Here is a 144,179-nt window from a genome sequence, read left to right on the forward strand (position 1 = left end):
AAGCTGCATTAGCTTTTTCTAAGCAACCTGTAGAAGTCATAAATGCTGTATGTCTTGAGCTAATTATAGTTAATAACAATCCCTGGTTGTGTTATTGAACTTGCAGGATTCTTGTTACTTTTTTCTTTCACAGGTTTTTCATTTCCATAATGGTGAAACTGAAATTGTATAAATAATTAATTTTGTTAGTCTGCACTGAATATCTTTCATCAACTCTTGACAGCTATTTGTTTGTTTGAGGTTTGAACAACACTGATGAGTTTGTGTTTTCCATCCTTTAGGGCACAGAATTATCCAAAAGTGTGGGTTAAGTTTATTGTAGGATGAAAACATTCTGTTGGGTTCATTCAACAATACAGAGACTTTGGCTGTTTTTCTGGAATCAGTTCACTAATTTATGAAAGCAGGGACAGTGAATTAATGTTGGAAGGCTGTATGATCAATACATTTAGGCAACTTGCTTTTGTGTCTTGCCTGGTGAGATTTTAAAACCCACTCTGGGTTTGCCAGTCAAGTATCACACTGACTAGACTACTGTACCTACTGAGGGAAGGGATGATGCATTGAGTTAGTTTAATCATCTTTTGGAAGAGACTATCGAGTCAATTTAGGTGTTTAAAGATGAGTCTGTTAGTGAGTGACGGGGATCCTGCCCAGGCCAAGGAAACAGTCCTAAGTGAGTTTCTGAATTTTTCCCTTCTGTGAAGAGTCTTATGACTCAGCTAAACCAAAGTGAGGTTAAAATGCAATGAACATTTGCAGAAAATGACTGCTTGGCTGTTCCCAAGATATTACCGTCATTTTGTCAGTAATCATTACTGATGCATTCATATGTGCAGCTGTTGCAATCTGTTTGTGCGTCATGTTGAGTGTTAAGCTCTTATTACAGGCTGACTTTCAGCTGCTGTAAGTATTTCTAGTTTGCTTGTTTATTTGATAACATTGTAAAAATAACCCCCATGGGCACTGTTGTGTGATATTATAGAACTTTTCCAGGAGGTGAAAATGAATTTAGAATCTGTGAAAATCTAGCTTGTGTTGCATGGGACAGTTTGTTTAAACCTTATTTAAAAGTTTGATGAAAAAGATCTTGACCACGTGGAGTATTGAAAAGGAAAAAAAGAAACCAATCCAAACAGATCTAACCATTGCCAAAGTGAGTAAATAACATTGTATGAGAACATACCTTCAATCTATTTTGAGGTTTTCTTCAGAATTTTGTGGAGGACACCATTCGTGAAATATCTGAACAAGTATTCCAGTGTCCCATTATCTTTGTTTTCTAAGAGGCTTATTGAACAACCAGAACTATATTGTTTTAGCAAAAATGCAGAACTGATGCATTTCTCAGGAAACGATGAATTTTATTTAATTTTATTTTATATACAATAAAATCTACAATGAACTCTCAACAGTTTTAAAAGGTATTGTTGTGTTGAGCAAAGAAGAAATATGATCACTGCCCATTATTTTGGATCGATTTAATGGGAAATAAAAGTTCAATTTATGAAAATGCCTCCAAGATGAAATTTGTCTAATTGTCAAGAACTTATTTGTCAAAGATTTGTATTGTGATGCTTATTCATTTCAGAAATTACAATGACAACCTATTGCACAATGTTTTAGTGGTCACCTGTCAAATCTGGGAGAGTTCAAGACCAGTCCCTTTGCTCTACTGGTTCTAACAAATTAATGGGGAATGAGTTTTTGGGTTGTCATGACATTGTTATTCCTAACTGGTCTGTACTGGCCAAAGTCAAAAACTGTGGTGCTGGAAAAGCACAGCCAGTCAGGCAGCATCCAAGGAGCAGGAGAGTCGACGTTTCAAGCATAAGCTCTTCCCATTCCTGATGAAGAGCTTATGCTTGAAACGTCGACTCTCCTGCTCCTTTAATGCTGCTTGACTGGCTGTGCTGTTCCAGCACCACAGTGTTTGACTCTGATCTCCAGTCACTACTTTCCCTGTATTGGTCAAAGGATGACTGCAACTGGATGTCCACACTGATGCACAATGGATATTTGTCAGAAGTTGGGCTGCGAATTATCTTTATTCATTTAACTCAACTCCACTCCTATTTGCTGATCCCCTCCTATATTAGATTAGATTAGATTACTTAGTGTAGAAACAGGCCCTTCAGCCCAACAAGTCCACGCCGACCTGCCAAAGAGCAATCCACCCAGACCCATTCCCCTACATTTACCCCTTCACCTAACACTATGGGCAATTTAGTATAGCCAATTTACCTAACCTGCACATCTTTGGACTGTGGGAGGAAACCGGAGCACCGGGAGGAAACCGGAGCACCCGGAGGAAACCCACACAGACATTGGGAGAATGTCTGTGTGGAGTTTGCACAGTCGCCTGAGGCAGGAATTGAATCCGGGTCTCTGGCGCTGTGAGGCAGCAGTGCTAACCACATGTATAAATCACATTATTAAAAAGCCTATCACCCAGAACTTGTGCCACACACCCCTCCTGTCTGACTCTCCCTTCTCCACTGTTTCCAAACCTCTTTCAGTGATCTCTACATCTAGTGTGGTCTATTACAAATCTCTCCTATCTGGGTTGTAATCCAAACCGCACTCGTTCTTTACTGATTGGTCTCTTTTCCATTCCTTGCTTTTGAGAGTTTGTCATTAATGATCTCCTTAATGATGTACAAATGGAAGTTTCTAAACTCTGCATCTAATTATGTAGTAATTGCTCTCAAATTAATTGCCAAAATTCAGCACAAGGAAGTGTGAGCTGTGGTTGTGAACATTTGAAGTACTGGAACAATAACCATGGAAAACACAACTTTCTCATTCATTTTAAAGATTCATGTTAATGGGTGTAGCTATAAAAATATTTACACTTGTGACAGGTATGAGTGCTTGTCTCCCTAAAAGCATAGTCGGGGGAAGGAGGTACATTTGTTGGCCTGAACCCAGTAGCTCAGGCACTACTTTGTCCATCAACATGCAGTGAGAGTTTGTTGGGAGATTCCCTGGCAGTACCTAAACATAATGCAAAATATTAAAAATTAAACTGCTCCTCTGCCTTTAATATTCACAAATATAATTTTATGTGAATTGCATTGAAATAAAAAAAACTTGTCTTTAAATCCTGACTCTTGAATATCTATAAAAAAGTCACTTTCCCAGCATCTTAGAGATTACAAATCCTTGTTCAGCAAAGCAATCTTTACACAGAGCTAATTTGTTCGAGCTTCTCAGTCCTTATATCAGATGGGGTGATAATTTGCCCATTATGACATTCAGCTCCACAAGTGACAGTTTTTACTGTCTCCATCTTCACTGTAAGAGTCTCTGCTTGCTTTCTTGCCTTGTATCGACGTGCTGTGGGTTCCAGAAACAGAGAAACAGAAGACAGCAAGTAGCACACACCAGCCAGGTAGAAAGAGCAATCGTAGGTCTGCGTGTAGTCATATAGCCAACCTACAAAATTTGAAAGACAGTCAGTTTTACAAGTACAACACCTTTAGTGAACTGTTGTCTGTTATAAAGTGCTCTTATCCATTAAGACACCTACTACCTTGAACCCACCTAAACCTCTGAAACCCTTTGAGGTAATGCTTATTACACAGAGATGGATTATGATAGTTCAGTGACGAACCACCAGCTTCACCCTCTCCAGTTTGCCGAATTGCCCAGCCAATTGAAATCCTGTGATTAAAAAAAATGGTGAGCTACAGTGTAGATTTGCTGAGAAAGTGTATTTTGCTACTTGAGAAACTATTGCTGTTGTTGTGGTTCTGTTCGCCGAGCTGGAAGTTTTTGTTGCAAACGTTTCGTCCCCTGGCTAGGCGACATCATCAGTGCTTGGGAGCCTCCTGCGAAGGAGGAAACATCAAAGAAGCGCTTCGCAGGAGGCTCCCAAGCACTGATGATGTCGCCTAGCCAGGGGACGAAACGTTTGCAACAAAAACTTCCAGCTCGGCGAACAGAACCACAACAACGAGCACCCGAGCTACAAATCTTCGCACAAACTTTGAACTATTGCTGTAGAGCTTAAAATGTTTACAACTATATAAAAAAAAAGATTATTTTTATACAGCTCCCTCTGCTATAACACATCTCTTCAATGTGAATTTGCTTTAATGCAGTTGAAAAGTTTTTGTAGAATGTGAACTTTCCTTACCTGTATTGGCTATAATGTGATTCCAGCCCCACTAATTTAAATGGTGTGGCTATGACATGATTTCTTATAATACGAGATCGCACGAGAAAGGAACTATCGCATTACGTATCACACACCATCTGAGTGACTTTCCCACCATCAAAATGGTCATAAGTTTGGTGGGGGTTTTTATTGACCTGCAGCAATCCACCTGGTGGTGGATAGTAGTTAAAGACGACAACTCACCATCACCTTGTCAAGGACTTGGCATGGGGCAATAAATGCTGACCAGCCAGCAAAGCCCCCATCCCACAAATGAATATAAAAAAACGCAGTAAAACACCCAGGTAGCCAGTTAAGAGTGATGCAAACCATCAAAAGTGAGGGGGAGGGTCTAAATCAAAATGGTGTTGGATGGGAAAATAAACCACTGTATTCTCCACGATGTCCATTTCTCTCTAAAGGCAGCAAGAGCATTGAGGTGGACACCATGTGCTCCTTCTCCAAGGGCACAAAGGCTAACCATTGAGAAAAGGCAGGCAGTCAACAGAGGCCCCGCTGCCTTGACCTGTTAATCGCCTGCCTGGCCAGACTTGGGAAGATAAAGGTTCAGTGAACTAAATAGAAAAAAAACCACCTGTTTTGATAAAGTGGTTCAATTTAGAAACATCATTCTGAGCCAGAGAAAAGGAAAATCATTTCTACTGATGGAACCTGGTGAGAAGAATTATATCAAACTGAATGTAATTAAAGCAAAGTATGTTACATTTGTGAAGGAAGTAGAATTATTTCCATTTTGAAAGAGGGCTATGGGGGAGAGGTGGTGAGCAAGGTGTGGGATTAGTATGGAATTGATGCAGGGCTGTGGAGACAGTCTGGGGTAATGGAATTAGTTTAGAATTGAAATTGAATTGAGAGGGGAGAAAATGGGCAGTGTTATTAGTTTGGGATTGATACAGGACTGTGGGAGGCAGGTAAGGAGTGAAACTAAACACTGCAATGAGATACTGTGATATAATGTTTGCCAACTGCCCAGTTTAGTCCTATATTTGAATGAGCTGTTGGGACACCAGACACCAAAGGACATGTTCTGAGTGAGTAAACCTAACACAGACCCTTAGCTAATCAGATCTTTTTTTGGAATATATCTATCCTAAAACATTTACAATGAAATCACACCACTAGAAAATTAGTCTTCAGATCATTCTCCATTAGACCTTAAGTCAATTTTTGTTTCAAAATCCAGACATTGCTGGAGAAACTCAGCAAGTCTGGCAGCATCTGTATGGATATAAACACAACTAATTCCTCACTGAAACATTGACACTGCTTTCTCCCCATAGCTGCTGCCAGATCTTCTGACTTTCTCCAGCAATTTCTACTTTGGTTTTAGATCTCCAGCATTCACAGTGCTTTGTATTTTAATGTTCATTTTTATTTCATTTACTTTGCCTTTGGTGTAAAATATACTTATCAATATAGCCTTTAACAATGATCATTAGCAGCGAAACAAAGATTCCAGTTCAATCTGTGATCTAATTTCTTCCTTACAGAACTCCACTTGTGTCCAATCTTTAGACATAAAGGTCTAAAACAGGTTTCAACAAGAAATGCACTACCCACCCTTTATTCATGCAATCCTGTTGACATAAGATCTCAGAACATCTTGTAGTCCCCACTGGAATTCACACCCCAGCTGATGATGACATACCTCCTGGTTGACTGTAAGTATCATCAACCACAATCTGGTAACTGACCCGAGTAGTCAAGCCCTGTTTACAATATTCCAGAAGATTTGGACAATTCTGACAATTACTACTTTTGAGGTCCTACTTTTTCTCTTTGACATTATGTTGTAACTCCTCGTACTCAGCTTGTAGAATGTCACTGCTGCCAGAGGTTCCACACACTACCTCCAACTACTTTACCTGGACCCCTCTCACTATCACCACAGACTGCTGGACATTCAGTTTTAAACTTTTCTGCTAGAGATTTGTAACTACACATAGCACACTGACCATTATCTCAGGAGTTGGGAATGACAAGATTGTTGTCGCACAGTATTGAAATAGATAAATGGCAAGGGTTTTGTCAGTATCCAGGATTTGCACAAGAGTACATTTTCAGTCTTTTATTAGTACTAATATCCTCCAATTTAGATTATATTAGATTCCCTACAGTATGGAAACAGGCCCTTTGGCCCAACAAGTCCACACCAACCCTCCGAAGACCAACCCACCCAGACTATTTCCTGTACCCTATATTTACCCCTGACAATGGGCAATTTAGCTCAGCCAATCCACCTAACCTGCACATCTTTGGATTGTGGGAGGAAACCAGAGCACCCAGAGGAAACCCATGCAGACTGTCATCCGAGGTGGGAATCGAACCCGGGTCCATGGTGCTGTGAGGCAGCAGCGCTAAGCACTGAGCCACCGTGTCGCCCATTCAGGTTATGCGACAGATCACCCACTTTGTGGTCTCTGATGCACAGATCTTTGGAAGTTGTACAGTCAGTGGCATTTGCTGCTCCAGTTTCTACCTCATAATAGGTCATCCTTATATTTTCCAGACCAACAGTAAGCCTCCCCAAACTAGATACACCCCCTTGCTTCAGACCACTTCAGGATACCTTGTCGTCAATTTAAATTCATTCAAGCCATCACACGCTGACACTTAAGGTTTGGCAATTCCACTAAGTGAGCTGCTTGCCTCCAAGTACTCCAGGCATTTAACCTCTGGCAGTCCCTCCCTCTGTGAGCCAGTTTCTGAGACCGCCCTCCAGCTGAATTGTTCGTGCTGTCCATTACCCTCTGGTTAATAACACCAAAAAGCACAAACCAATCAAATATAGACACTCAGAGTTGAGGCCTTTTGTTATGAATGAATGAACCTGATGAAGACATCTTTGAGTAGAAGAATGTGTTCAATCCCACAGCTACTGGAATTAAAGACAATAAAATCTACTGCAAGGGTCTCTTGAGTTCTCTTGGTAACCAGGGATCCTGTGCTGGGGTGAAGTCACATCCTAGCTTTGGCAAAAGTACACCTCTCACATTTCAAACACAGTCATCAATATCAAACATATTATAAATAACAAGGGGAAGTCATCCTTGACAACTTTTTACAGTATCTTGAGATGATAACAATATACAAAGAGGAGTCACTAGATGTAATATATCTGGATTTCTGAAAGATACTCAATAAGATATCTTACATACGGTTACATAAGAACCTCTGGTGTTGCAGACAGCATGGATAGAAGGTTGGCTAACTAATAGAAGACAGAGTTTTGGGATAAAGGGAGCATTTTCAGGATGATAACTAGTTGAATGCCACAGGGATCAGTGCTGGGGCTACAATTATTTACAATAATTTGGATAACTTCAGCAAAGTGTTCAACAGGTTCTGTGTGCTAAACTGGTTAACAAGGTTAGATCACATAGAATCCAGGGAGAGTTAACCATTTGGATACAAAATGGGCTTGAAGGTAGGAGAAAGAGGATGGCTTTTCAGACTAGAGGCCTTTGATCAGCAACATGCCACAAGCATTGGTGCTGGGTCAACTGCTTTCTGTCATTTATGTTAATGATTTGGATGTTAATATAGGAGGAATGGTTAGTACGTTTGCACATGACACCAAAATTGGTGGTGTAGTGGACAGTGAAGACATCTCAGAGTACAGCAGAATTTTGATCAGTTGGACTGGGCAATGGCAAATGGAGTTTAATTTAGATAAATGTGAGGTGCTGCATTTTGGAGAGGAAATCAGGGCAAGACTTATACACTTAATGGGAGGGTCTTGAGGAGTGTTGCAGAACAAAGAGATCTTGGGGTGCAGGTTCATAGTTCCTTGAAAGTGCAGTCACAGGTGGACAGGATAGTGCAGATGGCGTTTGGTATGCTTGCCTGTACTGGTCAGTGCATCGAATATGGGAATCGGGAGGTCGTGTTGCGGCTGTACAGGACATTGATTAGGCCACTTTTGAAGTGTGTTCAATGTTGCTCTCCCAGCTATAGGAAAGATTTTGTTAAACTTGTAAATCTTTTCTGCACCCTTTCAAGGATATCAGGGTTGGAGGGTTTCAGCTATAGAGAAAGGCTGAATAGGCTGGGGCTATTTTCCCTGGAGTGTTGGAGACTGAGGGGTGACCTTATAGAGGTTTATAAAGTCATAAAGGGACATGGATAGGGAAAGTCCAAAACTAGAGGGCATAGGTTTAGGTAAGAGGGGAATTATATAAAAGGGATCTAAGGGTAAACTTTTTCACACAGTGTTGTGCACATGTGGAAGCAAGTGATGGAGGCTGGTACAATTACAACATTGCATCCATCCGGATGTCTTTTCATGAATAGGAAAGGTTTAGAAGGATATGGGCCAAATGCTGGCAAAAGGGTCTGGATTAATTTAGGATATCTGGTCAGCATGGACAAGTTGGACTGAAGAGTCTGTTTCTGTGCTGTACAGATCTCTGACTCTAAAGTGAATGCACTATAACCAAGTTTATGGATGATGCAAACATTGGTGGAAAGCGGTGAACAAAGTCTGCAAAGGAATATTGACAGGTTAAGTGATTGGGCAAACACTTGAAAGATAGAATGTAATATGGCAAAATGTGAAGTTACAGGCTTTGGCAAGAAGAATAGAAGAGCTGATTATTATTTATATAGGGAAAAATGCAGTTCTGAAGGATTTAGAGGTCCTCACTCATGAATCACGAAAAGCTAGCATCCAAGTTCAATGAGCAATGAGAATGTGGCCTTTATTTAAAAACAGCCAGAGTACAATAATAGGGAGGAGTAATAATATGAGGTCAGATCACAGCTAGAATATAGCAAACAATTTTAGGCTCCTTACCTAAGGAGAGATATATTGGCATTGGAAGCAGTCCAATCACTAGCTTGATCCTGGGTATGGAGTGATCTTCTTATGAGAAGAGGTTGAGAGGTTTGGGTTTAGAAAAATGTGTTATTGAAACTTACAAGATTCCTAGGGGAGGCTACGCCAAAGAAATAAGAACCGTAGATGCTGGAAATCTCGCATGACATCTCTTCAACGATCTCTGCGGGTCATCCCTGGATTTCCTCTCAATGATGGGATGGGATCCAGTATTTTACTAAACAGTCATCTTTAGTCATTTTGTGGTTTACCAAATCACAATAACCAGAATCATCTCTTCTTTACTGACAATTGTCCCACTTTGGGGAAAGTGGAAACAATCCACCCATATTGGCATTCCTCCAACTGGGCAATGTTCACCTTTGAAGTGAAGTTTGCAATGTCTCCTCAGTCAGCTCACTGTCCGTGACAGTGGCAGGTTTAAGGACACCTACAAGTTATTTTTGGAGGTAAGCATCTTTGTTATGGAAATCAACAATCTTCACAGGACATGTGATTGCTAGCAAGATGGCTCAGTGGTTACCACTGCTGCCTCACGACGCCAGGGATCCAGGTTCGATTCCAGCCTTTGGTGACTGTCTGTGTTCTACATTCTCCCTGTGTCTGCATTGGTTTCCTACAGGTGCTCCAGTTCCTCCCACAGACCAAAGATGTGTAGGTTAGGTGAATTGACCATGCTAAAGTCGGTGGAGTAGTGGACAATATGGAAGAATGTTACACGTTGCAGGAGGACTTGGATAAACTGCAGAATTGGGCTGAGAGGTGGCAAGTGGAGTTCAATGCAGCTAAGTGTGAGGTGATGCACTTTGGGAAGAATAACAGGAAGGCAAAGTACTAAGTCGATGGAAAGATTCTTGGTAGTGTGGATGTGCTGAGGGATCTTGGAATCCATGTACATAGATCTCTGAAAGTTGCCACCCAGGTGGATAGTGCCGTTAAGAAGGCATACGGTGTGTTAGGTTCCATTCGTAGAGGGATTGACTTCCGGAGCCGCAATATCATGCTGCAACTATACAAAATGCTGGTGAGGCCACACTTAGAATATTGCGTACAGTTCTGGTCCCCATATTTCGGAAGGATGTGGAAGCATTGGAAAAAGGTACAGAGGAGATTTACCAGGATGTTGCCCAGTCTGGAGGGAAGGTCTTATGAGGAAAGGCTGAGACTTGAACCTGTTCTCGGCAAGAAGAAGGCTAAGAGGGGATTTGATAGAGACATACAAGATGATCAGAGGACTAGATAGGGTAGATAGTGAAAGTCTTTTTCCTAGGATGGTGACGTCAGCGTGTACGAGGGGGGCATAACTACAAATTGAGGGGTGATTGATTTAAGACAGATGTCAGAGGTAGGTTCTTTACGCAGAGAGTGGTAAGAGCGTGAAATGCCCTACCTACTAATGTATTCAACTCAGCCACATTAGAGAGATTTAAACAATCCTTAGATAAGCACATGGATAATTTTGTGATGGCATAGGGGGACGAGCTGAGAAAAATTCACAGGTTGGCGCAACATCGAGGGCCGAAGGGCCTGTTCTGCGCTGTATTGTTCTATGTTATATGTTAAATTGCCATAGTCTTCAGGGTTGTGTAGGTTAGGTGAATTGGTCAGGAGTAATTACAGAGTAATAGGGTAGGGGAATGGGTCTGAGTGGGATACTCTTCAGAAAGTCAGTATGGACTTGTTGGGCCAAATGGCCTGTTTCCACATTGTAGGGATTCTATGAACCTTGAAGAGATATCCAATTCCCTCATAAAATTGTTTATGAATTATCAAGTAGCTTCATGTAGAGCCTGCCACAGAGTCACTGAGCTGTACAGCACAGAAACAGACCCTTTGGTCCAACTTATTCATGCTGACTAGATATCTGAAACTAATCTAGTCCCATTTGCCAGCATTTGGCCCACATTCCTCTAAACCCTTCTTATTCATATACCCATCCAGATGCCTTTTTAAAATGTTGTAATTGTACCACCTCTACCAATTCCTCTGGCAGTCCATTCTCTACATGCACCACCCTCTGTGTGAAAAAAGTTGCCCCTTAGGTCCCTTTCAAATCTTTCCCCTTGCACCTTAAACCTATGCCCCTCCAGTTTTGGACTCCTGTACCCTGAGAAAAAGACCTTGACTGTTCATCCTATCCATACCCTTAAGATTTTATAAATTTATCTGAGGTCACCCCTCAGCTTCTGATGGTCCAGCTTGACAACTCAGCTCAGGTACTTTGCTTATAGTGAAAAGTTGATACTAACAACAAGGATATTGAAATAGAAGGTCAAGGTGTGCATCATCAGTGTGTCTGGTATTAGGGAATACAAACTATTGAGGCTCTTAGAATTTCATTGAATTTTAATCTGAAGCAAATATCTAAACTGAAACTGATCCTATCGCCTGTTCATACCTCCTCCTATAAAAACAGGAGCACCAATAGCATTCACAAAAATGCAAAAATCTCTTGCAGTAGTGCCCTTTCTGTACTGACTTTCAAGCCTTGGACAGGTTATTACTGTTTCTTCTTATTCACTTGTAGAGTCATCAGCATTGCTAGCTGGCCAGCATTTATTGCCCATCCCTAGTTACCCTTGAGAAGTTGGTGGTGAGCTGCCTTCTTCAACAATTGCAGTCCACCTGCTACGTACTGACCCACAATGCCATTAAACAGGGAATACCAGGAATACTTTCAAGCAAGTGGCTTAGAGGGGAACTTGAATGTTCCCATGTATCTGCTATCCTTGTCCTTCTAGATGGAAGTGGTCATGGGTTTGGAAATGTAACTGTACTGGAAGAGCTTGGCTAGGGGACGGGCAAGTTATGGTGCACAATGCTGCAATAGAATGGCAGACATATTGTCAAGTCCGTTAGCCTTTGCAGCATCTAATACAATCTCCTCCTCCAGTGAGTTGTTTAATTGTCCACCACCATTTATGATTGGATGTTGCAGCAATGCAGAGTTTAGATCTGATCCATTAATTTTGGACTCACTTAGCTCTATCACTTGCTGCTTATGCTGTTTGGCACACAGGGTGTCCTGTTTGGTAGTTGCACCAGGTTGACACCTTTTTTTGACAGACCCAGTGCTGCTCCTTGCACGGCCTCCTTCACTTTCCATTGACATCCCCCATCCAGAATAGAGTTTTGTACCCTGGCTTCCTCCAAGTGTTGTTCAACATGGTGAAGCACTGCTTCATCAACCAAGGGAGAACAGTACATGTTTCCTTGCTCATGTTTAACCTAAAGCCATGAGGCTTCATGGGGTCCACGCAACTCCCTCTCAACTGTTTACCACTGTACCACCACCTCTGCTGAGTCTGTCCTGGTGGTGAAACAGGACATACCCAGGGATGGTGATAGTGGTGCCTGGAACATCGTTACACTCACGGAATCATACCTTACAATGTCAGGCTGTTAATTGACTAGTCTGTGAGACAGCTCTCCAAATGTTGGCACTAGCCCCAGATGTTTGCAGAGTCGACAGGGCTGTTTCTGCCATTGTCTTTTCCGTTGCCTGGGTCGTTGCCAGGTGATCTGTCCTGTTTCATTCCTTTGTTGTAACTCTGTAGTGATTGATACAACTGAATGGCTTGCGAGGTTGTTTCAGAGGTCTTTTGAGAGTCAACCACATTGATGTGGTTGTAGACCAGGTAAGGATGGCAGTTTCCTTCCCTGAAGGACATTAGTGAACCAGATGGGTTTTTCTGTCAATTAACAATGGCTTCAATGTCATCAGTAGATTCTTAATTCCAGATGTTTTTACAATGAATTCAAATTTCCACCATCTGCCAGGGCAGGATTTGAACCCAGATACTCAATATTACTCAATTTCTGGAGTAATATTCTAGCCTCATAATCCATCACCTCCCCCTGTTGTTGTAAATGTGTTTTGCAAGTTCAGCACAGTGACTTTCCCTCCTCACTTTTTCCATATGTTCGCCTCCAAGAAGGAAAGGTTCCTTATTCGAAGTGTTTTAAAATTGCTGATTTTAATATACTTGATGTTTAGAATTCTTTGGGGAGGTTTTTGGGTCTTATAATTATCACTGCTCTCTCTCCACCTCAGCCTTAGGTGAAAATGTTTGGAGGTAATTTTTAAATTATTTCAGTCAAAGAAAAACATTATCAGACCACTAGAGGGTGACAGAATGTCTCACAAGCCATACGAACCACAAAGATCCGTTTTTAAAATTAGTGAAAATCTCATTTTCTTCCTGACACTGAGAGAATTAAATTCTTATTCCTTCCCCACACTGACCCTTGTTTAATTACACCACGGTTGTAGAATGTTATGGAATGGGCAGGAAATGTTGAAACTTATAGAACACAGAACAGTGCAGCACAGGAACAGGCCCTTCGACCCACAATGTTGTGCCAAACATGACGCTAAATTACACCAATCCCTTCCGTCTGCCATTGGTCCACATCCCTCCATTCCTTGCACATTCATGTGCTTATCTCAAAGTCTGTTAAATGCCTCTATTGTATCTGCCTCAACCAAAGCATTCCTGACCCCTACCACTCTCTTAAAAAATCGTGCTCTTCACGTCTCCTTTAAACATTCCCCCTCTCACCTTAAATGCATGCCCCTTTGTATTTGACATTTCAATTCTATGAAAAAGATTCTGACCATCAACCCTATCTATGGGCCTCACAATTTTATAATCTTCTATATACCTTATGGTTTGAAAATTTGGAATTTAAAACTGGGGCAATATAGAATTAGAGAGAGACTAATTATTTTTAAGATTGGCAACATCAAAACTAGTAATGATATTTTTCTTAAGATTGATACAAATGAGGAGGCTGTTCAGCTCGTTCAAGGACATCCTAACACCAACAGCCTCAAAATCCCAGCCTCAATTGTTGCCCACAGGACATATATGTCTCTATTCCCACACCTGGAAATGTGACATTTTGAACAGTGCTTCAATACTTGTACTAATAATGTCCCAATATTTACACAGGCCATCTGACAGGGTCAGGCCTTGTGAGAGATTTGCATTTGTATTCAGGGTTTGGTTTTTGTCAAATAGAGCTTTTATTGAGATTGGGCTGGGTTTCATCCAGATCAGGGGCTAATTCAGGTTTGGATTGACTTCAGGTTTTAGATCAGCTGGGTTTGTATTTGGAACTGGGGAGATATCTGACCATTGCACCCTATTAAAGTGAGGCTGCACCCACTAAGTGCAAATTTTGTGATGTCTTGAAGATGTTTGGGGCTAATAGCCAAGCAATGGATTCTAGAGAAAACTAACTATATAATTTCCACAGAACATGTTTCCCTGTAGAGGGAAGTAATTTTTAAAATTCCAACATCAATCCAGTAAAGACCTCTTACAGCCCACGTGTAAGATGGATGCTGAAATGCTCAGTTACAGTGCAGGAACGGGGATTGAAATATTGGTTCAGTTTTGTGTTGTCTTTTGTTAACTAATTAGAGCAGGTGCTGAGAAGATCATTCATTCTATAAAAGTCTGCCTCACTCTGTCGCTAAATGACTTGAATGTACACCTATTATAATTGTATCAATGTCTACGCTCCTGTTCAGTAATCTTTTCACATTCCTTGACAATAGAAACTTCCTATAAAATCCCTCTCTTGTTTGCCAGATGACTTGATATCCTCTAGCATTTTACATTCCTCAATAAGGATCTTTTAACTATCTTACCACAGTCTTTGTGTTTCCATAGTGTTCTCTTAGGCCACCACTTCTTCAGTATCAAATCAAATACTCCTCTTTATATCTGGCCTGTCTTTGCTGTGAGGAGACCAGAACTGAACACATTACGTGTACATGTTAGATTGATACAAATTTCAGCTCACTTTAATGTTATGGGTACACTGGGTGAGCGGTGAGACTATCCTTGGATTCAATGTCTGCAACTAACATTCAGCTGCTTTGGTTTTATGATTGAAAACTTGAGAGGGATTGGAATTAGAATGACTTGAACGTGGTGACTGATTGGCTTTTCCTTGAGCACAGGATTTCCAAATTTAAAAGTTATCCCATGTAATAATAGACTGTAGGACTTTACCAAAGCATAGTTGTGGTCACCAGACCATAGAAGACGTAAGCTGCTAGCCCCCATGGTGTTTTATAATTACATCATCATATTCCCATTGCTTCCAGCTCCCTTTAGACAGGTCTCTCTGTACATTCAGTTTCACTTACTGTACATTCCTGATGCCGTACTGTGCTACACAGTCTGTTTCATTTGCAATTAGTATGCCCAGTTGGAATCAATATCTCAATAAAAGTCAACACCTTTAGAAAGGTCTGAACTGAGGATGTTAGAAATCTCTGAATGGCAAAGAATGATTCAGACTCAGTTTCTACTTGGAACCACAGCTCCACAACCCTGCATCTGTATGAGACTGCATTCATCACTTAATGATTCCTATCTATCATGCAGCCTTAGTTGCATCGTCAATTATTTCAATAATACTAAACAGAGGTGTTCAAAGAAAATAAAAATCCTCTAAGCAGAAACATCCCAGAGATTAATCTTTAATTTTTAGAAAGGGCCCAATGCTGTGGAGGGTTTAAATTAACTCAGCAGAGCTGTTGAATATGGAAGATTATATCAGAAAACATCAAGGTGTATGGTGGGAGAGAAATATAACACTAGAATTGAAAATGGAAAGGTCGTAGGTGCTATCAGAGTAAGGCAGAAAGAAATGAAGTCTGAATTAGTATTGCTGCATGAATGTGAATTCACAACATGAAGTAAATCAGATTGATGAGTTACAGGCATACAGTACCAGCTGGAAATATCAAGTTGTGGCTGAACAGAGACTTGACTCAGGCAAGTGCAGGGCTGGGAATTATTCTAAATGTTGATTCCCTGTGATTTGAATGACTGTATGCAAGAGAAAATAAGTGACAGGGTAATAAGCTTGCTAATGCTACCACACTGCAGCTTTTTGACCATTGCTAGAATGCATTTTGTGAGAATGCTCTTTGCGTCTGCTAGTGCCATGCCACCTTCTGAATTTGAACTGAAAGATCTTCCAAAACCTGATGAGGGATTGTCAGGAAACAATATATATTGGGGAACATCGAGTGGTGAGGAATGTTGAGAGTAAAGGAATGTCAAGTGTTGAGGATGTCAACAGTTTGGGGGGTCAATTGTTGGGATCTTCAGCTGATGGGAATATCAAGAGTTGGAACGCTGAGAGTGGGAATGATTAGATTTGACATTGTCAAGTGTTGGTCACATTGTGAATGTCAAGATTTGAGAATGACAAGTGGTTGGGAATGTTGAGGGTTGGGAACAATTAATTTTGGAAACTGGGAATGATGAAGATTGGGAATATGAACAGTTGGGAATGATGAACGTTGGGAACATGACAATGGGAATGTTGAGTATTAGACAGTATAATGGGTTTACCTGCCGCTGGAGGTCCTGTCAAGCAGCCAATTCCAGCAAAAAACATTGAAAAACCCATTGAACTTCGCACTTTTGTCACGCCCACAAGGTCAACCTGTAGAATAAAAGAATTTGTAAAGGAAGTCAATTCATACAAGTGGATCCAGTTGCATACTGAGCTTCTTAGAAGCACCTTCCAAACACACAACATCTTCCATCTAAAAGGACCAGGGAATGTAGATACATTGGAAAACAACCACCTACAGGTTCCCTGCCAAGCCACTCACTATTCTGATATATCATTCCTTCAGTGTTGGTGGGTCAAAATCCTGGAATTCCCTCCCTAAGGGCATTGTGGGTCAACCTACAGCACATGGACTGTAGCAATTCAGTGAGGCAGCTCACCACCATCTTCTCAAGATGCAAAAAGGGATGGGCAATAAATGCTGGCCCAGTCACTGACACTTTCATCCTGCAAACAAAATCAAAATGAAGATGTCATTAGTATGTGTTAACAAATGACACATAATCCTGTTGTATCAGCTCATCCCACAGGGAGTCTCCGAAACAAATTCCAAAAGCTTCCCAATATCAATGGAATGCATCTGGAGGGAAGAGAATTAGAAATGGTAGACTTCCTCATGATGGAAAAGTCCTAATTCCTTCAACACCAGGATACTTTTACATTTCAGTTTGTGTCTTACTGATTGCACTATTACTGAAATTTTGCTTCACATAAATAACCTAGTGGCTGATAATGGCATCTCAAATCAAATCCTTAAAAGATATGTTCACTAACTCTGAAAAAGCCACTGATGTGTAACACTTTGTCAACAAATATTTCAGGGAAAGAAGGAGTCACAGGCATCGTCCAAATGTAAAGAGGAAATAAAAATTAAAAGATCTGTGAATGCAGAAAATCAGAAACAAAAACAAATTGCTGGAAAGGCTCAGCAGGTCTGGCAGTGGAGAGAAATCAGAGTTAACGCTTCTGGTTCAGTGACCTTTAGCTACTAATTGTGCACTAATAGTTATTCAATCTCCCAGGCTAGTTATTATCTACTCCATTGTCTATCTCAACTGATCATTTATTCCTTCCCCCACCCTATCTGTTGCCTAAAAGCAACTTTTTCCTAGCTATCATTATTTCTGACGAAGGATCACTAAACACGAAACATTAGTATGATTTCTCTCCACTGCCAGACTTGCTGTCCATTTCCAGCAATTTCTGTTTTCATAAAGAGGAAATGCTTGTGCTTTACCAAGACAGGAAGCAGCAGGGCCATATATCCACCACAGAACACAGCAAAGAATATGGCGTATGTCATTAGCTGAGCATAGGTGGTTGCCATTGGAGCCAAGAGGTTGGAGAGGCCACACAAGAGAAGGTAGGCTTTGTGGTAGTGGTACTTGCTGGCGTAGTTCTGGTCAGCTATCCACCCTGAAGCAAGTTGGGCCAAAGTCTCTGTTATACCTGAAAACACAAGAGATGCGGTAGGTTGCTTACAACTAAATTTGCATTTACACATTATTATGTGGGTAACATGTCCAGAAACAATTCATTCAAGAAAGCAGTATACTGAATCAAAAAGAAAATTAGGATGGCAGCTAAAAGTTTGGTCAATGAGCTCAGTTTTAAGGACCATCTTAAAGGAGGAACGAGATAGTGAACATTATGAAGTGATAAACATTGGCCTGAAGCAACTTTTGTATCATTATGGTTTGAGTTAGTATGTTTCCTATCTAATTTTTTACCTTCGCTGATTCTCACTGGCATTTGGTTCCATGAATGCCTTGTACTTCTGCTCTGCCATCCACCGCTTATATGTAGCATTTGCTTCTAAGACAGGAGGTTACAGATTCAAATCTCATTCCAGAAATCGGAGCATAAACTCCAGACGAGACTTGCACTTATTAGGGTGGCACAGAGAGAGTGCTGCCTGGTTGCAGGGCACTTTAGAAGAATGAGGTGTGAAACTGAAGTCACATCTGTCATAGAGTCATAGAGACGTACAGCACAGAAACAGACCCTTCGGTCCAACCTGTCCATGCCGACCAGATATCCCAACCCAATCTAGTCCCACCTCCAAACCCTTCCTATTCATATACCCATCCAAATGCCTCTTAAATGTTGGAATTGTACCAGCCTCCACCACTTTCTCTGGCAGCTCATTCCATACATGTACCACCCTGTGCATGAAAAAGTTGCCCCTTAGGTCTCTTTTATATCTTTCCCCTCTCACCCTAAACCTATGCCGTCTAGTTCTGGACTCCCCAACCCCAGGGAAAAGACTTTGTCTATTTACCCTAGCCATGCCCCTCATGATTTTATAAACCTCTATAAGGTCACCCCTCAGCCTCCGACACTCCAGGGAAAACAGCCCCAGCCTGTTCAGCCTCTCCCTGTTACTCAGATCCTCCAACCTGGCAACATCCTTGTAAATCTTTTCTGAACCCTTTCAAGTTTCACAACATCTTTCCGATAGGAAGGAGACCAGAATTGAACACAATATTCCAACAGTGGCCTTACCAATGTCCTGTACAGCCGCAACATGACCTCCCAACCCCTTTACTTAATACTCTGACCAATAAAGGAAAGCATACCAAACGCCTTCTTCACTATCTTATCTATCTGCGACTCCACTTTCAAGGAGCTATGAACCTGCACTCCAAGGTCTCTTTGTTCAGCAACACTCCCTAGGACCTTACCAATAAGTGTATAAGTCCTACTAAGATTTGCTTTCCCAAAATGCAGCACCTTGCATTTATCTGAATTAAATTCCATCTGCCACTTCTCAGCCCATTGGTTCATCTGGTCCAGATCCTGTTGTAATCTGAGGTAACCCTCTTCACTGTCCACTACATCTCCAATTTTGGTGTCATCTGCAAACTTACTAACTATACCTGTTATGCTCGCACCCAACCTCCTGGATGGACTGTGAAAGATCCCATGGTTACATTTCAAAGAAGAAAAGGAGTGCCCTGGCCAATGTCTATCACGCAACCAGTATCCGAATGTCATTCGTGTGTACTGGAGCATCATTGGCTGTCAAACACTTTGGGTTTCCATGAGGTGGCGAAAGGCACTTTGTAAATGCTATTCTTTCTTGTGTTTCCCCTTTTTTGTTCAAATGATTATTCTTCCTGTGTGCTAAGGACACGATGTTTAACAGTAACTTGTATTTATAAAGCACCTTGAATTTAGGAACCTATTCCAGAGAGCTTCATAAAGCAGCACTTGCTCACTAAGTTTTATTAAGAAGATATTAGATTAGATTAGATTAGATTCCCAACAGGGTAGAAACAGGCCCTTCGGCCCAACAAGTCTACACCGACCCTCTGAAGAGCAGCCGACCCAGACCCATTCCCCTATATTTACCCCTGACTAATGCACCTCACACTATGGGCAATTTAGCATGGCCAATTACCTAATCTTTGGACTGTGGGAGGAAACTGGAGCAGCTGGAGGAAACCCACGCAGGCACAGGGAGCATGGGCAAACTCCACACAGACAGTTGCCCGAGACAGGAATTTCACTCGGGTCCCTGGCACTAAGAGGCAGCAGTGCTAACCACTGAGCGATGAACTGAGGAGAAGTCAAGGATATAAGAATAGAGGGTTTTTTGAAACAGGAGATCTGTAGCAATTGACAGGCTGAAAGAAGCAAATTCGTGAATGCAGGATTGTGTCAACTGAAATCTTTTCCTCAGGAACAAGAGGAGGTCATTAATCTCCTTCAGCCTATTGCAGCATCATTGATCCTGGTTAATCTACATCAATCCTATTTCTCCATCTTTGCTTCATATTCCTCAACACCTGTAATGTAACAATAACTATAAAGGGAATAGGGAATGGAGAAGCAAGAGATAAGAGAGAAGGCCAAAATGCATAGTTAGATTCCACTGTTGATATCTTGTTGCAAATGAAGCTTGTTGCTGGATTTAGTAGTGATTCTTTGAGCCAGTTTAAGCCTGTACATTCTGGCAACAGACCAAAGGTTAGTGAGTTCTTCTGGCTAGAGTGAGAGAATGGAAATACACAAATGCCAGATGCAAAATATCCCAGCTATGAATCAAATCATAAACAGCAGGGGAACAACTGAAGGCATACAGGAGAGTGGAGTATATTGACAGAATATCCATGAAACGTATAAAAGGGCAACTAGAATTGTTCAGAGAGTCATTGGATGGATGCCCCAGCAACTCAACCCTGAACCCCAATTTCATCCCCATCAGGAACCCAGTCTTGTTCCATCAAGAGGGTCTGGGAGCAGATTGGAACACCCAGGATTTGTTTAGACTCGAGATGGAGAAACTTAGGTGAGTCAAGCGACTGTTCTAAATAAATGTCACACAGTAAGTTCAAAGTCACCTTCATTACTAAATTGTCGCCGAGCTCTCACTGATCTGTGTGACTCAGTTAAGTCAAAACAATGTTCTTACCATTGGAATCCAATCTGGCTTAACACTTACAAGCTAGCCACCCTGCTATAGAAAGGAAATTATTAAATTGGAGAGAGTTCAGAACAGATTTACTCGGATGTTGCTGGGAGTGGAGGGTTTAAGTTATAAAAATTGGCTGGATAGGATGGGACTTGCTTCACTGGAGTGTAGGAGATTGAGGGCTGACTTTTGGAAGGTTTCTAAAATCATGAGGGGTATAGATAATAGATAAGACGAATAGATAAGCTGAATTGCAAGGGTCTTTTCTCTATAGTAGGGGAGTTATATTTTTAAGGTGAGAGAAACAAGTTTTAAAAAGGACATGAGGAGAAAGAGTGGTGTGTGGAATGAACTGCCAGAGAAAGTGGTGGACGTGGGTACAGTTACAACATTTAAAAGACATTTGGATAAGTACCTGAGTAGAAAAGGTTTGAAGGGATTTGGTTCAAACATAGACAAGTAGGACCAGTTTGGTTTGGGAAGCATGGTGAACATGGACTAGTTGGATTGAAGGGGATGTTTCCATGTTGTACAATTCTTAGGAGAAAGTGAGGACTGCAGATGCTGGAGATCAGAGTGGAGAGTGTGGTGCTGGAAAAGCGCAGCAGATCAGGCAGCATCCAAGGAGCAGAAGAATCGACATTTCGGGCATCAGCCCTTCATCGGGAATCTATAGCTCTATAACTATAGCTAAACGGAATCTTCCTGTTAATTAATCCATGGGGTGTGAAGGTCACCCAAAAGGCCAACACTTGCTCACTCTCGTTGTATTTGAGAAGACGATGCTGTTCTTGGAGATGATCACTTGTCAGCACAAATCTGGGTGTTAGGAGAAGGTGAGGACTGGAGATCAGACTCAAAAAGTGTGGTGCTGGAAAAGCACAGCCAGCCAATCAGGCAGCATCCAAGGAGCAGGAGTCAACATTTAAAGATAAGGTGGGGGGGAACATTGATTGCATTGGAGGGTCCCAAAGCAGAAGATGAGTGTTCTTCCTCCAAGCTCGGGTGGCTAGAATTTGGCAGTGGCAGTGGCCCAGGACTTGCATGTCCATGGTGGAGTGGGAGGGGAAGTTGAAGCGTTCAGCCACAGGCCAGTAGAGTTGATTGGTGTGTGCGTCCCAGAGATGTTCCCTGAAATATTCTGCAAGTTGGCGTCCAACGTCAGGGAGACCACATTGAGAGCAATGCACACAGTAGATGAGGTGCAGGAAATTGTCTTTCAGATGTGGAAGGATCCTTTGGGGCCTTGGATGGAGGTGAGGGGGGGGGAAGGTGTGGGTGCAGGTTTGTACATCTGTTGCGTTGGCAAGGGAAAGTGTAGGGTGGTTGGTGGGGTGCGTGGACCTAATGAAGGAGTCACGGAGGGAATGGTCTCTGCGGAATGCTGAAAGGGGTGGGGAGGGAAATATATCTCTGGTGGTGGAGTCTGACTGTAGGTAGCAGAAATGGCGGAGGATGGCGAGTTGTATCTGAAGGTTGGTGGGGTGGAAGGTGAGGACTGGGGGATTCGGCCCTCCAACCACATGGCATCAATCTCAAGTTCACCAGGTTCCTGATCTCCCTTCCCTCCACCTTATCCCACATCCAACCCTCCAACTTGGCACCACCCTCTTGAACGGTCCTACCTGTCCATCTTCCCTTCCACCTATCCACTCCACCCTCCCCACTGACATATCACCATCATCCCTCACCTTCATATACCTATTGCCTTCCCAGCCACCTTCCCCCAGCACCAACCCCTCCCATTTATCTCTCAGGCATCTTGGGCCCCATCGCACATTCTTGATGAAAGGCTTATGCTCGAAACTTCGACTCTCCTCCTCCTCCTCAGATGCTGCCTGACTGGCTGTGCTTTTCCAGCACCACCCTTTTTGACACAAACCTAGATATTGTCTAAGTCTTGCTGCATTTTACTTCTCAATTTGCTCAGAAAATCCATGATATTACATCTCCCACAGGACATGAAATCTCACAGTCACCACAAGTTAACCAAATTAATCTGGACCCTATTTGTTGTCTGTTAGCAACAAGGGGATCAGAGAGAAGTGTCAGCAGCAAGCAGATCACTGACCGTGGAGTTCATAGAAACATAGAAAATAGGTGCAGGAGTAGCCCATTTGGCCCTTCAAACCTACACCACCACTCAATATGATGATGGGTTAATCGTGCAATCTCAGCATCCCACTCCCACTTTCTCTCATACCACTTGATCCTTTTTGCCCGAAGGCTACATCCATGAATATATTTAACAAACTGGCCCCTACAGCTTTCAGTGGGAGAGAATAGGTGGCACGGTGGCTCAGTGGTTAGCACTGCTGCCTCATAGTGTCAGGATCCCAGGTCCCACCTTGGGCAACTATCTGTGTGGAATTTGCACATTCTCCCAGTGTCTGCGTGGGTTTCCTCCTGGTGCTCTGGTTTCCTCCCACGATCCAAAGATGTGCAGGTCAGGTGAATTGGCCATGCTACATTAATGCATCTAACACTGCAGGCAGTCAGGGTTGAATGTAGGGGAATGGGTTGCTCTTCGGCGGGTCGGTGTGGACTTGTCAGGCCGAAGGGCCTGTTTCCATACTGTAGGGAATCTAATCTAATCTAAATTCCACAGGTTCACAACTCAGTGAAGAAATTCTTCCTTATCTCAGACCTGAATAGCTTACCCTTTATTCTTAGATGGTGACCCTCAGTTTTGGACTTCCCCAACATCAGGAACATTCTTCTCACAGCTGGCCTGTCCACTCCTATCAGGATTTTATATGCTTCTTTGAGATTCCCTCTCATTCCTCTAAGTTCCAGTGAGTACAAGCCCAATTGATCCAGTCTTTCCTGATATGTCAGTCCTGCCAGCCCAGGGATCAGTCTGGTGAACCTTCACTGGCCTCCCTCAATAGCAAATTTGACGGAGGTTGGTCCTTTTTTTTGGGTCACCATGGCCAAGGGAGTTCCGCACTGTCGGAGGGTCAGCGCCGAGGGAGGGCCGCACTGTCGGAGGGTCAGCGCCGAGGGAGGGCCGCACTGTCGGAGGGCCAGCGCCGAGGGAGGGCCGCACTGTCGGAGGGCCAGCGCCGTCGGAGGGCCAGCGCCGAGGGAGGGCCGCACTGTCGGAGGGCCAGCGCCGAGGGAGGGCCGCACTGTCGGAGGGCCAGTGCCGAGGGAGGGCCGCACTGTCGGAGGGCCAGCGCCGAGGGAGGGCCGCACTGTCGGAGGGCCAGCGCCGAGGGAGGGCCGCACTGTCGGAGGGCCAGCGCCGAGGGAGGGCCGCACTGTCGGAGGGCCAGCGCCGAGGGAGGGCCGCACTGTCGGAGGGCCAGCGCCGAGGGAGGGCCGCACTGTCGGAGGGCCAGCGCTGTCGGAGGGCCAGCGCCGAGGGAGGGCCGCACTGTCGGAGGGCCAGCGCCGAGGGAGGGCCGCACTGTCGGAGGGCCAGCGCCGAGGGAGGGCCGCACTGTCGGAGGGCCAGCGCCGAGGGAGGGCCGCACTGTCGGAGGGCCAGCGCCGAGGGAGGGCCGCACTGTCGGAGGGTCAGCGCCGAGGGAGGGCCGCACTGTCGGAGGGTCAGCGCCGAGGGAGGGCCGCACTGTCGGAGGGTCAGCGCCGAGGGAGGGCCGCACTGTCGGAGGGTAACAGTACTGAGGGAGTGCCACACTGTCAGAGGGTCAGTACCGAGGGAGTGCCACACTGTCGGAGGGTCAGTACTGAGGGAGTGCCACACTGTCGGAGGGTCAGTGCTGAGGGAGCGGTGCACTGTCGGAAAATCAGTACTGTACCCTATTCCAACTTTCTCCCCGCATCCTTTGATCTATTTAATTCTAAGAAATTTTGCGACACTTTTCTTAAAAGTCTTAAATGTGTTGGCCTCAACAGTTTCCTGTGGCAGAGAATTCCACTGGCTCCCCACTCTCTGGGTGAAGACACTTCTGATCTCAGTCATAAATGGCTGAGCCCTCAGGCTGAAACTCCAGACTTTCTGGCCATCTCAGGAATCCACCTGAATAACCTGTGTGCGCCTTGTAGAAGGTAGACAAGCTTTGGGGAGAAAGGAGGTGAGTTCCTCACTGCAGGATTCCTAGCCTCTGACCTGCCATTGCCACAATATTTATTTGGTGAGTTCAGTTAAGTTTCTAGTCACTGGTAACCCCATAGTTGATGATAGTGGAGAATCTGTATGGTAATACATAATGTCAAAGGGCAATGGTAAAATTCTCTGCTTCAGTATCTGAGAATGGCAGACTTAGAGAATCCCTACAGCGTAAATCGATACAGTCAGCCCATTGAACCTGCAAAGAACATTATGCCTAGACCTAGCCCCACCCCCCCACCCCACTCAATCCCTGTAACCCTGCATAACCCATGGCTAACCCACCTAACCTGCACATCCCTGGACACTGCAGACAATTTAACACGGCCAAACTACCAACCTGCCCATCTTTGGACTGTGGGTGGAAACCGGAGCACCCGGAGGAAATCTGCATAGTCACAGGAAGAATGTGCAAACTCCACACAGACAGTAGGGGATCGAACCCAGATCTCTGGCACTGTGAAGCAGCAGTGCTAACCCTGAGCATGAAAATAATACAATCATCTGTGAACATTCCCACTTCTATCCTTATAATGGAAGTTCATTGATGAAGTAGCAGATGATGGTTGGGCCTAGGACATTAACCAGAGGAAATCCTGCAGAGATGTTCTGGAGCTGAGATGAATAACCTCCAACAACCAGGACCATCTTTCTATGTGCCAGGAACAATTCCAACCAGCAGAGAGCTTGTCCCTGATACCCATTGATTCCAGTTTCTGAGGGATCCTTGATGCCACACGCAGTTAAAATGTAGTCTCAAAGGCTGTTACTCTCACCTCCCCTCTGGAATTCAGCTCTTCTGTCCATGTTTGACCCAAGGCTGCAATGAGGTCAGGAGCTAGGTGGTCCTGGTGGAACCCAAACTGGGTGTCACTGAGCAGGTGCTGCTTGATAGCATTGTTTACTGATGATCGGGAGTAGGCTAATGGGGCGGTAATTGGCTGGGTTGGATTTGTCCTGAGTTTTATGTAAGGACAGACCTGGGCAGTTTTCCACATTATTGGGTAGATGCCAGTTTTGCAATGGTACTGGAACAACTTGGCTACGGGGAGTAGCATGTTCTGTAGCACAGTCTGGAATACAAGAGTGAATCGAATTGACTAAAGACTGGCATCTGTGATGCTGGGGACAATTGGAGGAGCCTAAGGTGGCTCACCCACTTGACACTTCTGGCTGAAGACTGTTGTGAATGGTTCAGCCTTAGCTTTTGCACTGATGTGTTGGACACTTCCTTCGTTAAAGATGGGGATCTTTGTGGAGCCTCCTGGGGGAGTGCTGAATTATCACACGTGCAATCTTTCAGATCAAACCTCGTTCCAGTTGGTTTTACAGCCAGTGATTCAAGATCCCATGACAGAAGTTTGAAGAAGAGCAGAAGATTCTTCCAATTGTCCGAAGCAATGATCTGATCATTTTGGAAAGACAAACCAGTGCAGCACTTATACATTTAATGGTAAGGTCCTGGGGAGTGTTGCTGAACAAAGAGACCTTGGAGTGCAGGTTCATAGCTCCTTGAAAGTAGAATCACAGGTAGACAGGGTAGTGAAGGTGTCATTTGGTACACTTGCCTTTCCTGGTCAGTGCATTGAATATAGGCGTTAGGATTTCATAAAATGGTTGTACAGGACATTGGTTAGGCAATTTATGGAATGCTAAGTACAACTCTGGTCTCCCTGCTATAGGAAGGACATTCTGAAACTTAAAAGCATTCAGAAAAGATTTACAAGAATGTTGCTGGGGTTGAGGGTTTGAGCTAGAGAGACGCTGAATGGACTGGGGCCTGTTTTCGGAGGCAGAAGGGTGACCTTATAGATGTTTATAAAATCATGAAGGGCACGGATAGGGTGAATAGCCAAGGTCTTATTCCCAGGGTAGGGGAGTCCAAAAATGGAAGGCATAGGTTTACGGTGAGAAAGAAAAGGTATAAAAGGGATCTAAGGGGCAACATTTTCATACAGAGGGTGGTGCATGTATGGAATGAGCTGCCAGAAGAAGTGGTGGAGAACCTAGAACAGTACAGTATAGGAATGGGCTATTCAGCATATGTTGTTGTGCCAAACATGACACCAGATTAAACGAATCTCTTGAGCCTGTCCTGGATCCATATCCTTCCATTCCTTGCATGTCCATGTGCTTATCTAAAAGCCCCTTAAATGCCTCTATTGTACCTGCCTCCACCACCATCCCTGACAGTGCATTCCAGACCCCTACCACTCTATAAAAAAAACTTGCCCCTCACATCTCCTTTGAACCCCAACCTCCCACCATTAACTATAAACTTTTCCCTAACACTTGATCTCCCAAAGTGTAGGATCTCGCTTACCCAGATTAAACTCATCTGAATTTCTCTGCCCATATCTGCAACTGATCTATATCCAGCTGTATTATTTGACAACTTTCTACACTATCCACAACACCACCAATCTTTGTATCGTCTGCAAATATACTAACTCACCTAGCTCCATTTTTTTATATATATCAGAAACAGCAGAGGTCCCAGTATGGATTACTGTGGAACACCACTAGTCATGGACCATCAGCCAGATAAACACCTTTCCACCATTACTCTCTGCCTACTCTGGGAAAGCCAATTCTGAATCCGTGCAGCCAAGTCACCATGGATTCTATGCATCTTAATCTCGAAGGACCTTGTCAAAAGTCTTACTAAAATCCATGCAAACAACATTCACAGCTCTACTTTATTGATCACCTTCGTCACCTCCTCAAAAAATTCACATGACTAAGACATGATCTGTCCTGCACAAAGCCATGCTGACTATCCCTAATAAGTCTATACTTTCCCAAATGCGTGTAAACCCTATTCCTGAGGATTCTCTCAGATAGCTTCCCAACTACTGACATGAGGCTGAAGTCTGTAGTTTTCTGGATAATCCCTATTTCCCTTCTTGAACAGAGGAACATATTAGCTACTCACCAGTTCTCAGGGACCTCTCCAGTGGCCAGCGAGGATACAAGGATCTTGGTCAAGACCCCAGCAATCTCCTCTCTTGGCTCTCTCAATAACCTGGGGTAGGTACCATTTGGGATATGGGCACTTATTCACCTTAATGCTCTTCAAAAGACTGAACACCACTTCTTTCTTGATCTTAAAATGACTTTGCATATTATCATGCTTCACACTAATCTCTCTAACCTCCATATCCTTCTCCTGGGTGAATACTGACACAAAGTGGGCGGCACGGTGGCACAGTGGTTAGCACTGCTGCCTCGCAGCGCCAGAGACCCGGGTTCAATTCCCGCCTCAGGCGACTGACTGTGTGGAGTTTGCACGTTCTCCCCGTGTCTGCGTGGGTTTCCTCCCACAGTCCAAAGATGTGCAAGTCAGATGAATTGGCCATGCTAAATTGCCCGTAGTGTTAGGTAAAGGGGTAAATGTAGGGGTATGGGTGGGTTACGCATCGGCGGGTCGGTGTGGACTTGTTGGGCCGAAGGGCCTGTTTCCACACTGTAAGTAATCTAATCTAATCTAATCTAATCTAATCTAAAAAAGTACTCAGTTTAGGATCTCACTCACATCCTCTGCCTCCAAGCACAAGTCCTTTATCCTTGAGTGGCCCTATCTTCTCCCTTGTTATCTTCATGTTTTTAATATACGCATAGAATGCCTTGGGATTCTCTTTAATCCAACTTGCCAAGATATAAAATAATCAGAGGGTTAGATAAGGTGGACAGTAAGAGCCTTTTTCCTTGGATGGTAAAGGCTAACATGAGGGGACATAGTTTTAAATTGAGGGATGATAGATTTAGGATAGATATCAGGGGTATTTCTTTACTCAGAGAGTAGTAGGGGTGTGGAACGGCCTGCCTGCAACAGTAGTAGACTCACTGACATTAAGGGCATTTAAATGAGCATTGGACAGATATAATGGAACGGTGTAGGTTAGATGGGCATCAGATTAATTTCACAGGTCGTAGCAACATCGAGGGCCGAAGGGCCTGTACTGTGCTGTAACATTCTCTGTTCTCTGTCATTTCATGGCCCCTTCTTGCTCTCCCAATTCCTGGAGGAGTTCTCTCTTGGCTTCCTGATATTCCTCATGGGCCCTGTCGGATTTTAGCTTCCTAATCTTACATATGCTTCTTTTTTGCCTTTTGATTAAACGGACAACCTCCCTCATTATCCAAGGGTCCCTTGCCTTCTTTGTCCTTCCTCCTTACTGGAGCATGTCGGTCCTGAACTCTCATCAGTCGGTCTTTATACAGTTCCCACGTCAAATGTGGACCTGTCCGATAACAGCTCCCACCGATTAACACTCCCAAGCTCCAGCCTAATACTGTTGTAATTTGCCCTCCCCCCAGTTTAGTACTCCCACAAAGTTCTGACTTATCCTTATGCATAGTTATCTTAAAACTTAAGGAAGCCGGTACAATTTCAACATTGGAATCTGGATGGGTATATGAATAGGAAGGGTTTAAGAGGGATATGGGCCAAATGCTGCCAAACGGGACTAGATTTATTTAGGTTTTCTGGACGAAAGATCTATTTCCGTACTAAGCATCTTTATGATACTATGATATCTGTGGAAAGTGATTCATTTGTATCAGAGGATGTGATAAATGTGTCCTTCTCCAATGAATGAAAAATAAAATTTATATTCATTAAGAATTATGTTTATGAAGAATGTTTATCAATCTCTCAATGTCATAAAATTGCCTCCCATCAGACATTTCTTTACTCATCGTAGTAAGGGTGTGGAATGCCCTGCCTGCAACAGTAGTGGACTCACCAACATTAAGGGCATTTAATTGGTCATTGGATAGACATATGGATGAGAATGGAATAGTGTAGGTTAGATGGGCTTCAGATTGGCTTCACAGGTCGGTGTAACATTGTGGGCTGAAGGGCCTGTACTGGGCTGTAACGTTCTATGTTCTATTGTATGCACTGTTTGACCAGTGACAGACAATAAGTCAAAGTTTGCAGAACTTAGACCCAAACCCTTGAATGGTATTGGGCATTGTCCAGTTGTGCCCAATAGGACTCACGTTGCTGCAGTGCCACCTGGTAAAAAATGTGACAGTGCATTATTCTGGCCAGTGACCACAGGGCAGGACTTGGACAGGCAGTGATGTAGATTCAGAGCCAGTGTTAGCTCTGGAATGACCACCTCGGTCTAAATGGAAATTCAAATCACCATCAAGAATCTGGCATAACTGCTTATGGCCACAGTTTGAGATTTCTGCCTACAAAGCTTGGTCAGAGATCAGTAAAAACATGTACTGCTAGTTCAACACATCCCAATGACTAAATGTCTAACTCATACAATCAGAGGTCATGGTGTTGGTGAGGCTGAGTGTTCAAAGCCAGATTCTGCATAATTGGAAAGGGCTATTACTGTGAAAAAGCAGCATAGCCTTGACTTAATGTTGAGTTTAATTATTTTGGAGTATGAACATCTCCATCAATGTCTTTTACTCACCATCATACCCCAGAACCTGATATGTCATGGGTTCCTTTCAGCACAGCCATCCACTTTCAGGCACTCATGTCCCTCATTTTCACTTAGCTGGCTACTTTTTTCAAAAAGGGGAAAAACAAACTGGATGCAGAAATCAGAAACAAAATCAGAAATTGCTGGAAAGACTCAGCAAGTCAGGCAGCATTTGTAAAGCAAAAGCAGAATTAATGTTTCAGATCCAATGACCCTTCTTCAGAAAGGGTTTTGGAGAGGAATCACTGGACTCAAAATGTTAAATCTGTTTTCTTTCTACAGATGTTGTCTGACATGCTGAGTTTCGCCAATGACCTCTGTTTTTGTTTTACTCAGCCTTGACTTGATCTGGATGAGTCTCAGTGAACTCTGTCCCAGTAATGTTGCATTGGAAACTGACTGAAGGTATGTGACAACACTAAAGTTTGCAGAATTTGGGAAATTAAGGAAAAAGGTGTTCAAGAGTTTTTCCAACTTGAATTTGCACCAACTGGAGAATCCTGTGACAATGAAACGACTGAGGGAGAGATTGAAAGATGGTGGGACAGGAATCAGCAGGAGAAGCTCTCGGTTTGCTAGGCAACCATGTGAGAAGCAAAACTGAGGCCAGGCCAGAAAAATGAATGGTTCCTTTTTACAAAGAACAGATTTTAAACAAGCAACATTCAAGTCTCAACAGATTTCACAGAGAGAAATTCAGGCATAAACACATGGAGAACAGAAGCGTCTTTGTCAAAGCAGGATTGGACCAGTTCCTTGGACTGGTATTTTACGTCACAGTAGTAACACAAAATGATCCAGCTTAGCTCCAACCTCTTTAGCTGCTGAATTGCTGAAGCCACAGACCATGCTGAAGTCCTAGTCTGTGCCATGTTGCCATGTCATTACCATTCTTCTCAGTGGGTGGACAGGCAGTTAAATACAGTACTCAGCACAAAGTGACCCTTACTATGCTGAGCACGTACAGGATCAAATCAATATAAGGTCAAGTGTTTCTCTTGCAGCTCAGATCAAATGCACAAATCAGTCAGCCCGTGATACTCGCCTATCGTTCATTTAATGTGAAGCACAGACCCCAGACCCTGGCTATAATCCACAAACTCAGCTGACAGATTAAAACCCCTTATACTTGGTGCCCAGTGTAGGGATGAATGAATCCATGAGAGCTTCCAGTAATACTTTCTAATCCAGAAAGTAGCAAACAGTTTAGTCAAAAAAAAGCCATATTTGAGAACAGTAACAGCCAGCGTGAGAGATAGAGGATGTATTATGATAATATAAATACTGACATGTTTCATGTGTCTTCATGGATCTAGGGGCATTGTTCGGAGGCAGCAAAGGTTTCTCAATGTTCAGTCCTCATTCTTAGCCTGACCTTTATCCAATGTGGTCTTCAAACATTCTCAGATCAGTTCCAGCATAGACGGGCTGAATAAAGCTTCCTCCAACAATTTCAATAATCACTTTAACCTGAGGGGGAGAGTCTTCACTCGATCCCACATAGCTATATCTGTGGCTCCATATAACCAGATTTGCCTCAAGTCTATTTCCAAAGGCAGTTCAATTAAATATAATTGTGGCAGGAATGAATTCAAAAGTAAGTTTTTGATTTCATTTGAATTGGTCACAACTATTGATTCAGACAATGCAACATTGAACAAGATATACCCACTCTGTGTCACACACATCATTCTCAAAAGTAAAAAGAATTTGTTCTCAGTTTAATGTGAAACCAGGGACTTTATTCAGCCAATAAAGGAAATAGGGTTGGGGCTGTGAAAAAGTTCAGAAATTCTGCTCCAAAAGGCCAATATACTTATCCTTCACACAGAGTTGAACTGTTAACCCCAGTAAGTGGAATCCTGCTTTATTTGTACAGTTGGACTTACTAATCTTTTTACACTGAGTTATGGGGAGTGATTCAGGTGATTTCACAACTTGGTGGGAAGTTCAATGCACTCTAACTGGGAAATGTGTGGACATTCACAGCTAGACAGGTCAAAGGTCAGGTCCTTTTCTCTATCCTGGTGAGTTCTCTGTTGTTTCCCCAGTCCAGCTTCCCCAAATTAGAGTTACTGCTGCAAAAAGAGTGCACCAATCAGAATCAAGGATTTTGTTTCAAAATTGACAAGTCAAGAATGAGAATGTGTTTACGTTGTTAATGGAAACAATTCACTGAGCTCTCAACAAGAAAAGGTCCCTTCGGACAGTGAATTGAAACATAAATTCAAACACTAAGAGAAGATCTTTAGACTTGAACTCACCTGCAACAGAAATGATGAAGGATGCGTCCATGGCATCAATATCCAGTGTCTTAGCCCTGGCTGAGAGATGAAAGTAGGGAATAAAGTACGCTAACTGACTGAACACCACTGAGAATGTATAAATACTAAAGAAAGGATCCCGTAACAATGAAAAATCGAGAAGCTTCTCTTTGGGAGGAAGGCTTTGTATTCCCTTGTCCTTGCTCGAAAGGCCAACAGACCCAGTATGAGCCATTCGGAAAGTTACTTTGTCCAGAAAGGCTTTGCTCTCATGAGAGATACTGGATTCTGTCTCCACTCGGGAATGGTTAATGTTCAGGTTCTCATCCCTCAGGATACAGCTGTCATGATTCTTGGAAATGTCAAGGTGACCAATTGCTGAGTGGGACACACTGGAATTGCTCGTGATTAGGCAGCTTTCTGAATGCTTCATTGCTCCATTCTGAAAGAGGCTGCTGTGTGGAGATTTGAGTATGGTCCTGTCACATGGTGATTGTGAGGAAGTGACTTGGTGCTCATAGAGAGCGATGGGTCTCAGCAGCATGCTGGTAGCAATGAGGTTCAACATTATACCTCCCAAAATAAGCAAAGCACCTGGAAGGATGATACAAAAAACTCATGTTAACAAACCCATTGTTCTTTTTAGATCCCTGCACAGCTTCAAGTTGATGAGATGTTGATACAGTGAAATCAAGATGAGTCAATCCCAGGTGATCTATCCACACTGGGAGATTCCAGAGAGCAGAGAACAATCCTCAACTCAATTTGTCTACAAATTCACTGCCCACACGAAACAAATCCCTAAGGAAATACAAAGTAAAGCTGCAAAGTGTGAAAAATGTCTGTCTTCATGTTTTTTGTGTTCTACTCCTGCTACATGCGATGTTTGTTTGTCCCCAGTTTTCCCACTAGCTGTGTTGACTTCACTTTCTCTCTGCTCGAAAACACTAAATGTTCTCAGAGGTGTTCTTGCAGTTTGGATGGTCCTCACGCACAAAGAGATTCTGACGATGGATTGCCCAGAGCTCGGAGAATTCTCACACTAGCCTGCACTAACGCTATTCCAATTAGCTGCCCCTGTCACATGACAATCCTATTGGATGCCCTATTCTGCTGATGACAATAGCTGACATCCTGACACAAACAGGATGATGGGTTTTCCAAATTAGACTCATTACAATTTCACTGTATTTACATGGGAGCCACATGAGTAATATTCATACACCAACAACTTGCATTGATATGGCATCTTTAACATAGTAACATAACCCAGAGCCATTCATAGGTGCATTAACAAACAAAGTTTATCATTGAACCACATAAAACAATATTAATTGAACCCAAATCTTGCTCAACACTTACAAAAGGATGACAGAGAGGTTTTTGCAGGGTTCAGAATTCAGAATTCCAGAGTTTAGTGACCAGACAGTTGAGGAAATGTCACTGATGGTGTAATAGAAGTTGGGGGATGCTCAAGAATCCAGAATTACAGCAATGCAAATATTTCAGAGAGATTAAGGACTGGGGTACACAGAAATACAGAAGGATGTAGTCATGGGTGGATTTGAAAAGAAGGGTGTGAACTTTGAAACCAGGATGTTGGTTACCTGGGAGCTCACATCAGTCAACAGGTGCCCAAGACTTGGTGAGGGATAGGAAATAGGTGACGGAGATATTGATGACCACATGTTTACAGAGGGTAGAATGTGAGTGCACTGGAATAGTCATGTGGAGAAGGTATGGCTGAGGGTTTCAGCAGCAGATCAGCTGATGCTAGGGAAAAGTCAGGTGATGTGGCAGAGATGGGAATAGACAGTCTCTGTGACAGAGTCTAGATGCAAATTCACAACAAGTAGCAAGGCTCCACACATCAGGTTATAAAATGGAAAATAAATCAGAGAGTGTGCAGAAAAGATTGACATGATGTGTCCAATGTCAGTGACAGAATATTTGGGAGATAGTGGTTATTTGGTGGGAGTGAGGGATGGCTGTGGAAAGGATAATGAATAATCCAGAGTAACAACTGGCATTTTAAGTGCTCATCCAGACATTTCTTAAATGTTGAGAGAGTACCTGTCTCCACTATGCTCTCAGAAACAAAATAAACTTCAGATGCTGGAATCCAAGGTAGACACGTAGGAGGTTGAGAGAACATAGCAAGCCAGGCAGCATCAGGGGAGCTGCAGATGAAGTGGGTGGCGGGGACAGGATGGTGAGGTGGGCATAGATGAAGACAGGTGGAAGATACGAGCTGGTTGGTCGATGGGGGGAATGAATCTGCTAGGTGGCTGGGAGGAGTGGAAGGGAAGGGGAGAGGCAGGGAAGGGAGCCGAGGGGAAGGGAAGGGAAGGGAAGGGAGGCTATCTGAAATTGGAGAACTCAGTGTTGAGTCATCTGGGCTGTAGGCTGCCGAGGCAGAAGATGAGATGTCGTTCCTCCAGTTTGTTCCATGGTTCATTGGAAAGGGAGTGGGGAAGGGGAATTAAAATGGGCAGTGACTGGTCAGGTCACTCCTGTGGCCTCAACTGGACCTCCCAGTCACTGCCCATCCTCTGCAGCCTATAGCCCGGAGGACTCAATATTCAGTTCTCCGATTTCAAATAACCTCTCATCTCCCCCGACTCACACTCCATTCTTTGTGTATAAATGTTGCCCCTCATGTCATTTTTAAATCTTTCTCCTCTCACCTTAAAAATATGCCCCCTAGCCTTGAAATCCCCCACCCTAGGGAAAAGACACCTGCCATTCACCTTATCTATACCCCTTATGATTTTATAAACCTCTAGATGGTTACCCCTCAACCTTCTATACTTTAGTGAGTAAGGTCCCAGCCTATGCACCTTCCATGAAAAGGAGCCTAGAAATGCAGGAAGAGACCATTCAGCCCCTTGAGCCTTCTTTGCAGTTCTGGATCATGTACCTCAACACTATATCTCTGCACTCTCCCTCTGTCCCTTGATATCATCAGTAGCTAGAAATCTATTGATTTATGTTGAACTTACTTCTGTTGAGCTTCCGCAACTTCTAAAGTAGAAAATTCCAAAGATTCACTACTGTCTAAGTGAAGAATATCAACTAGGGGAAACATGCTTTCCGCATTGATCCTGTCTAAATCTTTAAAAATGTTGCAAGTTTCTACGAGATCATCTCACACTATTCTAAATTCCAGCAAATACAGACATACTCTCATCAATCTCTTCTAATGGGACCATCTCAGGAATCAGTCTGGGTGAACCTCCCTTGCCCTCTCTCTATTGAGTGCATTTTCCTTAGGCCAGGCGACCAGAACTGTCCACAATACTCCAGTCTCATCAATGTCTTCTACAAATGTCATAAGACATCCTTGCTCCTATATTCCAATTCTCTTGTGATCAAGGCCATTGGCCTTTCAAATTGTTTGCTACATCTGGTTGCTAACTTTCAATGACATATGAACAGGAACTCCTAGGTTCCTTTGGACATCAACACTTTCTAATCTCCTCTTCAATTTGTTGCCCTTTGCTGAATTCTAAAATTTGCCCAATCCTCATACTTAGAACATTTTTGGCAACTTTATATGCCTCCTTTCATTTTGCAAATAACATGAATTAACTAGAAACAATCCATTCTTGTTAAGATGAGTAGCACATGATATTTGGAAATTATATCATTTGCTGGGTGATAGGAGGTCTACATGGACAAGGAAAGATCTTCTCAGGGTAAGCTGTTTGAAAGGCCAATGAAGTAATCGATTCAGTTAATCAACAGCATTACTCAGACAACAGGAGTCTCCCAAAATGATTTTACCCAATTGTTCTCCTGAAGGTGCTGTTTCTTCTCTTCCATATTCCATATACATCATCAGTCAGGAAATTGCGAATTTCCACATAGTCAGCCATGAGCCGAGGCGATGGGGAGTAAAATTTCCATCGGTTTCCGATCTCCTGCCATAACCTCAGCAGAAACACCAGGGAAATGCCATAAAACACCATTACTGACATTTCTCTCTCCAATTTACCTACAAGTTTGTTTTGTTAAAAACCTCATTTTAAAACGTATGTTAGAATTTAATGCTTCACCATTAATAGATAATTAAAAAAACATTGCTCACCTTGCCAGTCATATTCTATTAACAGTAACTGTGTGAAAGGGGCGAGAGCAAAAGTCAGGCCCATTCCTGATCGTGCAATCGCGTAGGCAGTTGCTAGTCGTTTTTTGAAGTACTTTGCATGCATCACAGTTGCTGCTTGATAAAGAAAGGCAAAGCCGATTCCTGAAACAAATGTTCACAGATTAACTTGTATCAATTTGATTTCTCTGATCTTATTTACAGTCACAGCTAAAGCAGGATTATGAATGACCTGTTCCAAAGCAGGTCACAGGGCAGTGAGAACACCTATCAATTGGATCTTACCATCTCTTTGGTTTACCCATCTTAGAGCCCCCAGGATCATCTCTTCTACAGGACCGAGTCAGATTAGCAACTTTGGAAATTGGAGACGTGCACGTTTCCCATGTATAGGGATCTCAAGACATTCATTCACACAAAGAATGGTTCATGTGTGGAATGAACTTGCAGAGAAAGTGAATGCTGTTACAGTTACAATGTTTAAAAGACATTTAGCTAACCACACGAAGAAGAAATGTTTGGAGGGATATGGGCCAAGTGCAGGCAGGTGGGACGAGTTTAGTTTGGGATTATGGTCAGCATGGACTGGTTGGCTTGAAAGGTCTGCTTCGGTGCCGTATGACTCTAACTGTATCGTAGTGTGAGGCTATTAGAATTTAGACAGGCTCCTGCTTTTAATTCACGTGCTCATATTGCTCATTCGCTGAGCTTATGCTTCCAAGTCAAAACATTCATTCATCACAATGAATCAAATCTCCAGTTCTGCTAATCCAGGCTGGTCAAACCTTAAACCACTTACACATCTAAAAGAAGTATAACATTTCTTTAATGATACCGATGCTAATATGAATTCCAACATCATTTTATTTTGAAAAAAACATTGATGGCAATGTGAGCATCATTTATTGCCTTTGAGAGGATGGTGGTGAATCACTTTCTTGAATATTGTACAATGGACTGTGAATGACTGAGAACAGGAACAGGGATGTGAGCAAAGCGTTTTGCTTTGTACGGTGTAGAACATCATGCAAGAAGCAATTTAAACAGTCACAACAAATCCTTGCATAAGAGAAGGGTGCTGATTTGTTCAAAGTTGATGGATTGGTGTGGAGAAAACAATAGGAAACAATGTGCTCCCTAATCTCAAACAAGGCCCTGGGTTGGAATACGTTCCTTTTGCTAACCAAGAACAGATTCCCGACAATGAATATACATTGGTTTTTGCAAACGTTCATGAGCTATGTTGACAAGCTCAGCTGAAGATGTGAAGTGATCTGTAGCAATTATGCACTCTGGATTGTTCAGCTTCAATGCTGAATAAATGCATTGGCCATAGGTCCTAGTGACTGGCTTATCCAATGAAACAGTGTGTTCCTCTGGCCATTTGTGACAGTGTACAGAGTGCACCCAAACATTCCACACTTACAAAACCCAAAATAGAATGTCTGTTAAAATTAATTCTGCACTTGGACAGCATTTGCTGAACTCACTAATGCTAAACAACTTGTGCAGTTTACTATGCTTAGTCTCTGTCTCATTACAATAAAATCACCTAACCTCAAAACTCTGTGGCCTCACTCTTCATATCTGTAATCTCCTCGAGCCCTACAAACCTTCACACTCTAATTCTAGCCTCTTCACTCCTCAATTGGTGGTCATGCCTTCAGCTGCCTAGACCCTCAGCTCTGGACTTCTCTGTCTCGCTATCTCTCTTTCCTCCTTTAAAGATATTCCAGGACACCTACCCCTTTGACCAAGTGTCTGGCCACTTATCCTCACCTTGCATTAGTGTCAGGTTTTGCTTTAAAACTTCCTATGAAGTACTTTGGAACATTTGAAGATGCATTGGCTAAAATTTGTCAATCTGAGTATAATACAGGAAAATGTGAAGTTATTCATTTTAGCAGGAACCACTAATTATTTAACTGGGGAGAGATTGCAAAACTCTGAGGTACACAGGGATCTGGGCATCCTGGTACATAAATCTAAAGAAAACAGTATTCAGATACACAAAATTAAATCAAACACAATTTGTTTACTGCAAAGATAACTGAATATAAAATTAGGAATATGCGGCTACATCTGTGAAATTACAGCTGAAGGCCAGTGTATAATTTTGCTAAAGAAAGGATACGCCTCAAATGTATGTAAATATTGTGTGGTTCAAGTAAGAGATGTCTTGGTTTGTTTGGACAGAGCCAAACTCCAATGTTTGTCCGAAACAAAAACAAGCTGTTGGAAAAGCCCAGCAGGTCTGACAGCATCTGTGCAGAGAAATCAAAGTTAACATTTAGGTCTTGGTACCTTTCCTCAGAACTCAGGATTCTGAGACAGCGTCACCGGACCCAAAACATTACTTTTGATTTCTCTTCACAGATGTTGCCAGACCTGCTGGGCTTTTCCAACAGCTTGTGTTTTTGTCTCCGATTTACAGCATCTGCAGTTCTTTTAGTTTTTATCTAATGTTTATCTCTTTGATACGCTACTGTACAGAACCAAACTTTGTTCATGATGATGTATGTATAAGGACTTTGTTATGAATAAAATATATTTTGAAATTAAAAAAATGCTCAGAGAAGATTCATTGAACTGATGCCTTGGATGAACAGATTATTTTATGAGAAAAGCATTCAGCAGGTTCGGGGTCTGTATCCATTGGAATTTAGAAGAATGAAAGTTGATCTTATTGAAAGATGCTGAGGGGATTAGACAGAGTGGAGGCTGAGATGATGTCTCCTCTTGTTGAGAGAGTTCAAAGGGCTAAATGGCCTACTTCCGTGTCTAATTCTTCATCTCTTCCAAGTTTTCTGAAAGGGAATTTCTTCTCATGCTCTATAACGAGGTGCATATGAACACTCTGATTTTTACGATAGGTCATCACAGAACAACGTGAGATTATTCTTTGATTGTGCTGAAAATTGATCTCAAAGAACCCCTGGAATGACGGAGCAGTTCCTCTTCAAGATGGTGAAGATGTTAGTGCATATGACACTTTTTAAAAGCAGAACTAATGATTCTTACCAACAACGGCACCGAGGGATACATAAAGGAAGAGGACACTGGTGGCCAGGATGCTGATAAGAAATCCACCACTCACGAGGACAGCTCCGAGAATTGAAGTCCATCGATCCCCCAGCTTGCCACAGGCGATTGAAGCAATCGGACCTGAAAAAGGTAAACCTGATTAAATATTTGATATATCTTATTCCTTAAAGCTAAATCTCTGTTTCCATTTGGGAGAGTTGGTATAAAATGTATCTACCAGTATTCCTGCTGTGTACCCAGTGCTGACAGACAGTGTTAATACAAGAAGCTCAGAGAGAGAGAATGGACAGAAGACAAGAGTGAAAATTGGAAGTGGAGTTAAAGGTCTAAGACACCTGAAGATCTACTCATGGATAAAAAAAAAAATCAGAATATTTGAAAATGGTGGCAGTGCAGAGGGATTTGGGCAAGAATGGAGGATGGTGAGTGAAGGAATAGCCAACTGATTGAAGCAGAGGATGGGAAGGTCAGGAGGACAGGACAGATAGAGAACTCAAGGTAAAGGTCTGAGATCAAGCAGCTGCACTATCCAAGGGTGGAGCGAGGGGCGATGGACATTCACATCACTTCTGAAGCTCAGGATATGACGCACAGTTCAGACTGATTTGTAAAGATGTAGTAGACATTTGGGAAGAACAGATGATGGGGAAGTTGAAGCAGGGCAGTGCATGCATGAGGGATACTGTATAAAATCAGGAGATCAGCTACAGTACAGATGGAGGCCAGTCAGCCCATTATGTCTGTATTGGCCCTCTATAAGAGCCAACTGTGCTGGTTTTAGCAAGTGAGGGAGGGAGAGAGAGAATGGAGACAGACCAGTAACCAGCAAGAGAGTGGAAGGAGTATCCTTTAAATAGAGCAGAATGGAGACACAGTCTATTAACCAATGAGAGAGCAGAGTGAGCAGCGAGTGAGTGGACAGTGTTGTTATACACTGGAAGGTAACTGTTTCTAAACAAAGTCCAAGATCACACTTTTATGTGGAGCTTTATTTCAATGAACCACACTTCATAAAACTCAACTCTTGATTGATTACTAGCTCTTCATAGTTACACAACTGTTACACTCCCAAACTCTTCATTAATACATCATTTGTTCCTTCATTCCATTCAGTCTCAGGCATCCTTTCAGACCAGATTAAATGATGACAGAAGTGTCATTTAGCAGTAAAAAGCAGAGACAGTGTCCATTAAACAGTGCAGGAGGTACAAGAAATTAAAGTATGGGAGAAAGCTAGCTAGAAATATGAGAACAGATGAGAAGAGTTCCAACAAGTATTTAAAAAAGATAAAATTTTGCCTTCTACAGACCAAGTCTGGGAATTAATTATAGAAAATAAGGAAATGGCAGCTGAACTGAATAGATATTTTTGTCTGAATTGTACAGGATATGAATAACATTCCAGAACTAGCTCTGAATCAGAAGGTGAAAGGGAATTACAGAACTGAAAATAATTACAATCACCAGAGAAAGGATTATCAGAGAATTGTTAGACTAAAATCTGACAAGTCCCCTGGCCCTGATGGGTTTCACAGAAGTGAATTAAAAAGGAGTGGCTGCTGAAATGGTTGACACATTGTTTGCAATTGTCTAGAATTCTATTGAAGAAAGAAGAGGCAGGAAACAGGAAGTGATAGGCCATTTAGCCTGATATCAATCATTGGGAAAACATTGGAATCTATTATGCCAGTGGTTATAGCTGGACATTTAGAAAATCTTAATGCAATCAGTGCTGAGGTGACATGAACTTTTTTTTTAAGATTAGATTCCTTAGTGTTAAAACAGGCCCTTCGGCCCAAACAGTCCACATTGACCCTTTGAAGAGTAACCCATCCAGAACCATTTCCCTCTTAACAATAACACTACGGGCAATTTAGCATGGCCAATTCACCTGACCTGCACATCTTTGGATTGTGGGAGGAAACCGGAGCACCCGGAGGAAACCCAGGCAGACACGGGGAGAATGTGCAAACTCAACACAGAGAGTCACCCGATGTTGGAATCGAACCTGGGACCCTGGTGCTGTGAGGCAGCAGTGCTAACCACTGAGCCACAACTTTTTGAAAAAGAAATCAAAGCTGACTGATTTATTAGAGATTTTTGGGGGAATTAACAAGCAACACTGATAATGGAGAACCAGTGGATATACTCTATTTGATTTACAAACCCTAAGAACTAGGAGCAGGAAGAGGCCATTCAACACCTTGAGTGTGCTCTACTATTCACGGCTGTTCTAATCTCATTGTCTACTGCACTTTCGTGTTCACTCTCCATAACCCTTCATCCCATTACTAATTAAAAATCTGACGATTTCCTCCTTAATTCACTCAATGTTTCAGGATTCATTGCACTCTGGGGGTAGTGAATTCCATTGAGTCACTAATCTTTGAGAGAAGCAATTTCTTCTCATCTCAGTTTTAAATCTGCAACACCTTAACCTAGAACTATAACCTCACATTCTCGGTTACTCCACATAAAAAAACATCCTAACTCTGTGTATTTTGTCAATCCTTTCAGCACCTTATAGACTGCAATTACGCATTTGATAAGGTGCCACATCAAAGGTTATTTTACTCAAGATAACAGCTCATGGCAGAGGGGGCAACATATTGCCAAGGACAAAGGATTGTTTGACCAATAGTTAGCAGAGAATGGGCAAAAATGGGTCATTTTTGGGTTAGCAGGATATGACGAACAAAGTACCACAGGGATTAGTGTTGGGGCCTCAATTGTTCATAGTTTATTTCAATGACTTGGATGAAAAAAATAAATGTATATTTGCTAAATCTGCTGATGTGCAAATAGGAAAACAAGTTGTGAAGAGGTTGTCAAATTTCTGCAAATTGATACAGATAGGCTGAGTAAGTAGGAAAACATTCAAGATCTGCAAAAATGTGAACTTGTTCATTTTGATAGGCGAGGAAAAAAATCAAGCAGATTATTTAAATGAGGAGAGATTGTAGAACTCCGAGCAAGAGGGATCTGGGTAGAAATCACAAGAAGCTAGTCCTCAGCTACAGCCAGGGATTATAAAGGCAAATGAAATGCTGTCACTTATTGCAAGGGGTTTGGAATATAAAAATACAGATGTTTTGCTCCATGTAATTATATAACCATGCAGCACAGAAGAGTCCCCTTGTCTTATTGAGTCTGCACCAATAAAACCCACCCCAAATCTACACAAGCCCCACTTTCCTGCATCAGGCCTTATGACATTTCAAGTGCTCATCCAAGTACTTTTTAAAGATTGCAAGGTTCCCTGCCTCAACTACCCTTCCTGGTACTGCATTTCTGACCACCACTACCCTCTGGGTGAAAAGGCTTTTCCTCAAATCCCTCTAAACCTCCTGTCCTTCACCTTAAAATTATGTCCCTTGTTATTGGCCCTTTGATGAAGCTGTATCCTATCCACCCTGTTGATGCCCCTCATAATCTTGTACACCTCTATCATTGCCCCCTCAGCTTCAAAGAAAACAACATTAGCCAACCCCTCTTCATCGCTGAAATGCTCCATTCCAGGCAACATCCTGGTGAATCTCCTCTGCATCCCCTCCAGTGCAATCACATCGTTCTTATAGTGTGGTGATTAGAACTGCACACAGTACTCCAGCTGGGGTCTGACCAAAGTATTGTACCGCCCCTACATCACCTCCAAAGTATTGTACAGCCCCTACATCACCTCCAAAGTATTGTACAGCTCCCACATCACCTCCAAAATAAACAAAGAACCGCAGATGCCGGAAATAAGAAACCAAAACAGAAATTGCTGGAAAAACTCAGCAGGTCTGGCAGCATCTGTGGGAAGAAAGCAGAGTTAATATTTCAAATCCTGTGACCAGTTCTGAAGAAGAGGCACTGGATCCAAAATGTCAACTCTGCTTTCTCTACACAGATGCTATGAGACCCGCTGAGTTTCTCCAGCAATTTCTGTTTCTGGTCCAACATGTCCTCCCTGCTCCTATAAACTATGCTACAACTAATAAAGGCAAGCATCTCATATGCTTTCTTAACTACGTCAATAATCTGGCACCTTCAGAGACTTGGAAACAAGCATTCCAAGATGCTTCTGAGTTTCCTGGGTTAGAGGCGGGTGGGCAGGGGCAGTGGGGATGAGTGGGAAAGTGGTTAGTTTATGAGGAAAGTTTATAAGAGATCATCTATTTTATAAGAAGTCATTTAAGATCCTGAGGTTGTTGGTTTATGAAATGAATTTTCCCTTTGTATGAGACACAAGGACTAAGGGACAGAGCTTAAAAATAATTGCATTTCCATTTCAGACAGAGATGAGGACAGTTTGTTTTCCTGAGGGTTGTGGTTGTTTGGAACTGTCTCCTCCCGAAATCCCTGGAGATGGGTCAGTGAATATTTTTAATTGCAATGGCAAACAAGGCTACGAGCCTGGTGCTAGAAATTGGGTTAAAATAGTTAGGTGAGAGAAAGTGAGGGCTGCAGATGCTGGAGATCAGAGCTGAAAATGTGTTGCTGGAAAAGCGCAGCAGGTCAGGCAGCATCCAAGGAACAGGAGAATCGACGTTTCGGGCATAAGCCCTTCTTCAGGAATGAGGAAAGACTTAGATTAGATTAGATGAAGGCCTGAAGAAGGGCTTATGCCCGAAACGTCGATTCTCCTGCTCCTTGGATGCTGCCTGACCTGCTGCGCTTTTCCAGCAACATATTTTCAGCAGTTAAAATAGTTAGGTGGCTGTTATTGACTGTGCAGATTTGATGGGCTGAAAGGTCTTCATCTGTTTTGTTGACTTCTCTGATTCTATGACTGCATGAGGTAGAGAGATTCTTGACTAATGGGGCTAGGCAGGAAGAATGGTCCGATCAGGTTATGGTCATACTAAAGGTCAAGGAGTCAATGGGGCAAATTCTGCTCCTAATTCCTGTGTTTGTGCATATCACTGAGAAAAGAGTGGAAACAGAGCTCTCTGATCTGGGCAACAGAGCAGAGGTTACTGGAGGAAAGGTACGGGTGAGTTCAGGGCCAGTCTTTGTGCCATGTCCCCTGCAGAAGGGTTGGTTTTGAGTGATCAGTGCCTCAGTGCTGGGTCTGGGGGCTGAGGGCTGAGGAGTGGGCTCTGCTGTTGCATGCAAAGCACCAACTGCAGTGAGTGGTCTTGCTGACTTCATAAAAGCCCTAATTCTGTTTATAAAAGGTTTACAGAGCACCCTCTACAAATATGGCTGTCTCTGTATGCCTGGTCCATGATGATGTGCTCTGATCCTCACCAACGGAACAACAGAATTCTATCCCAGTGAAGAAGAGCATCAAACAAAGCTCCAGCCTTCTCCATTTTGCTCATCCCAGTACTGTACCTCACCTCCAGCCAATCAGCGACAGATGTGGAGAAATCTGTCCAACCTACATTGCTTTCAATGTAAAGCCAAAATGCTTCCAACCTCAGTCACTGGGCTCCTGTTTACAGGTGATAGCTGTAAGCACACTTACTCAGGCACTAAACACCTCCCCGTCAAACACACTCAAACTGTGGCTGGGGAAGCAATCAATCACAGACACAGTGGGACATGGTCATGGTCACTGCAATTAGCCAGTGGTATTTCCCAGGCCTTCTGAAAGAAAGGAAAGGTTATAACTGGATAATCTCGAACAGGAGGTCATAGTTTTAGGATAAGGGTCAGCAGAATTTAAAATAGAGATGAGGAGTGACTTCTCTCAAAGGGTCGTGAATCTTGAACTTCACTCTCCCAGAGTGGGGTGAATGCTGGGACATTGAGTAAATTTAAGGAGAGATAGACATATTTTTAATTAATAATGGGTAAAAGGAGAGCGGGCAGGAAAGGAGTCGAGGGTGAGATGAGATCAGCCATGATCGTATCAAACGGGGAACAGTCATGAGGGGCTGAATGGCCTCCTTTTGCTCCTAGCTCTGATGTTTTCATAGCTGGAGAGAATGACATGGAAAGTGATTTGGAGAACAGAGTGATGTTGGTGAATGTGGGACTGAAATGAAAGGTAATTGACCTGCATATTGAAATTCTGCACAGAAGCTGCCAGCGAGCTGAGGATTCCCAGGTAAAGCCTGTCCTTGGGATGGTCAGAGCAGCAGGTGGCACTTTCACAGATGTGTTTCATGAGGTATGGGGGTATATGGATGGAAAGGAGGTTTAGATTGTGATAATGTGAACAGCTCAGGGATTGTTACAAGGAACACCTCAACGATAAAGGGGCCAGTTTCATAACCAGGCACAAAGTTCTATGATCTAACTTTCAAAGTGACAAAGGCAGATGTAGCAGAATAGTTTTGGAAGAAATGATGAATGGAGTAGAGTGTGCAGTTGGTGCACCCATTGAAATGGTCTTTGTAAAGGCAGTAAATATAAACAAGGAAAAGACCTGGTGGTGAACAGCAATATTATACAGCATGCATGTTCGAACTGGGACAAGGAGGTGAACAGTGATGCTGATAAAGGTCCTTTGAGGGATTCCAGTGCAGGAGCCTCTTCTCATGGACTTACAAATCCATCCATTTCAACCTCATGCCCTTAAGGGATAGAGTCATCAGCGTTCTCCCAGTCACCACTCAACCAGCTGAAAAATGCTCATCACAACCAAAAGCTCCATCCCTTTCCCTGACAATGAGAAACACAGGAACAGAAGTAGGCCATTCAACCAGAGTGGCTGAACTCCACATACCTGCCATTAACATCTTTGCTGAACAAAAATTATCCGTACCAGATTTAAAACTAACAACTAATCCAGCAACCAGTACCATTTGTGGAAGAGAATTCCAAACCTCTCCCAATCTGTGTGTAAAAGTGTTTCCCAACGTCTCTCCTGAATACTCTGGCTCTCATTCTCAGACTATGCCCCTAGTTCTAGAATTCCCAACCAGTGGGAATAGTTTATCTTTATCTACCTTGTCTTTGCCTATTAATATCTTGAAGACTGAGCAATTCACCCCTAACCTTCTAAATTATAGAGAAAATTAGTCCTAGTTTGTATCATCTCTCCTGATAACATAATCCCCGAGGTCCAGGTATCATTCTTTGTAAACCTAGGTTGTAATGTCTCCGAAGCCAATCTATCCTTCCTAAGATGTATGCACAGATTGGCAATATCCATCTTCCTTGAGACAGACTTCTGAAACCTTTTCATTGTTGAAAGAAAGTGACCATCTGATATTGACCTATGAGTGTATACATTTACAGATTAGATTATGATACCGTGTCAGAGGTGAGAAACCCATCAAAGATTCCAGACCAAGACATCAATGTCATTCAGCTTGGTCACAGCTGAGCAGAGCAGATGCAACTACATCCTGATGAACAGCTCAAAAAATCATCAATTCCTGATATATCCAACAGTTCTCTGAGCAACTACATTCATTGAGAGATAAACTGGGACTTTCCAAAATGTAGTTTTCAAAAGGCAAATAAATCATAATTCTGCAAACGCTATGTCAAGCCTTGTTAGACCATGTCCATATATGTAACTGAAAAAGATGGTTAGAGACAAAAAAATACTGCAGATGCTGGAATCCAAGGGAAACAGGCAGGAGGCTGGAAGAACACAGCAAGGAAGGCAGCATCAGGAGGTGGAGAAGTCAACGTTTCGGGTGTAACCCTTCTTCAGGACTGAAAACAATGAGCAATTAGCACATAAAACTATATAGGAGAAAGTGAGGACTGCAGCTACAGGACATCAGAGTCAAGAGTGGTGCTGGAAAAGCACAGCAGGTCAGGCAGCATCCGAGGAGCAGGAAAATCAACATTTCGGGCAAAAGCCCTTCATCAGTAATTGAACCATATACTGTCCTAACGTTAATCAGGAGGATGATCAACTAGCGTCCTTCAGAGAAAGAACTGCCCACCTTACCTACTCTGGGCTACATGGGAGTCCAGACCAACAGCAATGTGGTTGGCTCTTGACTCAATCAGCAAACCACTCAGCTGTATCAACCACAAGAAAGTAGAAAAGGAACAGAGTATCTGGCATTGACCCAGGGATCAGAGCAACAACGGCAGATACAGCCCTATCAACCCTGCAAAATCCTCCTTATGAACATCTGGGGGCTAGTGCCAACATTGAGACAACTCTCTCACAGACTAATCAAGCAACAGCCTGACATTGTCTCTAAGGTATAATTTTGTGAGAATGACTATGTCCAAGACACCACCATCACCATCCCTTGATATGTCCTGTCCCACCGGCAGGACAGACCCAGCAGAGGTAGCGGCACAGTGGGATATAGTCAGGAGAGAGTTAGTCCGGGAGGCCACAACATTGACTCCAGAACCTATGAAGTCTTGTGGCTTCAGTTTAAACATGGACAAGGAAACTTCCTGCTGATTACCACGTACCGTCCTCCCTCGGCTTACGAATCAGTATTCCTCGATGTTGAACAACACTTGGAGGAAACACTGAGAGTGGCAAGGACACAACATATCCTCTGGGTGGGGGATTTCAATGTTCACCACCAAGACTGACTCAGCAGCATCACTACTGACCGAGCTGGTCGGGTCCCAAAGGACATAGCTACTAGACTGATGGTGAAGGAACCAACAAGAGGGAAAAACATACTGGACCTCATCCTTACTAATCTGCCAGCTGCAGATGTATCTCTCCATGATCTGTCCATGACAGTATCAGTAAGAGTAAGTGAGGACTGAAGATGCTGGAGATCAGATTTGAAGAGTGTGGTGCTGGAAAAGCACAGCCAGTCAGGCAGCATCTGAGGAGCAGGAAAATCAATGTTTCGGGCATAAGCCCTTCATCCTGATGCTGCCTGACCAGCTGTGCTTTTCCAGACCACACTCTAAGTATCAGTAAGAATGACCACTGCACACTCCTTGTGGAGACAAAGTCCCTCCTTCACATTGAGAATACCCTCCATCGTGTTGTGTGGCACTATCACTGTGCTAAATGGGACAGACTTCAAACAGATCTAGCAACTTCAAGACTAGGCTTCCATGAGGTGCTGTGGGCCATCAACAGCAGCAGAACTGTACTCCAGCACAATCTATACCTCATGGCCCATCATATCCCCCACCCAACCATTACCGTCAAGCCAGAGGGTCAACCCTGGTTCAATAGAGAGTGCAGGAAGGCATGCCAGGAGCAGCACCAGACATGCATAAAAATAAGGCATCAATCTGCTGAAGCTACAAAACAGCAGAAGCAGCAAGTGATAAGCAATCCCACAACTTTTGGGAAAGCAAATCTTAGCAGGACTTATACACTTAATGGTAAGGTCCTAGGGAGTGTTGCCAAACAAAGAGACCTTGGAGTGCAGGTTCATAGCTTCTTGAAAGTGGAGTCGCAGGTAGATAGGATGGTGAAGTAGGCATTTGGTATGCTTTCCTTTATTGGTCAGAGTATTGAGTACAGGGGTTGGGAGGTCATGTTGCGGCTGTACAGGATATTGGTTACACCACTGTTGGAATATTGCGTGCAATTCTGGTCTCCTTCCTATTGGAAAGATGTTGTGAAACTTGAAAGAAAAGATTTACAAGGACGTTGCCAGGGTTGGAGGATCTGAGTAACAGGGAGAGGCTGAACAGGCTGGGGCTGTTTTCCCTGGAGCGTCGGAGGCTGAGGGGTGACCTTATAGAGGTTTACAAAATTATGAGGGGCATGGATAGGATAAATAGACAAAATCTTTTCCCTGGGGTCGGGGAATCCAGAGCTAGAGGGCATAGGTTTAGGGTGAGAGGGGAGAGGGGAAAGATATAAAAGAGACCTAAGGGGCAAGTTTTTCACACAGAGGGTGGTACGTGTATGGAATGAGCTGCCAGAGGATGTGGTGGACTCACATTTAAGAGGCTTTTGGATGGGTATATGAATAGGGAGGGTTTGGAGGGATATGGGACGGGTGCTGGCAGCTGGGTCTAGATTGGGTTGGGATATCTGGTCGGCATGGACGGGTTGGACCAAAGGGTCTGTTTCCATGCTGTACATCTCTATGACTCTGCAGTCCTGCCACATTCAGTCTTGAACGGTGGTGGACAATTAAACAATTCACTAGAGGAGGCTCCTCCACAAATATCCCCAACCTCAATGATGGAAGAGCTCATCAGAGCAAAAGACAACAAAAACAGAAATTGCTGGAAAAGCTCAGCAGGTCTGGCAGCATCTGTGGAGAGAAATCAAAGTTAATGGTTCAGGTTAAGTCACCTTTCCTCAGAAACCCAACACATTAATTTCTCTCCATAGATGCTACTAGACCTGCTGAGCTTTTCTGGTAATTTCTATCATTGTTTCTGCTTTACAGGAATTCTACAATTCTTTCGGTTTCTATTTAGTGAAAAAGATAAGGCTGAAGCAGTTGCAGCAATCTGCAGCCAGAAGTGATAAGTGGACGTCCTCCAATGGTCCCCAGCTTCACAGATACCAGTCTTCAGCCAGTTCAGCTCATTCCACATGATAGCAAAAAACGGTTGGAGGCCCTGGATACTGCAAAGGCTAACGGCCCTGACAACATTCCAATAATAGTACTGAAGATGTGCTCCAGAAATTGCCACTCGCCTAGCCAAGCTGCTCCACTGCTAACCCATCAGCGTACTCTCGATCATCAGTAAAGTGATGGAAGGTGTCATCCACAGTGCTATCAAGCAGCACCTGCTCAGCAATAACCTGCTCAGTGATGCCCAGTTTGGGTTCCACCAGGGCCACTCAGCCCCTGACCCCATACAGCCTTGATTCAAACATGGACAAAAGAGCTGAATTCCAGAGGCGCGAGTGACAGTCCTTGACATCAAGGCTGTATTTGACTGAGTGTGGCATCAAGGAGCCCCAGCAAAACTGGAATCAATGGCAATTGGGGGCAAACTCTCTGTTGGTTGGAGTCATACCTGGCTCATTGGAAGGTGGGTATGGCTTTTTGGAGATCCGTCATTTCAGCTGCAAGACATCTCGGTGTGAGTTCCTCAGTGAAGTGTCCTAGGCCCAAGTGCTTCAACCATGTCCCTCCCTCCACCATAATTTCAGGAGTGGGGATGGTCACCAATGATTGCACAATGTTCAGCACCATTCACAACTGCTCAGATATTGAAGCAGTTCATGTTCAAATGCAGCAAGATCTGAACAGTATCTGGCAAGTAACATTCACACCAGAATGCCCATCTTCAGTAAGATAGAATCTAACCAAAGCCCCTTGACATTCAATGGCATTATGACCATTGGATCCCTCACTATCAACACCTTCATTGACCAGAAACTAAACTGATTTTGTCATAGAAATACAATAAGCAGGTCAGAGTCGAGGAATCAAGCAGTGATGGAAGTAGTGAATGTGGTGCCAATTAAATGGACTGTTTTATCTTTGATGATATCAGGTTTCTTGCATGTTGTTGGAGTGGAACCCATCCAGGCAAGTGGGGAGTATTCTATCACACTCCTGACTTGTACCTTGTAGATGGTGGACAGATTCAGGGGAGTGGGGAGGTGAGTTACCCACTGCAAAAAAAGTACAAATCTGTTATATTGTAACTATGTAAATAAATAATGTTTTGAATAAACTTTGTGACATCTGCCGCACGAAGAACTCTACGGTATATGTTATGTGGACTAACACCAAGAAAAACAGGAAGTGCATCAACCTCTCCAACCCTCAAAAGGTTTTTCTCAAGAGCTGCTCTGGTCCTGGATTTTGATCCTTTCACCATTGGGAGCCAGGTTTTCAGCTGTACAGGTTCAGTTCTGGAATTTTCTCTAAGTCTTTTCACCTCATCACCTCCTTTTAGATGATCCTTAAGAACTCACTTCTTTGACTGAGTATTTATTGTCAGTCCTAATATTGCCTCATGTGGTTTGATCACATGAACGTGAAATATGTTGGGACAGTTTATAAAAGTTTCTGAGCTGTACAAATGAACGTCAGTACTGTTGACCAGTGTGACTACTGGCTGATCCTCAGTCAGCCCCTTTGTACAAGAGAACAGCAGGCATCAAACTCAAAGTGGAGGAATAAGCAACCTCAGTTAGCACTGAAGGCAAAGTTTGTTTACAGGAATAGTGCATTTACAGACAAACTTTCCAAGCTGATTAATAAACACAGCTTAAACCCATTCTCATCCTGGTGAAATAGCCCAGTGTTAATGTCATCATCAGCATCTAGTTACTCCAGCCCAAAGTCGAACACAAGCAGATACCAAATGCCGCTTCTAGCTCAGGGGCACCACCTACTGTACCAGTCTGGCATTGTCCCATCGCTACATCAGTCAGCTTCCCAGTCAGTTTCACCATCAACTTGTGGATATAGCCATGGCAATCAGACGGTCCCAAACTCACTTCAATCAGAGTTCATCTCCACCGCAGCAGTACCACGGAGTGGAGTCCCTGGTTTATAAAGGATGGGAGTGGGACGCTCGCTAAGTGACTGAACTTTTCTGTTCTCACCTGTGTCTCATTCGCATCTCCTTGGTTTTAATACTGCTTTGTCTTTAGTTAAAATGCCTAATCCCAAAAACCAAACTCTGCAACATTGACCATTGGGTAAGGAAATGGCCAATGAATGGTGTGAACAGAAAGACAAAGTGGATTAAAGGGTAAATTACCATCTTGTGAAGCAGCCAAACCCTGAAACCTCACTGTTCAATCCCTGGTCTGTGAGGAAGTGGATAATCCCAAACAGGAAGTAAATCCATATCAGGGAATCTAGGCTGAAGAACTCTACCTGGGATCTCACTCTGATTGACATTCAGCATGGCCTGTAGTAATCTCATGGGGCTATACGACTCCACTCCCTCAGCCCCCATACCCTTCCTCAGCCTCAAGTTAAGCCTCCTCAGGTGAAAGTGAGTACTGCTACTGCTGGAGATTAGAGTGGAGAGTGTCTTGCTGGAAAAGCACAGCAGGTCAGGCAGCTTCTGAGGAGCAGGAGAATTGACATTTTGGGCAAAAGCCCTTCATCAGGAATGAGGCAGGGAGACAAGGGGTTGGTGATATAAATGGGAAGGGGTTGGGGGTGGGGGGGGGGAAAGGTAGCTGAGAGTATGATAGGTGGGTGGAGCTGGGGGTAAAGGTGATAGGTCGAAGAGGAGGGTGGAGCAAATAGGTGGGAAGGACGATGGACAGGTAGGACCGTTCAAGAGGGCGGTGCAGAGTTAGAAGGTTGGATCTGGGATAAGATGGGAGGAGAGGAAATGAGGAAACTGGTGAAATCCACATTGATGCCGTGTGGATGGAGGGTCCCAAGGTGGGAGATGAGGGGTTTTTCCTCCAGGTGGTCAGGGAGTGGCCATGAAGGAGGCCAGGGCCTGGACACATAACCCTCTGCAGGCCCAGTTTACCTGTCTGCCCCCTCACCCTGCCCTGGTCAAAACAATTCCCTCACCAAGCCCCCAGCCCATGTTTATTTAAATTCATATTTTATGCAGTCGTAAAGGGCAGTGTGTTGAACTTTGTGATTTGGAGGAACCGGTGTTGGACTGGAGTGGACAAAGTTAAAAATCACACGACACCAGGTTATAGTCCAACAGGGTTATTTGGAAGCACGAGCTTTTGGAGTGCTGCTGCTTCATCAAGTAACTGTGACAACCATCTGATGAAAGGGCAGTGCTCTGAAAGCTAGTGCTTCCAAATAAACCTGTTGGATTATAACCTGGTGCCGTGTGATTTTTAATTTGAACGTTGTGAATGAATCAGCAAAATCACAAGCAAATCCAACCTCTGCTAGCCATTCAAGAGCTTGGGGTTGACGGGACAGGTCTCTCCAACTCTCCCAGGAATACCCCACCTCCCTCCTGAATCCCAGCTCTACTCCCAACTCCCAGCTCCCCACCACCTTCAGTTCATATTCGGACCAGCCTTCCACCCATTCAAGCATCCCTTTGATTACTACACACTGACAAGTGCTGGGATGTTCCCAAACCTAGGTATGTCCAGACTCTGCCCCTTGAGCCAACAGTTAGTACACAGTCCTGGTTATCTGCATTTTCTTAGCCACCTGCTCGTTTCAGACAAAATTCTTCCTTTCCCATTGAACATCAGCCCGACTCTAGCACAAGCTGGGTCTTTGGTGCAACTTCAGTTCACGGTCAGCTTCAACTGCTGGAACCTCGTAAGAAAGGACAGGATTCAAAACCATCCCCTCAGTGAGAATGAAATTACTGTTCGATTTATCATCGCTTGTCAATCTCCATTCAAATTTAAACATAATCAATATACCTTGGTACGTGGGGGGTTGCAGGATCTGTCTCCTGAGGATAAGGGGGAAAACAACAAAGAGCATAAAAGGAGCAAAACTGTCAATAACTCCTCCCCTTGACTACAGGATGCATCAGTTTAAGATTCACTCCCTCAGGCAATGCTCCAAGCTCCGAGTTACCTGCAGAAAGGCGCAGACTAGACATGATGGACCCAACCCAGCTGATCTGCTCGGAGGAACCCCCAAACACGTCCTGGAAAGCCACAAAGAAAAGTCCAAAAGTCTTCAGTGTTCCCATAACCAAAACGTTCACCTGCAAATCAAGATCAAGGGTTACAGAACAGAAATCAGCCAATGTGAAGCCTACAGTAATCCCTGAGCATCACCGAGCAACCTCTCTCTGTGGGAAACCCAACCTCACATCAGCCTCTTCCTGGGCTCCAGTTATTTCGACTTGATCTTGGAAAGGTTCAGGATTTCAGACAGATCCTTTCCTGAGCCGCTTTAGCATTTTACAGTTTGTATTTCATCATCATCATCAGGATATTTTAATCAACAAACGAGCAAACAGGATCAGTGGCATGAGTTTGGAGAAAACCCTCAGGTTGTTCAAGAAAAGGATTTGCATGGGGTAATGTTTTAATGTGAATCAGATTGGTGAGAAGTCTGAGGATTGGTGATCACAGAACTGTTCCACAAGAGGCCATTCTGCCTTGTGTCTGTGCCAGTGTTCTGTGCAATGGCTTGAGAGACAATGAGGTACAGACCTGTGCATTAATGGCTGACTTCTGGCCCCCAAACTGGGAAGGGGTTTTGAAAAGCTCAAGCAGCACCTTCAAAGAGATGGGAGTTGGGGGGTGGTTACATTGGCCAGGAAAAGCAGCAAGAATATAGACAGCAGTTACTGTCTGCAGAACCCCAATCACCAGTAAAACCGACAGCAAGACAGTTCCTTAACCCGTATCCAACTTTACAAAAGCAAAGTACTATAGGTGTTGGAAATAAAAACTGAAGGTGTTAGGATTGAGCGGGATCTGAGAGAGAAAACTGAGTTAATGGGCTGAAATCCAATGACCAGATCGGTTTGCTGCATGTCAGGAACTAGGAGTTTGAACATTGTGTTTGTCGGTGACATTATTTACATTTGACTCCCTCACTAATTAGAGCAAAGAACGATACAGCATAGTAATATGCCCTTTGTCCTTCCATATTTAAACTGTTTTCACAACAGGACCCATACCCCTCTATTCCCTTCCTCTTCCTGTATTCATCCAGCTGCTTCTTGAATATTGCTGTTGTGAATGCTCAGACATCTCCTATGGCAGTGTGTTCCAGGCCCCACCACCCTTTGTGTGAAAAATGTACCTTCCATATCTTATTTAAATGTACCCCCTCACAACTTGAACCTGTGTGCCCTAGTAGCTGACTCCTCCACTCTGGGAAAAAGCTGCATATTTTCCACTCTATCCAGACCATGCACCATCTTATAAACTTCCATTAGGTTATCCCTCAATCTCCTGTGTTCCAGTGAAAACAAACCCAGTCCATTCAACCTTTCTTCATCGCTAAAATCCCCCAGACCAGGCAACATCCTGGTAAACCTTTTCTGAACCCTCTCCAAAGCATCCATTTCCTTCTGGTAATGTAGTGACCAGAACTGTATGCAATAGATTGATCAGTGGCATTCGCCTGTTTAAGCTCCATTTTCACATCCGTCTGACATCATAACACTCCTTTTCCCACCATGAGCACTCACTCTAACTTTCATTCTCTGAATCCGTTCTAATTACTCCTCTCCACCCTCCATAACAACATTAAAATGATCATTTTCCAGCCCCTTTCAGTTCTCATGAAGTGTCATATCAGACTCAAAACATCAATTCTGTTTTTCTCTCTCTACGGATACTGACAGACCTGCTGAGTTTCTCCAGACTTTGTATTTTCATTTCAGATTTCCAGCACCCACGGTGTTTCACTTTTACCAATAACATGTGTAATTTACATGATGGCCATTGCCCGTCCCTAGTTGCCCCCTTGAGAAAGTGGTGATGAGCTGCAGTCCACCTGATGTGGGTTGACCCACAATTCTCTAAGGAAGGGAATTCCAGGATTTTGACTCAGAAACACTGAATGAACAGTGATATATTTCCAAGTCAGGATGGTGAGTAGCTTGGAAGGGAACTTGCAGGAGGTGGTGTTCCCATGTGTCTGCTGCCCTCATCCTTCTGCCCTCGTCCTTCTAGATGGACGTGGTCATAGGTTTGGAAGGTGCTGTGTGAGGATCTTTGGTGAATTTCTGTATTGTATCTTGTAGATAGTACACACTGTTGCTACTGGGCATCGGTGGCGAAGAGAGTGGATATTTAAGTTGCTAGATGGCATGCAAACAAACCGGTTACTTTGTCCTGAATGCTATCTAGGCTTTTGACTAATTATTGATACTGCACTCATCTAGGGAAGTGGAAACAATTGCATAAGCTTCCTGACTTGTGCCTGAGACAGGATTCAGAACATAGAAGGGGAGTTACTTGCTGCAGAATCCCTAACATCTGAAATACTCCAGTAGCTACATTTATATGACTGGTCTAGTTTACTGCTCCTCGGATGCTGCCTGAACTGCTGTGCTTTTCCAGCACCACTCTAATCTAAACTCTGGTTTCCAGCATCTGCAGTCATTACATAGAACATAGAACATAGAAGAATACAGCGCAGTACAGGCCCTTCGGCCCTCAATGTTGCGCCGATCCAAGCCCACCTAACCTACACTAGCCCACTATCCTCCATATGCCTATCCAATGCCCGCTTAAATGCCCATAATGAGGGAGAGTCCACCACTGCTACTGGTAGGGCATTCCATGAATTCACGACTCGCTGAGTAAAGAACCTACCCCTAACATCTGTCCTATACCTACCCCCCCTTAATTTAAAGCTATGCCCCCTTGTAATAGCTGACTCCATACGTGGAAAAAGATTCTCACTGTCGACCCTATCTAAACCCCTAATCATCTTGTACACCTCTATCAAGTCACCCCTAAACCTTCTTTTCTCCAATGTTTTTACCAAATTCAATTTCTGGACAGTAGTAAGCCCCACAGGTTGAATAGTGGGTGATTCAGCAATGGTCACACCATTGAGCATTACCTGGCATTTATGAGGCACTAATGTTACTTGCCATTTGTTAACCCAAGTCTACAGGTTTTCAAGGGTTTGCTGTGTGTGGACATGGGCTGCTTCAGTATCTGAGGAGTCATGAATGGTGCTGAACACTGTGCAATTAGTGAACATCCCTCCTGCTGACTGTATGATGGAGGGAAAGTCATTGATGAAGCAGCTGAAGATGGATGGACACTACCTGGGGAATTCCTGCAGACATGTCCTAGAATGGAGATGTCAGACCACCAACAACCACAACCATCTTCCTTTGTGTCAGGTATGACTCCATCCAGCAGAGAGTTTGCCCCCTGATACCCATTGATTCTAGTTTTGCTCAGACTCTTTAATGCACACTCGATAGAGTGTGGCCTTAATGTCATGGGCTGTCACTCTCATCTCACCTCAGGAGTTCAGCCCCATTATGGCCTTTGTCCAAACATGGTCAGGAGCTGAGTGGGCCTGTGAAACCCAACCTGAATGTCAGGAAGGATGTTTCCCTTTGCCAGTCTGCAAGGTAGCACTGCCCTTCCTTATTGAGATAGGAGACCCTGAGGGGACTTGACAGGGTGGATGCTGAGATGTTTCCCATTGTGGGAGTATATACAACTCAGGGACACAGTTTAAAAATAAAAGGGTTTTCATTTAAGATGTAGATGAGTCATTTTTCTCTCTAGAGGGTCAGTGATTCACTCCATCAGGGTGAGAAATTCTTTTCTGTTTATGCCCCTCAATATTATCCATCTCAATCGGTATACGTGACAATAAATAAATCAACATTTACTCTTAGTCTCTTCTGCTCCAAGGAAAACAACCTTGTCTGTCCAATCTCTCTTCACTATGGGATCGCACCAGTCGAGACAGCATCCTGGTAAATCTCCTTGGCACTCTCTTTGGTGCCATCACATCTCTCCTATTACATGGATTCCAGAACAGCACACAGCTGAGGCCTCACCAACAATTTATACAGTATAAGCATAAACTCAGACCCTTTGATCCAACTCGTCCATGGCAACCAGATATTCTACATTAATTTAGTCCTATTTACCAGCATTTGGCCTATATCCATCGAAATATTTCTTAATATACCCATCCAGATGCCTTTTAAATGCTGTAATTGTAACCACCTCCACCACTTCCTCTGGCAGCTCATTCCATACACGCGCTACTCTCTGCATGAAAAGGTTTCCTCTTAGATCTCTTTTAAATCTTTCCCTTCTCACCCGAAACTTATGCCCTCTGGGAGTTTTAGACTCCCCCACCCCAGGGAACAGACTTTGTCTATTTATCCAGTCCAAGCATTAGAAATAAAGTGGATGAGCTTGAGGCTCATTTGGAAATTGGCAGTTACGATGTTGTGGGGATAACGGAGACGTGGCTTCAAGTGGACAGGGCCTGGGAAATGAATATTCAAGACTACACGTGCTATCGTCAGGACAGACTGACGGGCAGAGGAGGTGGGGTGGCCATGTTGGTAAGGGAGGATATTCTGTCCCTTGTACGGGAGGACCTAGAATCAGGGGATGTAGAGTCAGTATGGATAGAGCTGAGAAATTCTAAGGGTAGAAAGACCCTAATGGGAGTTATCTACAAGCTCCCAAACAGCAGTCTGGATGTAGTGTGTAAATTGAATAAGGAGCTGAAATTGGCCTGTTGCAAAGATATTACTACAGTTGTTATGGGGGATTTCAACATGCAGGTAAGACTGGGAGAATCAGGATGGTACTGGACCCTAAGAAAGGGAGTTTGTGGAGTGCCTCTGAGAGCAGCTGGTGCTGGAGCCTACCAGGGAGAAAGCAATTCTGGATCTAGTGTTGTGCAACGAACCGGATTTGATCAGGGACCTCGAAGTAAAGGAGCCATTAGGAGGTAGTGACCACAATACAATAAGCTGTAATCTGCAGTTTGAAAGGGAGAGGGTGGAATTGGAAGTGACAATATTTCAGTTGAATAAGGGGAACTATGGAGCTATGAGGGAGGAGCTGGCCAAAGTTCAATGGTGTAATACCCGAGCAGGGATGGCAGTGGAACAACAAAGGCAGGTATTTCTGGGTATAATGCAGAAGATGCAGGATCAGTTCATTCCAAAAAAGAAGAAAGATCCTAAGGGGAGGCAGGGGTGGCCATGGCTGATGAGGGAAGTTAAGGACCATATAAAGACAAAAGGAAAAAAGTATAACATAGCAAAGATGAGTGGGAAATCGGAGCACTGGGATGCTTTTAAAGAACAACAGAGGATTACGCAAAGGAAATACGCAAAGAAAAAATAAGGTACAAAGGTAAACTGGCCAAAAATATAAAGGAGGATAGTAAAGGCTTTTTTTAGGTATGTGAAATGAAAAAAAAATGGTTAAGACCAAAATTGGGCCCTTGAAGACAGAAACAGGGGAATTTATTACGGGGAACAAAGAAATGGCACAAGAGTTGAATTGGTACTTTGGATCTGTCTTCACTGGGGAAGACACAAGCAATCTCCCAGATGTAATAGTGGCTGAAGGACCTGAACTGAAGGGAGTTTATATTAGGCAGGAAATGGTGTTGGAGAGACTGTCAGGTCTCAAGGCTAAGTCCCCGGGGCCTGATGGTCTGCATCCCAGGGTACTGAAGGAGGTGGCTCGAGAAATCGTGGATGTGTTGGTGATTATTTTCCAATGTTCTTATAGATTCGGGATCAGTTCCTGCGGGTTGGAGGGTGGCTAATGTTGTCTCACTTTTTAAGAAAGGAGGGAGAGAGAAAGCAGGGAATTATAGACCAGTTAGTCTGACCTCAGTGGCGGGAAAGATGCTGGAGTCAACTATAAGGGACGAAATTACATCGAGATAGCAGTAACAGGATAGGTCAGAGTCAGCATGGATTTATGAAGGGGAAATCATGCTTGACTAATCTTCTGGAATTTTTTGAGGATGTAACTCTGAAGATGGACAAGTGAGATCCAGTGGATGTAGTGTACCTGGACTTTCAGAAAGTCTTTGATAAAGTCCCACATAGGAGGTTAGTGAGCAAAATTAGGGCACATGGTATTAGGGTTGAAAAATGTGGTGCTGGAAATACACAGCAGGCCAGGCAGCATCCGAGGAGCAGGAGAATCGACGTTTCGGGCATAAGCCCTTCTTCAGGAATGAGGCTAGTGTGCCAAGCAGGCTAAGATAAAAGGTGGGGGGGGAATTTGGGGGAGGGGCGTTGGGAATACGATAGGTGGAAGGAGGTGAGGGTGAGGGTGATAGGCCGGAGAGGAGGTGGGGGTGGGGGGGGGGGGAGGGGGAAAAGAGGTTGGGAAGATGATTGCAGGTCAAGAGGGCGGTGCTGAATCCGAGGGTTGAGACCGAGAAAAGGTGGGGGGAGGGGAAAATGAGGAAGCTGGAGAAATCTACATTCATCTCGTGTGGTTGGAGGGAAGATGAGGCACTCTTCCTCCAGGCGTCTTGTGGCCAGGGTCTGGCGATGGAGGAGACCAAGGACCTGCATGTCATTGGTGGAGTGGGAGGGGGAGTTAAAGTGTTCAGCCACAGGACGGTTAGGTTGGTTGGTGCGGGTGTCTCAGAGGTGTTCCCTGAAACCTTCCGCAAGTAGGCGGCCTGTCTCCCCAATATAGAGGAGGCCACATTGGGTGCAGCGGATACAGTAAATGATGTGTGTGGAGGTGCAGATGAATTTGTGGCGGATATGGAAGGATCCATTGGGGCCTTGGAAGGAGGTGAGGGGGGAGGTGTGGGCGCAAGTTTTGCAATTCTTGCGGTTGCAGGGGAAGGTGCCGGGAGTGGAGGTTGGGTTGGTGGGGGGTATGGACCTGACGATGGAGTTGCGGAGGGAGTGGTCTCTCCTGAATGCTGATAGGGGAGGGGAGGGAAATATATCCCTGATGGTGGGGTCTGTTTGGAGGTGGCGGAAATGACGGAGGATGATACGATGTATCCGGAGGTTGGTGGGGTGGAAGGTGAGGACCAGTGGGGTTCTATCCTGGTGGAGATTGGAGGTCCGGAGGTTGGTGGGGTGGAAACGCCATCCCATATTCCCAATTCCTTCACCTCTGCCGCATCTGCTCCCAGGAGGACCAATTCCACTACCGAAGAACACAAATGGCCTCCTTCTACAAAGACCGCAATTTCCCCCCAGACGTGGTCGACGATGCTCTCCACCGCATCGCCTCCACTTCCCTCACCTCTGCCCTTGAACCCCGCCCCTCCAATCGCCACCAGGACAGAACCCCATTGGTCCTCACCTACCACCCCACCAACCCCCATATACATCGTATCATCCATCGTCATTTCCGCCACCTCCAAACGGACCCCACCACCAAGGATATATTTCCCTCTCCACCCCTATAAGCATTCAGGAGAGACCACTCCCTCGTCGCAGCAGGTCAGGCAGCATCCAAGGAACAGGAGAATCGACGTTTCGGGCATAAGCCCTTCTTCAGGAACACATTTGCAGCTCTGATCTCCAGCATCTGCAGTCCTCACTTTCTCCATCAGTCAATGAAAGCAAGCATGCAGGTGCAGCAGGCAGTGAAGAAAGCTAATAGCATACTGGCCTTCATAACAAGCGGAATGGAGTATAGGAGCAAAGAGATCCTCCTGCAGCTGTACAGGGCCCTGGTGAGACCGCACCTGGAATATTGAGCGCAGTTTTGGTCTCCAAATTTGAGGAAAGATATTCTGACTATTGAGGGAGTGCAGCGTAGATTCACGAGGTCAATTCTCGGATTGGCGGGACTATCTTACGTTGAAAGATTGGAGCGACTGGGCTTGTATATCCTTGAGTTTAAAAGGCTGAGAGAGGATTTGACTGAGACATATTAGATTATTAAAGGATTGGACACTCTGGAGGCAGGAAGCAGGTTTCCGCTGATGGGTGAGTCCCGAACCAGAGGACACAGCTTAAAAATAAGGGGTAGGCCATTTAGGACAGAGTTGAGGAGAAACGTCTTCACCCAGAGAGTGGTGGGTGTGTGGAATGCTCTGCCCCGGAAGGCTGTGGAGGCCAAGTCTCTGGATACTTTCAAGAAAGAGTTGGATAGAGCTCTTAAGGATAGTGGAATTAAGGGTTATGGGGAGAAGGCAGGAACAGGATACTGATTGAGGATGACCAGCCATGATCATAATGAATGGTGGTGCTGGCTCGAAGGGCAGGTCTATTGCCCCTCATGATTTTATAAACCTCTATAAGGTCACCCCTCAGCCTCCGACGCTCCAGGGAAAATAGCCCCAGCCTATTCAGCCTCCTCCTATAGCTCAAACCCTCCAGCCTTGGCAACATCCTTGTAAATCTTTTCTGAACCCTTTCAAGCTTCTTAACATCCTTCCTATAGAAGGGAAACAGGAATTGCACACAGTATTCCAAAAGTGGCCTTAACATTGTACTGTACAGTTGCAACATGACATCCCAACTCCTATACTCAATGTACTGACCACTTAAGGCAAGCACACCAAATGCTTCCTGTGGCTTAAACACTATTCTTCAACAAATAAAGGCAAGAACTCTATATGCCAGATTACAACAGGATCTGGATCAGATGGGTAGGGGAAATAGGCAAAGTCTTTTCCCTGGGGTCGGGGAGTCCAGAACTAGAGGACATAGGTTTAGGGTGAGAGGGGAAAGATATAAAAGAGACCTCAAGGGCAACCTTTTCACACAGAGGGTGGTACGTGTATGGAATGAGCTGCCAGAGGAAGTGGTGGAGGCTGGTACAATTGCAACATTTAAGAGGCATTTGGATGGGTATATGAATAGGAAGGGTTTGGAGGGATATGGGCTGGGTGCTGGCAGGTGGGACTAGATTGGGTTGGGATATCTGGTCGGCATGGACGGGTTGGACCGAAGGGTCTGTTTCCATGCTGTACATCTCTGTGACTCTATGCCGCCTTAACCACTTTACTTACTTGTCCCACTACCTTATGGAATTAATGTACCTGCACACCAAGGTCTCTGATCCTCGGTGCTTCCCAAAGTTCTACTGTTCACGTATTCCTTTACAAGCGCATCACCTCACATTTATCCAGACTGAATTCCAGTTGCCACTGATGAGCCCATCTGACCAACACATCAGTGTCCTCCTAAAATCTAAGGCTGTCGACAGTGTGATGCTGGAAAAGCACAGCAGGTCAGGCAGCATCTGAGGAGCAGGAGAATCGATGTTTCGGGCAGAAGCCCTGCCTCTATTCCTGATGATGCTCATGCTTGGAAGCGTCGATTCTCCTGCTCCTCGGTTGCTGCCTGGCCTGCTGTGCTTTTCCAGCACCACACTGTTGACTCTGATCTCCAGCATCTGTAGTCCTCACTTTCTCCTAAACTCTAAGGCTATTCTCCTCATTATTAATCACCCCTTCAATTTGTGTATCATCTGCATCTTACTGATCAGCCCCCACCACATTTAAGTCTAAATCATTTATATAAACTACAAAAAGTAAGGGCCCCAACAGAGAACCCTGTGGGATTCCACTAGACAGAGACTTTCGGTCACAAAACACACACCAGCATCACTTTCTGTTTCCTACCACTCAACTAACAGAGGACTCAATGTTCCAAATTTCCTTGGATCCTATGGGGTCTTACTTTCACTGTCAATCAGTTTCCCATGTGGGACCTTGACAAAATCCTTGCTGCAGTTCAAGTACATAAGCATTGTTTTCACCTACACACCTACCTCTGAAAAATGCAGTCAAAGTGGGTCAGACATGTCATTCCATTAACATAGCTATACTGATTGTTCTTGATTAACCCCGCCTCTCCAAATACAGATTAATTCGGTCGCTCAAAATCACTTCCAATAGTTACGTCACTACCAAAGTTAGACTCAACAAAAGGGGCAAATTACTGCAGATGCTGAAGTCTGTTCTGAAGACAACAAATTTGGAGATCACAGTCTGGCAGTATCCATGGAGAGAGAGAGAGAGAGAGAGAGAGAGAGAGAGAGAGAGAGAGAGAGAGAGAGAGAGAGAGAGAGAGGCTAATGTCTAGAGTTTAGATGACTCTTCATCAGAGCTTAACACCACCTGCTATGATCTCTAGCATTTATTGTCTGCAGTATCAAGGGCCAACTGATTGGCCTGTAGTTCCCCTATTTATCCTTCACTCATTCTTAAATAACAGTTGCTGTCATCCTAGTCCTCTGTCACCTCTCCTGTGGCCAGGGAGAAATAGAACATTTTTACAAGTGCCTCTGCTATTTCCTCCCTTGCCTCACTCAACATTTCAGCTGGCCCTGAAAATTAACTTAAGTTCAAGCCTGGTTATGCTAATTTATTTAATTGTATCACAGGACCTTTTCTCTGATTTCTATACCCAAATTATTCCCCTCATTAACGAACACTGACACAAAGTATTCATTTCGGACCTTACCTATGTCGCCTATTTTATTCACTGGTGGGGTGCAGGCAGCGCTGGCTGGGCCAGCATTTATTGTCCCCTTTGAAAAGGTGGGGGTGAGCTGCCTTCTTAAACTGCTGTCCATTTCCTGTAGGTAGACCCACAATGTCCTTAGGGAGGGAATTCCAGGATTTTGACCCAACGACAGTGAAGGAATGGTGGTGAGTGGCTTGGAAGGGAACTTGTAGTGGGTGGTGTTCCTTTGTATCTGCTGCCTTTATCCTTCTAGATGGAAGTGGTCATGGGTTTAGAAGGTGCTGTCTGAGGATCGTTAGTGAATTTCTGCAGCATCCTCATCTACTATGTCCGTTGCTCTCGATGTGGTCTCCTCTACATTGGGGAGACGGGACTCCAACTCCCGGAACATTTGAGGGAACACCTCTGGGACACACACACCAAACAGCCCCACCGCCCTGTAGCCAACCACTTCAACTCTCCCTCCCACTCCACCAAGGACTTGCAAGTCCTGGGCCACCTCGACTGACAAATCCAAGCCACATGACGCCTTGAGGAAGAACACCTCATCTTCTGCCTTGGGACCGTCCAACCACTCGACATCAATGTCGATTTTACCAGTTTCCTCATCTCCACTTCACCCATCTTATCCCAGATCCAACCCTCAAACTCGGCACCGCCCTCTCGAACTGTCCTACCTGTCCATCTTCCTTCCCACCTATCCACACCACACTCTGCTCCGACCAATCATTTTCACCCCCCACCTGCATCTACCTATCAGCTTCCAAACTACCATCCCCCAGTCCCACCAGCCTTCTATTTATCTCTCAGCGACCTCCCCCCATCCCATCCCCAAAATATCTTATGAAGGCCTTATGCCCAAAACGTCGACTCGGATGCTGCCTGACCTGCTGTGTTTTTCCCGCACCACACTTTTGACTCTGATCTCCTGCATCTGCAGTCCTCATTTTGTCCCTGCCTGTACATTAACCCATCAAATGGTGATGGGATGTGCTGTGTGCTCAAATATGCAGCAGAGTTTTGATGAGGTTAGGCTCATGTTGAATGGCAGATGGGAGGCTGGCCAGGAGATTACTGGGGCTGACGGGTGAGGGCTTCAGCAGCTGATGAGCTGAGATTAAGCCTGGAAGTAGAAAATATTATGGAGATTTTAGCAAGGCACAATATAAGGAATATGGTTCATTCTTCATGTCCACCAGTTTTGGTAACAATCATGGCAAATAAATCTTTCTACAATTGTCTAGATGATCTTAATACCTAGAATGAGAGGGTTGTCTCATGAGGAAAGATTGGACAGAGCAGGCTCGTTTCAACTGGAGTTTAGAAGAGTGAGGGGTGACTGATTGAAATGTATAAGATCCCGAATGGTCTCGATAAGGTGACTGTGGTAAGGATGTTTCCTCTTGTGGGCCAGTGCAGAAAGGGGTATTGTTTAAAAATTAGGGGTTGCAGTTTTAGGATAGAAAAGAGAAACATTTTCCCTCAGTCAGAATTTAGCATGTTATTTTAATAAGATCCCCCTTTAGATTGGTTCATCTAAACTCCTAACTAATTCAGTCTCTCTCCATACATCAGACCTGTCATCCTAGAAACCATTCTGGGAAACCTTCACTGCACTCCCTCCACTTCCAGAACATCCTTCTTCAGATAAGGAAACCAAAACTGCTCTCAATATCCACGGTGTTGTTAACGCAAAATGAGGCATGTATAATAAGTGATCTCAGAATAAATGATCCCTCGGGAACAGTCTCCTTAACAATGTTGAATTTAACATTTGGAGAGTGAGAAGAACGAGAGGTGACCTTATTGAAATACAAAATTCTTCAGGGACTTGACAGGATAGATGCCGAAAGGCTGTTTACCCTTGTGGAAGAGTCTTATACCATAGGACATCATCTCAACGCCTAGAGTTTCCCATTTAAGATAAAGAAGAGGAGGATTTTATTCTCAATGGTGGGGGGGAGGGAGAGTATGGTTGTCAGTGTAGTGTTCAGGTAATAAGTACTTGGCTCTCAGGGTCAATCCTCAATGAGAAACACACTCGCCTCTGTTCACAGTGATTGCCAACCAGCAAACAGATTTCAGCCGAACTTAAAAGACAGCAAAAACAGTGACAAGTCACAGACTCAGCGGTAAACATCAACGGTTTGCAGTAAGGACTATGAACCTGATCATAGTAATTTCAAAATGTGAGCATTGAGAACCAGCCAGATAGACAGTGTTGTCCAGTGTTCAGTAATTTGAATCCAACTTTGCAAATAAGTCAAGAGTTCACTGAAGACAATAGAGAGGACAACTTGGATTGGCTCTGAAAATTTAAACTAACAGCTATCTTGTAGTTAGTATTAAAATATACCCACTGTCCAAATGAGCAGAACTCACGCACTAGATGACTAATAATGTTGGTTCCCAAAGTAACTGACTGACTTGGAACGAGTCCAGTATCAGTCGAATATTGACCTGGTCTTGGGGCAGGGCTTCACAACTTCAATATTGCATGGACTTTTTTGGGATGTAGAGAGATTTTTGTTAGTTTAGGGAATGTGGGTGTCACTGACTGAGCCACCATTTATTGTCCATCCCTAATTGCCCCTCAAAGGTGGTGGTGAGTTACTGCTGTCCATGATATTTAGGGATACTCAGTGCTTTCAGAGAGGGAGATGCAAGATTTTGGCTTGAAAATCTGAAGGACCAGCAATATAATTCCATTTCAGGATGGGTGGGACTTTGTGGGCAGTTTGCAGGGGCTCATGTTCCCATGTATCTGCTGCCCTTACCCTTCTAGATGAAAGTGATCATGGGTTTGGAAGGTCCTGTTGAAGGACTTTTGGCGAATTGCTGCATTACATCTTGTAGATAATACACACAGTTGCTACTGAGTGTTGGTGGTGGAGGGACAATTCATTTATTTGCTGATGGAATGGGAGTGTTGCTAGCTGGGCCAATATTTATTGCCTGTCCCTAGTTGCCTTTTGAGAAGTTGGGGGGTGAGCTGCCTTTTTGAAGCGCTGCAGTCTGTGTGATGTAGATAGACTCACAATGCCCTTAGGGAGGGAATTCCAGGATTGTGACCCAGTGACAGCGAAGGAACAGGGATATATTTCCAAGTCAGGATGATGAGTGGCTTGTAGGGGAACTTGAAAGGGGGTGTTTCCATGTACTTGCTGCCCATGCCCTTCTGGATGGTTATGGGTTTGGAAAGTGCTGTCTGAGGAGTCTTGGTGAATTACTGCAGTGCATTGTGTTGATAGTACACATAAACAATGAGGGAGTGGACAGACAGAGTGTATTTACACATTTACTAATTAACTGCACTGCCAAGACACAACTTAAAGTCTATACCAAACCCACAGCAAGAAACCTTTGTGCCACACAACATGTACACGTACATTGGGCTGCTCCTCTAGTCGTGGTCTAAAACCCCCTCTGATGGCATCTTCCTCAGGATTCCCCCACTTCATCCCCAATGTTTGGCTGTTGCTGAAACTACCTGCACCTTCTGACCCTGCACTCACTCTCCCCCACTATCTCACTCCCTCCCCCCAACCTGGTCCCTGCACCCACCACCCCCCAGATCCCTCCCCTCCCCACTCTTTCATCGGTCTGCTGTCTGCCATCTTGACCCTACCATCGATAACTCTCTCCCATTGGTTATTAGTCCAGTTAAATTTGAGATATTTACTCTCTTTGAAGATTTTTTTTTAAATATAAAGTGGAAATGGTTACATTGCTGGCTAATTACAAAGCAGTTTACAACATGATTGCAGGTTTTGGAAAGGAGTGACTATTCAGAGAGTATTGGTGTTCTACAAAGAGCAAATGGATAAATCAACAGCCAATTTGTTTCTTTGTGTTGTTGCTGAAGGTGGTTTATTGTCCAGGCCACCCGGAATATGTCTACATCTTTCTCCAAATGTGTCAAAGAAATCTCTAATATCCATGGCAAACCCTCAGCACTGTGATGGAATGTTAATCTGTGTGTTGTAATCTCCTTCCAGCAATCAACCCCTGAGGACCCAGAGAGGTGTGCTCACTACCGACTGCCACATAATGTCAGGCAAAAGAATGAGGAACACAATATTATGAGTGTTGCTCTTGCCACTTGGAATTTGTAACTGCTTCTTGTGTTGAATGGTAAACAGGGAGAAAGTGAGGACTGCAGATGCTGGAGATCAGAGCTGAAAAATATGTTGCTGGAAAAGCACAGCAGGTCAGGCAGCATCAAAGGAGCAGGAGAATCGATGTTTCGGGCATAAGGCCTTCCTGAAGAAGCTCCTTTGAATGGTAAACAGACTGGCTGAAAAGAAAAAAACTTGAAGGGCTGAAGTCAAACATTAGCTCTGCTGATAGTGGAAATCTATCAATCGTTTGATCTTTTATAACTCAGATCCTCAATTTATAAAGAGAGAGGGCAAAATCAGAGTCTCGAATGAAGTCAGTCTGCAGAATCTGCATAATTTTATTATCAAAATGGGAAATGTCTGCTTTTTACTAAATGAATTCCTGGTACACTGACTGTACACTGTCAGTTCATTCATAACATACACACACACACAAACACATTTCTCTCTTTCAGGAGCTGATTGATCTAGTGTTTGCAGCTTTTCTTCTCTGACTCAACAACAACTTGCATTTCTATTGCGCCCTCAGTGCAATGTCCCAAGCCTTTTCCTACAGGAGCAATTGTCAAACAAGATTTGATACCAGGATGTATAGCCATATTAGGGCAGGTGCAAAAAGTTTGATTGGAAAGATTTTAAGATGTATTTAAAAGAGGAATGAGGTGGTGTGGTGTAAAATTATGTCCCAATACATGTGTGAATCATAATGTAACACATGTATTGGGCCAAGCAGTGGAATGTGGTGAAACGGTTAAAAATTATGTCCCAATACATGTGTGAATCTAACCGGAATGGAGGTGTTGCTTAGTCCCGTGTGAATCTTATTACACACCTCCCCGTGTGAATCTTCTTATCTGTATGTAACCAGAATGGAATGTGTTTTTTAGCCTTGCTCTGCTGTTCACATGAATGTTTATATCTGGAAAAGAGTATATCAGCTGGAAAAGTCTCCAGTTCGGTGAGTCTGCTCCGGGGTTACGTTTAACCGCCGAGCGTGGGTTGTTGGCAACCGCTCTACGAGAACTGACGGCTCCCAGTTCCGGTAACATGTAGAGTGAGTATAAGCCAGACCCGTTGGTTGTGGCGACGCTGCGGGGAATAAAATGCCCATATTCTAGCAGACTCGCCTCTTGGTCGTTTGTTCTGTGTCAGACTACTCTCCTACGAACCTGACCTTGAGAATTTTTTAAAACAGGTGGAGAGGTTAGGGAGGGAATGTTAGAACTCAGGGCAAGTAGATGAAGGCAAATCTACCAACTGTGCAATTAGAATTATGAAGAAATATAGATATATGTTAATAGATGGAAGAATTTGAGAAGTATCGAGATAGGAAAGGGATGTAGGGGCTGGAGGATTTAATACAGAAAAGGTCATTGGGGAGTCAGTTGCCTGGTTGCTCATAATTTAGAATCTTAATCCATCCAACTTTTCTTGGGTAATTAGCCAAATCAGACCTCTCTCCAAGATTTTAACTAACACATAGCTGGGAACTTTTGTGCACGTCTGAGGGAGTAGGGGTGTTGTCTATTAGAGATTTTCCTGAAGAGGATCTGGACGATAGAACTCTAGAAGCATTACAATACTAAATGAGGCCATTCAACTCAGTGGTTGAGCCGTGAAGCGAGTCTCACTCTCCTGTTTTTACCTCCAACCCCCATAACCTCAAAACTCAGAAATGGATGTGTGATGGAAACTCAATTTCTTACCAGGAAGAAATGGAGAACGATCATCCAGCCCCAGCCTCCATCGGGTGGGTCCACGTACTGTTTCACCTTCTGACTCCAACTCTTTGCCTTTCTCGCCTCTGCCATCTTCCGTCAGCAGGTATGCAGAAACAACTTCACTTGTTCCAGAACCCTGTGTATATTCACAGACATCATGGTTTGAAAATTACACAAACTCCCCTCTATAAAGTCACAGGCAACTTTGCTTTGAGTTCTGGTTGTACTCCACAACCATCTGATGAAGGAGCAGTGCTCTGAAAGCTGGTGCTTCCAAATAAACCTGTTGGACTATAACCTGGGGTTGTGTGATTTTTAACTTTGCTTTGAATTGTTCCTTTTGATTCTGATGCACAGATTTCAATTCAGCAGCTGTTCAGTGAAAATATCACTCCTCAATCAGGAATCTGCTCTGCTCCCCAAATGCATATCAATCAAAATATGGAATCAGAGTGTGCCAAAAGTTGTGAATTAAGTTTTGGTAAAGGCTCCCACTCAGGGACAGCACCTACAGGGTGACCTCCCAGGTGACACTACTGTACTAATCATGAATAAAACTTCATCCAGTCCTGCCAATTCCATTTCCAATCCAATCCAATCCATGCAACAAGTCAACGCCAATTAGGATAAAGGGCTTTTGCCCAAAACGTCGATTTTCCTGCTCCTCGGATGCTGCCTGACCTGTTGCGCTTTTCCAGCACCACTCTGATCTTAGGAATCTAATTAGGAGTCAACTGGGAATTTTCCACTTGAGGCTAATCAGATTAACAAATCTGGGTGAGGTGGGGGGAAATGGCCGGAGGACAGAAGGGGGAAGTGGAGAAGATGGACATGGTGGGGATGGGAAAAGGGATGGGAAGAGGGGTTCTACTGCTGTGAGACCTTACTAAAGACACAAGAGGTTTGGGAAGAAGGGGCCAAGGCCACAATGGGCCGGGATGACTAAAGATTTACATTCTTCAAAAAGGCAATATTTCAATAATAATTTTTTCACTCCAGTCCCAGTACAGAGCTAACAGTTGGTTTGCAATCTTAATCTATGTCCTCTTTAATGGAATCATTCCAAAGAGCTAATGTTTTAAATGTTGTCAGAAACCAGCACATCCTGTGCCAGTTGTATTTAAACCAAGACCAATGAAGACAGGAAAGGGTTTCTGCTGGAAACACACAGCTGATGTTTCAGTCCCTGGGAGGAAGAATTTCTATTTGTGTTTTAGGAGGGTCATAATTCTTTTTTTTTTAAAATTAGATTCTCTACAGTATGGAAACAAGCCCTTTGGCCCAACAAGTTTATACCGACCCGCCAAAGAGTAATCCACCCAGACCCATTCCCCTACCCTACATTTAACCCTGACTAATGCACCTAACACTGTGAGCAATTTAGCCAATCCACCTGACCTGCACATCTTTGGATTGTGGGAGGAAACCAGAGCACCCGGAAGAAACCCACACAGACACGGGGAGAATGTGCAAACTCCACACAGACAGTCGCCCGAGGCAGGAATCGAACCGGGTCCCTGGTGCTGTGAGGCAGCAGTGCTAACCACTGAGTCACCGTGCAGCCCTTTTGTTCTATGACCAAATGCTTCTCTTTCAGCCATTTCCCAGCACTTTGGCATTATTACAATGTCAAAATTCATCTTATTAGAAAGAGGTCACTGGGTGGCCTGTTAACCCCTTGCCTGAGGTCTTGTGATTTACTGAGGTTAAGCCTCTTAGTCTCAGCACCAAGTTCCTTTAAGTGTTCACTCACCTGCTGCAGTCTCGAGGCTTGGTATTCTTGGAGTTCAATCAAAATTGCTCGATAGCTTGCTCTTCTAATCATTATTTTTCATTCTCCAAGACAGATGGAGTCAAACTTTAGAATAGTGAAGGTCCCATTCCCAGATCCTTGCACCTGCAGCATTGTGAATACAAAGTACTTTAATTCCTTGAAAATGAGTGGGTGGTAGATTGTTTCCTATGACCCAGCAGAAATAGGTAATATTTTCAAATCCCCATGGATTTGACAGTTCAGAGTGTGGTTCAGAAAATCTTTACATGAACTGAAAAAAGTGGAAATCAGAAGATGGTGGAATTCAGAAACAAACACCGAATGTGCTGGAGAAGCTCAGCAGTGACTGAGGAAAGAGTTAATGTTTCAGTTCCTTGGACCTGGGAGTGATGAAAAGTGTAACAGGTTTTACATACGAACATGCACATAAATAAATGTGTTTTAACATTATTTATTGCAAGCTGGGCTTCTGGCTTGTGTGTTAATAATCAGTGGATTTCTGTGTGTCTGAAGTTAATAATTGTTTGCATTTCTGTAGCCATGGTGATTTTGAAACTTGGCTTTAGAGTGAATGGGTTTTGTGCACCACTCAGACATATTTATTTTAGATTATTTTGCAACAAAGAAAGGGAAATAATAGGACCTCAGGGTTTGTTTGAGACTTGTTTTATTAAATTGTTGAGGAGGGTTTAAATTAACATGAGGGTGAGAGAGAAGACACAGCAGAGAGAGGTGCATAGTTAAAATTAGAAGAAATATCAAGTGAGTCATAAAGGCGCAGGGGAGCTTGGCAATGTTGGGTGGTATTGATTTGAGCTAGGAGCCATATGAACAAGGCAGAAGAGTTAAGGGCCACAAGTTAAACCATTGGAGTATGATATCATTGTATTGAGACATAATTGAGAGAGGCAGAACTGTCAGCTCAATATTCCATGATATAGGATCTTCGGAGAGACAGGGAAGGAAGATAAAATGTTGCAATATTGATTCAGGAATCTACTACAGCAGGATGACACTGTTGAAGGCTCCTCAAATTAAGCCATATGAGTAGAACATAAAAACTAAAAAGGAGCTATCACATTGCTGGGTCTGTAATATAGGCCCCTAACAGCGCAAGAGAAAAAGAGGAGCAGGTATGGAGGTACGTTTCAGGGAAGTGTAAAAGTAATAGGGTGCTGAATGAGGTGGTTTCAAATTTCCCAACATTAACTCAGGTAGTCATAGTGTCAAAAGGTTTTGAAGAAGCAGAATTCTTCAAATTTAATCCAGTACGTAGAATGCCCTACTAGACAGAGGGTGATCCTGGACTTAGGTAACGATGCTGGGTAAGGAGTTGATGTATCAGTGTGAGGGATATATTGTAGAAAGCCATCATATCACCATTAGATTCAAGATTGTCCTGGAAAATGATAAGGATGGGCCTAAAATCAAAAGTTCTGAAATGAGAGAAAGCTGATTTAAATAAGACCAGGTATGATTTAGCTAGAGTGGACTGGAAGCAGATACTTTCAGGTAAATCTGTGTCAGAGCTGTGGGATACATCCAAAAAGGAAAGGTTTGTAGGTTATGAGAGGGATACAGTTTTTCAGAGAGATATTGAAATGTTAAGGAAGTGGGAAAAGTTGGCAAATAGAGTATAATGTGGGAAAATATGAAGTTGTTCATTTTGAAATGGAAAACAAAAGAACAGTGTATTATTTAAATGGAGAAAAACTGTAATACAAAGGGATGGGAAGTACCGGATTAGATTAGATTATCTACAGTGTGGAAATAGGCCCTTCGGTCCAACCAGTCCACACTGACCCTCCGAAGAGTAGCCCAGCCAGACCCATCTCACTCTGACTAATGCACCTAGCGTGGTCAATTCACCTGACCTGCACATCTTTGGATTGTGGGAGGAAACCAGAGCACCCGGAGGAAACCAACACAGACACGGGGAGAATGTGCAAACTCCACACAGACAGTCGCCTGAGGCTGGAATCGAACCTGGGACCCTGGTGCTGTGAGGCAACAGCACTAACCACTGAGCTACCGTGCCGCCCACTTTTATATGATTAGATTCCCTACAGTGTGGAAACAGGCCCTTCAGCGCAACAAGTCAGTCCACACCGACCCTCCGAAGAGCATCCCACACAGACCCATTCTACAATTACCCTTGACACTGATAATGCACCTAACACTACGGGTAATTTAGCATGGCCAATTCACGTAACCTGCACATCTTTGGACTGTGGGAGGAAACCGGAGCACCCGGAGGAAACACACGCAGACATGGGGAGAACGTGCAAACTCCATACAGACAGTTGCCTGAGGCAGGAATTGAACCTGGGTCCTTGATGCTGTAAGGCAGCAGTGCTAACCACTGTGCCGCCCCCATGTGCATGAAATAGAGAAAGTGGCACGGTGGCTCAGTGGTTATCACTGCTGCCTTACAGCATCAGGGACCTGGGTTCGATTCCAGTCTCGGGCGACTGTCTGTGTGGAGTTTGCATATTCTCCCAGTGTCTGCGTGCGTTTCCTCCGGGTGCTCTGGTTTCCTCCCACAATCCAAAGATGTGGACCTTTTGGGCCGAAGGGTCTATTTCCACACTGTAGGGATTCTATGAGCTAACACACAGGGACAGCAGGTAATCAGGAAGGCTAATAGAATGTTGGCCCTTATTTCAAAGGAGTTGGAGTGGAAGAGTAGGGAAATCTTACTGCAGCTGTACAAGGTGCTGGGGAGACCAAATCAGGAGTACAGTGAGCAGCTCTGGTCCCCTATTTCAGGAAAGATATCATTTCATTGGAGGCAGTTCAGAAAAACTTTACAGGAATGATCCCTGTATGGAGGGATTGTCTTATGAGCAAAAGATAAACAGGTTGGGACTCTACTCCATGGAGTTTAGGAGAATGAGACGTGATCACATTGAGACACAGGGGATTCTTAAGGGATTTGACAGGGTCAATGCTGAGAGGGTGTTTCCCCTCACGGGAGAGACTAGGACTAGAGAGCACAGCCTCAGCTTAAAGGGGCACTGATTTATGATTGAGATGAGGAGCAATTTCTTCTCTCAGAGGATTGTACATCTTTGGAATTCTTTCGCACAGAGAGCTGTGTGGGCAGAGTCCTTGTTTATATTTAAGACTGAGATTGATTCCCCGATTGATCGAGAATCTAGGAATATGGGGAAAAGGCAGGAAAGTAGACATGGGGAATGCCTGATCAACCCTGATCCTATTGAATCAGATCAGGATTGAGGGGCTGAACAACCTATTCCTGTTGCTATTTATTCTGATCTTATGGAAATAGGGAGTGTACAGAGCCAACATGTTCCATTAAAGATAAAAAGTGGGACCATTAAAGATAAAAAAAAGGGACCAATAAGTCTTGTGAACACTGGAAAGCAAGGCATCTATAGGATTGGACAAACAGAAATCAGGGAGACCTATGGAAGATACCAGGAACTGAGAACAGCAGAAACCCTTCTGGGGAATGGAATGTGCCTGGGGGATTTTAAAAAGGAAATTCGGAGAACAAAGCAGGTCTTGAAAGGAGAATGGCAGATAAAATAAAATAAATTCTAAGTTATTTTACAAGGTAAAGGTAAAGGAGAAGAGTACTTCATATTAATCTCTACCAGTGTGAGTTTAACTTGTGGCTGTATCACAAACCAGCCAACCATGCTGGCCACCACCATTTTCCAAATATGTTAGGGTAAAAAGGTAACTAAAGAAAAGTCGGGCCCATTAAGGACCACAATGGTGAATTGTGCATGGAGCCAGAGTACATAGGTAGAGCCCTACATGAATACTTTGTGTCAGTGTTCACTTGAGAGGAACAACATAGGTATAGAAATCAGGGAAAAGGACTGATTTACATAAAGAAACTAGCATAGTCAGCTGAACTTCTGGGTGGTCTATCAGGCTTAAAATAAGCAAATGTCCAAAGCTGGATGAAATGTGTCCCAGGTTGATGAGTCAGGCAAGGAAGGAAATTGTAGAGGTATTTATAAAAATGTTCAATTCCTCTCTGACCAAGGAGAGGTGACAGACACTGGAGGACAGACAATGTGCTATTGTCATTCAAAAAAAGAGTAAAGAATAAACCGAGAAACTACAGGCCAGTCGATCTAACCTCAGTGGTGGGGTAACTTTCGGAAGCAGTTGAGGGACAGACTTAATCTGCATTTGAAGAGGCAGGGGTTAATCAAGAACAGTCAGCCTTGTTGCATTAAGGAGAGGTCTTCAGGTGGTAATTTTGCTCGCTGAGCTATTAGATTTGTTCACAGGCGTTTCGTCACCATGCTCAGTAACATCATCAGTGAGCCTCCGATGGAGCACTGGTGTTCTGTCCCACTTTCTATTTATGTCTCTTGGTATGTTGTGGTGGGTGATATCACTTCCGGTTCTTTTTTTCAGAGGTTAGTAAATGGGGTCCAAATAAATGTGTTTATTGATGGAGTTCCAGTTTGAATAGCATTGAAATGATATCACCACCTTCACAGCTCAGCCTCAGCTACAAATCTTCTCAAAAATGGCAAAGGAGATGTCTTGTCTGAGCAACTTGATTGAATTTTCCCAAAGGACTGACGTGGTGTGTAAATGAGGGCAATGCATTCATTGTCATTTACTGGAATTCAGTAAGGCTTCTGACAGAGTCCTACATGGGAGATTGATAGTGAAGGTAAGAGCCCGTGGGATCCAAGGATATTTGGAAAATTGGATCCAGAGTCAGCTGAGTGGCAGGAAGCAGAGGGTCTAGATTAGAGCAGTGCTAGAAAAGCACAGCCGGTCAGGCAGCATCCGAGGAGCAGGAAAATCGACATTTCGGGCAAAAGCCCTTCATCAGCATCTGTAGTCCTCACTTTTGCCTAGGAAGCAGAGGGTGATGGTCATGGGGTAACTGGAAGCCTGTGTACAGCATTGGGACCCAGTTCACAAATTATATGAAAATTGGTGAGGAGGCTGGTCTTAAATTACAGGAGATATAAACATCTGGTCAGATGGGCTAAATTCAACCTGGATAAGTGTGAGGTGATGGACTTGGGCAGCACATGGACGGGAATGCATGAAGATCAGTAGGCTCCTGGGAAGCACCAAAGAACAGAAGCACCTTGGCTGCATGTACACAGGTCTCCTTAGGTAAAGGGACAGGTAGATAAACTGGGCAAGACTGCATAGGGGATAGTTGCTATTATTAGTGGTGGCACAGTTTAAGAGCAGTAAGGTTATGCAAGAACTGAATAAAATATTGGTTAAGCCACAGGCAAGAGTATCGTGTGCAGTTCTGTAATCCACATTGTAAAGGAGATGTGACAGTACTGGAGAGGGTCAAGATTTTACAAACTGGTGTTGTTTTCCTTGGAGCAGAGAAGACTGAGGAGAACATGACTGAGATGGATAAATTATGGGGGGCATGGACAGGATAGAGAGGAAGAAACCTTTCCCCTTAATGGAGGGATAAATGTCTTGGGGGCTGAGATTTAAGGGATGAAACAGGTGTCTTCAAGGGAATGTGAGGACTTTTTTTCACCCAGAGGATGTTGGGTATCTGGAACTCACTGCCTGGAAGGAGGTTACAGGCAGAAACCCTCAACGTTTAAGAAGCATTTCGGTGCGTATTTGTGGTGCCAAGATATGCATGACTATGGGCCAAGTGTTGGGAAATGGGATTAGCTCCTTGTTTGCTAGCACAGGCTCGAAGGGCCTTTTTTTCTACTGTAGACTACCATGACTGAAAGCTTAAAGGCAAACACCCATAATCTAAATGGATTTAAAGTTTTAATTTGTGTCAGGTGCAGTTCTGTGAAATCCTTGGAATAGGATGGCTACATAGAGCAGTGCCTATGAGAAGGTGAAGGATATATAGTGACCTAGGTTACCCTAAAGTGAACAGACAGTGTTTGCAGCAGATTGCAACTGCTGAGATAAAACTCTGAAGAGGTACTTAAAGCTGATTACATTGAAGTAGATATATAATAGCTCCAGGAAAAAGCTATCTGCAGTTTTAGACTGGATGTTGAAGTTACAGGTGGCTTAAATCTACCAAGGTGTTAGATACAGGGACTCTGGTGTAAGTAACGTATGAATGGTCATTTGGATGCTTTCCAGAAGCTGTTCTGTTCCCTTTCAATTAACAGGAGTGTTTTCAGATAATTGGGAATATACGTTTAGTGTGTGTTTGAAAATCTTTGAACTTGCATTATAAGTAGATGGTTTGGTTATTCGACCTTTTCTCCAATTCTTTTAATAAGCACCTGTTCCATTATTAAAGCAAAATCTGCAGCACTGTATTTATGTTGCTGTAGTTTCTTTACTGAGAGACTATTTTCTTAGTCTAAACTAAAACAGATCAAATATGATCTATCAAGCAAGGGTCCTACCTAGTAGCTGATATGTCCAGTAATAATATCAATAGGGATCATAATGTTCATAGTTCTATGGGAAGTATAAGCAGGAACAACAGAAATAGCACTAGTGGCTGCTGTCTGGAGGAAAAGCAGGAGGTAATGATGCAAAATTGTTAAACTCATCAAGTCAAAGTGAAGACAAACAATCAAAAGTTGAGCTGTTGTTCCTCAACGTTATGTTGGGTTTCACTGGAATTGTGCCAGAGACAGACAGTAGAGAGATCAGAGTGAGAACCAAAGTGGAGAATTAAAATGATCCAGAAGCTCAGGGTCACCAACTGCAGACAGAACATTGTGTTTCACAAAATGATCACGGAATCAGACTATGTTCTTCCTGACGAGGAACAGACCACACTATCTGCAGGAAGTTCACTGCATTAAAGTGAAGGAAGGACATACAATTGCTTTTTTCTAAAATAAACTCCAAAAGATTTGTCAAATACAATGTCCCTTTTATACATCCACTTTGACTCTACCCAATCATATTATGATTTTTCTAGTGTTCCTTGAAGGGTTAAGCACTTCAGCCACGACTGAAGACAGGCCTCTAATCCTGAATATTTCTCTTCTTTCCTACTTCCTTATACAGTAGGGCGTGTCTGCTATCTCCCAATGTTTGGGAACTACACCAGAATGGAATGATTTCTACAAGATTAAACCGATGTGCTCATGGAGTTGGATTAGACCAGCTCAAAGGGATGGAGAAAACGTGGGAGAGCGCTGTAAACTGGGGCGGGGAGGAAGGACAGTGACTGTCACTTTCCTGTTACAATGGTATTTCATGTGTGGAAGGTAGGAATGGGTATGTAGAGAGCAGCATCCCTGACCCAGAGGCCAGTTCAGCCACATTTCGGGAAGGTATGCTTGCTGATGGCACCAGGCTTTAGCTGGTGGGGATGAAGGTGAAAAATAATGAGGCAGAAGATGAAGAGGGAAATCAATTGTGGTTCTGGGGTAATAATAGAAGGAATGAGAGCAGAATTTAAGAGTTCCACTGAAATACTGGGAATCAGTGTAATATGCTGGAACCATTTTAGTCGCTGATAATAAAACTGTTTCCTAGAAAGTAAGGAGCCTTAATATTACATGATGCAAGGAGTATCATGTAATCCTTAGAATGGTACAGAATGGAAAGAGGCCATTTGGCCCATCATGCCAGTGCTCACTCTAATAGCTGCATCCAATTAATTCCATAGCTAAGTTCCTTTCCAATACCCACACAAATGTTTGCTTTGAAATATTATTTACTAGAAAATAGACAATAGGTGCCGGAGTAGGCCATTCTGCCCTTCAAGCCTGCACCACCATTCAATGTGATCATGGCTGATCATCCTTAATCAGTATCCTGTTCCTGCCTTATCTCCATAACCCTTGATTCCACTATCCTTGAGAGCTCTATCCAACTCTTTCTTAAATGAATCCAGAGACTGGGCCTCCACTGCCTTCTGGGGCAGAGGATTCCACACAGCCACCACTCTCTGGGTGAAGAAGTTTCTCCTCATCTCTGTCCTAAATGGTCTACCCCATATTTTTAAGCTGTGTCCTCTGGTTCAGCACTCACCCATCAGCGGAAACATGTTTCCTGCCGCCAGAGTGTCCAAACCTTTAATAATCTTATATGTCTCAATCAGATCCCCTCTTAGTCTTCTAAACTCAAGGGTATACAAGCCCAGTCACTCCAGTCTTTCAGTGTAAGGTAATCCCGCCATTCCAGGAATTTACCTCGTGAACCTACGCTGCATTCCCTCAATAGCCAGAATGTCTTTCCTCAAATTTGGAGACTAGAACTGCACACAGTACTCCAGGTGTGGTCTCACCAGGGACCTGTACAGCTGCAGAAAAACCTCTTTGCTTCTATACTCAATCCCTCTTGTTATGAAAGCCAGCATGCTATGAGCCTTCTTCACTACCTGCTGTACCTGCATGCTTACCTTCATTGACTGGTGTACAAGAACACCCAGATCTCTCTGTACTGCCCCTTTACCTAAATTGATTCCATTTAGCTAGTAATCTGCCTTCCTGTTCTTGCCACCAAAGTGGATAACCATATATTTATCCACATTAAACTGCATCTGCCATGCATCTGACCACTCACCTAACTTGTCCAGGTCACCCTATAATCTCCTAACATCCTCATCACATTTCACCCTGCCACCCAGCTTAGTATCATCAGCAAATTTGCTAATGTTATTGCTAATACCATCTTCTATATCATTAACATATATTGTAAAAAGCTGCGGTCCCAGTACTGATCCCTGTGGTACCCCACTGGTCACTGCCTGCCATTCCGAAATGGAGCCGTTTATCACTACTCTTTGTTTCCTGTCAGCCAACCAACTTTAAATCCAAGTACATTGCCCCCAATACCATGCGCCCTAATTTTGCTCACTAACCTTCTATGTGGGACTTTATCAAAAGCTTTCTGAAAGTCCAGGTACACCACATCTACTGGATCTCCCTCGTCCATCTTCAGAGTTACATCCTCAAAAAATTCCAGAAGATGAGTCAAGCATGATTTCCCCTTCATAAATCCATGCTGACTCTGACCTATCCTGTTACTACTATCCAGATGTGCCATAATTTCATCCTTTATAATATACTCCAGCATCTTTCCCACCACTGAGGTCAGACTAACTGGTCTATAATTACCTGCTTTCTCTCTCCCACCTTTCTTAAAAAGTGGTATAACATTAGCCACCCTCCAATCCGCAGGAATTGATCCCGAATCTATCGAACTCTGGAAAATAATCACCAACACATCCACGATTTCTCGAGCCACCTCCTTCAGTACCCTGGGATATAGACCATCAGGCCCCGGGGACTTATCAACCTTCAGACCTAACAGTCTCTCCAACACGAATTCCTGGCATTTATAAATTTCCTTAAGTTCAGATCCTTCAGCCACTGTTACCTCAGGGAGATTGCTTGTGTCTTCCCCAGTGAACACAGATCTGAAGTACCAATTCAATTCTTCTGCCATTTCTTTGTTCCCCGTAATATATTCCCCTGTTTCTGTCTTCAAGGGCCCAATTTTAGTCTTAACCATTTTTTTGCCTTTCACATACCTAAAAAAGCTTTTACTATCCTCCTTTATATTTTTGGCCAGTTTACCTTCGTATCTCATTTTTTTCTCTGGGTATTTCCTGCTTAGTAATCCTTTGTTCTTTAAAAGCTTCCCAGTCCTCCATTTTCCCACTTATCTTTGCTATGTTATACTTTTTCTCTTTTAACTTTATATTTTTCTTAACTTCCTTCGTCAGCCACGGCCACCCATGCCTCCTCCTAGGATCTTTCTTCCTTTTTGGAATGAACTGATCCTGCAACTTCTGCATTATACACAGAAATATCTGCCATTATTCCTCCACTGTCATCCCTGCTAAGGTATTGCACCATTGAACTTTGGCCAGCTCCTCCCTCACAGCTCCATAGTTCCCTTTATTCAACAGAAATATTGTCATTTCCGATTGTACCCTCTCCCTCTCAAATTGCAGATTGAAGCTTATTGTATTATGGTCACTACTTCCCAATGGCTCCTTCACTTCGAGGTCCCTGACCAATTCTGGTTCGTTACACAATACCAGATCCAGAATTGCCTTCTCCCTGGTCGGCTCCAGCGCCAGTTGTTCTAAGAATCCATCTTTGAGGCACTCCACAAAGTCTCTTTCTTGAGGTCCAATACCATCCTGATTCTCCCAGCCTATCTGCATGTTAAAATCCCCCATAACAACTGTAGTAACATCTTTGCGACAGGCCAATTTCAGCTCCTGTTTGAACTTACATCCGACATCCAGACTACTGTTTGGGGGCCTGTAGATGACTCCAAAGAGGGTCTTTTTACCCTTAGTATTTCGCAGCTCTATCCACACTGACTCTACATCCCCTGACTCTAGGTCCCCCCGCGCAAGGGACAGAATATCCTCCCTTACCAACATGGCCACCCCACCCCCTCTGCCCATCAGTCTGTCCTTACGATAGCACGTGTAGTCTTGAATATTCATTTCCCAGGCCCTGTCCACTTGAAGCCACTTCAGTAGAGATCTATTTTGCATTGATGGACAAAGATCTGACTATAACACTGACATCTTTGTAAACAGTAAACCCCCCACAACACAGCCCCCTGAAGCAACTCGCTCACTTGGGTCTAAAGCTTTCACAAATTACTATAAGGACAGATTCATTTGGTTATCCTACAGGGCAAGCAATCCAATCGTGATGTGAAATTGGAGCATTTGGAGGTATTTTTCCAGGGAAGTTAGTTCAGTGTAAAAATTATTCACAAATGGGGAATAGGTGACCCCTTTTAACAAAGGTTGTGTTAATAGGAAGCACTGACAGAGAGCCACTGCTGAGCACATTCCCCAATTAAAGAGAACACCAAGCAAATGACAGGACTCCCCTGAAACAAGGTGGGGGGTGTATCAGAGAATCAGCATGGGGATGAGAGCCTTTATAGAACACCTGTGGATGCATAGGTTACGCACAACCTGCTTTGTCTAGTCTCCCTGTAGAAACACAATGGGAAGGAGGAAATGATGATTGAATATTGGGAAGCAGTCTCCCAGATGTACATCACTCTTGTGAAGGTGAATCATATGACAGGGTGACAACAGCAATTTCAAGAATTTCCTTCACACTGTGGAAGAGTCATACTCCACGCTGCCTGAGTCAGAGCGGGAACTCTCTGCACGCGAGAATCTGCCCAATGAATGAAATGTCAGAAAGAGTATGGGGAGTTAAGTATGAACACACAAGGTCCTGCATTTCACTTTCAGGAACTGGCAAAAACGAGGAAATGAACCCTACCAAATGGGTCCATGTGGTCTCCAATATGTGGAAGATGCCAGGTGGTCAATGAATGACCTTCATGCCACGAATGGAAGTGCCCCCATCTGCTCTAGTCCCAAGGCTCACACCTGACCACTCTCACTGATGCCTGCTGCACCTCCTCCTCACTCAGTCACGGCACGCACCCACCTTCTCTCCACCACTAACAGCTGTGCTATTCACTCAATCCCTCCTGTTCTCTCACTCCAAAAATAAAAATGCCAGTAAAAGGGTGAAAAAGGCCAGGAAGGGTGGCTGAAGACCACGATCACTCCCTGTGGGAATGCGGAGATATCCCTGTCCTTACAACAGAGTAAATTCCATCTCCATCCCTCTGCGACTCTCACAGTAATCCTGCTCCAATGCCAATCACTACACATCACCTCCAATCTCCGGCCAGGACACCACCTCTACCTTGGGCTTGCCACTCCCACCAGCATCTTCCACCAGCTCCATCAGTAGCCAATGAGAGGTGATGGCACAGTGGTATTACCGCTAGAATATTAATCCAGAGAACCAGGTAATTTCTAGGGAGCAAGGTTTGAATCTCACCATGAAAGATGGTAGAATTTGAACTCAATAATAAAAATATTCTGGATTGAAGAGTCTAATGATGACTATGTAATCGCTGTCAATCATTGTAAAAAAACATCTGGTTCACTCATGTCCTTTAAGGAAGGAAATCTGACATTCTTACCTGGTCTGGCCTACATGCGACTCCAGACCCTCAGTAACATGTTATCTTTAACTGCCCTTTGGACAATTAGGAATGATTAATAAATCATGCAACACTCTTATCCCATGAATGAATCAAAAAGCCACTTTCCTGAGCTCTGCAATGCTGCCAGCTGCACACCATATCAGCTCTGATACAGTCATCACACCTCACTACCACTGCACCACAGTCAGCTGAGGGGGTTACACAGAATCATAGAATCCCTACAGTGTAGAAACATGCCATTCAGCCCAATAAGTCCACATTGACTCTTGAAAGAGCATCCCACCCAGACTAGCCCCCCACTTATCCTATCCATGTAACCCTGCACTTACCACGGCTAATCCACCTAATGTACACATCTGTAGATTAGATTAGATTTCCTACAGTGTGGAAACAGGCCCTTTGGCCTAACACCAACCCTCCAAAGAGTAACCCACCCAGACCCATTTCCCTCTGACTAATGCACTAATGCTATGGGCAATTTAGCATGGCCACTTCACCTGACCTGCATATCTTTGGACTGTGGGAGGAAACCCACGCAGACATGCAGAGAATGTGTTAAGTCCACACCCGAGGCTGTAATTGAAATCAGATCCCTCAGACTGTGAGGCAGTAATGCTCACCACTGAGCAGCTGTGCCGTCCAGGCTGAGGGAGTTATGGTCCAGGCTGGTGATACTCGGGAGCGGGCTGCCGGAAGCTAGGCACATGCTCTGCCCCAGCAGGGGGAGGCAGTGTGAGGGACAGCAGAAGGGAATGTGAGAAGCAATGGCTCTCACTACGCAAACGCTGCAGTAGTGAGGCTACGTGATGGGCACCCTGCTGCCTCTGGCATGGGACTGATTGGTCCTTTAGTGGGCAGCTTGTTGTCTGCCATAGAGAGAGCAGGTCCAGCAGTCTCAGGGTTTCCCAGAGAGAGAGACACAGACCTGCACTCCAGTCCTGAGCACTAATGGTTTGAGCAATGAAGGCTGGGTGACAGGCTGAAGGCTGGGTGACAGGCTGGGCCGCGCTCACTGCATGTGCCCTTTCCTCACAGGGAGACAGGGCAGTGCCAGAATACTAAAGCTGAGGAGATTACACCTGCCTCTGACTGCAACAGTATCTGAGGAGATGTGAATGTGCTGAACATTGTGCAATCATCAGCAAACATCCCCACTTCTGATCTAATGAATGAGGGAAGGTCATTGATGAAGCAGCTGAAGACGATTGGGCCGAGGACACTACCCTGAGGAACTCCTGCAGAGATGTCCTGGAGCTGAGGTGACTGACCTACAACAACCACAACCATCTTCCTAAGTGCCAGTATGATTCCAAGTAGTGGAAAGTGTACTCCCCCTCCCACCCAGATACTCTTTGATTCCAGTTTTGCCAGGGCTTCCTGATGCCCTCGCTCATCCCATCTAATATCAGTTGACTCCAAGTATGGTGTTAAGAAGCCTGAGCTAAACCAGTCCATAGATACTGCCTTGATGCCAAGAATGGTCATTCTTGTCTCATTCTCACATTATGTTCAACCTCAGGAGCCCCTCACACCTTCCATTCCAAACTATACTTCTGTTCCCCACCCCCTCACCATCTTACATAGACTGTGTGTCAACTTAATGCCCACACATGCCCAAGTTGTTCTTTCTCATTGAGTTTGTTTTAGTGGAATTACTTTTATGGATTATCTTGGATGGTTTCTTTAGAAGCTTCCCACACTAATACTGACGCAAAGACTTTAAGTCAATTTTTCCAATCCATAATTGTCAGCATTCCCTGCATAGCCACCACGATTGGCTGTGGGTTTACAATTCTGAATGGAATTCCCAAACTGAATATGCTGCATAACTGGATAGTGAGGTGGAATCTTCTGAGGTTACAGGAGCTGAGGAAGATGGTGTGCTGCCTTCAGCCTGATACCCATCTGGTCCCACATAAGAAGCCCCACAGCCAGCCAGCCCACCCTGGGCCCACAGCCAGCCAGCCCACCCTGGGCCTTATTAAAAGCCTTAATTGGTCATTCCACAGCCATTGGACAGTCATTCCCTTCCTCTTACCCCAACCCCAGGCTGAAAACGTTATTGCACCAAACAGAAAAACTCTCAGGTGAGAAACAAATGTGACAGTGTGTCAGTGTGAGGGTCTTTCACCTGCAATTATGAGGGACGGCAATATTGTGGGGGACAGCTTGCCTTCCAGCCATTCCACCGTCCTTCCTTTGCTATCCCTATGCTCTTAAACCCCAGCCTGTGAGATGCTCCCATCCACCCTGCCCTTAACAACACATAGATTATCCCAGGGACAATCCTCAATCCTGGAAACCAGGCAGGGTTATACCAGGATCAGTCACAGTCTCCAGCACCACATTACCAGATTCTGGAGCAGCTGGCTTTCAGTTAAGGTGGGACACTATGTCTTGTGGTCCTGTTGGACAGATGACCAATTGATGTCCTCTCAGATGGCTGTTTGGCAGATGATCCTGCAGATCAGAGTTTCACATGCACACATGAAACACCTGCCCACAGAGGGTACTACCTCTGACCACTATTTCCCAATGTACCCTTTGTCCTGACATTTCTACCCAACCCTCCTCTATTACACAGCACTCGATCATAAATAGTGTTGCTCCTCTATGATTCCACAATGTATTTTTTAAGTGGTCATAAAGACATTCCACAAACTGGGACCATATTCTGTATCCATGTTAATATACTCTCCTATTTGCATGGGATCTTCGTGTGGCACCTTAAAACCAACAAAATACATTGCATCGATTGATTCCCCTTTATCTACTCTACCACAGAATCCCTACAGTGTGGGAGCAGGCGATTTCACCCATACCAACCCTCCAAAGAGCATCCCCACCCACACCCAATCCTCTACCCTATTCCCCGCAATGTTGCCTTTACCATGACTAACCCACCTCGCCTGCACATCCCTGAACACTATGAGCAATTTAGCATGGCCAATTCACCAAACCTGCACATTCCCGAATTGGGGAAATTGAGAAACAAATTTGTAAGGAAATCTCAGCTCCCTGTAAGAATATTAGGGTGGTATTGGTAGGGGATTTTAACTTTCCAAAGATAGACTGGGCCTGCCATAGTGTTAAGGGTTTAGATAAAGAGGAATTTGTTAAATGTGTACAAGACAATTTTCTGATTCAGCATGTGGATGTACCTACTAGAGAAGGTGCAAAACTTGACCTATTCTTGGGAAATAAGGCAGGGCAGGTGACTGGCGTGCCAGTGGGGGAGCACTTTGGGGTCAGTGGTCATAATTCTATTAGATTTAAAATAATGATGGAAATGGATAGACCAGATCTAATCAAAAGCTGATTGGGGGCAGATGTTCGCAGGTAAAGGGACGGCTGGAAAATGGGAAGCCTTCAGAAATGAGAATCCAGAGAAAGTATATTCCTGTTAGGGTGAAAGGAAAGACTGGTAGGTATAGGGAATGCTGGATGATTAAAGAAATTGAGGTGAAAATGTGTTGCTGGAAAAGCGCAGCAGGTCAGGCAGCATCCAAGGAGAAGGAGAATCGATGTTTCGGGCATAAGCCCTTCTTCAGGAATCCTGAAGATTAAAGAAATTGAGGGTTTGGTTAAGAAAAAGAAGGAAGCATATGTCAGGTATAGTCAGGATAGATCAAGTGAAGTAGGAGTATACTTAAGAGGGATATCAGGAGGGCAAAAAGGGGACATGAGATAGCATTGGCAAATAGAATTAAGGAGAATCCAAAGGGTTTTTACAAATACATTAAGGACAAAAGGGTAACTAGGGAGAGAATAGGGCCCCTCAAAGATCAGCAAGGCGGCCTTTGTGTGGAGCTGCAAAAAATGGGGGAGATACTAAATGAGTATTTTGCATCAGTATTTACTGTGGAAAAGGGCATGGAAGATATGCAATGTAGGGAAATAGATGGTGACATCTTCAAAAATGTCCATATAAAGAGGAGGAAGTGCTGGATTTCTTGAAATGCATAAAAGTGGATAAATCCCCAGGACTTGATCAGGTGTACCCTATAACTCTGTGGGAAGCTAGGGAAGTGATTGCTGGGCTTTTTGCTGAGATATTTGTATCATCAATGGTCACAGGTGAGGTGCTGGAAGACTGTAGGTTGGCTAATGTGGTGCCACTGTTTAAGAAGGGCGGTAAAAACAAGCCAGGGAACTATAGACCAGTGGGCCTGACTCAGTGGTGGGCAACTTGTTGGAGGGAATCCCGAGGGACAGGATGTACACATATTTGGAAAGGCAAGGACTGATTAGGGATAGTCAACATGGTTTTATGCGTGAGAAATCATGTCTCACAAACTTGATTGAGTTTTTTGAAGTGACAAAGAGGATTGATGAGGGTAGAACAGTAGATATGATCTATATGGATTTCAGTAAGGCATTCGACAAAGTTCCCCATGGGAGATGGGTTAGCAAGGTTAGATCTCACGGAACACTGGGAGAACTAGCCATTTGGATACAGAACTGGCTCAAAGGTAGAAGACAGAGGGTTGTTTTTCAGACTGGAGGCCTGTGACCAGTGGAGTGCCACAAGGATCAGTGCTGGGTCCTCTACTTTTTGTCATTTACATAAATGATTTGGATGCGAGCATAAGAGGTACAGTTAGTAAGTTTGCAGATGACACCAAAATTGGAGGTGTAGTGGACAGCGAAGAGGGTTACCTCAGATTACAACAGGATCTGGACCAGATGGGCCAATGGGCTGAGAAGTGGCAGATGGATTTTAATTCAGATAAATGCAAAGTGCTGCATTTTTGGGAAAGCAAATCTTAGCAGGACTTATACACTTAATGGTAAGGTCCTAGGGAGTGTTGCTAAACAAAGAGACCTTGGAGTGCAGATTCATAGCTCCTTGAAAGTGGAGTCGCAGGTAGATAGGATAGTGAAGAAGGCATTTGGTATGCTTTCCTTTATTAGTCAGAGTATTGAGTACAGGAGTTAGGAGGTCATGTTGCGGCTGTACAGGACATTGGTTAGGCCAATGTTGGAATATTGCATGCAATTCTGGTCTCCTTCCTATCGGAAAGATGTTGTGAAACTTGAAAGGGTTCAGAAAAGATTTACAAGGATGTTGCCAGGGTTGGAGGATTTGAGCTACAGGGAGAGGCTGAACAGGCTGGGGCTGTTTTCCCTGGAGCGTCGGAGGCTGAGGGGTGACATTATAAAGGTTTACAAAATGAGGGGCATGGATAGGATAAATAGATAAAGTATTTTCCCTGGGGTGGGGGAATCCAGAGCTCGAAGGCATAGGTTTAGAGTGAGAGGGGAAAGATATAAAAGAGACCTAAGGGGCAACATTGTCACGCAGAGGGTGGTACGTGTATGGAATGAGCTGCCAGAGGAACTGGTGGAGGCTGGTACAATTGCAACATTTAAAAGGCATTTGGATGGGTATATGAATAGGAAGGGTTTGGAGGGATATGGGCCGGGTGCTGGCAGGTGGGACTAGATTGGGTTGGGATATCTGGTCGGCATGGACGGGTTGGACCGAAGGGTCGGTTTCCGTACTGTACATCTCTACGACTCTATGATTCTCTGGACTGTGGGAGGAAACCGGAGCACCCGGAGGAAGCCCACACAGACATGGGGAGAACATGCAAACTCCACACAGACAGTAGCCCGAGAGAGGAATTGAACCCCGGGTCCCTGGCACTGTGAGGCAGCAGTGCTAACCAATGAGCCATCATGCTGCCCAAAATCACACTCTGAAAGCTATTGTAATCCTAATACAAACAAGGAACAAGATGAGGCTAGTCAGCCCTTCCAACCTACTCTGCTAATCAACAAAATCACGGCTGGTCAGAATTTAATCTCAACTCTGCATTCCCTGAGAATCTTTCATCTCCTTGGAAATCAAGAATATATCTCTCTCTGCTTGGAAAATATTTAAACATTCTGCATCTATTGCCTTTTTAGGAAGGGGATTTCAAAAACACTAAACCATCTAACAGAAGATATGTTCCCTCATCTGTCATAAATGGACCACTTTATTTTTAAAATGCTGCCCTCATTCTAGACTCGCCCACCAGGGGAAACATCCTCTCCACATCCACCCGATGAAGACTTCTCAGGATCTTATATCTTTCAATTAAGTCGCTTTGGATTCTTCTAAATGTCAAAGAATACAGGCCCAGCCTGTCCAGTCATTCCTCACAAAGCAACCCACTTATTCCAAGTATTAGTCTCATAAACCTTCCCTGAAGTACTTCCAACACACTAACATCCTTCTGTAAGGATGGTGACCAGTGGCGTGAACAGTACTCCAGATACAGTCTCACCAAACCCTACACAACTGAAGCATAACCTCCCTACTCTTGCAATTAAAATAACATTCTATGTGCTTTCCTGATTATTTTCTGCACCTGGGAGAAAGTGAGGCCTGTAGATGTTGGGGATCAGAGTCGAGAACGTGGTGCTGGAAAAGCATAGCCAGTCAGACAGCATCAGAGGGGCAGGAGAATCAACATTTTGAGCATTGGCTCTTCATCAGGAATCAAGCTTATGCTTGAAACGTCGACTCTCCTGCCCCTCTGATGCTGTCTGACTGGCTATGCTTTTCCAGCACCTCTATTTCCTGTACCTGCAGACTAACCTTCATTAGGACACTCTGATCTGTTTATTTTCAGAGTTCTGCAAACTCTCCATTTGGAGGATATGCTTTAAGTCGTTCTGCCAATTTCACACTTCCCCTCACTGTACTTCGTTGCCAGATATTTGCTTAATCACTGAACCTATCAATATCCCTTTGTAGGCTCCTTACATCCTCTTCAGAACTCACTACCTGTCTGTGTTATCAGCAAATTTAGCTCCTAAACTTTTAATCTATTCATCCAAATCATTTATCCAAATTGTAAAGTGTGAAGGTCTGGCACTGACCCCGTGGCACACTATTCGTTAAGTCCTGCCAACCTGAAAAAGACCCATTTATTCCAACTCTCTGCATCCTGCTCACTAGCTGATCTGTCACCCCCTGCACCATGAGCTTTTACATTCCACAGTAACCTTTGATGTGGCTCCATATCAAATGCCTTCTAGAAAACCTGCTTTTTGCCTCCCACCTTTTTTGAATAAAGGAATTGCATTAAAAGTAATAGATTTGTCAAACACAATTTTCCTTTCAGAAAAGCTCGCTGTGTTTGATAGTCATCCGATGCTCTAAGTGCATCGTTAACGGTTTTCAGCCTGTTTTTGATGTTCACGTTGACTGGCCTGCCTTACTCTTCTCAGTGATCGCAATCTGCTTGGGAACAGTCTAGAATCAAGCAACTGGGAAGGATCACAACCAGAGCATTCACTATCTCTGCTAAAGGATCTTTTAAAAACTCAGGTTGGGGCTTTCAGCACCAGACTCCTTTATAATCGAAGGGGGCATTCCTCAACCCTCAACTCTCAACCTGACACAGGGAATGATGTAGTCAAAAGGTGTAGTGCTGGAAAATCACAGCCAGACCGACAGCATCCCAGGAGCAGGAGAGTCAATGTTTTAAGCATAAACTCTTCATCAGGAATGAGGGGGTAAGGGGGCTGAGAGATAAATGGGACCATGTACCACCACCCACTCTCCCTGCCCTGCCCCAGCTCAGGGTCACACTCTCAGACAGTGACCACAACTGCCTCATATTTACCATAACCTTGGAGAGGGAAAGGAGCAGCTACCGAGGGAAGATATTTAATTGGGGAAAAGGAAATTATGATGTTATCAGATAGGAGTTGGGAAGTACATACTGGGAGCAATTGTTCCACAGAAAGGGCACAGCAGACATGTGGAGACTATTTAAGGAGCAGTTCTTGCGAGTGACGCACAAATTTGTTCCTCTGTGACAGGTAAGAAGATTAATGAACCTTGGATGATGAGAACAGAGGAACTTCTCGTCAAAAGGAAGAAGGCAGCTTATGTAAGGTGGAGGACGCAACGATCTAGCACAGCTTTAGAGGATTACAGGCTTGCTAGAAAGGAGCTCAGAAATGGACTGAGGAGAGCCAGGAGGGGCCATGAAAAAGACTTGGCAAGAAGGATTAGGGAGAACCCAAAGGTATTTTACTCATATGGGAGGAATAAGACAATGATCAGAGAGAAGGTACGGCCGGTCAGGGATAGCGGAGGGAACTTGTGCGTGGAGTATGAGCAGATAGGGGAAGCCCAAAATGAGTTTTTTGCTTCAGTTTTCACGAAGGAAAGCGACCTTATTGTGAATGAGAACTTCGAGGAGGTGGGAAAGAGGCTTGAATAGATCAAGATTGATGAAGTTGATGTGCTGGAAATGTTGGCAAACATTAATATTGATATGTCCCCACGGCCAGACCAGATGTATCCTAGGCTGCTCCAGGAAGTGAGAAAGAAGGTTGCTAAACTGCTGGTGAGGATCTTTACCTCCTCACTCTCCATGAGAATTGGAAGGAGGTCAATGATGTTCCTTGTTTCAAGAAGGGGAATAGGGAAATCCCTGGCAATTACAGACCAGTCAGTCTTAAGTCTTTTTTTTTTGAGTGGGAGCAGCGGCCGAGTAAAGGCGAACCCGGGAGACTACAGCTAAGGTAAAACAGTTTGTTTCAAAATTACTTACCTGTAGCGGGCAGCGGTGTTTTTTATTCTCTCTTCACAAAAAGAGCGGGAGCAGCAGAGGAAGTGACGGCAAACAGAGGGGCAGCCGGGAAGGAGAACTGTGAGTATAAATACTCACCCTTTAATCACCAATGGTCATTTGAGTGGGAGCAGCGGAAGTGAGGTTGGAGCGCATAGCTGGGCGGGAAGGTAAGTGATTAGTATTTGAGTGGGTGTGTTCTAGACCCCAGGTCCTACTTCCGTAGGGCCTCCCTCCCTCCCACCCTCCTCCTCTAACATAACTTTAAAGTCCACAGGTAAGTGACTCAGTGTTATTGACTCAGTGTTCTTGTTTTTGGAGAAAGTGTACAGTCATGGCAGCGCAGGCGGTGAAATGTTCCTCCTGCAGGATGTTTGAGGTAGGGGTGACCACCGATACTCCTGCCGACTTCATCTGCAGGAAATGCAGTCAGATCCTGATCCTCACCGAACGAGTTAGGGAACTGGAACTGGAGTTGGATGAACTGAGGATTATTCGAGAGGCTGAGAGGGTGATTGATAGAAGCTACAGGGACATAGTTACGCCGGAGAACAGAGGTAGCTGGGTAACAGTTAGAGGTGGGAAGGGGAAGAAGCAGGCAGTGCAGGGTTCCCCTGTGGTCGTTCCCCTAAAAAATAAATATACAGCTTTGGAAACTGTTGGGGGGGACAGCGTTGCAGGTGTAAGCTGCAGTGAAGGGGTCTGTGGCTCTGAGACTCAGAAGGGAAAGGGGGAGAGGAGGAGAGCGCTAGTTATAGGGGACTCTCTAGTTAGAGGGACGGACAGGCAGTTCTGTGGACATGGGCGAGACTCACGGATGGTTTGTTGCCTCCCGGGTGCTAGGGTACGAGACGTCTCAGACCGTGTCTTCAGAATCCTTAAGGGGGAGGGTGTGCAGCCAGAAGTCGTGGTGCACATTGGCACCAACGACATAGGTAGGAAGAGGGGTGGGGAGGTCATTCAAGAGCTCAAGGAGTTAGGCTGGAAGCTAAAAGCTAGGACAGACAGAGTCGTCATCTCTGGGTTGTTGCCGGTGCCACGTGTCAGTGAGGCAAAGAATAGGGAGAGAGTGCAGTTGAACACGTGGCTGCAAGGATGGTGTAGGAGGGAGGGCTTCAGATATTTGGACAATTGGACTGCATTCTGGGGAAGGTGGGACCTCTACAAACAGGACGGGTTGCACCTGAACCAGAAGGGCACCAATATCCTGGGGGGTAGGTTTGCTAGCACTCTTCGGGGGGGTTTAAACTAATTTGGCAGGGGGATGGGATCCGGACTTGTAGTCCAGCAAGTAGGTTAGCTGTTTGTCAGGATGCCCAAGACTGTAGGGAGGCTGTGGAGAAGGTAGCACTGACAGGGACTACTTGCGGACACAGAGATGGGCTCAAGTGCGTATACTTCAACGCAAGGAGTATCAGAAATAAGGTGGGTGAACTTAAGGCGTGGATCGGTACCTGGGACTACGATGTTGTGGCCATCACGGAAACGTGGATAGATGTGGGACAGGAATGGCTGTTGGAGGTTCCTGGTTACAGGTGTTTCAGTAAGATTAGGGAGGGTGGGAAAAAAGGAGGGGGGGGTGGCATTGCTAATTAGAAATGGTATAACGGCTGCAGAAAGGAAGTTTGAGGGGGATCTGCCTCTGGAGGTAGTATGGGCTGAAGTCAGAAATAGGAAAGGTGCAGTCACCTTGTTGGGTGTTTACTATAGGCCCCCCAATAGCAGCAGAGATGTGGAGAAACAGATTGGGAAACAGATTTTGGAAAGGTGCAGAAGCCACAGGGTCGTAGTCATGGGCGACTTCAACTTCCCAAATATTGATTGGAAGCTCTTTAGATCAAGTAGATTGGATGGGGCGGTGTTTGTGCAGTGTGTCCAGGAAGCTTTTCTAACGCAGTATGTAGATTGTCCAACCAGAGGGGAGGCCATATTGGATTTGGTACTCGGTAATGAACCGGGACAAGTGGTGGGCTTGTTAGTGGGTGAACATTTTGGTGATGGTGACCACAATTCTGTGACTTTCACCTTGGTTATGGAGAGAGATAGGTGCGCACAACAAGGTAGATTTTATAATTGGGGGAAGGGAAATTACGATGCTGTAAGGCAGGATTTGAGGAGCATACGTTGGGAGCATAGGCTGTCAGGGAAGGATGTGGTGGAAATGTGGAACTTTTTCAAAGAGCAGATACGACGTGTCCATGATATGTATGTACCTATCAGGCAGGAAAGAAATGGTCGTGTGAGGGAGCCTTGGTTGACGAGAGAGGTTGAATGTCTGGTAAAGAGGAAGAAGGAGGCTTACATAAGGTTGAGGAAACAGGATTCAGACAGAGCAGTGGAGGGATACAGGATAGCCAGAAGGGACCTGAAGAAAGGGATTAGGAGAGCTAAGAGAGGGCATGAAAAATCGTTGGCGGATAGGATCAAGGATAACCCCAAGGCATTTTATGCGTATGTGAGAAACCTGGGAATGACGAGAACGAGGGTAGGTCCGATCAAGGACAGTAGTGGGAGACTGTGTATTGAGTCGGAAGAGATAGGAGAGGTCTTGAACAAGTACTTCTCTTCAGTATTTACGAACGAGAGGGACCGTATTGTAGAAGAGGAGAGTGTGAAATGGACTGGTAAGCTAGAAGAGATACCTGTTAGGAAGGAAGATGTGTTGGACATTTTGAACAACTTGAGGATAGACAAGTCCCCCGGGCCTGACGGGATATATCCTAGGATTATGTGGGAAGCAAGAGAGGAAATTGCAGTACCGTTGGCAATGATCTTCTCGTCTTCACTGGCAACGGGGGTGGTACCAGGGGACTGGAGAGTAACGAATGTTGTGCCCCTGTTCAAAAAAGGGAATAGGGATAACCCCGGGAATTACAGGCCTGTTAGTCTTACTTCTGTGGTAGGCAAAGTAATGGAAAGGGTACTGAGGGATAGGATTTATGAGTATCTGGAAAGACACTGCTTGATTAGGGACAGCCAGCACGGATTTGTGAAGGGTAGGTCTTGCCTTACAAGTCTTATTGAATTCTTCGAGGAGGTGACCAAGCATGTGGATGAGGGAAGAGCAGTGGATGTAGTGTACATGGATTTTAGTAAGGCATTTGATAAGGTTCCCCATGGTAGGCTTATGCGGAAAGTCAGGAGGCATGGGATAGAGGGAAATTTGGCCAATTGGATAGAAAACTGGCTAACCGGTCGAAGGCAGAGAGTGGTGGTAGATGGTAAATATTCAGCCTGGAGCCCAGTTACAAGTGGAGATCCGCAGGGATCAGTTCTGGGTCCTCTGCTGTTTGTAATTTTTATTAATGACTTAGATGAGGGAGTCGAAGGGTGGGTCAGTAAATTTGCAGATGATACGAAGATAGGTGGAGTTGTGGATAGTGAGGAGGGCAGTTGTCGGCTGCAGAGGGACTTAGATATGATGCAGAGCTGGGCTGAGGAGTGGCAGATGGAGTTCAACCCTGCCAAGTGTGAGGTTGTCCATTTTGGAAGAACAAATAAGAATGCGGAATACAGGGTTAATGGTAGGGTTCTTAGTCAGGTGGAGGAACAGAGGGATCTTGGGGTCTATGTACATAGATCTTTGAAGGTTGCCACTCAGGTGGATAGAGTTTGTAAGAAGGCCTATGGAGTATTATCGTTCATTAGCAGAGGGATTGAATTCAAGAGTCGTGAAGTGATGTTGCAGCTGTACAGGACTTTGGTTAGGCCACAGTTGGAGTACTGTGTGCAGTTCTGGTCGACTCACTTTAGGAAAGATGTGGAAGCTTTGGAGAGGGTGCAGAGAAGATTTACCAGGATGTTGCCTGGAATGGAGAGGAAGTCGTACGAGGATAGGTTGAGAGTTCTCGGCCTTTTCTCGTTGGAACGGCGAAGGATGAGGGGTGACTTGATAGAGGTTTATAAGATGATCAGAGGAATAGATAGAGTAGACAGTCAGAAACTTTTTCCCCGGGTACAACAGAGTGTTACAAGGGGACATAAATTTAAGGTGAAGGGTGGAAGGTATAGGGGAGATGTCAGGGGTGGGTTCTTTACCCAGAGAGTGGTAGGGGCATGGAATGCGCTGCCCGTGGGAGTGGTAGAGTCGGAATCATTGGCGACCTTTAAGCGGCATTTGGATAGGTACATGGATGGGTACTTAATCTAGGTTAGAAGTTCGGCACAACATTGTGGGCCGAAGGGCCTGTTCTGTGCTGTATTGTTCTATGTTCTATGTTCTAAGTCTGTCAGCAAAGTTTTGGAAAGAAGTCTGAGGGTAGGATTTATGACTACTTGGAAAAGCATAGCATGATTAAAGGCTTTGTGAGGGGCAGGTCATGCCTCACAAATCTTATTGAGTTCTTTGAGGAGGTGACAAGACAGGTCAACAAAGGTCAAGCAGTGGATGTTGTGTATATGGACTTCAGCAAGGCATTTGATTGGGGTCCCCATGGTCGGCTCATTCATAAAGTGAGGAAGTATTGGATACAGGGAAATTTGGCAATCTGGATTCAGAATTGGTTGGCTGACAGAAGGCAGAGAGTGGTTATAGATGGAAAGTATTCTGCCTAGAGGTCAGTGTTGAGTCGGGTCCCGCAGCGTTCTGTACTTGGGCCTCTGCTCTTTGTAGTTTTTATAAATGACTTGGATGAGGAGGTTGAGGGGTAGGTTAGTAAATTTGCCAATGACACAAAGGTTGGAGATGTCATTGATAGTATAGAGGGCTACTGCAGGCTGCAGTGTGACATAGACAGGATGCAGAGCTGGGCTGAGAAATGGCAGATGGAGTTCAACCTGAATAAATGCGAAGTGATGCATTTTGGAAGGTCGAACTTGAATGCGGACTATAGGATTAAAGATAGGATTCTCGGTAGTGTGGAGGAACAGCGGGATCTGGGTGTTCAAATGCATAGATCCCTCAAAGTTGCCACCCAAGTGGATAGGATTGTTAAGAAAGCATATGGTGTTTTGGCTTTCATTAACAGGGGGATCGAGTTTAAGAGCCGCGAGGTTTTGCTGCAGCTCTACAAGTCCCTGGTGAGACCACACTTGGAATATTGTGTCCAGTTCTGGTTGCCCTACTATAGGAAAGATACAGAGGCTTTGGAGAGGGTGCAAAGAAGGTTTACCAGGATGCTGCCTGGACTGGAGGGCGTGTCTTATGAAGAGAGGGTGACTAAGCTCGGACTCTTCTCGCTGGAGAGAAGGAGGAAGAGAGGAGACCTGATCGAGGTATACAAGGTAATGAGAGGAATGGATAGAGTCAATAGCCAGAGACTTTACCCCAGGGCAGGATTGACTGGGACGAGGGGTCATAGTTTTAAGGCGTTAGGAGGAAGGTATAGAGGAGATGTCACAGATAGGTTCTTTACGCAGAGAGTTGAGAATGCATGGAACGTGTTGTCAGCTGTGGTGGTGGAAGCAGAGTCATTTGGGATATTTAAGCGATTGCTAGACATGTACATGGATAGCAATGAATTGAGGGGTGAGTAGGTTAGGTTATTTTATTTTAGATTAGGATTAATCCTCGGTACAACACCGTGGGCTGAAGGGCCTGATCTGTGCTGTATTTTTCTATGTGTTATGTTCTCCCTGCCCTGCTCCAGCTCAGGGCTACACTCTCCCTGCCCTGCCCCAGCTCAGGGCTACACTCTCCCTGCCCTGCGAAGGACCCTTGCTGTTCTTCATCGTGAGAAAAATCCACACATTCAACAAGTGTTTTTTTTTTGCAGCCTATCTGACATCAAGGAATGCAAGTTTTCACGGACTTGCCTCCAAACTTGGGATTCCTCGATCATTCCAGAACTTTCTCCCAGCCTCCAGAACTGCTCTTAAACCATTAGCCACACGGTCGCTACAGCCACCATCGGCACGGCAAATGATGACATCACTTCCTGCCCCCACCACCCGACAGACCCCGGCCATCGATGACTATACCATCTCCACAATCGCCACCAAGACAACCATGACCAAAACCACGGTGAAATCCACCCCCAAGCCACTTTCAACCCCATCGATGTCACTCACCAGCGTACCACTGGCAAACAAGCAGCTAACCTCGAACGTCACATGGAATACCACTTCTGCCCCTGCAGATGCCACCAAATGCACCACTTCTGCACCAGCCCCCGACCCACTTTTTGTGTGTCACTTCCTTTGGTGATATCACTCACTATACTATGACCACACCCACTCCAGAGACAGCATCTGCCCCCACTCCCAATTCCAGCCCCGAGCTCCCAAACCTGCCGTATTTTCACCATTCCCCCAGACCTCCTCCCTCACTGAGGATGAATGTAGTCCTCAGTAAAGGCCTCACATTCATCCCCCTATGCTCCCACATCAACAAATCCATATATGTTGCAACACTGAACTTTTCTTCCACCACCTCTGTACTTACTTTTTCCATCAGGACTCCCGCTCACCCTCAGACGACCCCTTCTCCCACCTCCAACATACTCCATTCATTTGGATACCCTGTGCTGGCATGTTCCCTCCCTCAATCTCTTTATTTCCAACTACTGGTCAGCACGGTAGCACAGTGGTTAGCAGTGCTGCCTCACAGCACCAGGGACCCGGGTTCAATTCCTGCCTTGGGACATTGTCTGCATCTTCTGCATGGGTTTCCTCCAGGTGCTCCGGGTTACCTCCCACAGTCCAAAGATGTGCAGATTAGATTAATTGACCTTGCTAAATTGCCTGTAGTGTTAGGTGAAGAGGTAAATTTGGGGAATGGGTCTAGGTGGGTTGCTCTTCGGAGGGTTGGTGTGGACTTGTTGGGCCATGCTGTAGAGAATCTAATCGACTGCCATGACATTGACTGCCCCAACCTGTCCAACCCCCTCACCCACTCCAACCTCTCACTCTTGAAACGTGCAGCCCTCTACTCCACCCCAACCTCACTATCAAACGAGTGGGGGAGTGGGGCGAACTGGTAGTTTGGCACACCAACCTCTACACCGTTGAAGCCAGGTGCAAAATTGCAAACATTGTAATGTCCCTTCAACCACAACCTCACCTCCCATCACCAAACCATCACCTCCCAGACCATCCAAACCCTCATCACTTCAGGAGCTCTCCCTCCACACCCCCATCACCTCAGGGGTTCTCCTATCCATAGCCTCCATCTCAGTCTGGGAACCCCACACTTCCCGGTTCTACCTCTTACCCAAAATTCACAAACCTGACTGCATCGGTCAACCCATTGTCTCCACCTGTTCTTGCTTCACCGAACCCCTCTCTGCATACCTTGACTCTGCATCCCTCTTAGTCCAGGAGCTCCCCACATACATTCGGGACACCACTTACACCCTCCACCTCCTCCGTGACTTTTGGTTTCTTGGGCCCCAATGCCTCATCTTCACCATGGACATCCAGTCCCTGTACACATCTGTCCGCCACAACAAAGGCCTCCAAGCACTCCGTTTCTTTCTCTTCTGCCGTCCCAACCAGTACCCTTCCACCGACACCCTCATCCGCCTGGCTGAACTGGTCCTCACTCTCAACAATTTCTTCTTTGAATCCTCTCACTTCCTTCAGATAAAAGGAGTAGCCATGGGCCCCAGCTATGCCTGTCTCTTTGTCAGGTATGTGGAACAGTCCATCTTCCGCAGTTACACCGGTACCATTCTTTATCTTTTCCTCCGCTACATCAATGACTGCATCACCGCCACCTTGTGCTCCCACAAGGAGGTTGAACAGTTTATCTACTTCACCAACACCTTCCACCCTGACCTCAAATACACCCGCCCATCTTGAACACCCCCCCCCCCACCCTCCTTTTCCTGGACCTCTCTGTCACCATTTCCGGCAACTGACTCAACACTGACATCTACGTCAAATCCACCGACTCCCACAGTTACCTGGGATACACCTCCGCCCACTCCCCCTCCAATAAAAACACTATTCCTTGCTCCCACTTCCTCCACCTCTGCCGCATCTACTCCCAGGAGGAGCAACTCCACTCCAGAACATGGAGGTGTGGTCGCAGGTTTTACACTCCAGATAGCCTCATACTTCAAGGACCACAATTTTCCCATTCCACATGGTCAACGATGCCCTCCAGTGAATCTCCTCCACTTCCCTCACCTCCGCCCTTGAACCCCACCTCTCCAATCGCAACAAGGACAGAACCCCCCCTGGTCGTCACCTTCCACCCCTTCAACTTTTGGATGCAATGCACCATCCACCGCCATTTCTGCCACCTAGTCAGACCCCACCACCAGAGATATATTTGCCTCCCCATATCTGTATTCCGCAGAGACCATTGTCTCCATGGCTCCCTCGTTAGGTCCGCACCCCCCACCAACTCACCTTCCACTCCCTGCACCTTCCCCTGCCACAGCAAGAGGTATTACTCCTGCACCCACACCTCCCCCCTCACTCCATCCAAGGTCCCAAAGGATCCTTCCACATCAGAGAAAGATTTACCTGCACTTCCACTCACATCATCTACTGTGTCTGTTACCGTCAATGTGGTCTCCTCTGCATTGGGGAGACAGGACGCCAACTTGTGGAACATTTCAGAGAACATCTCCAGGACACACACACTAAACAACCCCACTGCCCTTTGGCTGAACACTTAACTCCTCCTCCCACTCTGCCAAGGACATTCAAGTCTAAACCACCCGACAATTGGAGGAAGAAAGCCTCATATTCTACCTTGTGACCCTCCAACCACATGGAATCAATGACGATTTCACCAGTTTCCTCATCTCCCCCCCCCCCCCCAACCTTATCCCATCACCACCCCACCTTCATCTATCGCACTCACTCTACCTTCCCCCAGCCCCACCCGGTCCCATTTATCTCTCAGCCTCCTTGCCTGCCTGCCCCCTCCATCCCCCCGCCCCAGCTTTTCCTGATGTAGAGCTTTTACTCGAAACGTTGACTCTCCTGCTCCTCGGATGCTGCCTGACCCGCTGCACTTTTCCACCACCACACTCTCGACTCTGATCTCCAGCATCTGCAGTCCTCACTTTCTCCACAGGGACTGATATAACCGACAAGGGGCTTACAACATTTAAAGAAACGCTCAATGATCCATGGAGACAGGTTTACTGAATAAGGCAGCACAGCACTGCGCAACTGCTCCCTGTAATCGGTGACCATTTGAGGAGCTGATTAAATGTTCAAGTTTCCATCAGTTCGTCACAGCTAGTTAATCACTGAACGCAGAAAATAACTGGAATGTCTGTTAGATTACAATCCTCCTAAATTGTCAGACAAGTTTGTGCACACAAAATGCTTCACTGACAAAACAGGCTTATCACAATTAGAAGCAGATTTTTCAACATTTAACAAAAAATAAAGACAGAATAGTATTTGGCATAAAGATTGTTCATCTAGTACAGAATGATACAGAGTCTAACATGTTGGTGTAGTTCCTTTCATGAACATGCAAATTGGGAGCAGACATAGGCCATTCAGCCCCTCAAGACCTGCTAGCATTCAATAATACTCATGGCTGATCTGTTTGTGAATCTGCTCCAGGAATCTTTGATTCCCTTGACTAACAAGAATCTAATTATGTCTACCTTAAACATATCCTTTCCACAGACACATTACCAAGACCGTTCAGGATCGTATACAGCTTCCTCTGCATATAACAATTCTGAGATTCTGTGACTTTGATCAAGTCACTCCTTGCTCTTCTAAACTCCAGCAGAACCAAGCCCAGTCTGTCTAACCTTTCCACATAAGACAACACATTAATTCCAGGGATCAATGCAGTAAATCTCCTCTCCAAACAATTGACATTATTCCTTAAATAAGGAGACCAAAAACTGCGTATAATATTTGAGATGTGGTCTCACCAATGCCCTGTACAACTGAATCATAAAATTCTCAGTTTTATGTTCAATTCCTTGAATAACATATAGCATCTATTAACCTTCTTAACTACTTCTTATGCCTGCACACTAACATTGTGATTCACTCATCACAAAAGTCCCTCTGCACCTCAGAATTCTGCAGTCATTCTCTGTTTAGATAATACCCTGGTTTTTATAAAGTTATCCAATTATCCACTTTCTCGAGTACCACAATTTCCTTGCCTCCATATATTTCTCCAATTCTCATTTGGATGTTAGTGCTGTACCTGCCCTTTCACACGATGACAACTCACTTCATTAAAAAGGTTCCACTCCAGTTCTTTTACAATCACCTTAAACCTGTTCCCCCGGGTTACTGAGACCCTCCTACCATGAGAAACAGTTTCTTCTTACTTATTCAATTAAAACCATCTACTGAATTCATATTTTGTAGTCAGTGCAATTTCTTTGAGCAGTATTTTATTGTGTCAATCAGGGACAGAATATTTTAGATCTTAAATTTGTAATGAGACAGGATTAATTAATGACCTCACAGTAAAAGAGACTTTCGGTAATAGTGATCATAACAATGGAATTGCATATCCAGTTTAAAGTTAAGAAGTTTTGAGTTGGATTTAAGTTTCATTTAAAAGGCAATTACAGGGCACAGCTGAGTTGAACTTACAAAGTGGAGCAGTGGAAGCCGCTTAATGAGATAGTCTATAATCCCAAAGATATGTTACTTTAAAAAGAAAGGTTTGAGAAGAATGTATCATCCATAGCTTATTAATAACATTAAGATTAATATTAGATTAAAAGAAAAACTGTACAATATTGCAAAGAGGAGTGTCAAGTCAAAATATTGGGTGGAACTTGGAAACCAGCAAAGATTGACTAAAAGTAAAAATCTAATTTAAGATAAAGTGGAAATATAAAAGCATTTAAAAGGAAAAGTACAGCAAATGTAAGAATTGATCCTTTAGAGCCTAGGGAATCAATAATTGGGAAAAAAGGACAATAATAATGTTGAACAAGTGATCCACAACAGCCTCCGGTGCAGGAGACATCAACAATCCCAAACATACTCAAAAACCAAGAGGTAAAAGGGAGGCTCAAACTCAAAGCAACCACAATTCTGAGGGGGAAAACAATTGATAAATGATTGAAATGGAGATCGGATAATTCAGGTTCCGACGGGCTGTGCCCAGTGTTTATTAAAGAAATGGCTGCATTTATGATGGTGCTGGTTTCAAATTTCCAATGTCACACTTAACTCGCTTACCCCAGGAATTATCTATTGGGAAAGGTTGGGCAAGTTGAAGAGTTCTGGAAAATGAGAGGTTGGAGATCTTATTGATCCTGAGAGAATGTAATAGGGTGGATACAGAGGCCATGTTCCTCCTGATGGGACAGTCCAGAAATATGGACCAAAAATTAAAGTTGTCCCATTGAAGACAGAGACAAAGAGATTCTTGTTGAATTTTATTCCAGAGAGAGGGAGAAGAGGGGGAAGGGGAGGAGAGGGGGAAGGGGAGGAGAGGGGGAAGGGGAGGAGAGGGGGAAGGGGAGGAGAGGGGGAAGGGGAGGAGAGGGGGAAGGGGAGGAGAGGGGGAAGGGGAGGAGAGGGGGAAGGGGAGGAGAGGGGGAAGGGGAGGAGAGGGGGAAGGGGACGAAGGAGAGAAGATGGGGGGGGGGAGGGAGAGGAGAGAAGAGGGAGGCAGGAGAGAAGGGTGGAGGAGAGAAGGGGGCTAGAGAGAGGGAGAGAGAGAGAGAGAGAGAGAGAGAGAGAGAGAGAGAGAGAGAGAGAGAGAGAGAAGAGGGAAAAGGAAGAGAGGAGAAAGTGAGAAAAGAGAGAGAGAGAGAGAGAGAGAGAGAGAGAGAGAGAGAGAGAGAGAAAGAAAGAAAGAGCAAGACATGTGCTGTCTGGGTCATTAAATATATTTAGGAGTGATTTAGACAGAATTGTGATGGACAAGGTACTTGTCAAGGGTTTGAGGTAAGAGGGGGGATAACAGACAAGCAAGTGGGGTTGGGGCCAAAATGAGACCAGTCCTGTTGTTATTAAACAATGGACAGGTTCAGCAAGCTGAATGGCCAATTCTGCTCTGACCTCTCTGATTACTTACTCAGCAACCTGGACCCTACAGTCTGGAATTCCCACCCTCCACCTCTCAGTTACTCTGAAATATTACTTACTAAACCTCTTCCACCAAACTTTTGGGTTCCTCCTCATGTGGTTCTGTCTCAATTTTATTTTCTAACATCCTTTTAATGTACCTTGGCACAGCTTTACCACACTCAAAGAACTGTATAAATGTAAGTTGTTGGTGCCACGCGTCACACTTTGTATTTTTGATTTGTAAATAAAAATGAGGAACAGACGTTTTTTGGGGGTTTATTGATAAAATGTTAAAACAGACAGCAAGAGTTGAAGAGTGTGGTGCTGGAAAAACACAGCCAGTAAGGCAGCATCCAAGGAGCAGAAGATGAAGAGCTGAATTGTCTGCTCCTCAGATGCTGCCTGACTGGCTGTGCTTTTCCAGCACCACGCTCTTCGACTCTGTTCTCCAGGATTTGCAGTCTCACATTCTTCTAGTAGAATGTAAGAATGCCTTTTTAATCATTGTGCAGGCCCCCTCATTGGTTACTTGAATGGTGCTGTGCTAAAATAAATATTTACACAGCAATGTACATTTACCTGAGCAGCATATGCATTACCATCTCAAACAATGTTAATTTCTTTATGAGTTTATGAGTTTAAATACAGTACAAGATGAAACTTAACCTACAAAGAGGCACTTCACATTGATTCAGGTTAAACTTATTGGGTGGGTGTTGTTGAAGAGCCTTCTTCATTAGGAGATAAATTCTCTCACTAGCAAATGCTTAATAACATCAATTTTATACTCAAGGTATCAGGAAACTAACTGAAACTAATTGAGACTGATAAGTCCCCGGGACTTAATGGTCTACATCCCAGGGTACTGAAGGAGGTGGCTCAGGAAATCGTGGATGCATTGGTGATTATTTTCCAGAGTTCGATAGATTCTGGATAAGTTCCTGCGGATTGGAGGGTGGCTAATGTTGTGCCACTTTTTAAGAAAGGAGCAAGAAAGAAAGCAGGAAATTATAGACCAGTTAGTCTGACCTCAGTGGTGGGAAAGATGCTGGAGTCTATTATAAAGGATGAAACTACAACACATCTGGATAGTAGTAACAGGATAGGACAGAGTCAGCATGGATTTATGAAGGGGAAATCATGCTTGACTAATCTTCTGGAATTTTTTGAGGATGTAACTCTGAAGATGGACAAGTGAGATCCAGTGGATGTAGTGTACCTGGACTTTCAGAAAGCCTTTGATAAAGTCCCACATAGGAGGTTAGTGAGCAAAATTAGGGCACGTGGTATTGGGGGCAATGTACTTGGATTTAAAGTTGGTTGGCTGACAGGAAACAAAGAGTAGTGATAAACGGCTCCCTTTCGGAATGGCAGGCAGTGACCAGTGGGGTACCGCAGGGATCAGTGCTGGGACTGCAGCTTTTTACAATATATATTAATGATATAGAAGATGGTATTAATAGTAACATTAGCAAATTTGCTGATGATACAAAATTGGGTAGCAGGGTGAAATGTGAGGCGGATGTTAGGAGATTACAGGGTGACCTGGACAGGTTAGGTGAGTGGTCAGATGCATGGCAGATGCAGTTTAATGTGGATAAATGTATGGTTATCCACTTTGGTGGCAAGAACAGGAAGGCAGATTACTTCCTAAATGGAGTCAAGTCAGATAAAGAGGCAGTACAAAGAGATCTGGGTGTTCTTTTACACCAGTCAATGAAGGCAAGCATGCAGGTACAGCAGGCAGTGAAGAAAGCTAATAGCATGCTGACCTTCATAACAAGAGGGATTGAGTATAGAAGCAAAGAGGTTCTTCTGCAGCTGTACAGGGCCATAGTGAGACCGCACCTGGAATATTGTGTGCAGTTCTAGTCTCCAAATTTGAGGAAAGACATTCTGGCTATTGAGGGAGTGCAGCATAGGTTCACAAGGTCAATTCCTGGAATGGTGGGACTATCTTATGTTGAAAGATTGGAGTGACTAGGCTTGTATACCCTTGAGTTTAGAAGACTGAGAGGGGATCTGATTGAGATGTATAAGATTATTAAAGGATTGGATACTCTGGAGGCAGGAAACATGTTTCTGCTGATGGGTGAGTCCCGAACCAGAGGACACAGCTTAAAAATAAGGGGTAGGCCATTTAGGACAGAGTTGAGGAGAACTTCTTCACCCAGAGAGTGGTGGGTGTGTGGAATGCTCTGCCCCAGAAGGCTGTGGAGGCCAAGTCTTTGGCTACTTTCAAGAAAGACTTGGATAGAGCTCTTAAGGATAGTGGAATCAAGGGTTATGGTGATAAGGCAGGAACAGGATACTGATTGAGGATGATGGCATGGTGGTGCAGGATCGAAGGGCAGAATGGCCTACTCCTGCACCTATTGTCTATTGAAACTCTGATTTTAAACAAGTGACCTGTGATTTAATCATTATCCTAATCTAGAAGGCACCATTGTATGCATCCATAACCTGTGGCACAAACAGACAACATGAATCAGATATCGTCACTCTTTTCAAGGGGGTAGTCAACAACATGAATCTGAGATGACCAGGTTACAATTCGCAGTGTAAGAATATGGGTTGTTATCTGAACTACCCTTCTGACATTCAGCATGTGCACTAACAAAAAACATTCAAGCCAATGATTTGAATCTTTGATGATTGGGAAACGCAGATGTTTCAACAGTTCTGATTAGCTCAAGGACCGTGATTTAAATCACAAATGGGAAGAAATTGTTTACTTCTCTTTCCAACTTTGAAGATTCTGTGTAAACTAAAAAACCATGCTGTCTTGGTTTATGGACAACGGCTTCCAACACCAAAACAGCCTAAAATTCTTTGGATGCTGGTGTTAGCATCCGAGTCATACAGCACCGAAACAGACCCTTCGGTCCAACTCGTCCATGCCAACCAGCCATCCCAATCTCACCTAGTTCCATTTGCCAGCATTTGGTTCATACTCCTCTAAACCATTCCTACTCAGATCATCCAGATGTCTTTAAAATGCTGTAGTTGTACCAGCCTCCACCACATCCTCTGGCAGCTCATTCCATATACACATCATTCGCTATGAAAGTTACTCCTTAGGTCTCTTTTAAATCTTTCCCCTCTCACTTTTGACCTATGCCAACTAGCTTTGGACTCCCTTACCCTGGGGAAAAGACCTGGCTATTCACCTATTCATGCCACTCATGATTTTATAAACTTCTATAAGGTCACTCGTCAGCCTCCAATGCTCCAGCCTAATCACTCTCTCCCCATAGCTCAAACCCATCTGAATAAAAATAGAAAACACTGGAGAAACTCAGAAGGTCTGGTGGTATCTATTGGAGTTCTGAAGAGAAGTCAAATTGGACTTGAATCGTTTATTTTGTTTCTCTGTCTGCACAGTTAAATATTGGTTGAAATTCTCATCAAGTGAGGGAAGCATGTGACATGGTGCATTGTAGGGTCAGTGAAATATCCAGCCCCGTGCTGTCCCTGTCCTGGGAGTGTTTAATGGGGACAGTGTAGAGGAAGCTTCACACTGTATGTTACGCTGTGCTGTCCTAGTTCTGGGAGTGTACCTGAGACTAAACTAAAAATTGAAAAGAATAAAAGAGAACTTTAACTTCAGTTTAAATGAGTAGAGGGAGCTTTACTTCCTGTTTAAAAAAGTGGATGGAGCTTCATTCTGTATCTAACACCATGCTGTCCCTGCCCTGAGAGTGTTTGATGGGGACAGTGTAGAGAGAGCTTCACACTGTATGTTACGCTGTGCTGTCCCTGCCCTGAGAGTGTTTGATGAGGACAGTGCGGAGCTAGCTTTAGTTTTGATTAAAAGTAGAAGGAGATTTACTCACGCCAAATAGAAGTTTTACTTTCTATTTAAAGTCAGTTTAAAACAAAAGAGGGAGTTTTGCTTTGTATCTAAGCTTGAGCTGTCCCTTCTCCAAGAACGTTTGATGGGACAATCAGAAGGAAGCTTTACTTTCAATTTAAAACAGTAGACAGATCCTTACTTTCTCTAAGTCTGTGCTGAGAGTGTTTGATCGGGGACAATGTTGAAGGAACTTGACTCTGCATCTAACCCCATGCTGTATCTTACCTGGGAGTGTTTGACAGGGACAGTGGTGGTGATGAATGACATATCAAAAGAGTCTCACATCTAAGTCAGATTCAATGTGTAAATTTTGGGGTGAACTATTCTTTTGTATTGAAAACATCAGTAAAGAACGTGGCGAGGTGCTGGATGCCAACTTCCCAAATGGTGACACACAGGTTCATGCCACACGTGAGTTTGGATCAGAGTTTGCCATTGGTTGTGGTTAGGGTTTGGGTTCTCAGCCCCACCTTCGCTGACACAGACATGGACCATATCAAAGCTGTAGCCTTGACCTGCTGCTCACGGACGTGATAATATTGTATTCTTTATCTTGTGGACAGGAATGTTTTATTGTATCAGAGACTGAGCTGTGTCAATGTTCATAAAGCCACATCTTCCAATTTGGTGTAGTAAACAATTTCTGTCAGGACATAAATATTCAGCTCCTTGCTTCTGAATAAATATTCAGAGAGAGTGTGAGAGAGAGAAGAATTGGGGTGTGGCCAGCTGATTCTGGGCCAATCAGCCCATTCAGCAGGATCCTGGTCTGTTCACCGACAGGCCCACAGAGGGATACCCCCTCTAACCCCCATCCACCCGACCCCAAACAGAAGCATTATTGGGTGGCCCAGGATGGCCAGCATGTGGGACAGTGGATGGGACGTGCGATTAACAAAACATGCAGCAATGAGGAAGTCAGATGTTCCCAGAAAGTGGTGAGCTGTAGCAAAGAAGAAATCATTTCCAGGAGCCTGGGTAAAGAACCAGCCTCAGTGGATTTGGGCTTATTCTGGACCATGCCCCACATGGTTATTATGGAGCCAAGCAGCTCCTTGGGGGAAGGTGGGGAGAGCCTTGTTACAGAAATCCTGCTCTCTGACCACCTCTAACACTTTGTATGGGAATCATTATGAAGGTGGCTGCAATCATCTCAGCTTCAGGAGCTCCTCGGGATAGTGTCCGATCACCTTCAGCTGCTTCCTTTCATCCTGAGGTCGGCAATGGGATGTTCGCTGATGATTGCACAGTGTTCAGCACCATTCACAACTCCACAGATACTGAAGCAGCCCACACCCACATGCACAGCAAGACATCAGTGACCATCTGGCTTGGGCTAATAAGTGACAAGTAGCATTCACTTCATAAAACAACCAAGTAATGACCATCTCCTTTGGCAGTTGATGGCATTAGCATCACTGAAACCCCATTAGATTCAGTTCAGTTTCTTTGTAATGGTAACCATTAAGATGTCAGTAGTGGGATGGTGATGTTATTGATTTGTGTGGTGGGAATGATGTACTGGCACCAGGATAAACACACACCCCACGACCCGATTACAAGTTCACTAAGACTGCTTGGTGCCATATTTGGGGTCAAATGCAGCCTTGATGTCAAGGGCAGTCACTCTCAAGTCAGCTCTGGGCCTTCTACCTTGTATCCATAACCAAGGCAGTGATGAGGTCAGGAGACCATTGGTCCTGGTAGAACTGGAGTCGAGTGATGGGACTAAGTTATTACTGACCAACAGCCATTTAATGCATGATGGTCTTTCTGAGGGTGATATGGAACTGGATGGCCCAGGGTAAAACAGTGCCATTGTAGTTATAGGCCAGTACTTTCAGCATTTCCATTTTAAATCTGCCATCAATATGTATGTTCCTGCAGTACATTTTCACAAACATAAACGCTTTTTCTTCATATTTACCTTTACTCGGCACCATTACAATTCTCAGGAGTGGGAGCTTTGTTCGGTAACTAACCCCGTGCTGTCCCTGCCCCTGATCCTGATCCTGATCCTGGGAATGCTCGATGGGGATATAATTTCAGTTTAAAAACGAGAGACAGACATTGTCTATTTAAAAGAGACCAACGGGTTTACTTGGAAGCACTAGCTTTCTAAGCGCTGCTCCTTCATCAGGTGGTTGTGGAGCAAGATTATAACACACAGAATTTGTAGCCTATACAGCTTCCTGATGAAGGAACAGGGCTCCGAAAGTTAGTGCCTCCAAATAAAGCTGTCCCACTGTAACCTGGTGTTGTGTGATTTTTAAGTTTGTTTAACACCGGCCTCTCCACATCGTGAAAGAGTGGAAGGAGTTTTACTCTGGACCTCACCTCGCCGTCAGGGAAGTGTTGGGTCAGCGTCTAGAAAGATTTACTTTCCAAATTAAAAAGTAGAGAGAGTTTGACACTGTACCGGACTCTGCGCTGACAGTGTCCTGGGAATGTTTGTTGGGAATAATGTGTAGAGGGATCTCACTAGGTCTTTCCCGTCGGGGAAACAGTCGGGATGTGACAGGTCCCGGTGCCTCAGGCTTCGGGCTGTGCTCCTCACTGACTCCGGGAGCCTCTGCTGTTGGGGTCGGTGCTGAGCGACAAACCGGGTTCACAGCGAGAGCCCCGCAATGCTCTGGGCTCGGTGTTTCCCCCCATCCTCCGGGGAATGGTTAACGGAGAGAAAGAGGTTCTAGGACGCGGCGCTCTGCAGAAGGGTCTCTGTTACCTTGGTGCCGCCGCTGCCTCCTCGGGACTTTGGGATGTTGAGGCTGGGAGCTGATCTCCGGTTCAAGCTGCCCCCGTGTCCGCTCACAGATACCTCTGATCCCGCTGGAGACATCAGAACCCGCGGGCACCGCTCACAGAGGAAGCTCACTGAGACTGCATTGAGGAGGCGCCGCTTGGAGGTGACAGTCCGGGACCGCACTCAGTCCTAATGCTGTCCCTGAGGAGCCGCTTCGCCCGGGGCCATGCCGCCGGCAGCACGTGACCGCAACTCCATGTAACAACTTTCCTGGGCGACCAATCAGCGGCCGCCCCACCAGGACCCTCCTCCAACTCACAGCTCCTCCCCCTGCCACGCCCCCAACAGCCACGCCCCAATCACTGCCCTCGCCCCGCCTCGCCCCGCCCCCAGCTGCCTTCCCCCTTTACTCCATCTCCAGCCCCAGCTCCTATCCCCAGCCCCCTAACCCAAGCTGCTTATCCCCAGCCCCAGCCCATTAACTCCAGCCCCCTATCCCCAGCCCCTTATCTCAAGCCCCCTATCCCCAAACCCCTATCCCCAGCCCCTTATCCCCATCCCCAGCCCCTTATCCCCATCCCCCTATCCCCAGCCCCTTATCCCCATCCCCAGCCCCAGCTCCTATCCCCATTCCACTATCCCCAGCCCCCTATCCCCAGCCTCCTATCCCCAGCCCCCTATCCCCAGCCCCCTATCCCCAGCCCCCTATCCCCAGCCCCTTATCCCCAGCCCCTTATCCCCAGCCCCTTATCCCCAGCCCCCTATCCCCAGCCCCCTATCCCCAGCCCCCTATCCCCAACCCCTTATCAACAGCCCCGTATCCCCAGCCCCTTATCCCCAAACCCCTATTCCCCACCCCTTATCCCCAAACCTTTTATTCCCAGCCCTTTATCCCCCGCCCCTTATCACCAACCCTTTATTCCCAGCCCCTTATCCCCATCCCCCTATCCCCAACCCCTTATCCCCAGCCACAGCCCCTTATCCCCAGCCACTTATTCCCAGCCCCCTATCCACAGCCCCTTATTCGTATTCCCCTTATCCCCAGCCCCTTATCCCCAACCCCTTATTCCCAGCCCCCTATCCCCAGCCCCTTCTCCCCAGCCCTTTATCCACAACCCCGTATCCCCAGCCCCTTATCCCCAGCCCCAGCCCCTTAACCCCAGCCCCCTATCCCCAGCCCCATATCTCAAGCCCCTTATCCCCAGCCCCTTATCCCCAGCCCCTTATCCCCAGCCCCTTATCCCCAACCCCTTATCCCCAGCCCCTTATCCCCAGCCCCTTATCCCCGACCCCTTATCCCCAACCCCTTATCCCTAGTCTCAGCCCCTTATCCCCAACCCCTTATTCCCAGCCCGCTATCCCCAGCCCCCTATCCCCAGCCCCAGTCCCTTATCCCAAACCTCTTATCCCCAGCCCCCAATCCCCAGCCCCTTTTCCCCAGCTCCTTATCCCCAGTGACCTATCCCAAGCCCCCTATCTCCAGCCCCTTATCCCAAGCCCCTTATCCCCAACCCCTTATCCCCAACCCCTTATTCCCAGCCCCTTATCCCCAACCCCTTATTCCCAGCCCCTTATCCCCAGCCCCTTATTCCCAGCCCCTTATTCCCAGCCCCTTATTCCCAGCCCCTTATTCCCAGCCCCTTTTCCACAGCCCCTTATCCCCAGTCCCTTATCCCCAGTCCCTTATCCCCAGTCCCTTATCCCCAGTCCCTTATCCCCAGCCCTTTATTCCCAGCCCTTTATTCCCAGCCCTTTATCCCCAGCCCTTTATCCACAACCCTGTATCCCCAGCCCCTTATCCCCAGCCCCTTATCCCAGCCCCAGCCCCTTATCCCCAGCCCCCTTTCCCCAGCCCCTTATCCCCAGCCCCTTATCCCCAGCCCCTTATCCCCAGCCCCTTATCCCCAGCCCCTTATCCCCAGCCCCTTATCCCCATCCCCTTATCCCCATCCCCTTATCCCCAGCCCCCTATCCCCAGCCCCTTATCCCCAGCCCCCTATCCCCAGCCCCTAACCCAGCCCCCTATCCCCAGCCCCCTATCCCCAGCCCCCTATCCCCAGCCCCCTATCCCCAGCCCCTTACTCCCAGCCCCCTACCCCCAGCCCCTTATCCCCAGCTCCTTATCCCCAGCCCCAGCCCCTATCCCCATTCCACTATCCCCAGCCCCTTATCCTCAGCCCCCTATCCCCAGCCCCCTATCCCCAGCCCCCTATCCCCAGCCCCTTATCCCCAGCCCCCTATCCCCAGCCCCTTATCCCCAGCCCCTTATCCCCAGCCCCTTATCCCCAGCCCCTTATCCCCAGCCCCTTATCCCCAGCCCCTTATTCCCATTCCCCTATTCCCAGCCCTCTATCCCCAGCCCTCTATCCCCAGCCCCCTATCCCGAGCCCCCTATCCCGAGCCCCCTATCCCCAGCCACCTATTCCCAGCCCCTTAATCCCAGCCCCTTATCCCCCGCCCCTTATCCTCAACCCTTTATCCCCAGCCCCCTATCCCCAACCCCTTATCCCCAGCCCCAGCCCCTTATTCCCATTCCCCTATTCCCAGCCCACTATCCCCAGCTCCCTATCCACAGCCCCCTTTCCCCAGCCCCAGTCCCTTATCCCCAGCCCCTTATCCCCAGCCCCTTATCCCCAACCCCTTATTCCCAGCCCCCTATCCACAGCCCTTTATTTCCATTCCCCTATTCCCAGCCCGCTATCCCCAGCCCCCTATCCACAGTCCCCTATCCCCAGTCCCAGCCCCAGCCCGTTATCCCCAGCCCGTTATCCCCAGCGACCTATCCCCAGCCCCCTATCCCCAGCCCCTTATCCCCAGCCCCTTATCCCCAGCCCCTTATCCCAAGCCCCTGATCCCAAGCCCCTGATCCCCAGCCCCTTATCCCCAGCCCCTTATCCCCAGCCCCTTATCCCCAGCCCCCTATCCCCAGCCCCCTATCCCCAGCCCCCTATCCCCAGCCCCTTATCCCCAGCCCCTTATCCCCAGCCCCTTATCCCCAGCCCCTTATCCCCAACCCCTTATTCCCAGACCCCTATCCACAGCCCTTTATTCCCATTCCCCTATCCCCAGCCCCCTATCCACAGTCCCCTATCCCCAGCCCCAGCCCCTTATCCCCAGCCCGTTATCCCCAGCGACCTATCCCCAGCGACCTATCCCCAGCCCCCTATCTCCAGCCCCTTATCCCAAGCCCCTGATCCCCAATCCCTTATCCCCAGCCCCTTATCCTCAACCCCTTATTCCCAGCCCCTATCCCCAGCCCCTTATCCCCAGCCCTTTGTCCACAACCCCGTATCCCCAGCCCCTTATCCCCAGCCCCTTATCCCAGCCCCAGCCCCTTATCCGCAGCCTCTTATCCCCATCCCCCTATCCCCATCCCCCTATCCTCATCCCCCTATCCCCATGGTATAACGGCTGCAGAAAGGCAGTTCGAGGGGGATCTGCCTTTGGAGGTAGTATGGGCTGAAGTCAGAAATAGGGAAGGTGCAGTCACCTTGTTGGGTGTTTACCATAGGCCCCCCAATAGCAGCAGAGATGTGGAGAAACAGATTGGGAAACAGATTTTGGAAAGGTGCAGAAGCCACAGGGTAGTAGTCATGGGCGATTTCAACTTCCCAAATATTGATTGGCAGCTCTTTAGATCAAGTAGATTGGATGGGGCGGTGTTTGTGCAGTGTGTCCAGGAAGCTTTTCTAACTCAGTATGTAGATTGTCCGACCAGAGGGGAGGCCATATTGGATTTGGTACTCGGTAATGAACCGGTACAAGTGATGGGCTTGTTAGTGGGTGAACATTTTGGTGATGGTGACCACAATTCTGTGACTTTCACCTTGGTTATGGAGAGAGATAGGTGCGTGCAACAGGGTAGGTTTTACAATTGGGGGAAGGGTAATTATGATGCTGTAAGACAGGATCTGAGGAGCATAAGTTGGGAGCATAGGCTGTCAGGGAAGGATGTCGTGGAAATGTGGAAGTTTTTCAAGAAACAGATACGACGTGTCCTTGATATGTATGTACCTGTCAGGTAGGAAAGAAATGGTCGTGTGAGGGAACCTTGGTTGACGAGGGAGGTTGAATGTCTTGTAAAGAGGAAGAAGGAGGCTTACATAAGGTTGAGGAAACAGGGTTCAGACAGAGCAGTGGAGGGATACAGGATAGCCAGAAGGGACCTGAAGAAAGGGATTAGGAGAGCTAAGAGAGGGCATGAAAAATCTTTGGCGGATAGGATTAAGGATAACCCAAAGGCATTTTATGCGTATGTGAGAAACACGAGAATGACGAGAACTAGGGTAGGTCCGATCAAGGACAGTAGTGGGAGACTGTGTATTGAGTCGGAAGAGGTCTTGAATGAGTACTTTTCTTCAGTATTTATGAATGAGAGGGACCGTATTGTTGAAGAGGAGAGTGTGAAATGGACTGGTAAGCTAGAGGAGATACTTGTTAGGAAGGAAGATGTGTTGGACATTTTGAACAACTTGAGGATAGACAAGTCCCCCGGGCCTGACAGGATATATCCTAGGATTATGTGGGAAGCAAGAGAGGAAATTGCAGTACCGTTGGCAATGATCTTTTCGTCTTCACTGTCAACGGGGGTGATATCAGGGGACTGGAGAGTGGCGAATGTTGTGCCCCTGTTCAAAAAAGGGAATAGGGATAACCCCGGGAATTACAGGCCAGTTAGTCTTACTTCGGTGGTAGGCAAAGTAATGGAAAGGGTACTGAGGGATAGGATTTATGAGTATCTGGAAAGACACTGCTTGATTAGGGACAGCCAGCACGGATTTGTGAAGGGTAGGTCTTGCCTTACAAGTCTGATTGAATTCTTTGAGGAGGTGACCAAGCATGTGGATGAGGGTAGAGCAGTGGATGTAGTGTACATGGATTTTAGTAAGGCATTTGATAAGTTTCCCCATGGTAGGCTTATGCGGAAAGTCAGGAAGCATGGGATAGAGGGAAATTTGGCCAATTGGATAGAAAACTGGCTAACCGGTCGAAGTCAGAGAGTGGTGGTAGATGGTAAATATTCAGCCTGAAGCCCAGTTACAAGTGGAGTTCCGCAGGGATCAGTTCTGGGTCCTCTGCTGTTTGTAATTTTTATTAATGACTTGGATGAGGGAGTCGAAGGGTGGGTCAGTAAATTTGCAGATGATACGAAGATTGGTGGAGTTGTGGATAGTGAGGAGGCCTGTTGTCGGCTGCAAAGGGACTTAGATATGACGCAGAGCTGGGCTGAGGAGTGGCAGATGGAGTTCAACCCTGCCAAGTGTGAGGTTGTCCATTTTGGAAAGACAAATAAGAATGCGGAATGCAGGGTTAATGGTAGGGTTCTTAGTGAGGTGGAGGAACAGAGGGATCTTGGGGTCTATGTTCATAGATCTTTGAAAGTTGCCACTCAGGTGGATAGAGCTTGTAAGAAGGCCTATGGTGTAATAGCATTCATTAGCAGAGGGATTGAATTCAAGAGTCGTGAAGTGATGTTACAGCTGTACAGGACTTTGGTTAGGCCACATTTGGAGTACTGTGTGCAGTTCTGGTCGCCTCACTTTAGGAAAGATGTGGAAGCTTTGGAGAAGGTGCAGAGGAGATTTACCAGGATGTTGCCTGGAATGGAGAATAGGTCGTACGAGGATAGGTTGAGAGTGCTAGGCCTTTTCTCGTTGGAACGGCGAAGGATGAGGGGTGACTTGATAGAGGTTTATAAGATGATCAAAGGAACAGATAGAGTAGACAGTCAGAAACTTTTTCCCCGGGTACAACAGAGTGTTACAAGGGGACATAAATTTAAGGTGAAGGGTGGAAGGTATAGGGGAGATGTCAGGGGTGGGTTGTTTACCCAGAGAGTGGTGCGCTGCCTGTGGGAGTGGCAGAGTCAGAATCATTGGTGACCTTTAAGTGGCAATTGGATAGGTACATGGATGGGTGCTTAAGCTAGGACAAATGTTCGGCACAACATCGTGGGCCGAAGGGCCTGTTCTGTGCTGTATTGTTCTATGTTCTATGTTCTATGTTCTATCCCCAGCCCCTCATCCCCAGCCCCTTATCCCCAGCCCCAGCCCCTTATCCCCATTCCACTATCCCCAACCCCTTATCCCCAGCCCTCTATCCCCAGCCCTCTATCCCCCAACCCCTTATCCCCAACCCCTTATCCCCAACCCCTTATCCCCAACCCCTTATCCCCAACCCCTTATCCCCACCCCCTTATCCCCACCCCCTTATCCCCACCCCCTTATCCCCACCCCCTTATCCCCACCCCCTTATCCCCAACCCCTTATCCCCAGCCCCCTATCCCCAGCTCCTTATCCCCAGCTCCCTATCCCCAGCCCCCTATCCCCAGCCCCCTATCCCCAGCCCCCTATCCCCAGCCCCCTATCCCCAGCCCCCTATCCCCAGCCCCCTTTCCCCAGCCCCCTTTCCCCTGCCCCTTTATCCCCAGCCCCCTATCCACAGCTCCCTATCCCCAGCCCCCTATCCCCAGCCCCCTATCCCCAGCCCCCTATCCCCAGCCCCCTATCCCCAGCCCGCTATCCCCAGCCCCTTATACCCAACCCCTTATCCCCAACCCCTTATCCCCAACCCCTTATCCCCAACCCCTTATCCCCAAACCCCTATCCCCAAACCCCTATCCCCAGCCCCCTATCCCCAGCCCCCTATCCCCAGCCCCCTATCCCCAGCCCCCTATCCCGAGCCCCCTATCCCGAGCCCCCTATCCCCAACCCCTTATCCCCAACCCCTTATCCCCAAACCCCTATCCCCAAACCCCTATCCCCAGCCCCCTATCCCCAGCCCCCTATCCCCAGCCCCCTATCCCCAGCCCCCTATCCCGAGCCCCCTATCCCGAGCCCCCTATCCCCAGTCCCATATCCCCAACACCTTATCCCCAGTCCCTTATCCCCAGTCCCTTATCCCCAGCCCCTTATCCCCAGCCCCTTATCCCCAGCCCCTTATTCCCAGCCCCTTATTCCCAGCCCCTTATCCCCAGCCCCCTATCCCCAGCCCCCTATCCCCAGCCCCCTATCCCCAGCCCCCTATCCCCAGCCCCCTATCCCCAGCCCCCTATCCCCAGCCCCTTATCCCCAGCCCCTTATCCCCAGCCCCTTATCCCCAGCCCCTTATCCCCAGCCCCGTATCCCCAGCCCCGTATCCCCAGCCCCTTATCCCCAGCCCCTTATCCCCATTCCACTCTCCCCAGCCCCCTTATCCCCAGCCCCCTTATCCCCAGCCCCCTTATCCCCAGCTCCTTATCCCCAGCCCTCTATCCCCAGCCCCAGCCCCTTAGCCCCAGCCCCTTAGCCCCAGCCCCTTAGCCCCAGCCCCTTATCCCCAGCCTCCTATCTCCAGCCCCTTATCCCCAGCCCCAGCCCCTTATCCCCATTCCACTCTCCCCAGCCCCTTAGCCCCAGCCCCTTATTCCCCAGCCTCCTATCTCCAGCCCCTTATCCCCAGCCCCAGCCCCTTATCCCCATTCCACTCTCCCCAGCCCCTTATCCCCAGCCCCTATCCCCAGCCCCCTTATCCCCAGCTCCTTATCCCCAACCCCCTATCCCCAGCCCCAGCCCCTTATTCTCAGCCCCCTATTCCCAGCCCAAGCCCCCTATCTCCAGCCCCAGCTCTTTATCCCCAGCCCCTATCCCCAGTCCCCTATTCCCTGCCCCCAGGGTCACATGTTTAAGACAGAAATCAGGAGAATATTATTTCTCTCAGAAGGTCCTGATTCTTCGGAACTCTGATCCTGAAAAGGTGGTGGACACAGATTATTTTGGCTGGTGCAGGAGCAATAATCCTTCAGCTCCTCTGTCAAAGAGCATTGGTAGTTTCTTACTGCTGGTCTTGGAGCTTGACAAGTAATCCAGAGGACAAGTGGAGATCCTGATCGCATCTGAATCCAGTAATCGCTGGGTGACTTGTTCTCATTGTCATGTTTTTATGAACTGCATTGTAATCGGGTAGAGCCTGGTCTGTAACTGTTATGAAAATGTACAAATGTGTTAATACTCTGCTGAATCCTTGCAAACAATGATTCCTCAAAATGAGACAGCAAGCAATGAAGAAGACAAATGGTGTGTTGGCCTTTATCAAAAGAGGATTTGAGTACAATAGTGAAAATACCTCACTATAGTTATATAGTGCCTTGCTGAGACCACACTTGGAATGTAGTACTGAGATTTGATCTCTTCACTTCAAGAAAGGTACACTCCTGAAGAGAGAGTGCAACAAAAGTTCACCAACCTCAATCCTGAGCTGGAGGATCGTCCTTGTGAGGAAAGATCAAACAGACTTGGCTCAGATTCTTTGGAGTTTAGAAGCATGAGAGATGATCTGATGCTAATACACTACATACTGGCAGAGTTTAACAGGATTCTTGCAGGAAAGACATTTTCCCTGGTTAGGGGGAAGGAGAGAGGTGGTTCTACACCCAAAAGACACAGAATAAAGGGCCAAGCCACTTAGGACTGAGATGAGGGGTACTTTTTCATTCAGAATCATACAGCCATAGAGATGTACAGCATGGAAATAGACCCTTCAATCCAATCCGCCCATGCTGACCAGATATCCTAAATTAATCCAGTCCTATTTTCCAGCCCATACCCATCCAAACCCTTCCTATTCATATACCCAAGCTGATGCCTTTTAAATGTTGTCATTGTACCAGCCTCCACCACTTCCTCTGGCAGCTCATTCCATACACGTACCACCCTCTGTGTGAAAAAGTTGCCCCTTAGGTCTCTTTTATATTTTTCCCCTTTCACCCTAAACCTATGCCCTCTAGTACTGGACTCTCCCAACCCCAACTTTACTGTTTACCCTATCTATGTCCCTCAATTTTATAAACCTCAATAACATCACCCCTCACCCTCTGACATTACAGGGAAAATAGTCCCAGCCTATTCAACCTCTCCCTATAGCTCAAACCCTCCAACCCTGGCAACATCCTTGTAACTTTTTCCTGAACTCTTTCAAGTTTAGAGTCATAGAGTCATAGAGATGTACAGCATGGACACAAACCCTTCAGTCCAACCTGTCCATGCCGACCAGATATCCCAACCCAATCTAGTCCCACCTGTCAGCACCCGGCCTGTATCCCTCCAAACCCTTCCTATTCATACACTCATCAAAATGCCTCTTAAATGTTGCAATTGTACCAGCCTCCACCACTTCCTCTGGCAGCTCATTCCATACACGTACCACCCTCTGCATGAAAAGGTTGCCCTTGAGGTCTCTTTTATATCTTTCCCCTCTCACCCTAAACCTATGCCCTCTAGTTCTGGACTCCCGACCCCAGGGAAAAGACTTTGCCTATTTATCCTATCCATGCCCCTCATAATTTTGTAATCTCTATAAGGTCACCCCTCAGCCTCTGACACTCCAGAGAAAACAGTCCCAGCCTGTTCAGCCTCTCCCTGTAGCTCAAATCCTCCAACCCTGGCAACATCCTTGTAAATCTTTTCTGAACCCTTTCAAGTTTCACAACATCTTTCCGATAGGAAGGAGACCAGAATTGCACACAATATTCCAACAGTGGCCTAACCAATGTCCTGTACAGCCGCAATATGACCTCCCAACTCCTGTACTCAATACTCTGACCAATAAAGGAAAGCATACTAAACGCTTTCAGATTCACAAATCTGAATCTGTGAGTCAGATTTAGAGTTACCAGACATGGGACAAAAACATTCCAGGAGAAGTTACAAGAAAACGAACAGGCCTACATCCCAGTGTTGAGGGGTGGGGGGATGCTGGGGCTGGGTGGGGGATGTAGTGATTGGAATGGAGGCTAGGTGGATCTCATTGATTTTGAGATCTTTGATTGGGGTTGTTAACCTGGGTAAACCAAGAGATTCAGAGAGTCTCTTCATTCTAGGGATTGACTCTGAGCTGGCTGGTCAGAGCCCATACCGTGCACATATCAATAAAGGGTGACTTTGTCACAGTTATTTCAGATAGTATTAGGTTCAAAGAGAAATCATACAAAGCTACTCAAAAATATAGCAAGTTTGAAGACTGGAAGCAGTTTAGAATTCAGCAAAGGAATACCAAAAGTTGAGTTAAAAGGTAAAAAATAGACTATGAGAGAAAACTAGGAGAAAGTGAGGACTGCAGATGCTGGAGATCAGAGCTGATAATGTGTTGCTGGAAAAGCGCAGGAGGTCAGGCAGCATCCAAGGAGCAGGAGAATCGATGTTTCGGGCATAGGCCCTTCTTCAGGAATGAGGAGGGTGTGAGGAGGGTATGAGAGAAAACTTGCAAGAAACATTAACATGGACTATAAAAGCTTCTGTAAGTATGTAAAAAGAAAAATATTAATGAAGATAAATGTAGGTCCCTTACAGTCTGAAATGAGAGAAAAGATAATGGAGAAGAAAGAAATGATCGTACAAACAACGAAATGTTTTAGTTCATTCTTCATAGAAATGCCAGAGAAGCAAGGATCTTTTGGAAAAGATAGGAAATTAGAATAAGTGAAAAAAAATAGTGCTGGAAAAATTATTGCGTCTGAAAACTGATAAAATCCCAGAGCCCGATAATCAATGGCCTGGAGTACTAAAGGGGGTGACCATAAAAAGTGTATGTCGTGATTGCCATTGTCAAAACTTCTGTAGATATTGAAACAGTGCTGGCAGGGTTGAGAGTAGCAAATGTAGCGCCACTGTTTAAAAAGGAAGACGGGACAAAGCTGAGAATTACAGACTAGTTATCCCGTCAGGAAAGTGTTGGAGGTTATTATAAAGAATGAGATATGAGGACACTTAGGAAATATTGATGGAATTGCACATAGACACCAGGAATTGATGTTCAAGAAGTGGACTGGAATTTTTTTTGAGAAATAGCACTGTATGTGTGTACATTTGAATCTTCAGATAGCTTTCGATCAAGTTGAACAACGAGATTATTGTGCAAAAATCAAAGCACATGCGATTGGTAGTAATTAGATTAGATTACAGCGTGGAAACAGGCCCTTCGGCCCAACAAGTCTACACCGACCCGCCGAAGCGCACCCACCCAGACTCATTCCCCTACACCTAACACTACAGGCAATTTAGCATGGCCAATTCACCTAACCTGCACATTTTTGGATTGTGGGAAGAAACCGGAGCACCCGGAGGAAACCCACACAGACACTGGGAGAATGTGCAAACTCCACACAGAGAGTTGCATGAGGCGGGAATTGAACCCGAGTCTCTGGCGCTGTGAGGCCGCAGTGCTAACCATTGTGCCACCGTGCCACCGATAAATGTACTGGCATGGACTGTGAATTGGTTAGCAGACAGGATAGACAGAGGAGGAATAAATTTCAGAGTGGAAGGTGGTGACTAGTGGCATCTTACAGGGATCAGGCATTCACAGAAGACATCAACAATTTAGAATAAAGTGTAATATCACCAAGTTTGCTGATCACACTGATTAGTGTGAGTGGTGTTGAGGATGTAAAGAGGCTTCAAGGCAATTTAGACACGTGATAGAAGTGGGGAAGTACATGACAGATGCAGTATAACATGGATAACATGGATAAATATGAAGTTGTCCATTTTTGTAGGAAAAACAGAATGGCGGTGTATTTTAAAATGTTGAAAGACTGAGAAATATTGATGCACAAAGGAACCAGATCAGCTGTATCCAGACCTTTGTGGGAAACGAAGAAAGTGATTGCTGGGTCCCATTGTTGAGATATTTGTACCATCGACAGCCACAGGTGAGATGCTGGAAGATTGGAGGTTGGCTAATGCAATACCACTATTTAAGGAAGGTAGTAAGGAAAAACCAGGGAACTGTAGACCAGTGAGCCTGACATCAGTGGTGGGTAAGTTTCATAGTTCAATAATTTCATAGTAATAGAAGCAGGAGTAGGCCTTTTGGCTTGTTAAGCCTGCTCCACCATTCATTAAGATCATGGCTGAACTATCCATCATCCCAGCTCCTCCTACCTGCATTATCCCTACAACCCTTCATTCCCCTACCATGCAAAAAAAACCATCCAACTGTGTCTTCAATATATTTAATGAAGCTATCTCTACTGCTTCCTTGAACAGACAATTCCATAGATTCACTCCTCTCTAGGAAAAACAGTTTCTCCTCATCTCTGTCCAAAATCTACTCCTCCAAATCTTGAGGCTGTGTTCCCTAGATTAGAGTGGTGCTGAAAAAGCACAGCATCTCAGGCAGCATCGGAGGAGCTGGAAAATCGACGTTTCGGGCAAAAGCCCTTCATCAGGAATAGAGACAGAGTGCCTGCAAGGAGGAGAGATAAATGAGAGGAGGGTGGGGGTGGGGAGAAAGTAGCATAGAGTACAATAGGTGAATGGGGGTGGAGATAGAGGTGATAGGTCAAAGAGGAGGGTGGGGAAAGGTAGCAAAGAGTACAATGGGTGAATGGGGGTGGGGATGAAGGTGATATGTCAGAGAGGAGGGTGGAGTGGATAAGTGGAAAGGAAGATAGGGAGGTAGGACAAGTCATGGGGACAGTGCTGAGCTGGAAGTTTGGAGATGGGGTGAGGTGGGGGATGGGGAAATGAGGAAACTGTTGAAGTCCACATTGATGCCCTGGGGTTGAAGTGTTCCAAGGCGGAAGATGAGGCGTTCTTCTTCTAGGCGTTTGGTGGTGAGGGGGCGGCGGTGAAGGAGGCCCAGGACCTCCATGCCCTCGGCTGAGTGGGAGGGGGAGTTGAAATGTTGGGCCACAGGACAGTGTGGCTGATTGGTGCGGGTGTCCCAGAGATGTTCCCTAAAGTGCTCTGCTAAGAGGTGTCCAGTCTCCCCAATGTAGAGAAGACCGCATCGGGAGCAACGGATACAATAAATGATATTGGTGGATGTGCAGGTAAAACTTTGATGGATGTGGAAGGCTCCTTTAGGGCCTTGGATGGAGGTGAGGGAGGAGGTGTGGGCACAGGTTTTGCAATTCCTGTGGTGGCAGGGGAAGGTGCCATGATGGGAGGGTGGGTTGTTGGGGGGGCGTGGACCTGACCAGGTAGTCACGGAGGGAATGGTCTTTGCAGAAGGCGGAAAGGGGTGGAGTGGGGTGGTGGGGTCCGTTTGGAGGTGGCGGAAATGTCGTAGGATGATTTGGTTTATGCGAAGGTTGGTAGGGTGGAAGGTGAGCACCAGGGGCGTTCTGTCCTTGTTACGGTTGGAGGGGTGGGGTCTGAGGGCAGAGGTGTGGGATGTGGTCGAAATGCATTGGAGGGCATCTTTAACCACGTGGGAAGGGAAATTGCTGTGTTCCCTAGTCCTAGTCTCACCCACCAGCAGAAACAACTTGCCTGCCTCTGTCTTATCTATCTCTTTCATAATTTTATAAGTTTCTTTAAGATTCCCTCTCATTCTTCTAAATTCTAGTGAGTATAGTCCCAGGTGGCTCAACCTGTCCTCATAGGGTAGCCCCCCCCCATCTCTGTATTTAAAGTTGTTGGAGGGAATCCTGAGGAACAGGATGTACATGTATTAGGGGTAGTCAACATCGCTTTGTGTGTGGGAAGTCATGTCTCACAAACTTGATTGAGTTTTTTGAAAAAGTAACAAAGAGGATTGATGAAAGCAGAGTGGTGCAAGTTTTCTACATGGACTTCAGAAAGGTGTTTGACAAGGTTTTACAAGGAAGATTGGTTAGCAAGGTTAAATCACATGGAATACAGCCATTTGAATACAAAACTGGCTCGAAGGTAGGAGACAGAAGGTGGTTCTGCAGGGTTGCTTTTCAGACTGGAGGCCTGTGACCAACCTGATCAGTTCTGGGTCCATTTATATAAATGATTTGGATGTGAACATATGAGGTATACTTAGTAAGTTTGCAGATGACACCAAAATTGATGGTGCAGTGGACAGTGATAAAGGTTATCTCAGATTACAACGAGACCATAATCATTTGGGCCAATGAGTCGAGGAATGGCATATGGAATTTAATTTAGATGAATGTGAGATGCTGTGTTTTGGAAAGGCAAATCAGGGCAGGACTTATACACTTAATTGTAAGGTCCTGGGGAGTGTTGCCGAATAAAGAGACCTTGGGTTGCTAGTCCATTGTTCCTTGAAGGTGGAATCACAGGTAGATAAGTTGTGAAGAAGGTGTTTGGGACACTTGCCTTTATTGGTCAGAACATTGAGTACAGGAGTTGGGAGGTCATGTTGTGGCTGTACAGGACATTGGGTAGGCCACTTTGGAGTATTCAGTTCGGGTCTCCCTGTTATAGGAAAGATGTTGTTAGACTTGAAGGGGTACAGAAAAGATTTACAAGGATATTGCCAGGGTTGGAGAGTTTGAGCTACAGGGTGAGGCTGAATAGGCTGGGCTGCTTTCCCTGGAGTGTCAGAGGCTGAAGGGTGTCCTTATAGAGGTTTATGAAATCATGAGGGGCATAGAAAGAGTGAATAGCCAAGGTCTTTTTCCGAGGGGAGGTGAGTCCAAAACTTCAGACTGTAGGTTTAAAGTGAGAGGAAAAAGATGTAAAAAGGACCTAAAGGGCAAATGTTTCACACAGAGGGTGGTGTATGTGCACAATTAGCTGCCAGAGGAAGCGGTGGAGGCTAATCCAATTACAACATTTGAAAGGCATCTGGATGGGTATATGGGTTTGGAGGGATATAGGCCGTGTGCTGGCAAACAGGACTAGATTAATTTAGGATAGCTGGTCAGCATGGATGAATTGAACCGATAGGTTCTCTTCTGTGCTGTACTTCTCTCTGACTATGATTCTACGACCTGGTTGTCCTTGTACACCAGTCACTATAAACAACCATACGGGCACAGCAAGCAGCCAGAAAGACAAATGCTATGTTAGCCTTCATTGCAGGGAGGTTTGAGAATGGGAGCAGAGATGTCTTACTGCAGCTGTACAGAACCTTGGTGAGACCACACCTGGAGTGTTGTTTGTAGTTTTGGTCTCCTCATGCAAGACAAGATATATTTGGCATGGAGAGTGCAGCAAAGGTTCTCAGGGTATGCAGACGGCCATTTCAGATGGAGGAGGAGAAATGCTTTCATTCAGAGTGTGATTACTCTGTGAAATTCTTGACCATAGAAGGCTGTGAGGTAAAGTATTTGAATATAGTTAACAAAGAACCAGATCTATTTCAAGAAGCTAAAGCTGTCAAGGGAAATGGGGAGAGAACGTGAGGACAGTGTTAGATGGAAGATCAGCCATGATCATATTGAATGAACAGTACTCGATGGGCTGAATGGAAGACTCCTGTCTCTAATTTTCATGTATCTCTCTGATTTCCCTCATGTTCTTCCATTGCGTATCAATCCTGGTGGTAGTTTTCCTTGATTTAAAAGATTGTATTTGTCTGAAATAGGTTCAGAGTCTCATTTCTCTGCTGGTTGCCTAATTAATTGAAAATCCTTTTGCACTTTGTATCACTACAGAACTCCCTATCTCACTCTGCAAATTTAACAAGTTTACAATTAGCCTGTGTATCCATTTCATTGCTGGAGATAAGATATGCTGTCTGGCCCAAGTTGTTTCTCGTGGTCTCAATGGGCAGTATTGGAGACGACAGAGACCCTTAAACTGACAGAACATCCTGGAAGCTCGAGTCAGCTTATTTCAGGAATGACCCTTAGCCACTCCTTCATTCAATCTCAGATCTGAACCATTTACTTTTTCAGATTTCCATTGTAAATAACATGTCTGGTAGATTTTCATTAAATACTCCTGCATCAAATTTAATCAGTCGTCAAGAATATTCCTGGCACAGAAACTCCAAGTTTTCGGATTTGACAAGTTCAGCAAATATTGTTACTGTTTCTGGAACATTCGAAGTCCATTGAAATGTATCCTTTCTCTTGTGAGCTTTCTCCCATTTTCTCTCTTGTGAAGTCTGCAGGTCATTCTCTGCTGTTAGTCCGTGTTAGGTCCACCATCACCCAGGAAGCAGAAAGCTAACTGTGGACTTTGACAGTGAATAAAGGTTATCTAATGATTCATCTGGTCAATCAGTCACTAGCTGACAGCCCGTTTCATTCTCAATCACAAGCAGAGATATTGTTGATTGACAGGATACTCTCAAAACCATTAAGTTCAATTTTAAATTCAGAAAGAAAAGTTATTTCCAAAGAATATTCCTGAACCCGGAACCCCGCATGGACTGAACATTGTGAATGTATATTGCAAGTGTAAACACTGTTTAACTGTAGCTACTACTTTCAGCACAGCAAGACCCACATCGAATGGCAACCAGAGCTGTGATTTGTAGGCGGCACGGTGGCACAGTGGTTAGCACTGCTGCCTCACAGCGCCAGAGACCCGGGTTCGATTCCCGACTCAGGCGACTGACTGTGTGGAGTTTGCATGTTCTCCCCACGTCTGCGTGGGTTTCCTCCGGGTGCTCCGGTTTCCTCCCACAATCCAAAGATGTGCAGGTCAGGTGAATTGACCACACTAAATTGTCCGTAGTGTTAGGTAAGGGGTAAATGTAGGGGTATGGGTGGGTTGCGCTTCGGCGGGGCGGTGTGGATTTGTTGGGCCGAAGGGCCTGTTTCCACACTGTAATGTAATGTAATCTAATCTAATCAATGCTTCATCCAAACAACATCCAATAATGCAGCACTCCCTCAGCACTGACCCTCCGACAGTGCAGCACTCCCTCAGCACTAACCCTCCGACAGTGCGGCACTCCCTCCTCACTGACCCTCCGACAGTGCGGTACTCCCTCAGCATTGACCGTCCGACAGTGCAGCACTCCCTCAGCACTGACCCTCCAACAGTGCAGCACTCCCACCGTACTGACCCTCCAACAGTGCAGCACTCCCTCAGCACTGACCATCTGACAGTGCGGTACTCCCTCAGCACTGACCCTCCGACAGTGTGGCACTCCCTAAGTACTGACCCTCCGACAATGCAGCACTCCCTCAGCACTGACCATCTGACAGTGCGGCACTCCCTCAGCACTGACCCTCCGACAGTGTGGCACTCCCTAAGTACTGACCCTCCGACAATGCAGCACTCCCTCAGCACTGACCTTCTGACAGTGTGACCCTCCCTCAGGACTGACCCTCTGACAGTGTGACCCTCCCTCAGGACTGACCCTCTGACAGCAGGCACTGCCTGAGTAATAATCCTCTAACAGTGCAGCATCTGTGAACTACTCTGTGGGTTACTTGTGGATGTATTTCTGCCTTTGGAATGGAGCCTGAATCCGAGTCTTTGGAGGTGAGACTACTCCATTGAGATGCAGCAGATACTTGGGTTCTTCCAAAATAGGAAATGAACCAAACATACTTCATTTTACTGATCTCACTCAGACAGACCAAACCTGCAAATATTGTGAATGAAAATACCTCAAATTATAAGCGGCTTAATGATGGCCATGAAAGCACTTCAATTTTCAGAAACACTCATCCGGATTACTAATGTCCTTTAGTTAGTGAAATCTCCCATCCTTACCTGGTCTGGTCTGTATGTGACTCCAGTTCCACAGCAATGCAGTTGAATCTTAACTACCCTCCTTAGCAAGTATGCCCTAAGTTCCTTTGTCCAGATTGTTAATGTATCGTGAACAGCTGTGGTCTCAACACTCACCCCTGTAGAAACTCTACCTTTCATCCATCTCCAAAAAAAATCCTTTATCCCCACTCTCTGTCTTCTGCTCATCAGCCAATCTTCTGTCAATGCCAGTGTCTACCTATCCAGGCAGAGCGTGCTCGCAGCCAGTGGTTAGCCTACATGGAGGTTCTTCCCCCCCCCCCCCACACACACACACACACCCCACCCCCACCCCCCCCACCCCCCCCACACACACACACACCCACCCCCCCCCACACACACACACACACCCCACCCCCCCCCCCACACACACACACACACCCCACCCCCACACACACACCCCACCCCCCCCCCCACACACACACACCCCCCACCCCACCCCCACACACACACACACCCCACCCCGGGCTGGTCTGCTGCAGACAGCCTCCAGACAGACATTGTGATGTTTGTTTTTGTGACTTTGCTTCTTGTGTTTCTGTCCTATGATCAGACAGCGTATTGCTGTGACAGAACTTTGTTTCTTCATTTCTCTACTCTGTAACTAAGGATTGTACTTAGGTAATCTATACCGAAGATAGCACTGTCTGTTGGTGACATTAGTTACAACGTAACTAATCTGTAACTGTACCTAGATACTTTTATACCTCAAGATGTTCCTGTAAGTGACCATTCATTCATTCATTCATTTTCCAGTGGTCCAATGGCAACTCTTGCCCCCTCTTACCTTTTCAATAACTAAACAAACCTTTGCAATCTCCTTTTCTATTACCAGCTAGCCACTCCACATATTTCATCTTCTGCCCTCGTGTTGCCCTTTTTAGACACCCTCTGCTGGTTTTTAAAAACTTCAAAATCCTCTGCCTGCCCACTAATCTTCACCACATTGTATGTTTTTATTTGCTTTTATGCTGTCCCTGACTTCCCTTGTCAGCCTTGTTTGTCTCGTCCTCCCCTGAGTATGTCTTTTTCCCTTGGGATGAATTTCTGCTGTTCCTCCCAAATTATCCCCAGAAACAACTACTGTTGCTGCTCCACTATCTTTCCTGTTTGGCTCCTTTCTCCTTTAATCCTCACTTTCTCATAGGCTCCCCTTCCAGTCGACTCTGACCAGCTCCTCCCTCAAGTCTTCATAATTACCTTTACTCAGTTGTAATACTGTTACATCTGATTCCAGCTTCTCTCTCTCTCAGACTACAGGGTAATTCTATCACTTTACTGTCACTGCACCACCCCCACCTCCCTCCCCCCCCACCAGGGGTTCCATCACCTTCAGATCCCAAATCACCTCTGCCTTTTCACACATCACTCAATCCAGAATTGCCTGTTCCCTTGTGGGCTCTACCACAGGCTGCTCCAAAATAAACCACCTGGTAGACGTTCCATGAATTCCTTTTCTTGAGATCGGCTACCAACCCAGTCCACCTGCACATTGAAGTCCCCTTTGATTACCATAATAGTGCCTTTCCTAATTGCCTTTTCTATCTCCTGCTTTATTTTCTTTCCTGCATCCTGACTACTGTTTGGAGGCCTGTACATAACTCCCATCAGAGTCTTTTGTCCTTTGCAGTTCCTCAACTCCACCTACATAGATTCTATGCCTTCTGACTCTATAGCACTTCTTGCTATCAATTTAAAATCATTTCTTACTAACAAGATAACCGTGCCCCCTCTGTCCATCTGCCTGTCCTTTGAAAAGACACATTTACTTGGATAGTTAGTTCCTAGCCCTGATCCCCTTGTAGCGACATCTCGGTGATGCCCACAACATTGTACCCACAAATTTCAAACTGCGCTACAAGATCATTGACCTTGTTTCGAAAACTGTGTACATTTAAATACAACACCCTCAGAGCTGTAATGTGTTGAGTACCCCCTTCCCATAGTGTCCTTTGAACCGCTGTGCCTCTTGTTAGATTCCTGACCTTTTCCTTTGTGGAAACTTGAATAACCTCTGTCTGCTAAGCCCTTCCTCGCTTTAACTTTTTCCATAAGTTTCCAAGCAACTGACCCCACCCCCTGCCCTACTAAAGCCATACCCACAGCCCTGTTTATATGGTTTGCTAGGATTCTGGTCTCCATGTTTCAGATGGAGCCTGTTCCATCGAAACGGCTCCTTCCTTCCCCAGTACCAATGCCAGTGTCCGATGAATTCAAACCTATTCCTCCGGCACTAATTTTTGAGCCGTGCACTTTCCTCTTTAATCTTGTTGACCCTGTTCCAATCTGATTGTGGCTCAGGTAGTAATCCAGAGATTATTACTTCTATGATTCTGCCTTTTAATTTAGCCCCGAGCAGAATAACGAGGGAGAGAATAGGGCCCCTCAAACATCAGCAAGGCGGCCTTTCTGTGGAGCCGTAGGAGATGGGGCAGATAATAAATGAATATTTACTGTGGAAAAGGATATGGAAGATATAGAATGTAGGGAAATAGATGGTGACATCTTGAAAAATGTCCATATTACAAAGGAGGAAGTGCTGGATGTCTTGAAACGCATAAGGGTGGATAAATCCCCAGGACCTGATCAGGTGTCTGTGGGAAGCTAGGGAAGTGATTGCTGGGCCTCTTACTCAGATATTTGTATCATCGATAGTCACAGACGAGGTGCCGGAAGACTGGAGGTTGGCTAACGTGGTGCCACTGTTTAAGAAGGGTGGTAAGGACAAGCCAGGGAACTATAGACCAGTGAGCCTGATGTCGGTGGTGGGCAAGTTGTTGGAGAGAATCCTGAGGGACAGGATGTACACGTATTTGGAAAGGCAAGGACTGATTAGGAATAGTCAACACGGCTTTATGTGTGGGAAATCATGTCTCACAAACTTGATTGGGTCTTTTGAGGAAGTAACAAAGAGGATTGATGAGGGCAGAACAGTGGACATGATCTATATGGACTACAGTAAGGTTTTTGACAAGGTTCCCCATGGGACACTGGTGAGCAAGATTAGATCTCATGGAATACAAGGAGAATTTGCCATTTGGATACAGAACTGACTTAAAGGTAGAAGACAGAGGATGTTGGTGGAGAGTTGTTTTTCATCCTGGAGGCCTGTGACCAGTGGAGTGCCACAAGGATCGGTGTTGGGTTCACTACATTTCATCATTTGTATAAATAATTTGGATGCGAGCATAAGAGATACAGTTAGTAAGTTTGCAGATGACACCAAAATCGGAGGTGTAGTGGACAGTGAAGAAGGTTACCTCAGATTACAACAGGATCTTGATCAGATGGGCCAATGGGCCGAGAAGTGGCAGATTGTGTTTAATTTAGATAAATGTGAGGTGATGAAGTTTGGGAAAACAAATCTTAGCAGGACTTATATATCTAATGATAAGGTCCTTGGGAGTGTTGCTGAACAAAGAGACCTCGGAGTGCAGGTTCATAGCTCCTTGAAAGTGGAGTCGCAGGTCGATAGGATAGTGAAGAAGGCATTTGGTATGCTTTCTTTTATTGGTCAGAGTATTGAGTACAGGTGTTGGGAGGTCATGTTGAGGCTGTACAGCACATTGGTTAGGCCACTGTTGGAATATTGCTTGCAATTCTGGTCTCCTTCCTATCAGAAAGATGTTGTGAAACTTGAAAGAGTTCAGAAAAGATTGATTCAGATATTGCCAGGGTTGGAGGATTTGAGCTATAGGGAGAGGTTGAACAGGCTGGGGCTGTTTTCCCTGGAGCATCGGAGGCTGAGGCGTGACCTTATAGAGGTTTATAAAATCATGAGGGGCATGGATAGGATAAATAGACAAAGTCTTTTCGCTGGTGTGGGAGAGTCCAGGACTAGAGGGCATAGGTTTAGGGTGAGAGGGGAAAGATATAAAAGAGACCTAAGGGGCGACTTTTTCACTCAGAGGGTGGTATCTGTGTGGAATGAGCTGCCAGAGGAAGTGGCAGAGGCTGGTACAATTACAACATTTAAAAGGGTATATGAATAGGAAGGGTTTGGAGGGATATGGGCCGGGTGCTAGCAGGTGGGATTGATTGGGTTGGGATGTCTGGTTGGCATGGACGGGTTGGACCGAAGGGTCTGTTTCCATGCTGTACATCTCTATGACTCTATGACTCTATGCTCATATTATCTTAGCAGAACCTCTTTGCTCTTTCTATCTGTATCGTTGGTACCTACACAGACCACGGCAATTGGATCTTTCCCCTCCCACTCCAAGTTCCTCTGGAACCCAGATGGTATATCTTGAACCAGGCAGGCACCTGGCAGGCAATACAGCCTTCAGGAATCTTGATCCTGGCCACAGGGAACAATGTCTATGCCCCTGACTGTACTATCCCCAATTATAACTACATTTCTCTTTTCTCCTCCTCCTCCCCTTGAATGGCTCCCTCTACTGTGGTGCAATAATCAGCTTTTGCATCCTCACAACAGCCCCTACTCTCACCCACACAGGGAGCAAGAATCGCAAACCTGTTAGAGAAGCTCAAGGGCTGAGGCTCCTTCAGCAATACTACCTCCTGGATTCCTCTACCTGCCTTGCTCGTAGTCACACCCTCCAGTCCCTGAACACTGGCCGAGTTTGCGGTAGTTGATTAATAGAGTGTGACTGCCTCCTGTAACAAAGTGTCTAGGTAACTCTCCCCCTCCCTGATGTGTTGCAGTGTTTGAAGCTCAAACTCCAACTCATCAACTCGAAACCGCGTTCCTCAAAAAACCAACACTTGTTGCAGATGTAACCACTCTGAATAACAATGGAATTAACCAGCTCCCACATTATACAGGTACAATATATCACCTGGCTCTGCACCTCACTTTCATTACTTAGTTCTTAATTTGATTTTCCACCTCCAAGCGTAGCCCAGGCAGCAACACTACTGATCAAGCTGGTTGGATCCTATTGGACATAACTGCTCGACTGGGTCTGCGGCAGGTGGTGAGGGAACCAACATACCTGACCTTAACTTGAACAATCTGCCTGCTGAAGATGCAGCCGTCCATGACAGCTTCAGTAAGATTGACCATTGCACAGTCCTTGTGGAGATGAAGTCCCACCTTCACATTGAGTATACTCTCCAGCATGTTGTATGACACTGTTACTGCACTAATACTCTCCATTGTGTTGGGTGGCATTGTCACCGTGCTAAATGGGACAGACTTCGAACAGATCAAGCAACTCAAGACTAGGCATCCATGAGGTGCTGTGGGCCAGAATTGTGCTGCAGCGCAATCTATAACCTCATGGTCCGGCATATCTTCCACTCAACCATCAAGCCAGGGAATCAACTCTGGTTCAATGGAGAGTGCAGGAGGGCATGCCAGGAGCAGCACCAGGCATACTCAAAAATGAAGGGCCAACCTTGTAAAGTTATCAAACAGGATCATTTGCATTGGACTATTTTAGCCCTCCTATTGATTCCCTCACATGGAGCTGAGCTACTCTTATATTAAATGTTACTCTTTGAAGAATGTTATTTGATCTGCAAATCAAGTAATTGTCAATCACTTCTTATATTACTTCAACATTATCAATTTTTCAATATCAATTTTTTTCACCACATGATGAACTATAACATCATTAGTTATGCTCCTAACCATGTATTGAAATATGTTAACTTGTTCAGCTCTTGATTTATTATCTAGTTTGGAATTATACTATATTTTAAGAATTGTTTTCTTCAAGATGTCCAATCTGTGATGTATTTAGCTCACCTCTGCAATTGTATCTTCCTGGGAAAGTTATTTTTGCTGCATTCTTCCTGCTATGAACAGCTGCTTCCCTCACTAGAAAGCATTTGCAGTAATATCAATCTTGTTGCTCTGTGCTGCTGTATTGGAGGGTTTCCCCACATTTTGGAACCACCTTTGATTTGCTGCTTCTCTGGATGAATCCCATTATTCATGCCCATAATAAATGACTCTTGTTTCTTTACCAGCTTCACAGAAAGTGGCCCACTGCCTTCAGCTTTAATAACCTTTATACTTACCATTTTATTAAATGATTCCACATATCTGCTGCTTTATGAAATCAATTCCATTTCTTTCACAATTTATACCTGATATATCGGGCTGCCTGAAGCTATAATAATATTCCAACTTCCTCCCATGGTGTTTTTGGCTCCACGATTCTGGCTCTGTGCCATCCAAATAAATTTTTCTAACTTTCTAAATGGTTTTAATAAAGGATCTCCCTCCTTCTTGCTGCCTTAATACACTCTGCCCATCCTTTTTCTTCTATTACCAGAGCTGCTTATGCCTCTAGTCTGCTCCTTTATTCACACTAATCCTGACATTGTGATGTTTCCAGATTGTGACCTCGGTTTAACTTTCTACTGTGGATCATGATTTCCCTCCTGTAGCCATGTCTCATGTTGGCTGTCTAATATGGTGACAATCACTGATCCACACTGTGAATACTTCCCTTGCATTTCACTGTTCCCAGTATTTTAGCTTCTCTCACACAGATTTTGACATTGGTTCACTCTCTGGTTGAAACCGTACTCAGGACAGCTTCTACACATCATTGCTACGTAATGCTGTCTGTCATTGTGTGGAGTCATTCTCCCCCTCCTGCGAGTTCCCATCTCTCCTGCTTCAGTATTTCTCTTACCAGGTCTTAAAAGCTTTTCCTATTCACTATAGAATATTCCTTGTTGAATCTTGTTATGAAGATCTTCTGTAAAATCCTAAAATACTCAGTTTCTCTGACATGGTGGCTCAGTGGTTAACACTGCTGCCTCACAGTGCCAGGGACCTGGGTTCAATTCCAGCCTTGGGGTACTGTCTGTGTGGCATTTGCATGTTCTCCCTGTGTCTGTGTTGGTTTCCTCCGGTGCTCTGGTTTTCTCCCACAGTCCAAAGATATGCAGATTGGGTGGATTGGTCATGGGAAATGCAGGGTTATGACAATACAGTGGGATGCTTTTTGGAGGGTGGATGCAGACTCAATTGGCCAAATGGCCTCTTTCACGCTGTTGGCATGCTATAACACCCTGCTGCTGGTGGTCTGCATGTGAAGGTGCTGAAAATGTGTTGCTGGAAAAGCGCAGCAGGTCAGGCAGCATCCAAGGAGCAGGAGAATCGACGTTTCGGGCATGAGCCCTTCTTCAGGAATGAGGAAAGTGTGTCCAGCAGGCTAAGATAAAAGGTAGGGAGGAGGGACTTGGGGGAGGGGCATTGGAAATGTGATAGGTGGAAGGAGGTCAAGGTGAGGTGATAGGCCGGAGTAGGGATGGGGGCGGAGAGGTCAGGAAGAAGATTGCAGGTTAGGAAGGTGGTGCTGAGTTCGAGGGATTTGACTGAGACAAGGTGGGGGGAGGGGAAATGAAGAAACTGGTGAAATCCGAGTTCATCCCTTGTGGTTGGAGGGTTCCTAGGCGGAAGATGAGGTGCTCTTCCTCCAACCATCATGTTGCTATGGATGGAGGAGTCCAAGGGCCTGCATATCCTTGGTGGAGTGGGAGGGGGAGTTGAAGTGTTGAGCCACAGGGTGGTTGGGTTGGTTGGTCCGGGTGTCCCAGAGGTGTTCTCTGAAACGCTCCGCAAGTAGGCGGCCTGTCTCCCCAATATAGAGGAGGCCACATCGGGTGCAGCGGATGCAGTAAATGATGTGCGTGAATTTGCGGCGGATATGGAAGGATCCCTTGGGGCCTTGGAGGGAAGTAAGGGGAGAGGTGTGGGCACAAGTTTTGCATTTCTTGCGGTTGCAGGGGAAGGTGCCGGGAGTGGAGGTTAGGTTGGTGGGGGGTGTGGACCTGACGAGGGAGTCACGGAGGGAGTGGTCTTTTCGGAACGCTGATAGGGGAGGGGAGGGAAATATATCCCTGGTGGTGGGGTCCGTTTGGAGGTGGCAGAAATGACGATGGATGATACAATGTATTTGGAGGTTGGTGGGGTGGTAGGTGAGGACCAGTGGGGTTCTGTCCTGGTGGCGATTGGAGGGGCGGGGCTCAGGACGGAGGAGCAGGAAGTGGAGGAGATGCGGTGGAGGGCACCGTCGATCACGTCTGGGGGGAAATTGCGGTCTTTGAAGAAGGAGACCATCTGGGTTGTACGGTATTGGAACTGGTTCTCCTGGGAGCAGATGCGGCGGAGACGAAGGAATTGGGAATATGGAATGGCGTTTTTACAGGGGGCAGGGTGGGAGGAGGTGTAATCTAGGTAGCTGTGGGAGTCAGTCGGTTTATAGTAAATGTCCGTGTTGATTCGGTCGCCTGAGATAGAAATGGAAAGGTCTAGGAAGGGGAGGGAGGAGTCTGAGATGGTCCAGGTGAATTTGAGGTCGGGGTGGAAGGTGTTGGTGAAGTGGATGAACTGTTCAACCTTCTCGTGGGAGCATGAGGCTGCGCCGATACAGTCATCGATGTAGCGGAGGAAAAGGTGGGGGTGGTTCCAGTGTAGCTGCGGAAGATGGACTGTTCCACATATCCTATCGATGTAGCTGCCTGACCTGCTGTGCTTTTCTCAGCACCGCCTTCCTAACCTGCAATCTTCTTCCTGACCTCTCCGCCCCCACCCCCACTCCGGCCTATCACCCTCACCTTGACCTCCTTCCACCTATCGCAATTCCAATGCCCCTCCCCCAATTCCCTCCTCCCTACCTTTTATCTTAGCCTGCTGGACACACTTTCCTCATTCCTGAAGAAGGGCTCATGCTCGAAAGGTCGATTCTCCTCCTTGGATGCTGCCTGACCTGCTGCGCTTTTCCAGCAACACATTTTCAACTCTGATCTCCTGCATCTGCAGTCCTCACTTTCTCCTGCATGTGAAGGTGACCTAATGATGTCCATGTAAAGGTACAACACAGAACTTTCGTGCCCCATGAGGCCATCCACAAACCCATGCCATGTATGTGACTCACTTCCCCTGAGGATAAGGAGATTGTTCCTCATTATCAGGCCCTCTGTGTATTCCGGAGCGTGGGGCGGTGGTGGGAGCAGGAGCAGGAAGAGGATGTGCTCACTAAGAGCCCTGCATCCCTTGTCCCACAATCCCCAGCCTGCCCTCATTCACCCTCGGTCTGAGACCATTCAAGTGCTCAAGCCTCTGCTGGATACAAAATGACCATCCGCTGTCATTCTTCAATTCATTCAGGGGCTGTGGGCATCTCTGACTGGACCAGTATTGTATGCTCATCCCTTAATGCCCCTTGGGAAGGTGGTGGGGAGGTGAAGGATGCCCTGCTGCAGTGTGTGAGCTTTGGGACACCCACCCAGTGCTGTTAGGGTGGGGGTGTTCTTGTTAGCACCAATGGAGTGATGAGTTGCTGTCGGCTCCTAATTGGCTGGCGTCCCTCAGCAGGCTTGCCTTACTGTGCTGGCTGCTCAGTCACAGCGGCTGGTGAGTGAAGAGGCTTCAGAGCAACGTGGCCTCAAGTTACTTTTCTGGCTGTGTGGAACCGTGAAGTTCATGAACAACAGCGGCTTCTGTCAGCGGCTGCTCGGCTGTGTGTGTGTGTTGTGGGGGTGGTGGGGGGGGGGAGAGAAGATGGTGGGAGTGAGGGGACATCACTGGGGAACAGTTGATTCTGTTGAGCTACCCGCTTGTAACTGCAGATCACCCAGTCTCTGGTGAGGGACTGAGAGCCCTGTTCATCCAGACTTTATAAAAACAATGAATTAAATTGTACTTCAATTAGGAATTGCTTTTGATCTGTCAGAAATTCCAGCATTTTCTATTTAATAGAAATATTACAAATCAGTTATGCCTTTATCTTCCAACAACAGATATTCATCCATGAAACACTGACAGTGCTGCACTCTCTCCATAGACACTGCTTACTGACTGCTTCTAGCATTTTTTGCTTCTAATTCACATTTCCACCATCCACAGTATCTTACATTGTGAAAGCTTTTCATCAGCTGTCAATTCTTTTCAGACAGATTGAAAAATGTCCATGGGGGTGGGGGGAGTTTGGGAGTTGGGGAAAGCAGTGGAAAACAAACCCCAGTACTCCCAGAGACATCAGAAAGTTAAACATTTACCTGACATTCAGACCCAGGTTGACAGAAAGCATTTACGAGGTTTCTATATGCAACAATAATTACAGTTCATTACAAATAAATAGATTCTAACACAGATAACCAATTATCAACTGTTGACATATAACTATTTAAAAATCTAACACACTTATAAAACTTCCCCTCTAAACGCACACATGTAAACACACAAACACGCACACACTCACACTGTCTCTCACACACACCCTCACTCACACACTCATACACACTCTCTCAAACACATGCACACTCTCAAACACTCAAACACACTCTCAAACACACACAGAGACACACCCACACACACACTCTCTCTCTCTCTCTCACACACACACACATTATGATGATGCTGTGGCTTTAAGAGGTGTGTTATGTCTTGGTTTCTTTTAGAGTGTGACTGGGGGAACAGGTGCTGAGCAGTCTATGAGTAGATAAACAATTGGTGAGGCCTTAGGGTTTTTAAAGTTGGAACAATAGAAGCAGCTTGGGTGGGTGTAGTTAAACACACACATCCTGGGGTTTTTAATTACCTTTCAGTAGAAACTGCAGGACTCTTGAAGAAGTAGAAGTTATTTTCTGTCCTCCCTCAGTTACAGCTAGAAGCTGAGCTTTCTATTCCTAAGGCAGGCATTGCATGTGAGAAAATCTGGTTTCCCAATTTGCCTTTTTACCAAGGGATGTGTTTATGGGATCTTACTATACTGGAACATTAAATTTATAATAGTACTGCATCCATTATTCGGTTAAGTTTTCCGGTCAAGTTAAGGTTTTCTAAGTTCTTTTTTTTTGTATTTAACTCTAGTGTTTGAATGAATTGTGTTTTTTTAACATTGAATAGTTTGGCCAGTCGCACTGCATCTGGAACACAGCACTTCACAATTACCTTTAAAATAAGAAAAGGTTAGGGTCTAGGCTACCTTCTTAAACTATTTTGAAGGGGTCTGGTCTGATCCATAACACATATAACATCCATTTATATGGACAGACACAAAAAAGGTGTTAATGGCAGAGGGAAAGCCTGGGAAGGCAGTGCAGTGCTCTCTGTGCATAGGGTTTGCTGAGATGGCCATTTTGCTGATCAGATGCTGCTTCTCGATCTACCTTCTCCAGGTATTTTCACTTGTTTACAGCAGGCAGAGGCTGACTGGCTCACACCTATAAATGTCTCTGATTTCTTCACCGAAAGTCATAGCCGAAAGCAATTGGAAAGAGGAAATAAACTGGCTCTCTTCATTTTTGAGATGTTTTTTTTACTGTGGACTGACAAACAGCTCCTTCTTCTCCAGAGGTTCAATGACTTTTGCCTGGGACATTCACACCCCAAGCCGTTCAGCTAACCGGGAGCCAATCATATAGTTGTTGGCAGGCAGAAGAACTTTATCATCAATAAGTGGTCATTAGTGCACAGACCAATTGTTATTGGTCAAAGCTCCATTCATTCACCTGTGACTCCAGGTCCCCTGTAACTAGGCTTTTCCCCCAATAGAATCAGCAGCTGTGGAAACAGCACTTACAATGAGTATCAGGTCACCTGCTTTTAAAAAAAGTGTCACAATTTCTTCAATGATCCTTTCTTTTAAAATTGTTGTCTCATTTCCACAATTAAAAATGTATAAAAATGACCGGCTTTGATCTTTACAGAAAGGATTGTTGCCAGTGCATTGCTTGTATCACACTTTGCTGCTAAGAGATTTCTATCAACCATTCAACATTAAAACAAACGACAAGAAACTGAGGAGTAATGTGTATCTGAAATATGTGCAAAGTCAAAGAAATGTGCTAAATTAGACTCTTTGCAACTTTAGAGAATGACATTTGCAGTATATTAACCAGCAGTTAAAGATTACAGACTCTTCCAGCAACAGGAAAGACAAACTCAGAACCCAGCTGTCAGAGGCCAGTTGTTAACCTTAACCCAATCAACTCAAAGACCTCTTGAACTGACTTGGCATAGAGTACATAACTGGACTGGATGTAATTACAATCAGGCACACTGGAACATTGAATACTGCAACTCCGACGTTTAGCACATTGAACTGTATGTCTTCTTAGAACATGAGCTCATAAGATTATTACGGAATGAGTGAAGGTCAAACTACTAAATACACTTGTGACCAAAAAACAAATCCCCATGGACTCACTTTCTCAGAATTGGTACTCTTTCTAGAAAATTAAATAGCTTTGTATTTATATAGTAATTTATCACTCCACCCAGGAACAGCCAAAATACATCTTATTGATTACTTTGAAATATGACTGTCACTTTGAGAAGAAAGCTGCCTATTTTTAACTTAATAAAGCACAACAAACAACATCAACCTGATGGTCTCATCATGATTTTGACACAGTACTAACTTCATCCTCTATTTGTTTCAATGGAAACACATTTCACTTGATTTCAAATTTCTAACCATTCAGCCCACATCCCTGGAGATTGCTGGACCTTTTGATGATGTTGTTTATGTTGTCAGGATGAGATTGTGTCACTGACCTCACATCACCATCAGGTAGAAAGGGAGCTGAGATTTTTCCCACTGAACGTACAGGACATGCATTCACCAGGATTGCAGCAGCAGTGTCCGTAACGTTACTGATACCTGCAGCACTGCTGCTGGCACCAAAGGATAGCACCATTCAGAATCCAGAATGAACAAGGGCAGTCACACTGCAAACTCAGGGTCCAGCCAATGAGGGGCTGAGTGAGGGGGAGTGAGAGGGTGAGTGAGGGGGTGAGTGAGGGGGTGAGTGAGAGTGAGTGAGGGGGTGAGTGAGGGGGTGAGTGAGGGGGTGAGTGAGGGGGTGAGTGAGAGTGAGTGAGGGGGTGAGTGAGGGGGTGAGTGAGTGAGGGGGTGAGTGAGGGTGAGTGAGAGTGAGTGAGGGGGTGAGTGAGGGTGAGTGAGGGGGTGAGTGAGAGTGAGTGAGGGGGTGAGTGAGGGGGTGAGTGAGTGAGGGGGTGAGTGAGGGTGAGTGAGAGTGAGTGAGGGGGTGAGTGAGGGGGTGAGTGAGGGTGAGTGAGGGGGTGAGTGAGAGTGAGTGAGGGGGTGAGTGAGAGTGAGTGAGGGGGTGAGTGAGGGGGTGAGTGAGGGTGAGTGAGGGTGAGTGAGGGGGTGAGTGAGGGTGAGTGAGAGGGTGAGTGAGGGTGAGTGAGGGGGTGAGTGAGGGGGTGAGTGAGGGTGAGTGAGGGTGAGTGAGGGGGTGAGTGAGGGTGAGTGAGAGGGTGAGTGAGGGTGAGTGAGGGTGAGTGAGGGGGTGAGTGAGAGTGAGTGAGGGGGTGAGTGAGGGTGAGTGAGGGTGAGTGAGGGGGTGAGTGAGGGTGAGTGAGGGGGTGAGTGAGAGTGAGTGAGGGGGTGAGTGAGAGTGAGTGAGGGGGTGAGTGAGAGTGAGTGAGGGGGTGAGTGAGGGGCTGAGTGAGGGGGAGTGAGAGGGTGAGTGAGGGTGAGTGAGGGGGTGAGTGAGAGTGAGTGAGGGGGTGAGTGAGAGTGAGTGAGGGGGTGAGTGAGAGTGAGTGAGGGGGTGAGTGAGGGTGAGTGAGGGGGTGAGTCAGAGTGAGTGAGGGGGTGAGTGAGAGTGAGTTAGAGGGTGAGTGAGGGTGAGTGAGGGTGAGTGAGGGGGTGAGTGAGAGTGAGTGAGGGGGTGAGTGAGGGTGAGTGAGAGGGTGAATGAGTGTGAGTGAGGGGGTGAGTGAGAGTGAGTGAGGGGGTGAGTGAGGGTGAGTGAGGGGGTGAGTGAGAGTGAGTTGTGGGGTGATTTAGAGTGAGTGGGGGGTGAGTGAGAGTGAGTGAGGTGTTGAGTGAGAGTGAGTGAGGGGGTGAGTGAGGGGGTGAGTGAGAGTGAGTGAGGGGTGAGTGAGAGTGAGTGGGGTGGTGAGTGAGAGTGAGTGAGGGGGTGAGTGAGAATGAGTGAGGGTTGAGTGAGGGGTGAGTGGGGTGGTGAGTGAGAGTGAGTGAGGGGGTGAGTGAGACTGAGTGAGGGGTGAGTGAGAGGGAGTGGGGCAGTGAGTGAGAGTGAGTGAGGGGGTGACTGAGAGTGAGTGGGGAGAGTGAGAGTGAGTGAGGTGTTGAGTGAGAGTGAGTGAGGGGGTGAGTGAGAGTGAGTGAGGGGGTGAGTGAGAGTGAGTGAGGGGGTGAGTGAGAGTGAGTGAGAGTGAGTGAGGTGTTGAGTGAGAGTGAGTGAGGGGGTGAGTGAGAATGAGTGGGGTGAGTCAGAGTGAGTGAGAGTGAGTGAGGTGTTGAGTGAGAGTGAGTGAGGGGGTGAGTGAGAGTGAGTGAGGGGGTGAGTGAGAGTGAGTGGGGTGATGAGTGAGAGTGAGTGAGGGGGTGAGTGAGAATGAGTGAGGGGTGAGTGAGGGGTGAGTGGGGTGGTGAGTGAGAGTGAGTGAGGGGGTGAGTGAGACTGAGTGAGGGGTGAGTGAGAGTGAGTGGGGCAGTGAGTGAGAGTGAGTGAGGGGGTGACTGAGAGTGAGTGGGGAGAGTGAGAGTGAATGAGGTGTTGAGTGAGAGTGAGTGAGGGGGTGAGTGAGAGTGAGTGAGGGGGTGAGTGAGAGTGAGTGGGGGGTGAGTGAGGGGGTGAGTGAGAGTGAGTGAGGGGGTGAGTGAGAGTGAGTGAGGTGTTGAGTGAGAGTGAGTGAGGGGGTGAGTGAGAGTGAGTGGGGGGAGTGAGGTGTTGAGTGAGAGTGAGTGAGGAGGTGAGTGAGAGTGAGTGAGGGGGTGATTTAGAGTGAGTGGGGGGTGAGTGAGAGTGAGTGAGGTGTTGAGTGAGAGTGAGTGAGGGGGTGAGTGAGGGGGTGAGTGAGAGTGAGTGGGGGGGTGATTTAGAGTGAGTGGGGGGTGAGTGAGAGTGAGTGAGGTGTTGAGTGAGAGTGAGTGAGGGGGTGAGTGAGGGGGTGAGTGAGAGTGAGTGGGGTGGTGACTGAGAGTGAGTGAGGGGGTGAGTGAGAGTGAGTGGGGTGGTGAGTGAGAGTGAGTGGGGGGGTGAGTGAGAGTGAGTGAGGGGGTGTGTGAGAGTGAGTGGGGGGGAGTGAGAGTGAGTGAGGGAGTGAGTGAGGGGGTGAGTGAGGGGGTGTGTGAGAGTGAGTGGGGTGCGTGAGAATGAGTGAGGGAGTGAGTGAGGGGGTGAGTGAGGTGTTGAAAGAGTGAGTGAGGGGGTGAGTGAGAGTGAGTGAGGGGGTGAGTGAGAGTGAGTGGAGTGGTGAGTGAGAGTGAGTGGGGGGTGAGTGAGAGTGAGTGGGGTGGTGAGTGAGAGTGAGGGGGGGGTGAGTGAGAGTGAGTGAGGGGGTGTGTGAGAGTGAGTGGGGGGGAGTGAGAGTGAGTGAGGGAGTGAGTTAGGGGGTGAGTGAGAGTGAGTGAGGGGGTGAGTGAGAGTGAGTGAGGGGGTGAGTGAGGGGGTGAGTGAGAGTGAGTGAGGGGGTGAGTGAGAGTGAGTGAGGGGGTGAGTGAGAGTGAGTGAGGGGGTGAGTGAGGTGTTGAGTGAGAGTGAGTGAGGGGGTGAGTGAGAGTGAGTGAGGGGGTGTGTGATAGTGAGTGGGGGGGAGTGAGAGTGAGTGAGGGAGTGAGTGAGGGGGTGAGTGAGAGTGAGTGAGGGGGTGAGTGAGGGGGTGAGTGAGAGTGAGTGAGGGGGTGAGTGAGAGTGAGTCAGGGGGTGAGTGAGAGTGAGTGGGGGGGCACCATGATGATGTCACCGGAAGGTTGTGGTGCTTGTTGGTGAAATGGGTGTCCATCTCGGGCCTTAATACAGGGCCTTCCTTTA

The 144,179-nt window shown here is 45.6% G+C and overlaps 2 protein-coding genes across 2 annotated transcripts; one reads left to right on the forward strand and one right to left on the reverse strand.

The window, feature by feature from the left end:
• Positions 1-2,628: 2,628 nt before the first annotated feature.
• slc16a4 (solute carrier family 16 member 4) lies at positions 2,629-111,230 on the reverse strand. Its single transcript, XM_043718885.2, has 10 exons — positions 111,004-111,230; positions 71,973-72,116; positions 70,205-70,355; positions 54,066-54,198; positions 39,748-39,891; positions 36,709-36,870; positions 32,619-33,212; positions 17,644-17,855; positions 16,403-16,496; positions 2,629-3,438 (listed from the first exon to the last, which is right to left on the reverse strand). Exons 3-10 carry the CDS (start codon positions 70,307-70,309, stop codon positions 3,185-3,187), a joined length of 1,698 nt encoding a protein of 565 aa, XP_043574820.1. The 5' UTR covers positions 70,310-70,355; positions 71,973-72,116; positions 111,004-111,230; the 3' UTR covers positions 2,629-3,184.
• On the forward strand, positions 92,841-93,761 carry LOC148145064 (uncharacterized). Its single transcript, XM_087973801.1, has one exon. It carries the CDS (start codon positions 92,844-92,846, stop codon positions 93,759-93,761), a length of 918 nt encoding a protein of 305 aa, XP_087829927.1. The 5' UTR covers positions 92,841-92,843.
• Positions 111,231-144,179: the final 32,949 nt, after the last annotated feature.

Source organism: Chiloscyllium plagiosum, unplaced genomic scaffold (assembly GCF_037043375.1).
Source record: "Chiloscyllium plagiosum isolate Xiang-an unplaced genomic scaffold, Cpla_swu_hap1 HiC_scaffold_26, whole genome shotgun sequence".
Lineage (NCBI taxonomy): Eukaryota > Metazoa > Chordata > Chondrichthyes > Orectolobiformes > Hemiscylliidae > Chiloscyllium > Chiloscyllium plagiosum.

What these genes read in the sequence shown, in the direction of transcription:
- slc16a4 (XM_043718885.2), bottom strand. Translation starts at nt 70,309, where the DNA reads ATGGCAGAGGCGAGAAAGGCAAAGAGTTGGAGTCAGAAGGTGAAACAG. An exon ending in TAGTCTGCGCCTTTCTGCAG is followed by an intron (nt 39,892 to 54,065) that starts GTAACTCGGAGC and finishes TACCTTTTTCAG; the next exon opens with GTCCGATTGCTTCAATCGCC. An exon ending in AATAGAATATGACTGGCAAG is followed by an intron (nt 33,213 to 36,708) that starts GTGAGCAATGTT and finishes TCATCCTTCCAG; the next exon opens with GTGCTTTGCTTATTTTGGGA.
- LOC148145064 (XM_087973801.1), top strand. Translation starts at nt 92,844, where the DNA reads ATGGCAGCGCAGGCGGTGAAATGTTCCTCCTGCAGGATGTTTGAGGTA.